Source organism: Mytilus edulis, chromosome 11, assembly GCF_963676685.1.
Source record: "Mytilus edulis chromosome 11, xbMytEdul2.2, whole genome shotgun sequence".
Classification (NCBI taxonomy): domain Eukaryota; kingdom Metazoa; phylum Mollusca; class Bivalvia; order Mytilida; family Mytilidae; genus Mytilus; species Mytilus edulis.
In genome coordinates this window covers 57,818,553-57,943,022 of record NC_092354.1, presented here as the reverse complement: position 1 = coordinate 57,943,022, position 124,470 = coordinate 57,818,553, and the positions used below count along the sequence as shown (strand labels likewise).

General features: G+C 33.0%; 2 protein-coding genes and 1 pseudogene across 4 annotated transcripts; 2 read left to right on the top strand and 1 right to left on the bottom strand.

Moving 5' to 3' along the window:
- The first annotated feature begins 5,822 nt into the window (after positions 1-5,822).
- LOC139495904 (S-adenosylmethionine-dependent methyltransferase Rv2258c-like) lies at positions 5,823-122,309 on the top strand. Of its 3 annotated transcripts, none has more exons than XM_071284312.1 (6): positions 5,823-5,937; positions 15,075-15,251; positions 99,816-99,992; positions 117,201-117,388; positions 119,595-119,708; positions 121,448-122,309. In XM_071284312.1, exons 2-6 carry the CDS (start codon positions 15,085-15,087, stop codon positions 121,993-121,995), a joined length of 1,194 nt encoding a protein of 397 aa, XP_071140413.1. In that variant the 5' UTR covers positions 5,823-5,937; positions 15,075-15,084; the 3' UTR covers positions 121,996-122,309. The 3 variants fall into 3 exon arrangements, with proteins under 3 accessions (XP_071140413.1, XP_071140414.1, XP_071140412.1); XM_071284313.1 differs by having other exon boundaries at positions 5,861-5,937; positions 15,078-15,251; XM_071284311.1 differs by lacking the exon at positions 5,823-5,937 and adding an exon at positions 11,632-11,737.
- Positions 31,017-58,265, bottom strand: LOC139495893 (uncharacterized). The gene is made up of 8 exons (XM_071284297.1): positions 58,181-58,265; positions 51,713-52,370; positions 50,411-50,527; positions 49,181-49,354; positions 45,822-46,130; positions 43,930-44,103; positions 32,865-32,948; positions 31,017-32,212 (listed from the first exon to the last, which is right to left on the bottom strand). The coding sequence occupies exons 2-8, from the start codon at positions 52,284-52,286 to the stop codon at positions 31,017-31,019; spliced, it is 2,628 nt and encodes an 875-aa protein (XP_071140398.1). The 5' UTR covers positions 52,287-52,370; positions 58,181-58,265.
- On the top strand, positions 101,535-102,427 carry LOC139495332 (uncharacterized protein KIAA1958-like; annotated as a pseudogene).
- Positions 122,310-124,470: the final 2,161 nt, after the last annotated feature.

The following is a 124,470-nucleotide window of genomic DNA, read 5'->3' as shown; positions in this document are numbered from 1 at the left end:
GATTATGTTTTCTTCCTTTTCGTAAGACATCGTACATTGCGTTAGTACATGTAGCCTTTTCTGCCAAATGAAGTTTGCCCGTTTTAAAACTCCCAGTTCTTGAAAAATATACCCCTAAATAATTAAAGTCTTTAACAATATCGATATTTGAGTTGTTGTATTTAAACATTAAATTCTTTTGTAATCTTCCCTTGGTAAAAACTACTATCTACGTTCACCTTGAGTCCCCATATGTTACAATACGTATTAAATTTATCTAAGGAGGCCTGGAGATCAGTCGCCGTTTCGGCAAGTATGATCGTGTCATCAGCATAAAGTATAGCAAATAAATTTAAATAAATATCTAACTTTGATTCAATGTCTTTGCTTACTGTTTGTAGACCAATTACATTTTCTTGGCATAGAAAATCTTCTAAGTCATTTAAAAAAAAGTGAAAATAAAAAGGGTGATTATAATTTCACCCTGTCGAACACCATTTTCGCATGGGAAAAAAATCAGATTTTTTACCATTATATATTAAACATGATTTGATATTACGACTGTATTATTGAGTGCTGCAAAAGACACTTTTGGGATATTTATTAAAACTTCAAAAAACATTGGTCGGGAAGGGAATTTTTCAAACAAAGATTGGTTTAATAAAGACTGTAAAAAAGTTAGACAAGAATTTCGAAAAAGCAGAAGACTTTATAAACACTATGGCTCTAATTTATTTAAAGAAAGACTTCGACAGTCAGAAAAACATTACAAAAAAGTCATGGACGAGAATATTAAACTATATAACGAAAACTTGCGCACTAAGATAAGAAATATGCGATTCAAAAACCCCAGGGAATTTTGGAAAATTTGGAATAAAGTTAAACATAAAAACAATTGTAATATCACCACTGAGTCATTGTTTAATTTTTTTAAAGATATAAACAAAAATAAGTATGAAGGAAATACTTATGATATTGACAATGATGTTAGCCAAGAATCTTCAAATTCTATGTTAAATGAAAGTATTACAGCTGAAGAAATATTAAAAGCTATAAAACATATAAAAAATAACAAATCGTCGAACCACAGAATTACCGTCCTATCACTCTTTTGTCATGTCTAGGTAAGATTTTTACTTCTATTTTAAACACTAGATTTTGTGATTATCTTGATGAGTACTAGAAAATCAAGCCGGTTTCAGAAATGGATATTCAACTACTGATCATTTATTTTCAGTATATGCACTATTCGAGTTGCTAAGATTAAAGGAAAAGAAACTTTACTGTGCCTTTGTCGACTTTGAAAAGTCCTTTGATTTTATACAAAGACATTTTTTATTATTTAAACTTTTAGAGAATAATACAAATGGCAATTTTTTTCGTATTATACAAAATATGTACGAAAATGTAAAATCACGCATTATATTTAATGGTGAGAAATCAGAGTTATTTACTTGTGAAATGGGTGTAAGACACGGAGAAAATCTTTCCCCTGCTCTGTTTGCAATATTTTTAAATAATTTACAGCATTTTTTTGAAGGCAAAGATGTACTTGGTGTAAATTCTATTAGTGATGACCTCGAACACGAGTTTACAGTATTTTTAAAAATATTTATGTTACTACATGTATATGCGGATAACACTGTGATGTTTTCCGAGAGTAGTGAAGATTTACAAAATATGTTAAATGAATTTGATGATTATTGTGAAAAATGGCAACTTAAAATAAATGTTAACAAGACAAAAGTTCTTATATTCTCCAAAGGGAGACAACCCAACAATATTAGATTTGTATACAGAATAGAGAATTAGAAACTGTAACTGAGTATAAATACCTCGGTATATTTTTTGCTAGAAGTGGTTCTTTTTTTTTTGTGAACAAGCTACAAAAGCAATGTATGGTATTTAAAAAAAAGTGTAGACAAAACAGTTTGAGTATAGAATGTCAGGTAGACATGTTTGATAAAATAGTTTTACCTATTCTTCTTAATTTATGGTTCGGAAATTTGGGGATTTGAAAATTTTGATTTGATAGAACGTGTATATTTAAAATTTTGTAAGCTTGTTCTACATTTTAAACAGAGTACACCTAGCTGTATTGTTTATGCGGAATTAGGTAGATATCCTGTCGTGTAATTGTTAATGCCAAAGTTCGTATGGTTAGTTTCTTGTGTAGATTACTATGTGTTAAAGAAAGTAAAATGTCATGTCTTTTATATAAACTATTGTATATTAATTTTCATAACTATGGTCTTAACTGTAAAAGGATATCATTTGTAAAAAATGTTTTTGGTACCTGTGGAATGTCAAATATCTGGTTGAACCAAATGTTAGACAAATGGGTAATTAAAAGTATTGAGTTGAAACTTAAAGACCAGTTTTTGCAGAACTGCCTAAGCGAAATTAACACTACTCCTAAATGCTTATGTTATAGAATTTTTAAAACTGATATTAAATTAGAATGCTATTTTTCCAAATTGTCAATATATAATCAATTTATATTGTGTAAGTTTAGATGTGGAAGTCACAGATTACCTATTGAGACGGGAAGATGGAATAACATATCAAGAAATGATAGGTTGTGCCATCTTTGCGAATCAAGAGAAGTATGTGATGAATATCATTATGTTATGTCATGTAATGCTCTAAATCAAGAAAGAAAGATGTTGTTACCATACTATTGTACTCTTCGTCCAAATATTTATAAATATCAACAATTGATGAGCTCTAATAATAATATTGTTCTTGAAAATCTTTGTAGATTTATAACAGTTATAAATGTGAGGGTCACTCCTCCTGGTTAGTTTGTAATTTAATGTTTATGTTTGTATTGTTCACATGTGCTTCAATATTTAATGTAATTGTTTATATCTTCTCTGTAACTATGTAATTTGTAGTTTATGAGAAATAAAATTCATTCATTCATGATATTTTGATACATATTAAAGATAATGTTGTACATTTTGCCACTTATATTACTTAAAAGCATCTTATACCACAGAGCATCCTGTCGAACAGTGTCAAATGCCTTCTCAAAATCAACAAATGCACAAAAGGGCTTCTTTTTCTTATTTCTTAGAATTTCAAAAAATGAATGCAAAACGAACATGCAATCAGTTGTCGAATAACCTTCACGAAAACCAAATTGATTTTCCTTAATCAACAATGTTTCTTCCGAAAATTTTTATTAGTCTTGCATTTAAGATTGAAGTAAATAGTTTTCCAAAACAGCTAACAATTGTAATCGGGCGATAATTTTTAGGGTTGTATTTATCACCTTTATTTTTGTAAAATGGTTTAATGGTCCCAATTAACCATGATTCAGGAATTGTCCCCGATTCAAAGATAAGATTGAACAATTTGACATAAAGTTCCATATACTGACCAAGCGAAGATTTAATGTATTCGTTGATAATTTTATCATCTGAACAGGCTTTGTTGTTTTTTCAGCTTTTTTACGCACTTTAAAATTTCATCTTCAGTTATCGGCACATTAAGGCTTTCATTGATGTTATTATCGAAATCGCAATGAGCTTGAGAAGTGTCTTTTGTATCGTTTATATTTTTTAAGGCTGTATTTAGTTCTTTAAAAAATGTAAGCAAATTTTCAAAATCTACATTTGGTTGTACTGTGCCATCACGGTTATTCAAAATTTTCCAGTATTCTTTCGTATCTTTATTTTTCAGTATTCTTTCGTATCTTTATTTTTCAGTAAATTCATTTTATTTCTGATTTCTTTCCTGTATTTTTTTTGCGCCTTATTCATTACTTTTTTATAATGCTTTTCACTTGCTCTTGTGAGGCTGTAGTAATGTGTAGACAGATTTTTTTTCTGCGTTTTAATTTCCGAAATTGTTGTCTTGCCTTTGACATGTTTGAGCAATCTAAATCAAACCAAGGTTTTTTTTTTGCGTGCCTCGTTGGGATTTTGTTATAATAGTAGCTTTAGAAACGTTTTTTTTTAGTGCCAAAAGTCTTTTTAGCCGAATCTAATAGACTTTTTCCTATTTTATGTACTATTGAGTTTATACTTAATTGGGGCGAGTTCTTAGTGTCTTCAATTTCTTTCATTAAGATGGCTATCATTTCAGTATCAATATTTTCTTGGAAAAGTAATGATTTTGAAGGGTCCCATTTCTTTATTTTCTCATATTTGCCATTATCAATGCCATCATTTGTTTCCTTATCTAAAATTAAGCACTTGATTGAAAGAAGTAAAGGGGAATGAACGTCGGAATATAAACTGGAAAAAATCTAAAATTTCAAAGTTTAAAAATTTTTGTAAAAAAGATACATTACTGATGCAATAATCGACTACGCTAGCATTTCGACATGTTAATTTCTTTACCTTCCCTATCTTTTGTTGTTCTGCCATTCATGATCAAAAGATTATTACCTTTACAGAAATCTAATAACTGATTCCCAAAACGGTTTTTGCATTTGTCTTTATTATTCCTTTTCCGGGTCAAGTTTTTTTTGTCTAATTCACACACCATGTTTACAGTCACACCCTCATTATAAGTACATATATCATTTTCATTAAATATAATAAAATCTCTGTCTTCTGCTGTTCGCGCGTTAAAGTCGCCGATAAAAAATACTTTTTCAAATTTCAAATTTCCTTGAGAGATCTAAATATTCGTTTTCAATTTCATCGTGAGCACTTGACGAAGAGTATGATGTGTATTCCGGTGGTATAACGATAATACCTAGTATAACATCTTGGTTAGAACATATAATTTTTGATATTTTACACCACAAAACAAATTTGCAATCAGTTTTTATAATCTCAATATTTTCATGAAGGTGTTCTTTAAAACACAGAGCTATACCCCCGGACTTTATTCTACTTTCTTTTTTCCTATTTTTCAAAAAAAAATTATACCCTTTAAGCCGAATGTCATCCAAATCATCAGTTTTAGTTTCTACAAAGCAAGCAATGTCATTTTTGTAAATTAGTTCACTAAATTCGGGATAATTGATTCTTGATTTTAGACCACAACAGTTAATACACAGTATATTTAAAATGTTCTGCTCATTTTCTATATGGACTTCTTCATTCAAGCTACAATTAAAAATTGTTTGCTAGTCCCTCTCTGTGATTACCATTAGATAACTCTGGTTCATTTCCCAATCAATCTATCATCAAGGGAAGATAAATAATTCGATTTTCATTCATAGTCTCTTTCAAAAATGATGAACGGTTCTTTATGTTGGTATGTAATCATTTTAAACGTTTCAAATTTATGAAATTATATTCGTACATCAATGTTTTGATACACCAATAACAAAAACTGAAATATATTGAATTGATACATTTTGTAATTATTCAAAATTATATCAGAAACCTAAATTTAATTATAAAAAAATTAACCTGTTAAGGGGATACAGTACTCGCATATTATTTTTCGAATTGGCAAAGAATACAACGAAATGGCACTCTTGCATACAAATGACACATCAATATAATTAATTGTGCAATCGTGCTCCACCTTCAATACTGATTCTAAATTATAAATATACTTAGTAACCAAAAGTTGTTAATTTATAGATAGTGAAGACTAATAAAAGCTAACCCACTGTAAAAATATTTCTTTGCAATTTTTTAAAACTTCCTCAGAAAAATGCCACTTGACTTTCATAGTTCAAAATTAACGTTTTTACACAATATTTGAATAAAGTAGTTAAAGATTATTCGCTTCTCAAAGTGTAAGACGCAATAAAAATCGTATGCTTGCACCATCTTACCGAAATACGGATTTAATTAAGTCCTAAACATTTCGACATTTCTTCGTATATTTTTTTATCGAAACCGGTTTTTAACAAAAATTAATCACAAATACGTGTTAAGATCAGACTAAATATCTATTTCCCGATATGGTCAGGTAAATTTGCTACATTTGCCACTGGACTTTACTCAAACACCGATTCACTCGTCAATGCATTACTGAAAAAGGGTGAGGTTTATTGTTTTTTGTGTAGTATCACAGACCCGTTAAAAATAAAATTACAGAGGTTGAACCCTGAACAGGTAGGGCAAGTATGGACACAACATTCAAGCTGGATTCAGCTCTAAATTTGAATTGTGATTAAATAGTTGACACAGCATAGGTTTCTGACACAGAATGAATGTGGTCTAATGAACTTATTTTTTTTTGCCTTTGAGCAATTCACTATGCTGTTGAATATTAATCCTCTAAAAAATGTTTGAAGACATTTTCTTTTTATTAATGATATCTGAAATGAGAAAAATTGAACCCCCACCCCCATTTTTTTTCTCACATCCCCCTTTCTCTTATTCAAAAACTGATCTCAATTCAAATTTCTAATGGAGTTTGCAACAATAACTACTCATTTAAATACATAATAAAATTTTAAAATGTTAAAAAAGTGCTTGTAATCACTGAATGGTAAAGATTTTTTTAATTTATTAGTTGGTAGTAAAAGTGAATATACACTGTATATTGTATAAAACAATGATTTAAGTTGATTTAATTACTATTCTGGACAAAGAAAGATAACTACAATTTTCAAAGAATATTTCATAAAATCTGTGCAATTGAAAATTTTTTGCTATTGCGCAATATTGTGCAATTAGATATTTCTTGCTATTGCGCAATATTGTGCAATTGAAGATTCCTTGTTATTGCACAATACTGTGCAATTGAAAATTTCTTGCTATTGCACCATACTGTGCAATTGAAGATTTCTTGCTGTTGCGCAATACTGTGCAATTGAAAATTTATTGCTATTGCACAATACTTAATATAATAATGTTGGACCCCGATTTGAACCAACTTGAAAACTGGGCCCATAATAAAAAAATCTAAGTACATGTTTAGATTCAGCATATCAAAGAACCCCAATAATTCAATTTTAGTTAAAATCAAGCTAAGTTTAATTTTGGACCCTTTGGACCTTAATTTAGACCAATTTGAAAACAGGACCAAAAATTAAGAATCTGAATACACGGATAGATTTGGCTTATCAAAGAACCCAAATAATTCATTTTTTTATGAAATCAAACAAAGTTTAATTTTGGACCCTATTGACCCCTTATTCGTTGGGACCAAAATCAATCAAAACCTTCCTTTTGTGGTCATAAACCTTGTGTTAAAATTTCATAGGTTTCGTTAAACTAATAGTAAAGTTATTGTGCAAAAACCAAGATAAATGCTTATTTAGGACCTGTTTTTGCCCCTAATTCCTAAACTGTTAGGTCTGAAACTCCCAAAATCAATCCCAACCTTCCTTTTGTGGTCATAGACCTTATGTTAAAATTTCATAGATTTCTATTTATTTATACTAAAATAATTGTGCGAAAACCAAGAAAAATGCTTATTTGGGCCCTGTGTGGCCCTAATTCCTAAACTGTTGGGACCAAAACATTCAAAATCAATCCCAACCTTTCTTTTATGGTCATAAACCTTGTGTTTAAATTTCATAGATTTCTATTTACTTTTACTAAAGTAATAGTGCGAAAACCAAATGTCTTCAGACAATCGACGACGACGACGGACGACGACGACGCCAAGACCAACAAATTTTCAATTTTTGCGGTCGTAAAAAACACATTTCCCCCTCCCTTTTCCAAATACTCTTTGGGGGAAAATCCCATTTGAAACAAACAGAACAGGTAGAAATGTAGTGATCCTTAACATTGCAATTCTTTTTATTCGTCTGCAAGCACGCTGATGCAGCCTACGTTTTTAATACGTTATCGAGACATCTTTACTCTACTGCAAATCATCCAAAATGACTTTCTTCAAAAAGACAACTTAACTACAAAAAAAAAGGGGGGGGGGGGGGGGTTCTGAGTCAGAATTTGTTCTCGCGCGAAAGTTTATATTTAGTTTTTTTTTTTTTTTTTTTTCGATGGTACCAATTCAATATTTAACACTATAATGTATAAGGGAAACTTTGGATTCAGAATATTTGTTCATTCTAACCGTCTTTTTTTATCAATCCATCCTCCTTAACAAGTTTTCTTAAGTCAAGTGGTCGTTCCCTAACTGCTAGAAAAGTTGTTTGAAATTCGTTGAACATTTAAATGATATATACTATATAGTTTATGGAAATTATTGACAATAACGGGAACTCTGTACGAAAAGAAGCTGATATTCTAGAAAAGTGGCGAACTGATTTTTTCAACTTATATCATGGTGGAAGTAGTGAACAGTTTGACAGCGATCATTATAATCGAACAAAAGTGCATAAAATCTTATTAGAGCAAAATATGAATGACCCTTTATATGAACCAAATGCATTCATTAACGGTAACATTACACGTGAAGAAACCAGTGACATAGTGATGCACGCTAAGAACAAATCTGCCTGTGGTCATGATCAAATACCATATATTGTTTTGAAGAATCCCGTAATAATAGATGCCTTGCATAATCTTTTTCAGTGGATTTTCGATACTAGTACTATTCCATCGATCTGGCGAAAGTCGATTATTTGTCCTATTTTGAAAGACTATAATACGGACGCTAGAGATCCTATGAATTATCGAGGTGTTAGTTTGTTATCATGTACCAGTAAATTATACAGCGCTTTAGTTAATAAGAGAATTACGAACTATTTAGAGAACAACGACAAATTAGTTGACGAGCAAAACGGATTTAGGAGAAACCGCTCTTGTGAGGACCATATTTTTACATTGAATAGTGCAATTCGAAACAACGATAAACTTTATGTGGCATTCATTGACATAAAAAAATGCTTCGATTTTGTTGACAGAGAAATGATGCTTTATAAACTGTTAGTTAATAAATTAATAAATATAGATGGTAAAATTTACAACTCTATAAAGAGCATTTACAACAGTTCCGAATCTTGTGTTAAACTGAATGGAAAGTTAACTGACTGGTTTCCCTGTACAACTGGTGTAAAACAAGGAGACAATTTATCGCCTACATTATTCTCAATTTTCATAAATGACCTAATAGCTGAACTGAATGAATTGAATATTGGCATTGACATCTCAGACAGGAAATTATCGGCGTTACTTTATGCAGACGATATAGCTTTATTGGCTAAAAGCGAAGACGATCTACAACTATTGTTAAATAAGCTTGGGGACTGGTGTAAACGCTGGAGAGTCTTAATCAACACCAATAAATCTAAATGTGTTCACTTCAGAAAATCAAAATGTAAGCAGACTGATTACAATTTCATGATCGGAAGAAATAAACTTGAAGTTGTTGACCAATACAAATACTTGGGTGTTATATTTACATTTAACGGAAATTTTACCACAACCGCCGAAGCACTGTCAAAAGGGGCTGGTAGAGCACTTGGAAAAATAATTTCTAACATTCATTCATTTAAAGAGATTGGAATAAAGTCATTAGAATAGCTATTTTACTCGTGTGTTGTGCCTATACTAGACTATGCATCCGGAGTTTGGGGGAACCGAAAGTTTCAAGCCATAGAGAACATCCAGAACCGATCTATACGTTACTTTTTAGGAGTTCATCGTTTTGCCCCACTTCTTGGTATTTATGGGGATATTGGATGGATCCCGTGCCACTACAGACATTGGACTAATATTGTGCGTCTCTGGAATAGACTTGTTCAATTTGATGACAATCGCATGACAAAACAAGCCTTCAATCACGACTATGAAAAATGTAGAAATAATTGGTGTTCTGACTTCAAAGACATACTCATGAAACTTGGTATTGTGGACTACTTTGAGCGCAAGGACGTTATAAGTATGACTTTGTTCGAATCCATCTTGAAGGAACACTATAACTGTTTATGGAAAAATGACATTGTGAAAACTCCAAAGTTGAGAACTTATGTGAAACTAAAGACTAATTTTGGAATAGAAACTTATGTTAAATTAAATTTGAACAAAACTGAACGATCTTTCCTAACACAGCTGAGATGTGGAATTCTTCCTTTGAGACTAGAGACGGGTAGATATAGCGGCGAGCAACCAAATGAACGCTTATGTAAGTTTTGTAACAGCAATTCCATGGAGGACGAGTGTCACTTTATTCTCCACTGCTCCTTATATAATGACTTGAGAGAATCTACTTTTAATGATATATTTTCTGGCAATGAACTAATAGATATGACAAACGATGAAAAAATTATCTTTTTGATGACAAACTATCCTAGAAAGCTGGCTAAGTATACAGTGAAAGCGTTCCGGCATAGACGTGAAGTGTTATATAATACATGAACAGTTTGATAAACAGTATATTGCAATTCCAGTTGACAGTATTGATTGTATTTGACTGTAATATGAAAATGTAAAAAGGTTACTTCATGGTCAATCTAAAGATTTCCAGTTTCTTTAAATTTATTATAAATATTAATTTATTATGCATTCAACTTGACATTTACTAAATCGATTTTCTAATAACTTCCTTTTTTATATAAGTTTGAATTTGTCATTATTAATTATTATGCATTCAACTTGACATTTATTAAAACTGATCTTCTAATAACTTCATTTTTAATTAATTTTTTTATATAAGTTTGAATTTTTCATTATTAATTAATTATTTTGAAATTAAGCTTAATCTTACTTTTCATTAATTTGTTTGAAATCCGTGATAAAAGAATTATGTTTTATTATTTGAAAGTGACTTATAGACCCAATGGGTCGGGTGTATTTTATTGTGTATGTAATATTTTTGTACTTTATTGAAATGTGATTACACATGTCACTATAAAAAACATTTACTTTACTTACTTAGTTTACAAGTGTAAACAAATCTTATGTACAGGTAGCTAAACAAGGTGTATAGATCATTAGATATGAACAAATTTAATGTGAAACTAGTGTACATTACATTAAACCAAATGTAAACCTGTTAACTGTACACGGCGTTTGGTGTGAACACGGCCTAACACAATTAATGTATTAAAAGTTAGCAAGTATAGATTAAAATACATTCAGTAATATAACTTAGCAATGGATGTTATTTAATACTTTAATCATACCAAAAAATGTCCTGTGAAACAAATTCCAGGTGGACATCTTATCACAGAAGTATAATATTTAATTATGTCCACGTTGGTAGACACTTTTTCATACCTGAGGACATTTTGTCATAGAAAAATGTGTCCAGGACATATTTAAATAAGTAAATATTGTCCACGGTCGTATTTACTAGGAAATAATGTCCGGTGGACACTGTTTTATTGGGAACATTATTAAATCCTACATCTGGATAAGTAATCCCGGGGGCCGGAGGGGTTTCTTATCCGACACACCGTATTCCGAGGTGTATATAGCTAACTTACACCTCATTCTAAACCCTATATTTGTTAATACACGAAACAGTGAACCTTGACCTGCTTATCTATATTAGCGCATGGATTTAACGGGAATATCTAAAACATTTTGACATTTGTAAAATATACTCACTTGTCAAAGTTTGAACGCGGATAACCAAAGAAAGGTTACTAGTTTGGTTTCGTGTAATAAAAAAAAAATCTTATAGATCATGGTTTGATATTATCAAAAAATATGCTATCGTTTTTTTTTGTTTTTTTTACTTTTTGTAATAAATGTTAACAAATATAGGGTTGACGGGATTTTATTTCCAGACACACCTATCCCTAACCTTAGTAATTTCCTACTTACTTGTACATATATATACTTTTACTGGTTTTGTTTCCTGTATGACAAGAAATCCAACTTTTTTCTCCCTTGAGGCGCCCCATTAAAATATAGCGACAATTTAACCGAAGAGGTTATAAACTAGAACATATATAGTAATACTCCTAGTAAAGGTAATTATAGTACTAAGTTTTAGATAGTTTTGTTTGTTTATTTGATTTTTAAAGTTCTTTACAATAGTATACAGAAATGATTTTCATTTTTTACATACACTACCGATTTAAATGTTTAACTTTAATTGAATATATCATCAGATAAATCAATTTTTGATGTAAATTTTTAACACAACCTCAACGTCACGATTGTACATTTGTATATTGTTTAACAAGTCTGAATATATTATTATTTTGATTAACGAGTTAAAGGTGTAAGTGTTTAGGTTAATCAGTTTTCAAAATATAAAAAAATAAATTAAAAAAAAGTTTATTTATCAACCAATTATCAAGCCAATTAGGATGAATTGTCGAATACGATTGGATTTTGCCTATTCTGTTTTACAGTTAATATAAACAGGTCGTACAGTGACTTAGTCTCGATGACCCAGACGCATATATAAATATAGTGTCTGGGGTGATAAACCGGACTGGTAAGATATTTATAGGGGGCGTAACAAATAATTATATCTATAAATAGCACTACCGTTATCTTAAAATGATTTTAAAATATACTTAACTTATGTCTACTATTTTTATAAAAGATTATTGAAAACCTATCATGTTGTCCAACTTGTTGATGGGCAATTTTAATAAAGACGTGATGTAAAAAAAATAAAACGGTTTAAAATACCACTTCACACGTATTCTTGTTCCCAGAGTTCTCAGCGATTTATAAACATGTTATAAAGATCTTATTAAATCTTTAGTCAAAATAAAGCTGTTTGGTCATGCTTATTCAGATTTCGGTAATTTTTTGGTTTATTAAAGGTACGTGCAAACGTTTTAATCTTTTCGTGATTTTTTATCATACTATGACTTTATCATTAACTTCTTTTTTTAGCTTAAATTACTAAAAAAAACGATTAAAAAGTAAACTGTAATTAACGGTGATTTTTTTTACCTGAGTTTGTACATTAAAAGAAAAAAAAATGAATTTGTAAAGGAAGGTCGAACAAACATTTACAAACAATGACTAATTTCAACTCTTTGAGTTTTTTTATAAAGTGTTATTAAAAAGGAATAGGTTCAGTAAGACCCCTTTTTGGCCCCAAAATATAGCAGTTTTACAAAAGTTTAAAAATGTAACCTTTTAGCTATTTACTGCAAAGTAGAATGCTTCTGCTACATAAATATGGACGGTATATGACAACACAATGCACATATATCGGGTACTAGCATCATTAAGTCATGCTAAATTACTGAAATCTTCACAATTGTAGCATTTTAGTTAAATTTTAGACGGTTTCCGTCTGAAATGAAAGTGGCCGCAATCGTGTTCATTCATAATATTGAAATGCAAGTTGTATTTGATGATAATACATTATATATATAAAGGTTGAGGATGAACACGGATGCGGCCACTTTCATTTTTGACAAAAACCATCTGAAAAGTGACGATTTTTGGCATATTTGATAGATTTTTCATATTTAAGCTTGAATCGGGGCGTTTAATATGACTTATTAAGTTAAAATCTTCCACATTAACTAATTGAATCAATTGAAATAGACACTTAAGTGTTTAGAAAGTGTATAAAATCTTTCGTTAGTTGAACTTGAAAATTGAGGCCGAAATCGGCCCTTACCGGACCTACTCCTTTGTGTTGTTTTAAATAAAGCGTTGACCACACACACTTGTATTTGATAGCCAAATGCAGTTCTTCGTTACGGTGAATATGATACAAAAACTAATGGAACAAAGATTTTTTTCAGGGGTTTGGGAGGGTTTCCCCCTGGTTCCGTCATTACTTGGGTGCCTCAGTCGGTGGGACTCAAGCACCTGCCTCGTCTGATGTTGAGGCCTATTTACGGCTCTTTTCTATATGTTAGTGCACTCTAAAAGACTTCATAGGTGGAGCCATGCCACCCACATTATTCGTGGAGGAATTCCGTACCCTTCCTTTGATTGATTGTATAGGGAATCACTGGAGCATGACTGTTACAGTAGCTCTCCGCTTTTATTGGATGTCATATATATCGTGCATGAAGATTCTGGGTGGCGGTCCGGTCTTTATTCCTTATTTCCTGTGTTTTCAATTAAATTTTAATATTATTCTCTTTTTTATATTATATATTACAGCCGATTGCATTGAGGTAACAGGATGACCTTTAGTTAGTTTCATTATTAACTGAACCGTGGAGTCATTATGATATTAGGCAAACTACCCTCCTTTAATAGTAGACTAGTCCGACAGATAACCAATATATATGTCTGAAGGACAAGTCTACTTGAAAGGAGGGTAGAAACATTATACAATATAAGCCTTTGTATGAGGTCGATACAAGGTAAAAAAAATATATATATTGACCTGAAAGAAGTACATTGACTGAGGACGATATACTTCTTTCGGTCGATATTTACTGTATTGACCTCATACAAAGGCTGTATTTGTTATATTATTAATTTTCCGACCATATTTGTATCAAAATAGTCATTTGATTTTGTTGGAATTCTATAAATATCATATTGTCTCCCAGACATATTAATTGTTATTTCATTTACTTTTTGTTTCCCTACACGATTCAAATTAGTTGAAATATACGAATTAATAATATAACCTAATAATGACTTCACTGTTCAGCTAAGTAAGCTAACCAAATATATTACCTTTACCTGCACACTCAATGCAATCGGCTGTAAAGCATCCGTTAATTCTCTTTTCTGTGATTTATTGCGCACTGTTAGCCTACTAGTACTTATTCTGTAAACCCTATCCGGTTTTTTTATTACATATATTTGCCTATACCTTATACATGTATTGCCAAATTTAATACTACATGTATGTCAGCTATATTTGTGATAATACGATCTACTAAAGTCAACACACTTATTACATTAAATGAAATAAATACAATAAAATGCAGTAATAAAACATATATAGCAAAAAAATAATGGTTTTCATTGTGTTCTAGGTTGTGTTGCTATTTCCCAATAAATAAAATCGAGAGGGGTTATTATTTGTTAAATTAATAAGGTTTAGTTTGCTACTTTAAAAATGTTACCGGAATGGTCAGATGCCACGGATGAAAAAGCATAATTATCCCACTCCATATGCCGTGCTCGTCATGTTGCTCTTGCAAGTACAAATTCGTAAAAAGAAGCACTAGTCTCGTTCGGTAATGTCAGATCGTGAAAAAAGTTGACGGCTAGTGATAATAACTATAGTGGAACATATCCTTGGTAATTTGTAACCAACTTGCATCTTTTAAATCACTTTTAAGAAGTTCTTATCTTACTTGTATGCGAACTGATTCATCTTCGGTATTACTTAATAAAATATCTTTGTCTATTACTAAGAAGTCTCGTAATGGAACCTGAGAAATATGCAGAAAATTTTTCCTCAACTGTGACGAATGGTTTTATTGCTTTAGAAATAGCAATAGGTCATAAATTAGGACTATTTGATTCACTGAAGAAATTCACTTCACCAGTAACATCATCAGAGCTCGCTGTATCGTGCAAATTGAAAGAAAGGTATGGATATAACTTGGATTTTATTCAGCTCATAACCTTTTCAAACTTATCAGAGGGGTTAGGTAAGATATTAATGTCGGCTCTCATATCTTACAAGCATATCACATCCCGTGTAAATATAAAAAAAGAAGATGAAGTATGACTACCAATGAGATTACTCTCCACAAGAGTCCAAATAAACGCAGAAATTACAAACTATAGGTCACCTTATAGACTTCAACAATGAGCAAAGCTCATATCACATGAAGTGAATTATATGAATACGGCTATAATTTTTTTTATTTTTCCTTTGTGGTCATACAGCTGCAAACGTTTCTACGTATATATTCATACTTGGCTTTGATAATTTCGGGGTTTGGTCGTTCCTGACGAAGTTAACTATAGAATTGAACTTACACGTAGGTCGACGTACATCATGTATGAAGTGTTATTTTATTCATATAAATGCAAAAGTATGGCAGGATCATTATTATTACTCATAACTCACATCAGTAATTTCTTAAGATTTAGAGAGATGTTTTTTTCCCATTGATTTGTATAATACACAGTCACGTTAACTTATGGATTAAATTATATCTTGGGTTAACGTGAATGAGACAGCTACCCAACTACAAATCTAGAAGTCAGTCATACAAGAAATATATTTAAAGGTTTAATTTAACAAGTAGCATTATCTAATCGAAGATAACGTTCTAACAATTAGAGTTTTTTTAAATCGTGTTTTATTAATTCTCAGTGGCAAATATTTCATGGATGTAAAGGACTATCATCACTGTCTTTACACGTTATGAATCTACACTTTTTAATTTGAAATCTCGATTGATTGATTTATTTGAAACTTAAAGTCAATTTTTTTGTGGGGGTCAGATTGAATCCGAAGTGAGTGGGGAGATTCTCAGAATCCGAAGTGAGCGGGAGAGATTCTCAGAATCCGAAGTGAGCGGGGAGATTCTCAGAACTGCGGTTAGTAATAGGCAATTTTCCTTAATTAATATTGGAGTCGCGCGCACTAGTCGCATTTGTAGTTCGAACGCGAAACATCAGTGCTAACAGAATATTTATAGCTTGTTGGGGCCCTTTATAGCTTGTTGTTGTTGAGGCCCTTTATAGCTTGTTGTTCGGTGTGAGCCAAGGCTCCGTGTTGAAGGCCGTACATTGACCTATAATGGTTTACTTTTTTTAAATTGTTATTTGGATGGAGAGTTGTCTCATTGGCACTCACACCACATCTTCCTATATCTATATACAGGAATATTGAGATAAAACAGTCAGACAACCCCTGTAATACGACAAAAACGTTTTAGTTTAAATAAATGTGTTATGAATAATATTTTTACACACTTAGCACTTGAAGAATAGAAGCCCAAGAAGAGACCAGAAGTTTAAACCGATTTTTTTATCTCTTTCCCCTTAGATATGTCAGAGAATGGCTAGGATGTATGTCCGCTGCTGGGTTTGTTAGTATTACAACCGATGATAAATACTTTATACCAGAAGCATGCAAACCTCATACCCAATCAAGTGGTCTCGCCAGTGTGTTACCTCTTGTAGCTGCGAATACCTCCTCATTATTGGAATGTTTTAAAGAGGACGGACCGAAAGGTAAATTATATCTCCCACTTTTAATTAAAATGTTGGATACTATCTCACTGAGGTATACCAATAAGCTTTTTTCTCTCTGAACTTTATACTGTAAATATTACACTACAAATGGTACATTAACCATTTTGTGAAGTTTTAATCGTATCCCTTCTTGAAATACTACTCATGGTACCAATGTCATTTCACCAGATGCACATTGCGACACTTAAGGTCTCTTCAGTCATGCTCGAGACCAAACTAATTGTTCTTAAACCTAACACAAACGTTGAAAACCTTATCAAACTATAAAATAACTTACAGTGTAGCCAAATCTGGAAAAGGAATCAGAGCTTTGAATGAGTAAGAATGAAATTTTACACGGCTTACGCCAGACGCGCGTTTCGTCTACAAAAGACTCATCAGTGACGCTAAAATTTAAAAAAATGCACAATATCGCGTATATCTTTACTGAAATATAGACAAGGAAAGATGATAGATTTTTTTATAGATAATGTTTCAAACCGTTTGTTATTTGCTGCTAACGTAACTATCGTACGCCCATTAAATCCAAAACAGTCGATGGGTTACTGATCCTTACTCGTCGCTAACTTCAAGATCGTTAGCTGACTGGTCCTTATTGGTCCATTACTTAATGATCGTTGGCTTAGTGGTTCTTAATGGTCGCTAACTACTTGATCATAAACTAACTGAATAAACTGATCCTTATTAATTGCTAACTTCCTGATCGTTAGCTTACTGGTCCTTAATTGATTTCGACTTACTGATATAATATTATTTTGGGTCGCTAGCTAACGGATCTTCGATCAATGGTTGCTGTCTTCTTGATTGTTAGCTTACTGACTACTTTTTTTTGCTAACTTTCCGATTGTAAGAATTATACTAAGCAGCACATAATGTACAAAATGTATATACATAAGAAGATGTTGTATGAGTGTCAATGATACAACTCTCCATACCCATTACAATGTATAAAAAGTTAATAATGTGGCTTTTTTTGTAATACGCTATCACACAATTTAAAAAATATGATTTCAGGATATGATTACAGTAACCAGTTTGATACTTTGATGTGGTTGGACCATGACAAGAAGTCATTCGATAGTAAATGGATTAATGAAAACTTATATCCGGTTGGATACAAGGACACAGGTACATGTGTATATTGATAATTTCAAAGTCATATTTTTTTTCATTCTTTCAACACAACATATGTCACTGATAAGCTTTTAAAAACAAAGGAAATCAGAAATTAAGAGGGTATTTATTTTGATATCATCACACGCATGTCCAAAAAATATTTTCATGTTTCAAATCAGAACATAAAATACTTACAATGTGCATGACCACCTCGTCCACCTGTGAGCCTGAATCGGACCGTTGTTTCATTGCAAATTTTATGATGTTGGGATTATGTTTGAGTTTACTATACTGTATGAGTTTTGGCCCTTGATAAAACCCGTTCTTAAACAGTCTTTACATTCTTGTCCTTTTGACTCTGGTTGGTGGTTGTCTCAGACAATGAAACCACATCTCATTATTGTTTAAATCTGTGTAGTTCTTCCACAATAGTATATCAAATAAAGATGAATTTGAATTTAAGAAAAGGTTTAAAACTATTTACCTTGTTAGGGTTAAAGGTGTCTGTTTTTAATAACTTAGCATTTTTTTATCTCCGTGGTTAGTTGATTTACATATTGCAAACAAATAATTCCTGTCTACTTTCCAACTAAAACATAGTTTTTACTGAATAAACCGTTACATTTTTTTCCGTTTAATTTTACACTTAAACAGTAGACACATGATAAATGTCAAAAATAAGGTTCACAATCAAATGCAGTATATGTGTGTATAGTAAATTAAATATTCACAAATGTATTTTCTAAGATATATGTCAATACTTTATGATCATTACGGCTTGCATATTTTAGTTAACATATTGATGCACACGTAGGGTCTTTGCATCAGAACTAAATACATTTATTCCAAAACCAGTTGTTGGCACAATACAGGTTATGTTCTTTTCATCTTTTATATGATGGTATGATACTCAACTATAATCCTGGTACCTTTGATAACTCCTAACGGAGGGATTGTACTTAATTTTCATATGATGAAGACATTATCTTTCAATCAATTTAACTGAGGTCTTGAGCTGGTATGTCAGTAACTGCTAGTAGTCCTTTGTTAATGAATGTTTCATTGTCATTTTGCTTAGTTTCTTTTGTTACCTAGTTTGACATCAGACTTCTTTACAACTAAATTTGACTGTGCATATTGCTATGTGTTTCTTTATCCCACATTAGCTAGAGGTATAAGGGCAGGGTTGAGATTTTACAAAACATGTTTAATCCCGCCTCTTTTTTTAGCCTGTCCCAAGTCAGGAGCCTCTGGCATCTGTTGATGTGTTGTATGTTTTTTTTTTATTTTAGTTTGTTTATATGATTTTTAGTCCATTTTCACTGAAATAGTACAGACTTTTATTTCGGGGCCAGCTGCGGATCACGTCCGGGTGCGGGATTTTGAAGACCCATTGTATGTTTTGGCTGTTATCTGCTTATTTGTCGGATTGTTGTTTCTTTGACATTTCCCCCATTTCCATTTCCATTATCAATTTTAATTGTTTGAAAACATAAAATTTAAAGTGCATTAAAACATAGCGAAAATAACGTTTAACAGATATACGTTCAAAACAAAATCGTTTGAAGGATGAATATACTTCACACAAAAGTACTGGGAAACACAGCACACAACCAACCGCTAGAACTTAAAAACTTTACGGAGTTGCAACCGTAGTTATAATAGTACAATTTTCAAATTATAAGCTAAAAAGAACTTATTTAGTTTCAAGGTATACTTATTAATAACTTAATGTTCTTTTTTTTCCACAAAGATACAATAACCAATGTTTTGGATTTTGGATGTGGTCCCGGGAGTTTAACCATAAAATTAGCTCAACATTTACCCAATGCCAAAGTATACGGTGTGGATATTGATCGAAATTCAATTGAAAAAGCCAAGGAGAATAAAGCGAAGGAAAATGTACCCAATGTCGAATTTATTTTACTTGAACATGACCACTTGGAAGAGTCATGGACAACAAAACTATCGATTGGATAAGTATGGTGGATGTATTTCATGACCTTCCAAATCCAAATTTAAGTATTACTTACATCAAACGGGTTCTGAAGGATGACGGTATTGTATCTGCGGTAGATCCATGCGTACATTCGGACCATAAAAAGAATCAAGGCAACCAAAGTGCTGCAATGCTGTATGTGTTTAGTACATTTATTTGTCTCCCTTGTACCATGTCACGTGAACCTGCTGCTGCAAACGGACTGATATTTTCATTCTCAGAAAGAAGATATAATTATGCCGCTTGCCAAATTTTAACTCAATTAATCGCTTTTAAAAAGTTATAAAAGATAGATTTGTTTATTCCAAAGAAAGTAACGAGTTTCCCTTTGTGTTCAGTATATGCATTTGCCTAATTGTTGTTATGGACTTCGCTAGATTAAAGCTTAACATTAACATTTATTTTCTTTTTTTCTTCTGAAAGTTTATAATATTGAAAAAGATTTTTTTTTAAATTAAAAAGAAAATGTTTTAATATTATGAAAGATTTTGAATGTTGAAGGTTTAATATCATGAATATTGAATATTGAACCAACTTGACATCTGCAAGTTTATTCCGAAAACTCCAAACCATTTTATGTTATCTTCTGGGTGACCAGCAATATCCAAGAGACAAACAAGTTACTCTACAATGTGTGTTGACCTCCATTAGACCCAAGGTATGCCAATCATTGAAGTTTGAACTGTTTTTGTCCAAAAACATCTTATTAATTGTCGACGAATCCTGTATGGTCAATCAATTGAGTGGATAATCAAATATAAGTGGAATGTTAGGTCAAAGGATTGTTGTTATATGTTATTAAGTGATATGATTGCCAATCAGCTAACTCTCAACCAGACATAAAAAGCACGTAGAAGTTGAAAACTATAGGCCTCTTGCAATGAACAAAACCCATACCGCATAATAAATAATGAACTGGCCCGGATGACAAATGGGAAGCAAGTAAACTAATTTTGATAGTTCGTTCTTATGTTGTATTGTTATACTACTGTCCCAGGTTAGGGGGAGAGTTAGGATCCCGCTTATATGTTTAACCCCGCAACATTATGTATGTATGTGTCTGTCCCAAGTCAGGAGCCTGTAATTCAGTGGTTGTCGTTTGTTTATGTGTGACATATTTGTTTTTCGTTAAGTTTTTTTTAAATAAATAAGACCGTTAGTTTTATCGTTTGAATTGTTTTACATTGTCAAATCGAGGCTTTTTAGCTGACTATGCGGTATGGGCTCTGCTGTTGTTGAAGGGTGTACGGCGACCTATAGTTGTTAATTTCTGTGTCATTGTTGGTCTCTTGTGGAGAGTTATATCATTGGCAATCATACCACATCGTCTTTTTTTATATATACAAACAGGAGTGATTGCTTCCCAATTATTGTACGCATTTCATAGGCCTATAGTCCTTGAACTCCTATGATTGTTCATCGATTTTTTTCTCATGTGATTGTCCCACTTTCTATGAGTGATAAAATGATTATATTTCGTTGTGATCATTTCAATATGTGCATATCTATCAGACATGGTTGACCTGACATCTACACATTTTATAGATCAATCATCAAGGTTAAAGATGCATGATAATGTCCGTTTCATAGATACTAAGAACATGATATTAACAGTAAGTTAGTAAATTGAACCAATTTGGTGTTTCGTTGATGTCATCGCGTTAAACAAACTCTACTGCATTCTCATTTATTAAAATCATTGTCAACATACTGTTTGAATCAAGTTTGGATTACATGCCATCGATAGTCAATGCATGCCTTTTATGAGTTAACTGTACATATAACTGGTTTAAAAAAAAATGAATTGTCCTATGAATATTCGAGGAAGAAACATCGGCGAAAGAAACATGATTATATACTAAAGTTTTTGTCCAAACCAAACAAAAATAAAGCTGAGTACCTTAAACAATTGTTTTAAAAATATTACTAAACAGAACTTGTTTTTTTTTTTGCGTTTTGATTGGACTCACCAAGAAACTGGAGCATTACGAAATAAATAGAAGCATTACCCTCTGCAAATGTTGATATTAACAAATCAACTATAACGGGAATAAAAGGAAAACAACGTAACAACAGAAACATTGAAGTACAGCACAAACAAACGCCAAAATCATAGAAACGACCGGTGTCCTATAGCCAATCTTCCCCCATGCCAATTTTTCCGAGGAGAAAAACTGGATCGGTCCAATTTCCCCCCCGGAAAACATTGGCATTATCCAGATCCCCCCCCTCTCAGCGTAATGGGGTGAAAATATGGATGTTACACAATCGTGTTTATATTTTATATAGCCGCGGATGTAGTCAAGTGCTCTATAGCGCTGGGCAGTTCAAATCCCGTTGAGGGATACAACTTTGTCAGCATAAAAAATCAAATTCTAATACTGTATGCCCAGGGTTTAATTTTCAAACTTATATATATAGTGAAAGGTATACTGGGGGGACTGGCATGGGGGAAAAGTGGCTATATGTATACGTATTGCCAAATTTCCGCGGGGGAATAATAGCAATGATCCAAGTTTTCCCCCAGGGAAAATTTGCCATATACCAGTTTTTCCCCCGGGGGAAATATGGCATGGGGGAAGAATAACTATATAACACCGGACTACTTGATAACAACTGCGATATTCCTAACTAGGTACCGATTAGCATAAATTAATAATTTGGTAAGATTTCGATTAGGAGTGGCATTTGAAGGGCATGCTAATTTCCTTTGGACATATACTTTAATTAGACCGTTATTAAAAACACCTCATTTTTATTTATCCAAAGATTTATTTTCCCCTTTGATTCAATGCAGATTTGTTCGTTCGACATTATATATATATATTGAACAGAATATTCAAATGTAATAGAAGTGGTTACCTTTTATTTAAAACTATTGATAAAATTAGAAGAAGAAGAAAAATCCTGGCCCATTTAGTGTAAACTTAATCATATAGAGAAAAGATAGACTCCTGAGATGTAGTCTCCTGTTGTGAGGCTATATCTATGATGTAGTTTTTATTGTTCTAAAACGTTTGTTCTAGATGATAACATGTTCAAAAGAATTGTCACAAAACAACTTTGTGCTTTTTTCAAAACCTTCACTGACTGGTGTACATAGCAATGGGGCGCTTTGAGGGGATGAAACATTGGATAAACAAATGTTTTCTTCTCCTACCATACAAAACAAAACGTGAAAGTGGAAATCATGACAGTTAAAGTTTTAACCATTAGGGGGGAGGGGTTAGAAAAAACATATATAAAACATGAACTATTTCAATTCAGTTTGTTTTCAGGACTAACCAATGATAATTGGGACCATCCGGCTTTGGTCGAATACCTCATGATCCTACACTTCGTACTTGCTTTTGGTCTTTTTTTAAATCATGCGCCATCAATAGGTCTTCTGTAGACAAAACGGGTGTCTAGTTTAGAAAATTATCAGCATGATATCTTTGATATTTTTTCGGTTGAAAAGAGGATTATTGGCGAATAATGCAGAATAAATACCGAAAAAGAAGAATATAGAATAAGATGGAAATAGTGATTGGCGTTTTCAGTTTATTTTCGATTTATGAGTTTGACTGTCCTTCTGGTATCTTTTGCCCCACTTTTTTAAATACTAAAAAGAATTGAAAAAAAACAGGTGATCTGAAATATAAAAGAAAAGGGGGAAAATGTTCAAATTAAAAAACGAACAGGGAAAAACGTAAACTATTGATAAAAAAAAAAATCCTGACTTGGAACTGGCATAGTATTTTTGAGGATTTTCGTAAACTCTATTTTAAGTCATTTATTGCCTCTTAAACATGTATTTTGCTGGACTGCCTAAAAACGACATTTCGAGTAATAGGAATTGCTACCTGTTAGTTCTTGCTAATTTGAAAAGCCATTAAAGCCATTGAAGAAAGCTAATAAAAGAATTCAGTCACGGCAATGGATTGAATGCTGTCGCTCAGTACACAAAAACAACTCAGAATCATACCGCATAACAGGTTTTAGGTAGTCTCGCATTTGATTATAAATAAACTATTCAAAAACTTCGATTTTATTCCCGAAAAGAATAACAATTTTTTCCCAAGGAATAGATAACCTTTTAGTCACATTTATTTTGGAAAGCTGTGGAAATTAAGGTCCTTAATTTTCTTTAACTTTGCACCATATTTTGTAGTGACACCCTGAAGAATAACCACAAGATTTATCACCAAAGATCTGTGGGTTCATAGGAAATTTAGACATACCAAGGACAAATAACAAAACAATTAAGGGTTGTCAGACCAACATTTTGCTCTAGTTCAATTACTCTATTTTGTTTTGTAAATCGGAAAAAGGTATGCATGGTAATATTAACAGCCTGGATATGAATTGAAGGTTTTAGATTAAACACATGTAAATATTATATAGATATTGAATAGAATATTCAAGTGTAATAGAAGTGATTACCTTTTATTTAGAATTATTTATAAAATTAGAAGAAGAAGAAAAATCCTGGCCCATTTAGTGTAATAATAATCATATAGAGAAAAAGATAGACTCCTGAGATGTAGCCTCCTGTTGTGAGGCTATATCTATGATGTAATATTTATTGTCTGCGTTAACTCACTTGGATTTGTTATAATATTGGATTTTATGTGTTTATCTTATAATTGGAAATATCAAATCTTTTCATTCACCTGTGTGTTATCGTTTGTTAAGCGTCTATTGGTTAATAGTTTGTTGTGCATTGTGCATGCTTGCCATATGCTGCTCTTCCTTCTGCAAACAGTCTTTCCAATTTAATCTTACTGTTAGAATTGTTTGCAGAATATTTAAGAGTTCCTGTAGATATAGGAACAAAAGAAAACGGGAAATACTTAAAACCCGTAAACTAAATAACAAGTACAAATCAAGAAAGATTCGAGAAGAATCTTGCAAAAAGTTTGTGTAGACTACTGACAAATGAGGAATACCTCCTCATGGGAAAAGGGATGAAGTTTATTCCTACTCCTTAAGTTTCAGGTACTTACATACGTAAACAAATCATGAAGGATTTTCTTGAATTAGCTAGAAAATTGAGATGTAGATTTCACTACTCTACGAACACAATTAAAGAAATCCATCCTTTATACTTACAAACATGGCATATTCCTCCTAACTGAAACAATGCCCTTAAATGTTACATTACTGATACAAAACTTGAAATTTCTAGATTAAAGGTTAAACAGTTCAAACACAACCTAACAATAGCAGAGCGTACAGCTTTCAATTATCTATAATACTAAAATAACGAGGTCCAATTTGTCAGCCGTTATCGGGTAAAAACTACAAATCAAAGAATTCAACTCTACATATAGCTAATATAGGACAATGGTGTAGATTAAAAATAACACCACTCCAGACCCTTTTGTTTTCCACATAATTAATATTGCCAGTAATTAACAAGTTCCGGGTCGAATCCGATACCGATACCAACAGTATATTCACCTGTTACCTATTACCTTATCTGTACGTTCCGCATTTGACAGGCGCACCACCAAACGGTGTATTTAGGATTTTGCTATATACACGGGTCATAATCAAAGGGCTGACACTACTAAATTCAATCATTGTCAAATTGTTCCCTATTGTAGTTTTATTCAGCAATCAGCAAGACTTTATAAGATAACTAATATAGGACAATGGCTTAGGCATAGTTATATTCTTTAATTCAGTCACGGACCCGCGATATCACGGTTGTGTACTTGTCTTATAAAATACGACAGCATCTATATATCTAAGGCAGATAAAAACAACACAACTATGGTAGTAAACACACTAGATTATATTAATGCAGGATCTAATCACTTAAACAGTGATCATTACAAGAAAATAAATCATACAAACACAGAGGTTATCACTAGATCTATTTCAAAGATTGCAAATAAACTATTTACAAACAAAGAAATTGATTAGCACACAAGATAACTTCTTAAATGACTGCAAAAATCCTAAACATGGATACATGTACCTTCTTTCTAAGATACATAAAATTCGGCAAGACTCATTAGAAGCTATCAAAATAGATGGGTATAAAATAGGAGAATTAGCTGTGCCTTTCAGGGTTATAATCAATAAATGCAATTCTCCAGCCAGAAGAATTGAAAAGTTTTTAGATTTAATATTAAAACCTTTATTGAGGAACCTAGAGTTTTACATTCAAGACACAAAAGATTATATCAATAGGATAGAGTCAAAGACCTGTGTACGTAGCTGTACACTAATTGCCTATGATGTAACTTCAATGTATACAAACATGAACATTGACAATTTACTAGATACAACCAAGAATTTCTAATATCTTTTGCAACAATTATATTGGAAAACAATGAGTTCCAATTTAATGGGACTTTATGTAAACAAGTTATAGGGCGACACAAGGTTTGAATATTATAACCACCTCCACCGATCTTCATCTGTCAACAATACATACAAAAATCTTAGACAGATTTCAATTTAAAAATAGCATTAGTATGATTTGTCAAGACAAAAATTCAAACGAGAAAACTAACGGCCTAATTTATGTACAACAAATAAACGAAAAACAAATTTGTAACACATAAACAAACGACAACCACTGAATTACAGGCTCCTGGCTTAGGATAGGCACATACATACAGAATGCTTGTCTTTTTTCTTTTTTTGGCCATGGCGTTAACGTTGTCAGTATGTTTTCTATCTATGAGTTTGAATGTCCCTCTGGTATCTTTCACCCCTCTTTTGTAAACTAATTTAACATACACAATCCGATTCAAAGTTATATCATATTGAAAAATAATAAATGCACATTGTTTAATTTAATTGTTTTGTATTTCTTTCTTATTTTGTATTCAATTATAGGGTTTTGACGTTACCTTGTAATGAATTATTCATATAAAAAACAATTGTTACCCAACATGGGCTTGGACAAAATGTATACGCGGGACACCAATAGACAGCACCAGTTTCAATAATTACACACCAGTTCATGCATTCTTAATTGTTATTCAACGAGAAATAATGACGTAAGATACTTGGGTGAAATTAATTCATTAAAAAATCTGCTTAACTTTCTAGTACAGCTTACGTTTAACTCTATCTTATTTCAGGCCAATCCACTTTGCATCTCGTCGGGAATATGCATGACATATTTGCCACTGGACAATGCGGGAGCAATTAATTTAATCAACTCCATTTAGTGATGTATGGCTATTGTCTGAAACAGTTTTATATATACTGACGGACTTTCGAAACGCAACAGTCGATAAGTGTTTATGTTTTTAATTTTAAAATACACAAAACGCATAAAATGATAAATTAAATATACAGTTGATTCATTTCTTCATCGTCTAAGATGGGATTGAAATTCAAAAGTAGAATTGATTACGTCGCGCTTAACGTTTAAATCATAAGGTATGCACTAAAATCGTGGTTTTCTCTTCATTTTTGGTTTTGTCAATCGTCAAAGGCAAAGGCAGCTGTTATAAAATCCCTAAATGATTGACAGAAAGGTTAACCAATACTGTCTGGAATGTTTTTAATCAAGTTTTCTCCCTTCTGATTTTACCATTTTCATCCGTTTCAGTCTGTTATCGCAGTTATGTGATGTACACTGTAACCTTGATAAACAATACTAAAGTGGAGTATGTGGCATTTCAGCTTACGAGTAACATTGCTGATGTAAATTTGCCTGTCATGACATCCAACGACTTTGTAGCCTTTATACTGTGTTGCAAATGAAGTTGCCTAATTTGATTGAAACGACGTAATTGTCTGTAAATTTCTAATTACTTAATTTCAATGTTCATTTCTCAGTCGTGACAAAAAGGAAAACCAACATCTTTTTATCGATTAAAACTTGGCAATGGATTTAAGGAAATGTTTAGCGAAGAATAAATTCTCCAAAAAATCACGTATGCGCTTCTAATTTCACTTTAAGAATTTCGTGCGACGTGAACATTCCACGATGTTTGATTGTCTTTTGAAATTCAGGTATTAATATACAAAAAATAGAACGAGAAGCAAGATGATAAGCAATGTAATGATTACAGGTCATGATTTGATGAAACAAGTATACAAAATATGTGTTGCGTTTTTAAGGTCCGTCAGTATATATATATTGGTTTTTAAGTGTAAGTTTTAGCATTTCTTTCCTCATTTTTCATTTTCTTGTTTTCGACATTGAATAACGTAGTCACCACCAAGGGTTACATTATATCCTATTCCCTTACAAAAGAGGGTACTAGAATAATTAACAATCTCTATTGAGTTGCAATAGCTCATATATTTAGGCCTTAAACGACGACAGTCTTGTCTAGCTGACAGCATTTGCTGTTTCTCAAGTTTCAATTTATATCTGATATAGTTGCAATAGAAGCAACAGGCACATTTGATTCAATATTATTTACCGTCAAAAACATTAAAAAAAACCGGCAAACTGCAAATTGATTGCATATTTCAGGACGATAACATACAAATATCATATGAGTATTAACCCTGCTTTGTGGCCGTGTTATTAACGTGTAAGTTCAAAAGCTAACAGTTCGTAGGAAGTAAAGTCATCATACCCAGACACATTTTTGACTCCAAGCTAAACAGTCTGTGCTCTTACTCTAAAATGCCAAAAGATAAGCTTTGAAACAGCTTATACCAATTTCAACGTCTTTGTTTGAACCGGACGGGATTCGAACCGACGACCTCCCACTCTCAAGGCGAACACATTTACACGAGACCAATCAGGGGTGCAATAGTATAGAATAACATACCAAAATTTCCGGAAAATATATAATACAGTTTCACAAAATTTTTAAAGTTACATAAACAAACTTAAAATATCTGTCCCAAATAAAAGAGGGTCGATGATACCAGAGGGACAATCAAGCACATAGATCGAAAATGAAATGACCACGCCATGGCTAAAAAATAAAAAGACAAACATACAAATAAAAGAACACAAGAAACAACATGGAAAACTCAAGACTAAGCAACACGAACCCCATCAAAAACTCGGGGTGATCTCAGGTGCTGCGAAAGGGTAAGCAGATCCTGCTCATCGTGTGGCACCCGTCGTGTTGCTCATGTTATTACAAACCCTGTTAATAGTCTTATTCGGTAGGTCACATTTGTGGTGAAAAGAGAAGTGGATTGTAGTTACGATGCGTTTGGTGATATTGGAAACTACGCGTAATTATCATTGGCCGACTTCAGAGTTTACATCCCAGCTTCTTTCCATATCATCCTATCCAGATCACTTCAGCTTGAGTTTCTTTGCTGTGCATGCTTTCCTTTGTTTTGAAATATTTTGGCAGGAATGCCTAATCCCCAATAAAACTTAGATTTATTTCTTTAAAAAAGATTCACTTTGAGGAAAGACAAGCTTTCAAAATATATGAAGAAAAAATCCATTGTCTATGATGGGATTCGAACTAAGACCTTTAGCATATCAAGCCACGACACATGCCCCTACACCAGGACGACAGAATACCAACTCTCAGTAATTTAACATATTTAAAGGAAGCAAGATATTTTCATTATTGGGGCGAGTTGGCAGACCTTTATTCAGTGGGATTTTAACCCTTTTCATAAATAAGGCGTTATCATAATTGTTCAATGGGAGTTTACCCTTTTTGTGGGCGAGTTGTTTAACTAGAGTGCGGTAATTTTTCAGAAAGTGTCGATTTAGTGTGGGACGATTGACCAGTGGGGGCGAGTTGCCATGGTTTCATATTTAAACATCGTGTTCGGGGGTCATAAAGTGTATATATTATATAGTAATATATAAAGTATATTATAATGGTTGTGTGGCGTTCTAAACTAGATTTTATGAATTTTAAATTGTTTTTCGTCTAATCTTAAATAGCTAGGATGTGAAATAATTATCCAATTCGGACTTGTGTCAGTGTTAGATAACACTCTGGCCTCCGGCCATCGGGGTGATCTTACACTAACACACCGCGTCCTCATGGGATACCTATTACAGATTTCATGAATCTGCAAATTAAAAAAAAATGCACTTACTATGTGAAGGGTCCAAATGTGGCCGACTGTTGCAAGACATTATGTCTCAGACAGTCCTAATATAATTATGGATTAACATGATTTCTCTAATTCTATGCAAATACATCCCTTTCCGAACCAATTGTATAAAACAAATTAATCAAACTTGAGGTTACCGATGATCTCAGAAGATGATTGGCTGAGTTTAAGGGTCTTAACCTTTCTCAGCTCACTGAATGAATCAAAATGTTCTAACAGGTGTTAATGAAATTGATAACTTTGTGGAAAGTGGAAGGCACTCGAAGTTACTCGTGGATTATCGGATTTATTCAATCTCGATAGTTAAATTATAAATGTTGAAGTCCTCGCCGAGGCTCGGACTTTAAAATCAATCTTAACTATTTCGATTGGATAAATTCGATAATCCACTGGTTATCGATGTATAAATCTATATATAACTACCAGGGTTAAAGCAATTGCGAATACAAGTTGGGTAAATAAGATCTGTCAATAAACGATTTCGATATATTAGATATGATTGCCGACTGTTTAACATTAAAAAAACGCCAAACTGCAAATTGATTGCATATTTCAGGACGATAACATGCAAATATCATATGAGTATTAACCCTGCTTTGTGGCCGTGTTATTAACGTGTAAGTTCAAAAGCTAACAGTTCGTAGGAAGTAAAGTCATCATACCCAGACACATTTTTGACTCCAAGCTAAACAGTCTGTGCTCTTACTCTAAAATTCCAAAAGATAAGCTTTGAAACAGCTTATACCAATTTCAACGTCTTTGTTTGAACCGGACGGGATTCGAACCGACGACCTCCCACTCTCAAGGCGAACACATTTACACGAGACCAATCAGGGGTGCAATAGTATAGAATAACATACCAAAATTTCAAGGAAAATATATAATACAGTTTCACAAAATGATGATCGTTTTAGTAATTTTTTATGACACGTTGTAAAGTATAGAAATTTTTTGGATAAAGCAAATATTCAAACAAATATTAAACTGTTTACTTTTTTTTATTACTACAGTCGTTTTCAACATTCTTCTTTTTGAAACTCCTCAAAAATTAGGAAGGCATCTTCTTGTAAGCCGTCAAGAACTCTTCTTAGAAGTTTCCGAGAAGAGAATAAGAACGTATTCTCCAGGTACTGTTCCTTGTCATATTCAGCAACTACTTGTTGATAACTTCTAGACTCTTCCAGTAAGATTTCTAATTGTGTCGTGATGAAGCCAGCAATGCAGTTTTCAATACCAGATGTAAGTAAACTTGCAAACTTTAGTTTTTTCCTCACATGTTCCTGACCTATTAATGCGATTGATGTTTTCTTTTTCAGTTCAAAGGTTTCAATATAAAATAGAAGTTCACGTTCCAGCCGTTGCACTGTTTTTTGTAATTTGGTTCTTTTTTCCTCGTCTTCCACATTTACAGAATCAAAATCTGTGGCATCTTCGCCTTCTTCAACTACTGCTTGCATAGTAACGCTATTGATTCTATCACATAATAATTTATGTTTTCTCTTAATAGCGTCTCTGGTATATGTCGATATTTCATAAATAAGTGCATGGTACTTTTCCTTCTGCAGTACCTGTTCAATATGCGAAAGAAGATTTGGAAAATGGCCTAAGTCCTTTCTTCGGTTTGAAATAACGAAAACGATAGGATTTAACAATCCTTGTTTCTCAAAGGCGTCCACCGCTGTCTGCCGAAGTGTTTCTGCGATGAAATTAGGATCTGTGTCTTGTGGGTTATCATATCTTGCGGAAGCTATATCAATGTCTAATCTTGTGCGAACAAAACAAAACTTCATTTTTCTTTCAGCAAGTGATTTTGCAAACCGTATGACATCCGTAGTTACTTCCCAGAAAAATATTAAAACATAGTCAAACCAGTCGATGAAAGTGTGTCTAAAATATAAAGTTCGATCATCATACATGTCATATCCAGTACAATCTGTAAACGAAATAATCTTTTGACTTGCATCAAAATATTCGGTCGTAGACAAAGTTGTATTACCATACGCTGACGTTTTTGTACGATTTTCTTCTGTATGACCCATTAGAGCATTTACAAACGACGATTTACCCATTGCTGAACCACCCACTAGTCCAAATTTTACCTTTTCCTTCTTCCATTTGTCTAGTGTTTTGTTGATATGTTCCACCAATTTTTCTGATCCTTCTTCATTTATTTTTTTCGTCAACTGTTTAACCTCTTTAAAACTTTGCGATCCTGTATTAAAACATGTTTATTGAAAACTTAACAATAGATAAAAAAAATCAACATTTACAATTAAATTTCTACATATGTGTCAGTCGCAAACAACATTTTGTCATATTGTGTTCAAGCTTTTTTCAAACGATCAACTAAAAGATCGTTTCAACCACCTTTAAGATACAGTTGAACAATAAGTTAGATAACCAACCTGCAATGTAGTCAAATGTTCACTATTTCATTTTGACACTAAATTTTATATAATTCGTATCGAAAACGTGAAGAGAGATCAAATTACGTTACAGAATCCGTATGTTGGTATTTAACCTTTTTTAAAAGAATGCAATCACAAATTTATTTTTGTTTGAATAAAGTAGGATTTCAAGTGTCAAAACTAAATTAGATGAGTTGTATCATTTTAAATCATGACATTAGCAAATCTTAATTAATAAAAGCGATTTGTAAAGAATGTGTTGTCAATTAAAAAATTCTTATTTCAGTGTTTCGTTCAACATGTTCAAATAAAACGTGATACAAATAAAATGCACCCTTTCATTAAGATGTGGTAATGTTATTAAAAAGGTATTATTAATTATTTCCTATTATTTGCAATCGGACATGCCAAATATATTCATACAGCATGCAGTTGTTTTGTTAGCTAACACCTTACCTTTCATCGCACTTTGAGCTTGTAAGAAATGGCTGTCTGGATTCTGTTCTGGTATATTTACTGTAGTTTTCAATGTATCTGAATCTAATTAAAAATGAAAAAAAATCACCCTTAAATCACCTAGAAAGAAACAAAATTGCAAATGCAAGTAATTATGAGATAAGTACATATTTATAGATTATCATTGATCATCTCAACGGGAGTGATTTTCTCGATCGAGCCGGTACGGCGAAAGTGAGAAAAACAATCAAGTTGAGATGACCAATGATAATCTGTTTATTGCTATTTTGCCTATGACGACGAAGTCAATTTCATGTCAAATTCATTGACAACGCCACGCGCCCCCTAAATTTATAGTGTAGCTTTTTATGGCATTCGACTCCGCTGAGAAAGTAAATTATCAGTCAGCAAGATCAAAGGAAAATTTCGTAAAATAGCGATAAAATCATTTACTCTGATTTTTTTTTTATTTAAATCAAGGTCGAAGCACATTATCTGCTAATGCTGCCACCAAAGATTATAACCGGACAAACTTCGTTGTAGATTTCATAAAGCAACCACAAACATGAGCTCTATCATTTCCCAGAGCAGTTAATGTAGCTGACATGTATCGTTTTGATTAAAAATGCAAAATAGGACATATATACAGGATATATATCATTTGCATCTGTATTAGAAAAAAAGTAGTTAAGATACTGACACGATACATGTAGGCCTATGACAAAAAACCACTAAATGGGTTCTCGTTAAAAAAAATGTTCATGTGCTGCTATCATTCTTTCCTATCAGAGTCAACGATACCTTTTCAATGGCAGATACAACTGTCATATTCTTGATTTGGTTCATGCATTTCCCCAGGTCAAAAAGGAAGTTTAACTCTGATTTTTCAGGTAGTTAAACCTCTAATTTGTAAGAAGTCGCCTTTAATTTAATTAAGTCTATTTTAGTTGATGAATAACCCGTATCTGTGGATACATCTTTCCTCACTCTAGATAAAAACGCAGATTTATCAGGTCTTAATATAAAGTTAGACAAGACCAAGGTTGTTTTGGATTGGGAAGGAAAAGGTTCGCCTAGAAATTGCGTGTGTTAGGTAGGAATTGAAGTGAGTATCCAGCAGATTTACACTTCTTGGGTTAAATTTCTCAGCGGATGTGAATGAAACTACAGCCATATTTAAGGTAGAGTTGAATAATAAGTTAGATAACCACCTTGTAGTCGAATATAATAAAATATCAGATAAATACACTATTTCAGTTTAACACTAAATTTTACATAATTCGTATCGAAAACGTGTAGAGAGTATCAAATTACATTACAGAGTCCATATAATGGTAGTTCGCCTTTTTTTAAAGAAAGCAAAAAGAAAATTATTTTTGTTTCTATAAAGTAGAATTACAAGTGTCAAGACTAAATTAGATGAGTTGTATCATTTTAAATTAAGAGATAATCAATGTTATATCAATAAAATCGGTATTTGTGAAGTATGTGTTATCATTTAAAATACATCTTATTTCAATGTTTTATTTAAACGAAACGTTTTCAAATGAATTGCATCCTTTCATAAACATGTGTTTATGTTTTTGAAAAAAGTATGATTAACCATGTTCTATTATTTGCAATAGGACCATGCCAAATTTTTTCATACTGCAATCGGCTGTTTTTAAGCCAGCATATAACCTTTTATCGCACTTTGACCTTTCAACACACGTTTGTCCTGTTTCTGTTCTGGTTTATTTACTCATGTTACTGTAGATTTCAATGTATCTGCATCATCAGCTACTCTGAATTTTGATTTAAAATCAAGCTGCAAGCACATTATCTGTTAATTGATCATACCGTAGTTACGATTAACACCGGAAATACTTCGGGGTATTTTTTTCCTAAAGCAACCACATACATGTACCTTGGCAATTCAAAGAGTTAAAGCTGATATGTATTTCTTTTTATAAAATCTTCAAAATAGAACAAAGATACAGGATATATATCATTTGCATCCTCGTTGGCATAAAAGTATGTTAGATATAGACACGATATGCCCATTACAATAACTCAATGAATGGGTTCTTATTAATATTCTTTCATGTGCTGACAACGTTCGTCCTAAACAAATTCAACGACGCTTTTCCGACCAGACGTAGATTTATACTTCTTGTTATGGACAGATGCAAAGGTCACATTTCTGATTTTGTACAGGCATTTCCCCAGGCCAAAATGGAAGATTAACCCTGATGTTATAGGTAGCTTAACCTTTAACATTTATAACAGTAGCGAATAATTCAATTATAGACAGAAAGGTGTGAGCAAAACAACAGGGATAAACCGAACAGCATGGAATTGCCTACTGGTATAATGTCTGAATAGTACTGAATTAACTGCAGTAATATTAATCTTTAAATTATCGGAAAGACTAAACATTGTCTACCTTTTTTTAGTTTATAGAATACTTTTTTATTGATTAAACATAGTGTGATACTGGTCATTGCAAATATGACTGTCAAGTGTTGTCATATTCTGTTCAATAGTTTGTAAAAATATAGTATAATGTATATAAATCCAAATTAAGCCGCATCATTATAGAATGTAGTGTGGACTAACAATTGATCAAATAGTAATATCATATGCTTACAATTAGCTGAATTTTATACAAAAGATGACTGTATGATGATAAAAACCACCAATTGACCTCTTTTTCCTAGATTATAAGGTCTCTATAGTCCATTAATACCATTTATTTCCTCAAAATTTCAACTTTTTTTTTAATTTTTTACCATAAATGAAATAATTGGATAACGTTCGCCCATTTATGATAAAAACGTGATTATACGTGAATAATTGAAGTATTCAAGCTAAACGAACTATTCATATCAATGGTAACTGTCTCAAATAAGGTTCAAGAAGTCCTTATAGAGAAAAAAATTACGCCGCGTTTCAGAAAAGGATATCAGCTGCTTTCAATTTAATTTATCTACAACTTTATTTTCTATTAAAGTATTTCTTAGTAATTTCTTTTTATCATAGCAGACTCTCGCAAACAAGGAGAAATGCTTCCCGAAACACTGCGTATGGCTTGCTCTGTCTACTTATATTCATGGTAGAGTCCCTTTTCAAGAACATTTTCTCATAAATATGTTTTCGATACTCAATGCACTAAGAATATTTCAATTGTTATAATACTTCACTTAATTAGCAAGAACTTTTAACAAATAAGAGTACCAAGAAAATCAAAGGTACATGTGCATGTAAAGATCAGCATAGATTCGCTAACTAATGTGTGATACCAAAGAATTAAGAATTATTATGATACAGAACAAGTCAAAGAATACAGTGTATTTGGTTTTCAAATAGAGGTACAAACGACATTGTAAACAAATATTCGGGCAAATAAGTTCAAAGGTGCGTAACTCCTCGAAAAAAAATGAATCATAATTTCCTGTCGTTTTGCATTGTATGTCCTTATTATCTAAATAGGTTTCATAAAATTCTTTTGTGTGATGTTAAAGGAGTTGCGATGACGAGAATAGGACTGGCGGACTGACAGGTGTTATACCATTCATGATTTTCCCCCTATTATCCGTTGTTAAATTTGCACTTTTCAAAACAATTGCGCACAATTCTCTTTGATTCAAATAAATAAAATACTTCGCATGAGTAAAGCGTTGTCCTGTCCAAGTCTAAAGACAAAATTTCACAAAACATGTCATTGCAAATAAGTAACTGGAAGTTAAACAATCAAATGGTACATTTGTTCTACATGTGTGCAAGCTTTAGTAAACTTGTAACCTGAAGTTTCAGAAATATTCTATAGGAACCCTAAAGAAAACATATATTAGTAATTTGAAGTACCCAAGTGATATGTTTATGACCTAGATTTTGTTTAATGAAATAATGTGTAGGATAACTGTCAAAATCAAGGGAATTTTACGTACTATGTGATTATATACCATTAAGCTTTTTAGATGATGTAAAGATCAGCATACATTCGTTTACTATAGAATGTTCCTTCATCCAAGCATATCTTGGATGTGCAGGATGAAGGTCATTCTTAGAATATGAGCCTGAGGCTCGAAAGTAATAAATTAGCTTAACTTCTCTATGAGGGGTGAAGCTTACATGTAATATCTCTGTTTAAAGAAACAAACTATACCCATAGCTGGCCAGTGACCTTGACCCTAGTATATAAGCACCTGTTCCATAATAACTTGTCATAATTTAAAGCAAGTTTGTGTCGACCAAATATAAAACCCATTGGAAAAGGGTGGGTCTGACTCAGATAATCCCTAGGGTGGGAATTAATTACTTTCGAGCCTCAGGCTCATATTCTAAGAATGACCTTCATCCTGCACATCCAAGATATGCTTGGATGAAGGAACATTCTTATTCATATTTCGCCTTCGGTCTCAAGTAATAAATTAGCTTGTTTAAAGTGTAGACACAAACTAAAAACAATTTTTATATAAATGCCAACATTTAATAAAGCATAAAAATCACAAGATCATTCAGTAACTACAACTGAAGACAAGTGTTTTAGTACTGATATTATTCACTTTCCTGTTATAGAACTTATACAAAGTTTTACCATATGTCCAGACTAAGCTGTTGCCATAATGTCTTTAAAAGAACATCCTGAAGCTAAATTCACGTATGAAGAGGTTCCTCTAAATGAGTAAACCTTAAAAAACCTCGGCTAAAATTAGAACTCTCTCTAACTATCTAAACTTTACGAAAAGACTTAGATGAATTCTCTCACATATTTTGTACACAAACCATGATAAATCATTGTCTTAACAACACAAAGTTTTGCTTTATCAAAACCCTTGATCACCTCATTAGGTAGACTTAAACTAACAGATCTAGTATTTTTCAAAAACTCATGTATATGAAAAAATAAAGTGCCATGTCTCTGAATGAAAGACATAGAATGTAAATCTACAGCTGATAAAGATTGTACTTTGGCAGCTGTAGTCAAGGCAAATAAAGACACAAGTATACAACACAGTCTTCAATGTTAAATCCTCTAATGAATATAAAGAACTTAAAAAAGATAGCACTAAATTTATCTCCACAGTGAAAGAGTATCTAACTCTTCAATTGCAGATTCAGGTTTAAGCAACCATTCACATATACATGTAGTAAACAAACAAATTTAGTAACATCTACTTCTTAAAGGATCAAGTCTGTTTCAACATAGACCAAGTAAAATTCACATTAAACATGCTGAATATGAAAAGCTGGTGTTTTACAAAAAATTTCAATAATCAATCACATCCCTTTTAGATGGTGATAAGGAATTGGTTCTCTTTGAACACACCAAATAATGAAATTTCTCAAAAAGTATTGTTAATGCTTGATCATAGATGCATGGTCTCCAAGATGAAGTGTAAATATATTTTACAAATGATTCTGAAATCTCCTGTTTATATAAAAGTAATTTCTGAATATAATACACACGTTTTTACCCTACCGCACAATCAACCCTTCAGGTGTTGGTTCACTTATATTTTTTAGAATATACAGTTAAATTAAGTCTCTTCCTGACGGAAAGGCATTCTTCAGTATGCAACATTGTTACTAATTTTCATGCTTAGCAGTTTAACTGGCAAATAAATTAAAATTGGTCTTAGCAAAGAAAACCAACTCTGAGCCGGCCAACAAGGAATAATCAAAAGAGCCTTCTGAACTTTATCACTAATAATTTTCTTTATAATTATCCCCAACAATGAAAAAGATGGGAAAATATAAGGTCTTAATTCTAATCATGAAAAGTACAAACATCTCTGAAAGGAGCTTGTTGGTCAAAAGACAACGAAACAATCATCTACAGATTTGAAAATGAAAACGTGATAACAACAAAACAAATATATCTTCTTTCAATTGCCATCCTGTTGAATCTGTAAATTTTTTAGACATATGATAAGCATCAAAATTTTCTTACCAGGAATATAAAGAGCTGTGATAAAAATGTTCTTTCTTGAACACCAAGCCCAATTAATGAAATATTTGTAGTAAGCATGTTAAGTGACAAAGAGGTTATACCTCCTATTGCATAATAAAAGCTACTGAAAATGTATTTTCTGATTGTATAACTCTCTGTGACTAAAAATTTCTCTCCAAAAGAAAAATTTAGCCAACAATTCTATGAAATCTATATGAAATGAGCGCATGTTCTTAAAGAAGCTCCATCTACCAACAGAAAAATTTTCTTCAAATTTGGATCCCAAATCCTTCTAATCAGGCATCTGGTCCAATCCAAAAACTTATTTGGATGGGTCTATAAATCAATTTTTAATTTCTGATTTTAAATTGTTAAAAATTTCACCTATTGATTGATGATAATAAACACTGTAACAACTATACAGTGTTTCAACATTATTTCTCGCCATGTTTCTGCAATGTAACATTCCCACAAATACTGCATTAAAAGTATGTGCCACAAGACCAATATATGATGCAAATCATCTATAATACAGTTACACAATTCTATTTAAGAAGAATTTCCCAAGGGAGATAATTTTACCATTTCTCATCTGTCAGAAAAAAACTTAAATAGCTCAGTATCAAAAATGAGACAAAGGAAAACAATGTGCTTCCAAGGAATGAGTACCAACTTCTCAAAATTTATTCTGAAGCACAGCTTATCAAGCATTTGCACCACTTCTTCTGTATTCACAATACAACCATCTAAATTCTGATCCATAATAAAAAAAATTATCAATATATAAACTATAGCATGTATATACTTCAAGTGACATTATTTCATAAAAATACATAGACAGGTTTTAAAACCTTAGTAAAAACTCTTGATGCAGAAGCCAATCCAAAACAAAGAACATAAATATCATATCAATGTCCTTTCCACATGAATCAGGAAATTGTGATATAATCATAAATGATACTTAAATATGCATCTGTGAGATCTATAGATGTTAGCTCTCTATATATATAGAGATAATTATCCCTAAGAATTACATCTAAACAAAAGATAAATGGTCCTGCTAGCCACAAGCTAAGTTTGTTTGAATTTTTCAAATAGATAACAGGCCTTGAAGACCCATCTTTCTTAGGAACTAAGAAAATATAGGAAATAAACTGATTTTCCAATGATCGATCAACCTCTTAAATAGCTCTCTTAAAGCTATCAATTTTTGGACTTCTGAAATTATTTCATCCTTATGAAAGGTGAAATGTATTTATTTAAAAATGATGAACCTTGTGGTACATCATTAAAAATAATTTTATAACCATTTCTTATTAAATCTAATATCAATAGATCATTAGTAACATTTTCCAAATCATAATATTTAAGTTATCTACTGTATATAGCAACTGGTTGAGAAATGTGACCTCTTTGAGATTCTCTGCTCCCTTTCGGGAAACCTCTCCCTCTCAATGAAGGGAATTGCCTACTAGTATACACCCTGTTGACCAACAGAGTCTCCGCAGTTAAAAGACTGATATTGCCTTTCCCATAACAGCTGGGAGTAAATTAATTGCTAGACCTGGAACCACTTCCAAGGAATCTAGAATTTGCTTTAGAATCTTCGTATAATCACCAAGTTTGCTTCATGCAATCATAACTAAAAACGTGATAAATCAACTATTACATCAGAATAACAAATAAGTTTTATCATCTAGATATTTCTGAGCATCTCTTATGCGTTTAACCAGAAACCCATGGTCAAACAAACAAATAGAATTTTACAATAAAATCCTTGTATTATCAAGATCAAATGGCTCATTCTTACAACAAAAAATAGCCAACTCAACAATAGGGATGATGATCAACCCCTTAATAAAGTATCTCTGGGTTTCCTGCATCTTTGAAACCACAGAGTGGGCCTGTCTAGGCAGTGCAATTTCGATTTTTTATTTATCCTAGACACACTAGGATTCTCACAGTTCTCAGGGTGATAGTATTACTTACTCCTCTATGAACTTGATATTTTCCTGATTTGATATTTACTGACATGGTAGTATTATTAACAGTCACAAAAAGTCCAGAAGAAAACTTAGACACAGTTTTCCGCCTTTTTAAACAATTTTGGGATTTTCCAAGCAAAATCATGATTAAACTGTTCAACAAACAGGATGAGATAATGGACCATTAATCTCACTAAGAGAAGCCTTAAAGACTTCTGAAAACCTTAATGCAGGAATCAAAAGACGTATCAAATTCAGCTCCGGCTGGACTATCATCAGCCATGGCACAAACTCCAAAAGGAGGTACATGCACGGTATCATTACAGTAGTTCAGATCAAAATTTAGAACTAAATCTACATTAAAGTAAGCCTCTAATGGCAAAATTCGAATAAAGCAGCAGGTTTCTCTACAAACTCTGCTTGAGTTGAAGGCAGAGAAACTGTCTCAAACCTCATGATTCATACAGGTTCTTTACTACATTAATAATAATGAGTCAATGCATCAATATACATGCCTATCTTAAATCTCAACAGCACTATCTTGAGAAATATTCACAAATCAAGTAGATTTTGAAGCTATACAAGTAGCACTAGATTTTAAAACTTACTTTTGACAGGTTCTGTTGCTTTGTCAATTATTTCCAATTGCAATGCCATTATGATCTTTTATAAAACTACTAGGTTTTATAACTGTTTAAGAAGAGGATTTATTCAAAATACCTCTTGTTTTCCTATTACATTTATCATCTTTAATTTCTAAAACAACCCAGAGGTGATGAAAATCATAGCCATCACCCTTGTAAGTGTAAACATCATTCTAAACATCTTGCAAAAGCAATACGTTTGCATAATCAAATTCAACCATTGTAATAAAATAATGTGTACCTGTGCAGGTAAAACACGTGTAAATTCTGAAGAGTACTCACGACCTTCAGGTGAATAGAAATACTTTTAAAAATCTACCTGTTTAACAAACAGAGTATGAATTAAGTAACAAATGTGCCGTACATCGTACTAAGGCAAAAACTTAATGAATATATAAAATTGTGATACATCGTAGACAATAACATTTTTAATTAATTTCCATCGACACTTGTCATACATCGTAGACAAGAAATTTTTAAAATCATTTCCATCAACACTTGTCATACATCGTAGACAATTGAGGAATTATTATTTCTAATTAACAAAATAACATTAGAACTTGTCGTACATCGTAGACAAGTTAAATGTAACTTTAGTAACTTTCCCCTAAATCTTAGATAAAAATAACTAAAAAGAATTCAAGTGAAGTGTTCACTTCACACCCTCTAGAAAAATAATGACAAGTTATTATGGAACAGGTGCTTATATACTAGGGTCAAGGTCACTGGCCAGCTATGGGTATAGTTTGTTTCTTTAAACAGAGATATTACATGTAAGCTTCACCCCTCATAGAGAAGTTAAGCTAATTTATTACTTGAGACCGAAGGCGAAATATGAATAAGAATGAAGAATTATCAAAATACAGAACAAGTGAAAAAATAAAGTCTATTTTGTTTTGAAATAGAGTTAAAATGTAATTGTAAACAAATATTCTTGCAAACATGCATTTGTTTACCAACCGCATTATAATATATATATATATATATCTAATTTGCGTTTGAGAAAAACAGTGTGTGTGTGTTACAGTAAAAAAAAAAACTGTTTTAGATTTAATAACGTCTTATCAAATGAATATACAAATTATTTTAAAATTCTTGACATATTGATTTGCTCTTAATGTGGAATATCCTAAGAAGGATGTTTGTCATGTTGGTCCTAATTATAAGTTAACTGTTTACAAAACTGTTTTGAAATACTAAGGCATGTCTACCTCAGGAAAGGTTAACCATAGCTGTTTTAGTAAACATTTTATGAATTTTCTCTCCTGATTGCTCTTAAACTACGATGATCTTTATTTGGCCTTTTTTACTTCTTTTTATTCGAGCGTTTCTGATGAGTATTTTGTAGACAAAACGCGTTTAGCGTTTAGCGCAAATACAAAATGTAAATCCTAGTATCTATGATGAGGTTTTTTTCTACAATTTGATTCAGATATGCAATAACACAATCACTGATTGTAGGCATTTATCTCTAGTGGGGTTAGACTAATCTTTTAAAAAGTCAACCTGTCCTCCTTTGCAATCTGTCTTAGTGAACTTACAACAGGTGTATATTAAAATTCAATACAAAGTACAGAACAAGATCTGACCTGTTTAAATAACAGCTAAAATGAAGAAAATAAGCACAAACACTTGACACACTGCATCTTACAATATTTGAAATATGATCAAACTGATAAGCGTTCTAATATGAAATAATTTACAACTACACCTTTATACATAAAGAATGTTAGTTGTGCAGCGTTGTATTTAAAATAAAGGAAACACGATTGAGCGAAATGCCATTTCTTTACAATCTGAAAGTGATTTTAATTCCTAAAGAAAAAATACCAAAAAAAAGTGCCTACTTTTGTAGGGATCTGCATAACAAAGTTTTTAAACTGCAAAAATTAACAAAACAACCTAAATATTGAAATATTTTCAAATAGTTCGAACTCCCCTTTGCAATCCAAGCTTGGGTCTATAAAGAAAATAATTGTTGAAATTAAAAATAGAAGAGAAAAGGCTGTCTGGCTGTGTATTGTCTATAAACGTTCCTTTATAATGTTTAGCAGTTAAAGAACATCAATGTACAAAATTCTTACCACTTAAAACTATGTTATTACATATAGCCACAAACAAAAGCGTCTATACCTCGTCACGGTAACAATTCAAATGAATATCAATACATCTGTTAATCTTTTCTCCTAAATTCGGGCTGCTAAAATATATATGCAAAGTCTGTAACTGTTGGATAATTGTGATGATGTATCAACCCTATAAAACTGACAGACATTGATATTTGATTTCGTATTTGAATGTTCCAAAGGCAAATCAGAGTCTTATGCATGTACATGTTGACATATACTTCGCAAGGTCGATTTATATCCGACGCAGCTCATATCATAAAAGTGAATGCATCAATAATAAAAATATTCAACAATGCATGAACCAATATAAGATATAAAGGTTTCAAACAATATAAAAATATTATTAGAAAAAAATCGATAAATCATAAATACCTCGTCTAAGGTGTTCTCCACATTTAGGACAATCATTTTTTTCTTTTGAAACAGCATTGTTGCAATTGGAACAGATATACTTTTTGTCGATGTGTTCTCCACATTTTTTGCAGAATTTAGAATCAGGAAGTAATAATGTGTCACAATTATCACACTGTATAGTATACTTTTCTTCTAAAATTAAATAGTTTAAAAAAAAGGAAACTAATATATTTTGTTTTGTATATATGTTCCAGACCGTATGAGTATTAGGACCGTACGCGTACGGTCTGGACCGTATGCGTACTTTTTGAAAATACTCATACGGTCGGACCGTACGTGTACGGTCTGACTTATAATATGAGGAAGGCATTACCTGTGAATGGGGACGGAGTCTATGATTTTTTTTTAAACAAAAATGTTAAAAAAAGAAACGGAAATACCATAACGTTTCCGATGTTGGTTCTGTTGTTAGGGATTTTAGTTGTGACGTTATTTAAGTTATGACGTCATATTCAATGTAAACAAAGAAACGCTGTCATCAGGTAACGTTTTTTTAATAACAAACATTTTTTTTTAAATGAATTAGTATTAAGTTCCTTTCTTAGACTGATAAATATACATTTTATTCAAAATATCGTGTAAACAAGAACGGAAACGGAAGTAGATTTCTGTGCAGATTCGGAAATTCAAAAACGCGACAAAAAAAAAAATTGAACGATTTTGAGTTCATTAGTACAATGAAAAATTCGGGAATTTTTTTTTAATGAATTTTCTACTGTAATAAGGGACTTCGTCCCCATATTAATATGTTGGTTAAGTTTATTAGATACAAATGCATATTACAGATCAACATAACTTAACTCTCAAATTAATATAAAAAAGTTCAATTGAAATTGAAATACAACTTTATATTGTAACTATTTATACAAATCACGCTTATCAACTCTAATAACCCCTTGTATTTAGCATGTCGATCAGTTATACATTAATTGAATTATGATCGCTGAAATTGAAGATATCTGAAGTAAATATAATATGGGAGTACAGTTGTTTTAGAATGTTTAGCAACTTTACAAAAACATGCAAATGCAAAGGAACATGCATGAACTGCAAACATGTACATTGTTAAATGTAAAAAATATTATGTTACTTGTTGTAGCAAGTGTCACCTTGGGCGAGTGTACCAAAATAGGATTCAGATATACAATTAAACAAATGTTTAATTTCAATTGTTCTTTTGTTCAGTTTATCCATATAATTGTAATAATAACAATTTGTAAAACTAAAAGTAAAGATTCTGATAAATTGTTTAAATATAATCCATATGACCCAATCACATGTATGATCAGCTCATACTGGACCATACGCATATACTCATACGGTCCGGACCGTATGTGTACGGTCCAAATACTCATATGGTCTGGAACATATATAACAGGAGACAACACAAAAATAAATAAATACAAATCCATGAAAATAAAACTGCAAGACATAAGTCTAAGTGGAGTCGCATTCAGATGTTTTAATGTGAAAAATAGATAAAAAAAACTATTAATTGATGGATTAGTTTTTTGTGTTTTACGCCAATTTTAAACGGCCAGTGTTTGTTGGTGGAGGAATCCGGAGATAACCACCGACTCTTCATAGGAACACTGACAATCCTGGATAATAAAGATTCAATTCGAGTACACTTGCACAAGCGGTATTCGAACTAACAACGTATAAATGTAATTAGACATTATTAATTTTTTTGATAGAGAGCGTCAAGTTATCTGCAATGAACATGTGCATGTCGTAAAGGCGTAAACATATCAATTAAGACATAACTAGATAACATTCTTAACATTCATCAACAAATATTCTTCAAATTAATTAGATAAAAATATGTGAAATTGATTAGTTTAAAGTACCTGTGGTGATAATGAAGTCAACTGGTAACAACAGAATATCCAAGTCATTCTTCATCCTTTCATTGATATCAGGTATTTCTAATATCATGTAAACAAACAATTGCACTTGTTTGCTAAGCTTTTGTAGTGATACGGAAGCCATATTGGCTAAAGAAACAAGAAGCACTACACTTCCTTTTTCGATATAGTTGACTTTTATAAAAGATAATAGTTCATTTATGCAAATTGTTTCCCTTTGTATTGCTTCCAAAATTGCAGGATTATCGGGTAGGCCTGTAATTACTATTTTTACGTCCTTTGATCCGTCTTCTGTAATAACAATGATAATAGCATGATACTCACATAACATTTTTTCAACGTTTGCATTGGTATTTCGTGTATTTAGAATAGTATAAGTCTTTATGATTGACTTGATAGTGCATTGCCATAGGTGTCACATGACCTTTTCATTATAATAATCTGTAATACATTTGTATAAATAGAAACTGTTATGTTCATTGGAAACTAGCGTTGCATAGTTATTGGGTCCATTACGTCATATTCTTTTTATCAATTGTTTTGATTGTGTGTTGTGTGTGTGGTTTTGATCATCTGTATTCAACGTCTTTTTTTGTAAATGACACATATAATTAGTGTCTGATCTGTACCATTACAGATTTTGTCCTGGTCCTGTTTGTGACTTTTGTCTTCTAAAGCTACGAGTAAAGGATGGTGATGTCATCTCACCCACTGTTTCCCATTCGGAGTTTAAAAGATGACATGGTTTCTTAAATTCGTTTTCATTTAAGATTAATTGACAAGTTGGTATTTTCTTTATTCTAGTGCTATGACGATAAAGCAATATAATAAAACAGAGTGCATTTTCAAAAGAAAATCTTACAAGAATACACACATTTTTGGGGGGTTTTGGGCATAAAATATGTTGTTAACACATAATATTAAAAATTGAAAAAAAGGTAAGAAGCATTTGACTTATAGTAAGACGAATTCATTAAACAATCAAACTAAGGAATTATCACATTAACAAGAGTGCACACGCTGCAATTTCTCGCCTTCCTAGCTAATCAATGATATTATGTTGGTGGTCCTTAATATCAAGCTTTACTAGGACTATCACATAAACTTAACATGATCCAATAAAATAAGGTCATGGTCATATAAATCGAGCAAGAAATACATGTATACCTTTAAATCATTCAATACACTGCATATAGTTGACATGTTGTTTATAGTTTCTCAGAAACAGACTTAACCATGAAAACTAAACATTGACCAATGAATCATGAAAATTATGTCAAGGCAGGGGTTAATAAATCCACTAGCCCGACGCCCGGGACTAGATCAGTTACGCCTCTGGCAATTAAAATATGTAATCCGATATGCCCGACGGACTAGTTACAAAAAATTCTTGACGTTTCCAAAATACAAAGTGAAAAATTCGTTCATCACTATTCTATGTTAGCCATTTCGATTCAATTAAGTCATCCGGGATTCCAAGAATTTGAACTGGTTTGTACAGGTCCTGTTGTACATATTTTAAACATAGAACAAATAACTCTGGCAAATCTGGGTGGCCTGGTATCATGTGTTGATTCTCGTACTTTAAATATCGATTTCTCATACCATGGATTGAGGTATTGTACATTGCTTATCGTGCCGAGATTTTCAATTAACGTTATTTGGGGATATGATGTATTGATTGGTATTGACATGTCTTGTTGCAAAGCTCTTGTGCACGAAACTATGCAACAAAATATTTCTTAATATTTTAGTACGGGAACCCCAGGAACTTTGTCAGTTTCAAAACGAAAAATGGTAGATGAATGTACTACCGAGGCTGAAAATTCATCCCCCCAAAATGCTAAATACGACAGGGAAAAACCGCGGAAAAAAATAATAGTGTCCAGGACAGCAGGGCTGTCAAGTATTTAGCGCGAGACTCACACATGTTCATACTTATTTGGCGGCATTTTCCTTTGATCTATTTTTTTTCCTCTTTGATCTTAACAATTTGGCCAACAAATCACGCATTCACTTCTTGAAAAGTTGGCAGAACTTGGACACAATGATTACCCTGGTAAGGTTGGCTGTTGCTGATGAAAATAAACCAGACAATGATCTGTTAATATTGCCGTTAGTTGCCCCAAGCACGCCAATAAAAAGTCTGCTTTGAATGTGGGAACAACTAAGTTAGGTTAAGCACCAAAAGAATAAATAACAGATCAACAAATAATATTTAATACAGTGTATAATGTCTCCTTCAAAACAAAGGGTACCTACTTTGTATTATGCAGCAAACTCTTAATTTTTAAGGCATACTAGGGCTAGCAGGTCAGTTTTGATGGACTAGCAGTTCTTCCAACAGGGCTAGTAAAATCATGCTGCCAATAAGTCCTGGGCTAGCTAGTTGTAACAAAAATGTTTAACCCCTGCAAGGTTAGATGAACCATGCCAAGTAGACATGTACAGCTTACAAATCTTACATACAACACATATATTTGACCTTTTGCTTACAGTGAAGGAAAAAGAGACCAAAATACAGAACTTCACACTCAGCAATGCAATGAACCGTGAACATAAGGTCAAGGTCAAATAAAACCTGCGAGACTGACATGTACATCATAAAATATTTCTTTGCACCAAATATAGTAGACCTATTGCATATATTATTAGAAAAAAGGCCACAACTCAAAATTAAACTTTGACCAATGAACCATTAACATGAGGACAAGGTCAGATGACACCAGCCAGCTAAACATGTACACCTAACAATCATTCCTTACACCAAATATAGTAGACCTTTTAAATACAGTATAAGAAAAACAGACTAAAACGCAAAACCTTAACTATAACTACTGAACCATGTTAATGAGGTCAAGTTCAGATGACACCTTCCAGTTGGACATGTTCACCTTACAGTCACTCCATACACTAAATATACTAGATATATTGCTTTTATTATCTAAGATAAAGACTTTACCACCAAAACTTTACCTTTTTCTTTGATCCATGAAATGAGATCGACGTCAAATGAAAACTGTCTGACAGCCATGATGACCATGCAAGTTACGCACACACCAAATATAGATATCCTTTTACTCATAATAAAAATCTTAACTTCTTATTAAAGTTGCCACTGAACCATGAAAATGAGGTCAAGGACCATGGACATGTGACTTTTTGAAATAAGTCACTCAACTATTACATAAGGTCGATTGATATCCAGCGCAGCTCATATTATAAAAGTAACTTTATCAATAATAGAAATATCCAACAACACATGAACCAATATAAGGATATGAAGGTTTAAAACAATATAACAATATTATTAAAAAAAAGATAGAAACTAAAATACATACCTCGTCTAAGATGTTCTCCACATTTAGAACAATAATTGTTTTCTTTTGAAACAGCATTGTTGCATTTGGAGCAAATAGACGTTTTGTCGATAATTTCTCCACATTTATTGCAGAACTTAGATTCATGAACTAAAAATGTGTCATAATTATCACACTGCATAGTATGCTCCTTTTCTAAAATTGAAGAGTTAAGATAAGAAAGAAAACAAATATATTTTGTATTGGATAACAGGAGACAACAACAAAAAATAAGTAAATGCAAAACATGAGAATAAAACAACAAGACACTAGTCTAAGTGGAGTTGCATTTAGATTTTTTAATGGGAAAAATTGATAGAAATGTTATTGATTGATTGATAAGATTTTTGTGTTTTTACGTCACTTTTGAGCACAACTTTTGGGTCATTTCGCAGCGGTCAGTTTTTGTTGGTGGAAGAAGTCGGAGAAAACCACCGACTATTCGTAGAAACACTGACAATCCTGATTAATTAAGAAAAAAGGCTACAACTCAAAATTTAACTTTGACCAATGAACCATAAATATGAGGTCAAGGTCAGATGACACCAGCCAGCTAGACATGTACACCTAACAATCATTCCTTATACCAAATATAGTAGACCTTTTACATACAGTATAAGAAAAAAAGACTAAAACACAAAACCTTAACTATAACCACTGAACCATGCATAAAAATGAGGTCAAGGTCTGATGACACCTGTCAGTTGGACATGTACACCGTACAGTTCTCCATACACCAAAAATATTTGATATATTGCTTTTAGTATCAAAGATATAGAATTTACCACATTAACTTAACCTTGTTTTTTGATCCATGAAATTAGATCGACGTCTAATGAAACCTGTCCGACAGCCATGATGACCTCACAAGGTACGCACACACCAAATATAGTTATCCCATTACTCATAATAAGAGAGAAATTAATATTACAAAAAATCTTAAATTCTTATTAAAGTTGTCACTGAACCATGAGATTTAGGTCAAGGACCATTTACATGTGACAGATGAGAACTTCGTTACATGAGGCGTATTTATACAAAGTACGAAGCATCCAGCTCTTCCACCTTCTATAATATTAAGTTTTTCAGAAGTGAGCTAAAACAGCCGCCGCCGCCGGATGACTATCCATATGTCGAGCCTTCAGTGACAAAAGTCGCAGGTGCGACAAAAAAATTACTAAAATCAAAATAGCTTTTCAATGAAAATTTCACCTTTGTTCGCGTCATTTCCAATTTCTTCTCGTAAAGCGCTAGAGCAATACAAAGTAATTTTATAAAAACCACTACTGTCCACCTCCACCTTGTGACATTTGTTCCATGATAATGTTTCTGTAAAGACAAATCTGTTATTAATTATATAACATGTTTACATTTTTTTAATCAAGTATCTTTTTTTAATTGGAGCGCCTTGAAGAAAATCTGCCGTCTTCGTGCTAAAATACAATGCATATGCTACATTTATAACTGCAATGGTGATGATTGTACCTTTATATCTGCGTCACATAAAACTACATTTACAGATAATATAATCTAGAACATAAATGAGTAACTTTAAAGTCATATGAAACGAGTAGCTGCTGAACTAAAATGTTAAACCTATTTTCTTGAATCAAAGCATGTATATATCATAAACTTAGTCCTCTGTGCACGATTTTATCTTTTTATGCAAATATATCGTACAATCTTAATTTTTTTCTATCTGTCTGTTATGATGTGAAAATATGGCGGCTCATTAAGTATCGTGTTTTGAAGCCATAGTTTACCGATTGTCAACTTATTGTAAACCAGCAACAAAGAAGCATGGGTAGTAAGCACCTGTATAACATGTACAATCATATAATAATTTATTTCAGTGACAGATCCATGCGTATTGGGATCACCGATATTTACGTAAAGGGTCACGCTAATGTCACTTGCTTGTGGAAACTATGTGTGCGAATTGCTACCTGGAAGCAAGCAATTAAAAAATATACACTTCTACTAAATGTGGACAAATATATATGTTTATTGACTGCATATGTTTGAATTGTAATATTTTGTTTTTCATGTATATGTACCAAGTTGTACTTTACAATATTATACAAATATCTAACTATCTATAGACTGTCTGTGTGTTCTAACTCACCATTGAACTAAACTAATAAATATTCAGTGTATTCCTTCAGCATTTAACAAATGTTGAAAAAAATCCTTGAAATTCAAAGATCTTTCCCGAGCATCTATAAATCGATTATATCAATCTCGGTTAATCAAGAATACTTTTATATTCACTCTGCTAAATTTTGCAATATACATGTTATAAAAAATGTGAATAACTGGTTTTTAATCTTGTCTCGCAGAAAGAAAATGAATACTGTCTCTTCTATACCCTTTTAAACTTATATTGCAAGTCCTCTTATTTCTGATGCAAATAAAGATATCAGTAAAAGTACAATGTAGTTAGCCTTTTATGTCCTTTTAACAACACATTTACCTATTTGTACGCTTCTAAACAGAAACATTTGTTTAAAATACCTGTCAGTTGTAGAGTATTATCGAACTTCTCATGGTATGTCAATGATGATGCATCGTCCACTGTTTTCGATTGGACTTCCATGATTCTATCTGTGTAAACTTTGGTCGGTCTTTGTAGAAATTGATCAAGGCGTTCAGCACATTGACGAAACCCTTCAAAGAAACTTTTGCTTTCGGTAGGTTTCATGGCGGATTCTGTTCTGTGGAATACTGAATTCCGGAGATATCTGAGTCGTTCAACATCGTCTCCTTGATTCAAAGCATGTGGTTTCGGTTCTTTTCCCCATCCTTCTGATGGCATATCAACCAGTTCAAAGTACCTTATCAGTTTATACAACAATGAACCGTCCATTTCCCGATAACCTTTAGTTTTCATATTTCTGACGACAGTTTTTTCAGTCTTATGTAAACTGTTCATGAAGTTCTTCCCAGCATTTTGAATCTTTTTGTCCAAAGTTATTGGAGGACATGAATTAAGGAACATATCACGAAGCATGGTTGGGTGAATATCAAACAAGACAATGCAAGATTGCATTAATCTGTTGAAGCCTTCTAAGTCATTTATAGTTGCCATTTTACATGTTTTATACCATGAAAGGCCAACTCACTGGAATATCATTTATTAGATTACATTGCATTGGTAACAAACGGAAGTCTTCTGCAAATGATAAATTATGAAATAAGAAAAACATACAGTGGAGATTACTTCTAACTTCTCACCAAATCTGTGATTATCTGTCAGAGAACTGTTCTAGGTTAGTATGTAGAACTGTTATCCTGACACCTTTTAGACAGTTCAAGCTTGAAAAGTTCTAACCTAGTAATGATTTGTTCAGTTCGAATTAGAACTGATTTGACAGTTCTACGACTAGAACAGTTTAACGGCTATAACAGTTCTACATGTACGACTAGAACAGTTCTACGATTATAACTGATTAAGTCAGTTTTATCCATAGAAATTTTTTTAGAACTCTTTGTCTTTACAGTCTACAATCCTGACAGGTGTGGTCAGTTCTAGGGCTAAATAGTTTTAGACTGTTTTGCTGACAGTTCTACGATTATAACTGATTTATTCACTTTGATTAACAGTTCTACGACTAGATGTGATTTAGAAATTTCTCGTGTAAAGAGAGTGCCACGCTCTTTGCACGTTAAGAACCCCTTGCAACAACTATTTGACGGGTCCGTAGGTGGCCTGTTGCAAGGCAAAATTTCTGGCTCTATCCAATATACCCTCATTTTCCAGTGGCAGTCCAAATTTTCCCGACCATCATCCCAGATGGCCTCTATTGTATCAACCTACCTATTGTATTTATTGTGAACTTGTTCTCGTCCTGAATATGCATGAAATATTTGCCACTGGACGTTAAGCAACCAACAATCAATCAATCAATCTTCCTAGAACAGTTTTTGACAGTTCTACCCTAGAACTGATCCTGAATGTTCCTAGAACTGTTCTAGAACAGTTAAGTACAGTTCTATGACAGATTATTGTGGCAGTTCAAATGAGAGGTTAGAAGTGAACTTAACTGTACCCCAATAAATAAATGAAACAATAAATCAATAACTAAACCCTATGTCACAAATGGATATAACGGAAAATTAAAGTGGTAAATTTTCCAAACATGTGTTTTTTTTTCTAAATGTATTAAACTAGTCAATCCAGTCACAATCCTTACTGAGCTATCTTATACGTTAGAACTATTCAAGAAAAGTGTATGGCACATTCAAAACAGCTTCAATATAAGTTTTACACTGTAGCTGGAACATTTGTTTTTATTAAAGTTTTAACAGATTCTGATCTATGTACATAAGAAATGTTTTTGACTGTTATACCCTTAAACATAACCTGACAGTAGTTTCCCGAACTGTAGTTTTAATTATTTCATATCGTTTGGGAATAAGCTTCTCTTATTGGATGAAAAGGAACCACATGACATTCATTATTCTTCAGTAATAAATTCCATCGGTCATCAACAGAACAAAACGGACCAGAAAACCGTTCGTTAACGGTTTTTTTCATGATAATGACCGATGGGGCGTGGTTTCCGTCTGCTAATGACCGTTGGGGCGTGATTACCATCTGTTAATGACCGTTGGGGCGTGGTTTCTATGTTTAGAGAGATGTCCCTTTAATAACACACTTTCCTGTTTTCAATAACATATTTAAAGTGTTGAATTGTTTATCATATGTTTTGGTTATTATAAAATTATAGAGAACTTAAATTCACTATTCATTTATGGAAAATTTGCATTAAAATGAATGGCAGTATTACTACGACTGGTCTTCACTCTTTGCCATAGAAATTGTACAACTACTCGAGTTTACTTTGGACATTTTGAATTTATGAGAATTTTCAAAAACAAGGTCCCTCAATGAAATAAACATTATAGATAATGAATAACTGGTCAATATCGTGATATATGGACTGCCCGTACGACAGTGGTATCAGCTCAGTCATTATCACTATCTTAGTCAATACCACTGTCCTGTGGGCAGTCCATATATCACGATATTGACCAGTTTTTCAAGAACTATTATTTAAGTAGTATCTTAGCGGCGTCTGTCAGCCTTTTTCTCCAAAACAGTTTCCGATGGCTCTTTTATTTATTTCCCTATTTTAGGATGTAATTGAATGAACTGTTACTATTAGCGAAAATCAAAATCTTAACAATATCTAATCACAAATATATCATTTCATGATGTCATAATATTCTTCTGATATCGGATTGAATAAATAAATGATAATGACGTATATAAACTTTGTTATCTAAATAATTTATGTATTTATCTGTCAAATGTATTTGCTTTTACAACTTATTTACGTATTATTTGAAACTTAAAAACGATAATTACTTAAAAGAGAAACAGCTACTGTGAATTGAAAAGTGTTTCAATGCCAAGTATTTAAGCTCTTTTCGTCACCATCTGTAAGACCTGATTTATGAACTAAACCAAAACAACGAAAAACAAATATGATGAATTTTACATACAACAAGAACTGATTAACAAGATTCTGTATTTGACAGGTGCAGACCGTGGCGGAGTTGAATATTTATTTCAATTTTTATAGGGGTTTCTAGTAAAAATTGATAAATTGATAAAGATTTGGGAATATAATTTACAACATATTTATATATGATTAATACTAATATATTAAGTGATCGTTTTTCAAGACAACATTTAAGTTAAAAAAAGAAAGAAATAAAAGTAAACACGATGCTTGGTTCTTTGTCACTTTTTAATGATAATAATAATGGGAACCAATACATTTTTATAATGTTAACACCGTTGTATGGTCGTCTGATGTCGCTTATATCAACTAAGAGGAGTTGAACGACAGGAAAGCTCCTCCCATAAAACATATTTGAGATTTATAGAATAGATATGGGTATTTACAATCCAGTAAAACCATGAGGTAATTACAATATATAATAAGATATCAGACGTATTGAATACTATGCATATTGAAAAAATGCTTCGACATTGTACTTAATTATTTACTATAATATTCTCTGACAATAAAGCAACAGTAGTATACCGCTGTTCGAAAAAGTCACAAACCGATTGAAAGAAAACAAATCTGGGTTATAAACTAAAACCGAGGGAGCCACATCAACTATAAAAGGCAAACAATGAAACAACAGGAACATTCAAGTGCAACAAAAAACAGACGACAATGCAGCGCACACAGAAACGCACTTTAAGATAACAACTGCCATGTTTTTTATTTGGTACTTACATTGTAACTCTGTTTATCACATCGTTCCCGACGAAACTTCTTAATAAAATTGAGAATGGAAATGGGGAATGTGTCAAAGAGACAACAACCCGACAAAATAAAAAACAACAGCAGAGGGTCACCAACAGGTCTTCAATGTAGCGAGAAATTCCCGCACCCGGAGGCGTCCTTCAGCTGGCCCCTAAACAAATATATTCTAGTCCAGTGATAATGAACGCCATACTAATTTCCAAATTGTACACAAGAAACTAAAATTAAAATAATACAAGACTAACAAAGGCCAGAGGCTCCTGACTTGGGACAGGCGCAAAAATGCGGCGGGGTTAAACATGTTTGTGAGATCTCAACCCTCCCCCTATACCTCTAACCAATGTAGTAAAGTAAACGTAAAGTAAATAACAATACGCACATTAAAATTCAGTTCAAGAGAAATCCGAGTCTGATGTCAGAAGATGTAACCAAAGAAAATAAACAAAATGACAATAATACATAAATAACAACAGACTACTAGCAGTTAACTGACATACCAGCTCCAGACTTCAATTAAACTGACTGAAAGATTATGATTTCATCATATGAACATCAGGCACAATCCTTCCCGTTAGGGGTTTAGTATCATACCATCATAACATATATGAGAAGAACATAACCCGTGTCATGCCAACAACTGTTTTTAAAATAATGTGTTTAGTTCCGATGCAAAGACCTTATCAGTGAATCAATATTAACGCCAAAATATGCAATCTTTAATGACTTGACAACAGTATCGTAATTATATCCCTTCTTAATAAGTCTATTCAGAGGTTTTGTACGTTTCTGAGGTGAATACTGACACCTTAGTGCTTTATAAAGAATATTACCATAAAAAATTGGATGTGAAATACCTGAACGTATTAGAAGTCTGCATGTTGAGCTATATTTACGAATGATGTCTTTATACCGATGATAAAATTTAGTAAATGTTTTGACTAGTTTTTGATATCGAAAACCCTGGTGTAATAATTTTTCAGTAATACATAAATTTCTCTCGTTAAAATCTAAAACATTGTTACATACACGAGCGAATCGTACAAGTTGAGATATATAAACACCGTAAGATGGTGACAAGGGAACGTCACCATCTAAAAACGGATAATTAACGATACGAAATGAAAAATCATCCCTTTTATCATAAATTTTAGTATTCAGCTTTCCATTAGTGATATAGATATCAAGATCGAGAAAAGGGCAGTGGTCATTGTTAGTATTAGCTTTATTTAAAGTAAGTTCAACAGGATAAATTTCATTAATATACATACTGAAGTCGTCATTATTGAGAGCCAAAATATCATCCAAATATCTAAAAGTATTATTAAATTTGTTCATCAGATGTTGTTTCGATGGGTCTTTGCTTATTTTTGTCATAAATTGTAACTCATAACAATACAAAAACAGGTCCGCAATAAGTGGTGCACAGTTAGTCCCCATTGGAATTCCGATAATCTGAAGATATACGGAATCCCCAAAGCGAGCAAAAATGTTATCTAGTAAACATTCAAGGGCATATATAGTATCAAAGCATGTCCAATTAACATAGTTTTTTTGTTTATTGCTACTAAAAAATGACCTAAAAGAGTTTGAACATATATATTCACATTCTGATTTTTTGAATGCCCATTTAATTAGGTGTGTGAATTTTTTCTTAATGAGAATGTGAGGCAATGTGGTATACAGGGTAGAAAAATCAAAACTTTGAACAGATTCAAAATCACCAATATAAGCATGCAATTTATCAAGTACTTCCAACGAGTTCTTGACACTCCAAAAGTAATTTATTCCACTATTTTCGAAGGCCTTATTTGAACAATTTATTATCAGGTTTTTAATTGTACCAAGTGTGCTGGTAAGAAGAATAGACAATTTAGTAGTTGAACAATGGCTTGAAGACGAAATAAATCTATATTTGTAAGGGGTTTTGTGTAGCTTCGGAAGCCAATACATAGTTGGGACTTTCATTGTATTTGATTCTGCTTGTAAAGCGGTGGCTAAAAGTTTATGTTTGTTACAGATTTCGTTTTCTGAAAATGGAGTCAGTTGGAATGTTGATGAATTGGTGATTTCCTTTTTCAGAACCTCAATGTAAAATTTACGTCAGACAATAATAATATTATTAGCAGCTTTATCTGCCGGGACAAAAACAAATTCCTTGGCTCGTTCTTTTAGTTTATGTTTGATACGAGAAATAGGTTTATTATGGTTATTGTTTATAGTAAAATGTTCTTTAAAATGTTGAATACGTATATCAACTATCTTCATTACTGAATTAAAAAAAGAGTCCAAAGATTTTTTGTCAGCTTTTTCCCGTTTTACCCATTTATTATATATCTTTCTAAATACATTGATGAGCTTTAAGTTTATAAGTGACTTCTATTAAAATTTTGCTACAACGATGTGTTTTCATTTGAAATGTCGGAAACCTCTTTAATCACTACAACCCAATGATACTTGTTTCATAATTCAGATATGTTTAATTTGATCCCCTTACTTCAAGTTGTACAATATATAGCATTTGTACTGTCCGACTTTTGGCCTATAGTTGTTAATTTCTGTGTTATGCTGGTCTGTTGTGGAGAGTTGTCTTATTGGCAATCACATCGTCTTTTTTTTATTAACAGTATAAAACCATACACCCGCTTTTAAAAAAAGAAGATTATAAGTAGATTTAATAAACAAAATGCATACTTACCAGGAATGATTTCCTACAATTTGCCTTCATAGCATCCTATAGCTGACTACAACTAAGACGATGCATCATGTTACATAAGAACAACTACGATAACACACAAACAGATAGTGATAGTTCAAAATATATGACTTATTATCTTATTATGGACCCTGACACACTACAAGAAACTTATTTATATCTTTGTTCAATCAAATCACTCCAAATATTTAAGTATATTGTGCTTCTATATATTTCCAAATTTCCTGTCCCCTTTTTTTCTTTTTTAATGGAGATAGGAGGTCTTATTACAATGCCTGTTCAGGGAAAACTTACAGTATTTTAATTATTTAAACATAAAATACTGCATACAGGTTATAGGGGACTCCAGTTGTCTTAAGGCGACAGTAACAAATAACATTAAACTAAAGGTATGTTATTTGATATTTAAGAATGATTGATGTTTAAGAAATAATTCGTAAAGGGGGGGGGGGGGGAGGGGGGGGTCTTGAATAAATCGGGATTTTACCACAGGTTGGCCCTAATGCAAAATGTCCTACAGTTAACTCAATATTACTGATTACATATTTTTGGCACATACAACTAAATTTCATCATAATCTGAAAAGGGTCACTAGCTGTCACATTTTGTTTACCGCTTTGACCAAAATTCTCATATTTGATTGATAACTTATTAAAACATTTTCAAATTGTCATATCACGGAAACAATACATTGACTGTGAACTATGAAAGAGGGACGAAAGATACCAGAGAGACAGTCAAACTCATGGATTGAAAAAAAAAAAAACTGACAACACCATGGCTAAAAATAAAAAACAAACCGCCAAATAATAGTACAGAAGACACAACATAGAAAACTAAAGACTAAGGAGCACGAACCCCACCAAAAACTTAGGTTGAGCTCAGGTGCTAAGCAGATCCTGCTTCACATGTGACACTCATCGTGTTTTATGTTATTACAAATCCAATAAATAGTCTAACTCGGTAGGTAACATTCAGGACAAGGGAAAGGTATTGGAATTACGACATAAGGAACATATCCGATATTGTCTGTGAAACTGTCAACAACTCGTGATGGCGTCTGTAAACTTTACGAAAGGATGATATAACTTCACCATTTGGAAAATGATGACATTTACCACACATGCATGCAAATATTGTTATCGTTTTAAACACAAAATAAAGTTGCCCTTTTACTTATAGTATATCATAGTATCTAAGATACAGATTGATCAATGACCCATGAAAATGAGACCTAGGTCAGATGATTTAACCAAAACATTTTTTACAACATGCAGTCTGTTCATGCAACAAATGAAAGTTAACCTACTGTAAACATTATCTAAAAAATGGACATAGTTATGCACCATTTACTATAATCACTGATCCATAAAATGATGTTTTGTGAAACCTATTTGATTCATACTTAAATCTTAAAAAGATACGCATATATATGTCTTCCATTCGGTGATTTGCACAGCAGGCGAGACAGAATGCGTAGTGGTTTCATATATCGATCAAATAATTAAATTTGCTATATGAAAACGACAGTTTCAGTCTATTTAAAAATAAATATTGTACATCAAGCCATTCTTGATTAGTGAACGACGTTTAAAACAGTATATAACCGATCACAATCTAAAATATAGATGCTAGACAGGTTAACAACGTCTAGTGTACTCAATAATCGAAGAATCGTGTATGAAAAGTCTGTTTTCATTTATTGAATAACAATAACCCTATAAATTTAAAATTGAATGTAGGTTTACACTGCCAAACGTACATGTATGAACGATATGACTTCTTATCACTAAATTGACCACCTTTAATATCCACGCAGAATGTAATTAGATAATTATTGTGTTTTTTAAAGACAACAGCACACAGATTGTAATGTTTCCGGAACAATCTTCATCATACATATGTAGTACCGAATATTTTGGAAGCTTATATTTTTCGGTTTAATTGTTTTAAATTTGCCATTTCAGTGCATTTTATAGTTACCTATGCTATATCGGGTTAGCTTATTGTCGAAGGCCGCACAATGAGCAATATTTGATAACTTCTACGGCGTTTAATCTCTGGTTGAGAATTGTCTCATTGGCAATCATACCACAACGTCTTATTTTTATATTTTACTACAATTCCGTGACTTAAATATTCCACTCTACATTCAACTGAATGTCAACAATTAACATCAACAGCAGTTCCGATTTCTATTATCAACATACAAATCGAGTTGAATCTTAGGAAAGTCAAAACTGTTTGTAGGGTCACATGTTTTTCTCACACATATTTCTTGATTCATCAATAGACAACAGACAATGTTTGTGCATGTTGGGGTTTTACAATAAACTCTTAAAAAAAACAAGATAATGTAAAGATTATTAAGGGTATACAAGAATATGGCAAACATATACTCAACAACAAGAACAATAGATTTCTTTCTTTGGATTAAGCAAATCAATATTGTATTCATTTTTTTAAAAAGAGACTGAAAAGAGCAAAATATTGTAAGCTGCTTAGACACTTTTCTACTTGCGGATTATAAAATGTAAATCTGTTGTTTTTATGTTTTACGTGGTATCTAGGCCTTTAAATTTGTGCGATTCTATAAATTCTGCTCTGTTCTGCATTCCACATCCGATGGCGTTGGCATGAATGTCCAACGTAGATACAAGTATCTTGTCTTAGGGAGGGATAAATCCTACTTTGTAAAGGATCACTCTGATTCAAACAAAAAAATCTCTGAAACTGACATTATAAAGTTGATTGACAACATATTTGTCTAGTCTAGTGTACTCAATAATCGAAGAATCGTGTATGAAAAGTCTGTTTTCATTTATTGAATAACAATAACCCTATAAATTTAAAATTGAATGTAGGTTTACACTGCCAAACGTACATGTATGATCGATATGACTTCTTATCACTAAATTGACCACCTTTAATATCCACGCAGAATGTAATTAGATAATTATTGTGTTTTTTAAAGACAACAGCACACAGATTGTAATGTTTCCGGAACAATCTTCATCATACATATGTAGTACCGAATATTTTGGAAGCTTATATTTTTCGGTTTAATTGTTTTAAATTTGCCATTTCAGTGCATTTTATAGTTACCTATGCTATATCGGGTTAGCTTATTGTCGAAGGCCGCACAATGAGCAATATTTGATAACTTCTACGGCGTTTAATCTCTGGTTGAGAATTGTCTCATTGGCAATCATACCACAACGTCTTATTTTTATATTTTACTACAATTCCGTGACTTAAATATTCCACTCTACATTCAACTGAATGTCAACAATTAACATCAACAGCAGTTCCGATTTCTATTATCAACATACAAATCGAGTTGAATCTTAGGAAAGTCAAAACTGTTTGTAGGGTCACATGTTTTTCTCACACATATTTCTTGATTCATCAATAGACAACAGACAATGTTTGTGCATGTTGGGGTTTTACAATAAACTCTTAAAAAAAACAAGATAATGTAAAGATTATTAAGGGTATACAAGAATATGGCAAACATATACTCAACAACAAGAACAATAGATTTCTTTCTTTGGATTAAGCAAATCAATATTGTATTCATTTTTTTAAAAAGAGACTGAAAAGAGCAAAATATTGTAAGCTGCTTAGACACTTTTCTACTTGCGGATTATAAAATGTAAATCTGTTGTTTTTATGTTTTACGTGGTATCTAGGCCTTTACATTTGTGCGATTCTATAAATTCTGCTCTGTTCTGCATTCCACATCCGATGGCGTTGGCATGAATGTCCAACGTAGATACAAGTATCTTGTCTTAGGGAGGGATAAATCCTACTTTGTAAAGGATCACTCTGATTCAAACAAAAAAATCTCTGAAACTGACATTATAAAGTTGATTGACAACATATTTGTTACGTTCGGAGAACGTGTTTTTCAACAAACAGTCGGTATTCCATTTGGAACCAATTTTGCTCCTCTTCTTGCCGACTTAAATTGTATTATTATGAGACTGACTTCATACAGGAACTTCTTAGGAAAACGAATAAGAAGTTAACATTATCAATTAACTTTACTTTCCGCTTTATAGATGATGTTCTCTCACTAATTAAATCAAAATTTGGTGACTATGTTGAACGCATCTATCCCATCGAAATAGAGATAAAGGATACAACAGATACAGTCTGCTTCATATCTTTACTTACATGTAGAAATTGACAATGAGGGTCGGTTTAAACAAAACTTTACGACAAAAGAGATTATTTCAGCTTTCTTATTCTGAACTTTCCATTTCTAATTAGCAACATTCCAACAGCACCTGCATCCGGGGTATATATCTCCAAATAGATACGATATTATCTTGCTTGTATTTCCTATCATGGTTTTCTTGATAGAGTGTTGCTGCTCACAAGGAATCTATTAAACCAAGAGATCAAAATGGTAAAGTTAAAATCATCCCCTTGTAAATTTTACGGACGTCATCACGAGTTGGTTGACCGTTATGGAATAACCGTTTCAAAGATGTTATCGAATATGTTCCTTACGTCGTTCCTACAGTCCCATTCCCTTTCATGAACGTGACCTACCGAATTAGACTATTTATCGGATTTGTTATAACATGAGCAAAACGAAGGATGCCACATGTGGAGCAGGATCTGCCTACCCCTCCGGAGCACCTGAGATCACCCTTAGTTTTTGTTGGAGTTCGTGTGTCTTATTCTTTAGTTTTCTATCTTGTGTCATGTGTACTATCTATTTGTCTGTTTGTCTTTTTTTTAATTTTTAGCCATGGTAATGTCAGTTTATTTTCGATTTATGCGTTTGACTGTCCCTCTAGTATCTTTCGTCCCTCTTTTGCAGCAGCAGGTTCACGTGACGAGCTTCAAGGGAGACAAATAAATGTACTAAACACATATACATCTCACACAACAGCAAGCTACAATGGGTTTCCAAAAATACTAGTGTATAACTATTCAAACGAAAAAAACAATGGTCTTATCTATATAAAAAAAGAGAAACGAGAAACACTTTTGAACCATATCAACAAACGACAACTACTGAACATCAGATTCCTGACTAGGACATGTGGAATACAATAGCAGCGAGATTAAAAGTTTAAATGGTACCAAACATTATCCCTTATCTGAAATCTTAAACAATAATGTAACATCACAACATAGAAAGACACACTTTCAAGTAAAGTATCGATTGGAATGGCTAACCCCACCACATTCTGTATGTATGTGCCTGTCTCGAACAAGGAGTCTGTGATTTAGTGATTGTCGTTTGTTTATGTGTTTAATATTTGTTTTTCATTTATTTTTTATACATAAATAAGGCCGTTAGTTTTTTTCGTTTGAATTGCTTTACATTGTCATTATGGGGTCTTTTAAAGGTAACTATGCTGGATGTCATACGGTGATCTATAATTGTTAATGTCTGTGTCATTTTGGTGTCTTGTGGAGAGTTGTCTCTTTGCAATTATATCACATCTTCTTCTTTTATATTAACTGAATCAAAAAACATATTCACAAATGAACATACACTCAACGAATAAATTTGATCTATCATACAATGGTAGTATAAAGTTAATAAAAATAAGGGATGCATAATTTAATTAGCAGTATTAAACCGCTTTGAAATGTTCAACAATTTCAGAAAACCACAACTTTGAAAACATTTAGGTCTTAGTATACACAGGTAAATGAAAAAAATGTGTTGTCGAGTTAACTGTAAATAATGTACATAATAAACACTAACCTAAATAAATTTGGGGTGACCCTTAGAAAGAATGAACCTACCAGACAGGTAACAGGTAACATGTATACTTCTTCTAATTAGGAATACCGAGAAATGTCTTGGTCATTATTCAGCCTTGTACTATTATATAGACTAGTGCCGTATTCCTTGCATATAACAAGCTCTATATAAAACTCAAACTTAGAATAACGTTCATACAAAACTGGTTCTGCTGAGAATAGCAATTTCTGTAGTTTTTTTCTCTCTCGGATGATTCGCAAATATAGAATTTTCATTTTTTTTAAAGGTATCAAGGACATGTCTATGTTGTTAGAAATGCATATCTAGGCCCATTGTTCCTACGTATGTATTCTCATGTAAAATATGTCATTTAGTGTGTTTCTTGTTATAAGCATATAATCGAAACATGAAATGTTTGTTTCTTTAAAATGAGAATTAATCGATTATACTGCATCAACCAGGGGCCGGTAATAAGGAATTGTATTTAGATTGGTCGTAAGTATTGAATTAAGGGGTAGATAAGATAATAATAAGATCACTCAAAGAGTGTATATCAAAGCTCCCTCAGGTTGTTCGTAGATCGGTCTTATTTCCCCCTTAAGTTGCATCGTTATAGTTTTCAAGTTACGAGTTCTTAATAATTTTCTGGCGTCTCCGTTTTTGGTGCCTCAAAAATAAATTAGAATCACCTTAAATAAATCATAGAAACGTTTTAATGAACGATAAAATGCGCATAACAATCAACTACCCATTTAACCTGAGGAAAACAATTCTTGCCTCAGACCACCGTTATTCTTCCGAACCTTTTTGATAAAAGTCAAATTGAATTAAAAAATGTGCACCGCTTCAAACATGAAATTATTTTAATTGCTTATAGAACATTATTATTTTAATAAAAGTATGCTTGTCTCAGGACAATCCATCAGTGCTTTTTCTTGTGAGGGCCCTATTATTCACCAGGCCAATGGTAGGATTTGAATCGTGTATAAATGACGTAGGCTTATTTTTCTATCCTACTTTCATTTCGGTCAAATCACTTCTAGAATAGACTTTTATAAATTGTAATTTGGATGGAGAGTTGTCTCATTGGAACGCAAATCACATCTTCCTATATTCAACCAACTGATGGCTTCCGTAAAATTTAAGAAGTGATGATTCAAACTTCACCATTTGGAACTCTTGGTTTAAAATTGAAAAAGGTCACAAATTTCTCCTTGCTTTATATTTAACACTTCTCTCAACAAGCCAAAATTGTAATGATTTACAATTAAAAGAAACTACCATCCTCCACATACATGGCCAAGAAAGCATTGATATATAATTTCCTATTCAGATGAAATAATTATTAGAATAAAAAAGTTCTAAGGTTCATGTATTAACTTTTTTAAGCAACTTGTTCTATTATTAACAATTGAATGTACAGCTAAGAGTACCGCTTGGGACCACTCTTACAAACAATATCAAGTGAAGCTATTGCGAATTGTTCTTGATACACCCATAAGTTGCTAAGTTTGTTTTAAGAACACTTAATAACTGACCAAAATGATTTTGTGTTACCGGAATTAGTAAGCATGCTTTAAGGTAGACATAAGAATCGTTCTTAAATCATGCACTTTTTCAAAACATTAAGGGCTGTCAATCATTCTAAGATAGGTCTGAGGTTGGGTCTTGTTACATTCTTAAATCTTAAGATGCCCTTTAGACGTTCGTAAGACATAAGAATGCTTCTTGTTACCGGCCCCTGAATGGTATCGTAATAGACAGCATTGTATTTGTATTATGTCAACCAATCCATGAGTAATAAAGTTATTTTGAGATGTACAATTTTCCTATATAACTTTAAATTTTAAATTGTAATTCAGACCTGCATTCATATAAACCAAGTTGGGTGTGCAAAGGGGGATGTGCGACCAACAACCCGAAAAAAGAGCAGACATCATTCAACGGCCATTAATAAGTCTTCCACTCCGGAACAAAATCCCGTAAGAGGAGGCAGGTTTCAAACCGGCCAATAAACAATATTGAAATGCTAATTCAGCGAAAATGGACGTCGCACCACATAAAATGAACCGTAAATATAAAGAAATATACATGACAAATAAAAGTCAGAGGTTCCTAACTTACGATAGGCGCTAAATTCGACAAAATAAAGCTATTTTTAAACAGCTATGACTGCCTATAAAAAAATAAAAACAGAATATGAGAAAAAAAGAAATTATAGTACTGTTATCTCAATGACAATACCATATGCATAAAATAGGGTAACTTTATAAGGGAATGTATCCAACAATCTTACTAACAACAGTTACTTTAAAACACCAAAATTCTGAAATAACGGCCACAAACATGAAAATATGACATAAAGTAATCACTGATGAGTTACCTGACTTGATCAATGCACAACACCTTTAAAAGGGGGTATGGCACTTTACCATGTTCATCCTGTACATTCCATAGTACATGACAGTACTAACACCTCCTACTAAACAATGACTTTATAATTCCATCTATGACAAGACCTTTCTTTGATTGCCTTATAGGAGATAAAACAGTCAATGCGCTGTATATTTTGTCCGCGCAATTAGGATGAAATTACATTTTAACGGTTTTCTTAGATCTTGTCGTGTATAGAAATAAATTAGATTATGTTTTCCGCCAAATTGCATCAACAGTAAGCTTGAATTTACCTCTATTAGCAGCCATTACTGGACCGAGTACTAGAGTTTCCAACGCAAGTCAATAGTAGGTAATCTGTCGAAAACTAATATTCTCCTGAATCAAAAGTCGGTAATACGCAGAACTCTTATTTTATTTGTAAGTACTAACATATGGCAACCATACATACAATCTATTCAATTACGGATTGTGTAAATGTTTGTTTTAATTTTTGTTCATGCCTTTCGAAATTGAATCAGCCCGTTATGTTCGTCACCTAAAATTTTTAAACCGTGCGATTTGATAAATTCCGCTCTATTCTGCATTCCCCATCCGATGCCATTTGCAGCAGCAGGTTCACGTGACATGCTACTAGGGAGACACATAAATGTACTTAAAACATACAGCGTTGCAGCGCTTTGGTTGCCTTGTTTCTTTTTATGGTCCGAATGTACGCATGGATCTACCGCAGATACAATACCGTCATCCTTCAGAACCCTTTTGGTGTCTGAAATACTGAAATTCGGATTTGGAAGGTCATGCAGTGTATCAACCAAAATTATCCAATCGAATTTCTTCGTCCACGTTTCGTCTAAATGGTCGTTTTCAACTAAAACGAATTCGACATTTTGTACATTTTCCTTCGCTTTTTTCTCCCTAGCCTTTTCAATTGAATTTCGATCAATATCTACGCCGTAGATTTTGGCATTTGGTAAATGTTCAGCTAATTTAATGGTTAAACTGCCAGGTCCACATCCGAAATCCAAAACATTGGTTATTGTATCTTTGTGGAAAAAATAAATAAAACAACATTAATTTTATAATTATTATACATCGGAACTAAATTCAGTACTTTTCAGCTTATAACTTTGAAAATTGTACTATTATACATGTAACTACGTTTGCAAAACCGAAAAGATTTTAAAATCTAGCGGTTGGTTGTGTGATGTGTTTCCGGGTACTTTTTGTGTGTTACAGTAGTATATTCATCCTTCAAACGATTTTTTTAACGTATATCTGTTGAACGTTTTGAATTAAAAACTAAGTTTTATAAATTTCGTAATTAAAATTGAGAACGGGTATGAATGTGTCAAAGAGACAACAACCCAACCAAAGAGCAAAAAACAGCCGAAGCAAGCAACGGGTTTTCAACGCAGCGAGAAAATTGGTCCTCAGCTGGCCGGGCCCTAAATAAAAGTGTGTACTAGTTCAGTGGAAATGGACTCTAAAACATATAAACGAACAAAATTTGTACATGCACACAATTCAATTTAATTTCACTGTTTACATTGCAATTAAATATGACATGTTATAGTCACTTTAATGATAGCCAAGGGCATAGCTTATTTAAGGAGATACTAATTAAGTCATAACATCCACCTGATCAAAGATAGAAAACAAACATGGCACCTAATCACGATGTAAGTTTTGACAATACCCATATATCATAAATAATATTAATACCAATGTAGATTAGTGTTCTCGATGAAATTCATTACAATATTATTTTATATTTATAATAGAAGACCTCGAATGATTACTAAATAACCGAGGTGAAATAAATATATTGTTTAGTTTTCTTTAAATCATTTATCGGGTAACCAGTAAATTTTACATAATCCTAATTAAACCAGTAACATGCAGAGTTATCGAACGTAATTATGACTGGAATAGTTGCATATGGTGAGATCCCCTTATACCTCTAGCCAATTTAGGATAAAGAAACGCATAGCAATATGTACAGTAAAATTCAGTTTGAAAGAATTTAAGAAATATATGTTGTGTAGTTGATTCAGCCTCATTCCATAAAAAGGAAGAAAAGCATGACTTTGGTGTTATCATTCCATACCTATTTCCTTGAATCCAACCGGAAATAAGTTTTCATTGATCCATTTACTGTCACATGACTTTTTGTTATGGTCCAACCAGAGCAACGTATCAAACTGGTTACTGTAATCGTATCCTGAAATCATATTTTATGAGTTATGTGTTATCGTATTACACAAGCTGGGACATTATCAATTTCTTATACAGTGTGACGTTTACGGAGAGTTGTCTCATTGGCACTCATACAACATCTTCTTATTTATATACATTTTGTACAATATATGCAGCTAAGTATACTACAATCAATTCGTTAAATTAAAGATTAGATAGATAGAGACTAATTACAAAATGTAGAATTAATGGTCTTACAATCAGAAGGTTGGCGACAAAACGTAGTCAGAAAGCTACCAATCAAGAAGATACCAACCATTGATTAAAGATCAGTTATTTTACAGCACTGAAAGCCTCGTGGTTTTCCAAATTAACAACAACCAATCTGCTGAATTGGAAGATTATTCCTACCAAATATTTTAACAATCTTGGTAAAAACTTTATTGTCTTTAACATGAATTTAGGTCATATTAAACTAATAAATGGACTTGGAAAAATACCCGATTTTTTATTTACAAGTAATTTCAAGTTGGGTTTAAACAGGAGGAGGTTTATCAACATTTTCTAATCACTTTTCTAATATTAGAAAACATATTATTTGGGGAAATAAATATATTAAATACCGCAACAAATTTTTGTTTTCCCGAATTTGGTTAAAAGTGGATTGGTGTATATTAACGACATATTGGATCGTGAAGGAAATTTATCCGAAAGTTTTATTTTAAAAAAGTTAATTAATAAAACAAACTGGATTGCAGAGTTTAAGATGTTAAAATCCTGCATCCCAAAAGAATGGATGCAAATTTTAAAAAAAGAAAACTCCGTTAAGAGTATAATCAATATATGTAGGGTTAAATCAAGATGGCAAAATAAACAAATTGAAACAAAAGATAGCAACAATAAAATACTCTAAAAAACTTTAGTAGATAAAAAATATGCAAAGCCAATCGGTATCAACATTTGGACAAGATGTTCAAAATTAAAATGCATACCACCTATGTCATTTGTATACGATTTTATATTTAAAATTTTAATGGAAAATATTTTTGTTTAGATGGAAACTGCTTCAGTGTATTATTCCTACAAAGCATCTACTATTAAAGTGGAAAATATCTGAGAACGATAAATGCAAATTGTAAAACAAAAGAAGATTATTTGCATTTCTTTATAACATGTTCACTTTTGAAAGATTTATGGGAGAAAGTAAATTATCTTATAGCAAAAATAAATTTTCAAAACAAGATATTAGCAAAACATATAGTAATTGGATACAAAATATCAGATCAAGGGTTTTAATTATTTCTTGACAATTATAGGTTTTTTGTATTTACAAGTCGTACTATGTATCCGAGCAAAAACTGAAATATTTAAATGTGTATGCTATGTTTATAAAGGAGCTACAAAGGTTTATGAATGAGAACGAAACAGTATCTCAAAATGTATTTTTCATAAAGTTAAAAAGATTGATATAATTGATGGGAAAAAAATCTGTTTATATTTCATATTTCATTATTTTTTGTGTATTTTCCTGGATACTCAGAAATATTTCACAGGGATACTTTATTGAAACTTGGACAATGAAGTAAAGTTGTAACAAGCAATTTGAAAAATAAAGAATATGTATTTGTTGTAAATTTTTTTTTAAAAATCCGTTAGCTAGCGAGCAAAAAGGATCAATAAACTATCTATAAGAGAATCAGTTAGTTAACTATCAAGAAGTTAGCAACCAATTAGGATCAGTTAGCTTATTATCATCATCAGGTAGTTAGCGATCATAAGGGACCAATAAGCTAACGACCATAAAGTAAGCGACCAATTAGAATCAGATAGCTTATGATCATCATCAGGTATTTAGCGATCATAAGGGACCAATGAGCTAACGACCATAAAGTAAGCGACCAATTAGAACCAGTAAGCTAACGATCAAGAAGTAAGCAACCAATTACATTCAGATAGCTTATGATCAGCATCAGGTAGTTAGCGATCATAAGAGACCAATGAGCTAACGACCATAAAGTAAGCGACCAATTAGAACCAGTAAGCTAACGATCAAGAAGTAAGCAACCAATTAGAATCAGATAGCTTCTGATCAGCATCAGGTAGTTAGCGATCATAAGAGACCAATGAGCTAACGACCATAAAGTAAGCGACCAATTAGAACCAGTAAGCTAACGATCAAGAAGTAAGCAACCAATAAGAATCAGATAGCTTATGATCAGCATCAGGTAGTTAGCGATCATAAGGGACCAATGAGCTAACGACCATAAAGTAAGCGACCAATTAGAACCAGTAAGCTAACGATCAAGAAGTAAGCAACCAATAAGAATCAGATAGCTTATGATCAGCATCAGGTAGTTAGCGATCATAAGGGACCAATGAGCTAACGACCATAAAGTAAGCGACCAATTAGAACCAGTAAGCTAACGATCAAGAAGTAAGCAACCGATTAGAATCAGATATCTTATGATCAGCATCACGTAGTTAGCGATCATAAGGGACCAATGAGCTAACGACCATAAAGTAAGCGACCAATGAGAACCAGTAAGCTAACGTTCAAGAAGTTAGCAACCAATTAGAATCAGTTGTTAGCTTATGATCAGGTAGTTAGCTATCAATTAGAAACAGTTAGCTTATGATCAGGTAGTTATCGATCATAAGGGACCAGTAAGGTAACGATCATAAGCTATCATTAGGGACAAGTAAACCAACGATCATTAAGTAAGTGACCAATGAGAATCAGCTAGCTAACGATTTGGAAGTAAGTAACCAATTAGGATCAGTTAGCTTATGATCAGGTAGTTAGCGATCATAAAGGACCAGTAAGCAAACGAGCATTATATAAGGGCAAATAAGGACCAGTTAGCTAACGATCTGGAAGTTAGCAACGAGTAAGGATCAGTAACCCATCGACTGTTTTTGGATTTAATGGGCGTACGATTGTTACATTAGCAGTAAATGAAACTTGCTAATGTAAGCATCTGTAAACGCTATCTGTTAAAGAAAATCCATTATTTTTCCTTGTCTATATTTCATTAAAGATATTGTTCATTAGAATTTTAGATTGAGAGATATACGTGAAGATTAGGAACATTTACAAGTATAAAGTTCAAAGAGAGAGAGAAAAAAAAGCATATTAGCATACCTTAGTGAGATAGTATCGAATATTTTAATTAAAAATGGGAGATATAATTTAGCTTTTGGTCCGTCCTCTTTAAAACATTCCAATAATGAGGCGGTATTCGCAGCTATAAGAGGTAACACACTGGCGAGACCACTTGATTGGGTATGAGGTTTGCATGCTTCTGGTATAAAGTATTTATCATCGGGTGTGATACTAACAAACCCAGCAGCTGACATACATCCTAACCATTCTCTGACATATCTAAGGGAAAAAGAGAAAGAACAAATCGGTTTATACTTTTAACCTTTTCCGAAGCCTTTATTCTACAAGTGCAATTAACTGTGTAATTATATCATTAAAATATTTATGTAAAGTATAACATACTTGTATTACGTGGTTGTCTAAGTGATTTATCTACTGTATTCATGTATACTATTAGTTTGTTCACAATAATGTTTCGAGTTCAAACTACACATGTTACTGGGACGTTTGACTCCAATATCAATATATAAGATTGTCAGTTTCCCTACCGAAGGTAGGAGTATCTCCCCACCCACTTCAAATAAATTCACCAATATAACTTACATCCACAAAAAAACCCACAACAGTTCTAATAAAGGCTTAATAAAAATATAAAATATCTGATAATCAACCAATCGTGATGTCATATTAGGAAGTGTAGATGCATAACGTATAAAGCTAGTGTTTATATTGTCCTTTATATACATCCATGAAATATTTGCCACTGAGAATTAAGAAAACACGAATTTATGAAACACTATAAATCGGTAGAACGATATGGTCTGAAACGGATGTGGCCGCATTTGTGCTCATTCTTAATATTTAAATGCAAGCTGTATTTGATGATAATACATAACATATATAAAGGTTGAGAATGAACACGGATGCGGCCACTTTCATTTTTGACAAAAACCATCTGAATAAAGGCAACAGTAGTATACCGCTGTTCAAAACTCATAAATCCATGGACAAAAAACAAAATCGGGATAACAAACTAAAACCGAGGGAAACGCATTAAATATAAGAGGAGAACAACGACATAACACTAAAATGTAACACACATAGACAAAATCCCACGAGAATAACAAATATAACATATATATATAACATCAAAACCAAATACATGAATTTGGGATAGACAAGTACCGTGACACGTCTTATCGCAATGTGAATTTACACTCAAAAATAAGAGAAAACAAACGACACAACGTTATAATGTAATACACACAGAAACGAACTATAATATAACAATGACCATATTCCTGACTTGGTACAGGGCATTTTTAAAGGAAAAAATGGTGGGTTGAACCTGGTTTTGTGGCATGCCAAACCTCGCACTTTTATGGCCATATGAAATATAACATCAAAATGACAACACAGGACTACCATATAAATAAATTGGAGAACACAATTGACAAAGAATCACACGAACAACAGCCAACAAAAGGCAACAAGTTCAAAATTTTAATACGCCAGAAGTGTATTTTGTCCACACAAGACCTATGTGTGACGCACAGATACAAAAGTTTGAAAGCCGAAACGAGTACAAAGTTGAACAGTATCGAGGACCAAAAGATCAAAAAGGTTGTGCCAAAAACGGCAAGGGTTTTCTGTTAAGTTACCAGAAAATCCCTATAATTTAGAGTAATTTATACTTTTGCAAACAGTAAATTTAATATATTTAAAAGTGACATCTTATGGCATAGTTGATAGAATTTTCATATTTAAGCTTGAATTTGAACGTCTTTAATGACTAAATCAGTTCCAATCTTTCTCATACAGTAATTGAAGTAAACACTTTTAAAGTGTTTAAAAAGTGTCCAAAATCTTTCAACAGATGAACCTGAATTTTGAGGCCAAAAACGGCCCTTACTGAACCTACTCCTTTTGAAAGGGATGTACATGGGTTTGGGCCTGTTTAAATGTTCATTTATTTGTACCTGTCTTAAGTCAGAAACCTGTTGTTCAGTGGTTGTAATTTGTTGTATGCGATCATAAGTGTTTCTCATTTTTTTTATATAGATTCGACCATCGGTTTTCCTGTTGAACTTGTTTCCACTTGTTATTTTGGGTCTCTTTATAGCTTGCTGTTCGGTGTGACCAAAGCCTCTGTTTTGAAGGCCGTACCGTTTTATTGATTAAGTTTTTACATATTGTGACTTGGATGGAGAGTTGTCTCATTGACACTCATACCACATCTTCTTATTTTTATGATTTAGGTATAAGAGCAGATATCGCTATCTTACTTAACCCCCCTATGATAAATTTGAGAGTGTTATCAGCACAATATATCTAAGTTATAGTCATACCTTTCTTTCAGTTTGCATGACACAGCGAGCTCTGTTGATGTAACCGGGGAAGTGAATTTCTTCAGAGAATCAAATAGTCCAAGTTTATGACCTATGGCTATTTCTAAAGCAATAAAACCATTCGTCACCGTTGAAGAAAATTTTTCAGCATATTCATCAAGTTCCATTATGACACTTCTACTTAATAGACAAAGATATTTAATTTAAAAAAATATTCAAGATGAACTCATACTGGTAGTATAACGACTTCTGAACATTGATATTTATGGACGCCATCAAGAGTTGGTTACCCGTTACGATATAACTTTCCGACAGATGACCACGGAAATGATCTACTATAGTAAATACAATACAACGAACCATTCAACTTTTATTCGATCCGACATCACCAAATTTGTACTTACACGAAAAACACGACGAGCTCGGCATATGATGTGGGATATGCTTTCTCAACCGTAGTTCCTGACTATTATTGATTGTGTCCGTGTTGCTCAGACTTATTTTCTAGGTATATGATGTTTTGTATACGGGTGTTTTTGCTTTTGTCTAGTGCAAGTGTTGTCTCTGTCTGGTTTAACTATATATGTGGGTTTTTTTTATTATTCCTCCTGCTGTTCCTTTTTTCATTATTCTTACGGAAAATATTCATGCATCTTTTAAGTTTGATGTTCGTGTCGAAATTAAGACAAACATATGTGATCAGTTCATTTCCAATAGAGTTCACTTGGATTTGAACCGAACAGTTACTTTAACATGTTAAAGAGCGAACTAATCTGTGTTTATTTCGCAAATAATAACCTTTTTATATTTCATTTATTGGCGACTGTTTTCTTTTTCGCTACATATATAAATATTCAGAATAATGCAGTTACATTGTATATGTCGTGTATATTTTATTATTTAGTACAGGTTATTACATGTACCAATTCAATACAAAATGTAAAACAATTTAAACGAAAAAACAAACTTACTGATTTATGACTTAGCCAACCAAGAAAACAAAATATGACATACAGCAGCCAACTACAACCACAGTCTCCTAGACATAAAAAAAATATGGTGGGATTAAACATATTTTCCATAAGACATCATTACATATAATGCAAAAATATGCCAATAAACCGTCTTTTATTCGGTGTGCAATCAATTGTTTAAAATTGCGTACTTATTTCAATTTGAAAACTCCAAATTTAATGTGACACTTTAGAAAGGATTCAACGCTCATACCTTCATTCCCCATCCTAGATTTCATAAATATTCAATAATTGATACATTCTCTTTTTAACCCCACAGTCCGGTGGGTGCAGTTTTTCATCTTGAATAACAAACCCACTCGAGGTTCAGGGGATTTACAAAATAAGCTGATAACTATTGTAATGTTTTAATGAAATGAAAGTATGTTTCAAAATTATGAAGTTCATATGATGGAAGGGAAATTAAATTGGAATAATATCTAATGGTTATTGGAAACGCCATGGCTAAAAAAGAAAAAAGACAAACAAACAATACTAGGGAAGCGTATTAGCGCCATGACCGTTTTTTTTTATATATATATTTCTGTATTAATACACAAGACACAACATAGGAAACTAAAGACTGAGCAACACGAACCCCACCAAAAACATCACAAAATATCAATGAGACAGCAATCCTGCATTAAAAACAAACCATTATACATATTATCTTTAATAGTAGGTATGTGTCAAGCTCTAAACTACTTAAAGTCTATAATAGTTTTTTAATAAATCGAACAGAAAATTCTGCGAATAAAAAAAACAAGATATGACGTTCTCTTAGAAAAAACACTGACGAGAGTTCTGGGCTTTGGACCGTCGAATGCTTATGTAACAGTTCAATGCTAGGTTTGAGATCACCCCCTTTTTAATATCGGCTAATAGACGAAAGAAAAAACACATATAGCACATCTATCCTACCAAAAAAAGAAATAAGTTACAAAGAGTGTTAAATAATAAAAGATATAATGGAAACTATAATTTAGTACATAGGGAAGCATTATATTCTAAATATCGTTTAAATGTTGTTGTCCCAAAAAGTCTACCAATATTTGTATAAATGATCATGAAAAAATGCCAATTTACCTTATGTTGAAAAATATTTTGATCACGACTGTTATTTACGCGTTTGCTGTTATCTTTACACAACTTTTTTTTATGAAATATTCCGTTAGCAGAGGATTTTGACAAAATTAAAAACTATGATTATACACACATTTTATACAGTTGCGACTATCTATCTTCTTTTGGAGTTTTGGTGATCTGTTAATATTCAATGGCTATTAATTCGGTAAAAGGATCACATATGATATCAAGAATACATACATAGAACAATACCGCACATACCAACCTAGCGGTTGAGTATTTTTAAAACAACGCGTGTGCTTGGAGAAATAACAAAAAGACGATTTTCCCTGTTAAGCTACGCCATATTGGGATCACCGTAACTGCAATAACGATGATCAGTTAAACACCAGTGTACAGGTCGCTGTCCGACCTATTTATAATTTTATAACACAATAAACAAATTTCAACCGTATTTGACGATACATCTTTGGTTGATCATTTTTTTGTAAATAAACATTATTTTTTTATTAATATTTTGAAAACGGATACGCCTTAACAATAACACCTTAATCACAATAGGATTGATTATGTTTAGAATCGCTATAAAATATAATATTGTAAGTCGGTGATTTCAGTTGACTTACACTGTTACACATGTAGGCCTACATCGAACACTGATTTATCAGATAGTATATTCAATGTAAATTATACATTTTCATCGGTAGTGTATGTAAAAAATAAAAACAAACATTTCTGTATAATGTTATCACCAAATAAGTAAGCAAAATTATCTTAAATTTAGGACTATATGATTACCTTAACAAGAAGCGTTACTCTATGTTCTAGTTTATAACCTCTTCAGTTAACAAATAGTACGTCCACGACTGGCACGTTAAAAACAAACCTATTTGATTGTTCCGTGACTTAAGGAAATACAAGATTTGCCACTATAAATACTATATTCATCGTGTTTATAGGTCGAGTTATCTCGCCTGCCACAATCTTAATAGTTCTGACAAAATCAAAAACTATGATAATACACACATTTTATACAGTTGCGATTATCTTTCAAGTTATTTGTCAACAAGTTACGACTATCTTCTTTCTATTATTTCGGTTACAAGGTCACATATGATATCAAGAACACATACATAGAACAATACCGCATATACCAACCTAGAGGCTGTGTATTTTTTAAAACAACGCGTGTACTTGGAGAAATAACAAAAATACGATTTTACCTGTTAGGCTCCGCCATGTTGAGATCACCGTAATTACGATGATCAGTTTAGCACCAGTGTTCAGGTCACTGCCCGACCTATTTATAACTTTCTAACACAATGAGCATATTCAAATCGTATTTGACTTGTAATACATCTTAATTTGCTTGGTCAATTGTTGGGAAATGAACATTTTCTTATTTTGAATTTATTGATTAATACTTTGAAAACGGATGGACCTAAACACTATAAACACCTTAATCACAATAAGAATATATTCGTTATATAAAATAATACTGTAACGGTGATTTCAGTTGAGGTTGACTTACACATGCATGTACATCGAACACTGCTTTATCTGATAGTACTATATTCAATGTAAATTATACATTTTCATTGGTAGTGTATGTAAAAACTAATAAAAATATTTCTGTATAATAATGTTAAGTACGTTAAACATCAAATAAGCAAACAAGGTTATCTTAAAATTTTGGACTTTAATTACCTTAGCTTTAGCGTTCAAGTTTATAACTTCTTTAGTTAGAAAATTGGAACAGTGACCAACACTCTGATATCAGGACAGTCAATGAATAGTGCGTCCACGACTGGCACGTTCAACAAAACATTATTTGATTGGTCCGTGACTAACTCTTTTCGATAAAGAAATTAGCGATAATTTGCTACTATAAATAATCTTTATAGGTCGAGTTATCTCGCCTACCACAATCTTAATAGTTCTCAGGTGGCAGAAACCAGTTATTTTACAATAAATCTTTACAATTTCATGAATTTGTGATTTTATTTTCTTGAAAATTCATTCAAGCTTATATACAAATAAAATGTATGGTTTCAAGGAACTAAGATGTGTGAGTGCTTATGTAAATATATAGAAAACCTTTAAATTTGGGTGTCTGTCCAGCATGGAGATTTTAAAATTATAAATGCATGGAAAATAAGGCAAAAAATGTGATACTCTGATACCAATCTAATCATCACCTGCAGAATCCTGCTAAAAGCCGACAAAAATTTTAGCCAAAATGCAAGACAGAAAGGATATTCGGTGAATTAGAGCCTTGTCCGAACCTATCCTTACCATCAAAATCTCAAGATATTTGTGTTTACATAAAACTGAATTTTCCCACACTTTGATTGGATGCCGTCAAGTGAGGAGACCACAATTTTGACATCTGATTGGACCTATATGTGAAGGAAATCCCCAACCTGTGTATGCAACTACTTACTTGTTTAGTACAATAGCCTAGAATTTACATTCATTTATTTTTTCAGTCCACATGATGCAATTATATACCTCAATACTTAACTATAACAAAATTTCTGCGTGGGACACATGTTCTGGTACACCAAAACTAGTACCTGCCACATCAATTGTAATACTTCTGTCACTATATTTCAATGAGAGAAAAAGTTGAGATCAGTTAGGATTTCTTTCATACAGGAAACAAACCCAGTAAAAGTATGCATAAAAAAAAGTGAACTCAGTAGGGGTTTGTAAGTATATGTGTATATGTAATTAGGAAAATTATCAAATTATAAAGGTTTCCAATTTTCCAAAATGCATCCTTTCCATGAAGTAATAATTAAACATCGAGGGATAGGTGTGTTTGTGTAAGACATAATGTTGTCCTGGAAAACAGTGTCCACTTTTCATAGAATTCAAGTATTGAATAATGTCCATTGCCATGGAATGTTGTCCCCTAAATAGACAGATTGTTACAGCAATAACTATGAAATAGTGTCCACTTGACTACAAAATGTTATGAAATATTGGGACATTTTTACATGGGGAACATTATTCAATCCTACTATTATTAATAAAATGTGTCCTCCAAGGGAAGTAATACAAAGGTCATTATAATGTTTTATTATGTTTGAATTTTAATAAAATGAGACAGCTTAATTTGAAATTGATTAATATAAATAAACACAAAATGGATGGAAAGAAATACAGAGACATTGATAACTATCTAAGTTATAAGCAATATCCAGATAGTGCAAATGGAAATGAAAGAAGGACTTTTAGAAGGAAATGTGAAAAGTTTAAAATAAAATACTACATATTCTATGACAAAAGGGCAAACGAAAATGTGGAAAAACTAGTGGTCCACTGCGACAAGCTAGATCTTATCGGGGCCTATTATAGCTGACTATGCGGTATGGGCTTTGCTCATTGTTGAAGGCCGTACGGTTACCTATAGTTGTTAATGTCTGTGTCATTTTGGTCTTTTGTGGATAGTTGTCTCATTGGCAATCATACCACATCTTCTTTTTTTTTTATAGATATCGTATTATTAATATTTCATGATGAAAGTGGATGCTATCTTGGTATTAACAAGACAGTTACAAAAATTACTTCTAAATATTACTTTCCAAACATTATTGAACATGAAAGGAAATATATTAAGACATGTGAAGAATGTCAAAAACCGAATAAAAAAGCTAAGACAGTACTTCCAGTTCTATGTCCAGTGCCTTGCGGAAGGAGAATATGGGGGAAAATAGGGATTGATTTAAATGGGCCGTTCATAACAAGGAAAGACTGCCAATACAACAAATGGCTATAGGTTAAATTATTTATTGTTAAAAGCAATTTAAGAAAAATTAAAAACCAATTGTTCAGAGAACAATTGTAGGTCTTTCCACTAGTAAAGATCTATTTTGATATTGAAATATGAAAAATCAGTTTAAAATGTTATTTCCTATGGCTTTATGATGTATTTATATGAATTTAAAGCAAAGGTCAAAATCTAGAACGTCATATCAACCTATGACCTTGACCTCAATTTCAAGTTCACAAACCAAGGACCTTAAATCAAAAGACCCTAGGTCTTTAATATGTTTGGTTTATTAGTAATATCACTTTACGCGTAATTCTAAATGTAAGATGGGCAAAAACTCCCATTTATTGTCTGCGCATCCTTTCAACCAAAATATACAAGTAAGGACATGTCGCAACTAACAATTTATGAAAAATTATTTGTCGATATGTCATAAGGTATTTGAAAATAAATGAAAATAAGCCAAAATCAAAATTTAGAATATGACCTTGACCTTTGACCTTGACCTCATTTTTATCATTTTGGACCAAGGACCTCAAATCTAAAGACCCTATGTCTTTATCACTTATGGTTTACCATTTAGAAATGCATATCACTTAATTAAATGGAAAAGGGGGAATAACTCTCATATGGAGTCTCCGTAAAGCTTCGGTCCAAATGAATATCCTAATCCTGAAGATGTAACGAGCAATTTGGTAAAATAAATTTGTCTTAATCTTTAACGGTTGCGAAGGAGTAGTGGCCACAAGAAAAACAGTGTTTGGGGAGATAACTCTTACAACGTAAAGTATTTTGTAACGCAGTTGTAAATTTTTAAAGCGTATAAACTATACGATACCATATTCCAAATATCTAAGGGACATCTTTTGAAACATCAATAATACGCAAGAAAAAAAAGTTAGGCGGAAGAAAAAAAAAAAAAAATAATAATAATAATTAAAAACCAATTGTTCAGAGAACAATTGTAGGTCTTTCCACTAGTAAAGATCTATTTTGATATTGAAATATTAAAAATCAGTTTAAAATGTTAGTTCCTATGGCTTTATGATGTATTTATATGAATTTAAAGCAAAGGTCAAAATCTAGAACGTCATATCAACCTATGACCTTGACCTCAATTTCAAGTTCACAAACCAAGGACCTTAAATCAAAAGACCCAAGGTCTTTAATTTGTTTGGTTTATTAGTAATATCACTTTACGCGTAATTCTAAATGTAAGATGGGCAAAAACTCCCATTTATTGTCTGCGCACCCTTTCAATCAAAATATACAAGTAAGGACATGTAGCAACTAACAATTTATGAAAAATTATTTGTCGATATGTCATAAGGTATTTGAAAATAAATGAAAATAAGCCAAAATCAAAATTTAGAATATGACCTTGACCTTTGACCTTGACCTCATTTTTATTATTTTCGACCAAGGACCCCAAATCTAAAGACCCTATGTCTTTATCACTTATGGTTTACCATTTAGAAATGCATATCACTTAATTAAATGGAAAAGGGGGAATAACTCTCATATGGAGTCTCCGTAAAGCTTCGGTCCAAATGAATATCCTAATCCTGAAGATGTAACGAGCAATTTGGTAAAATAAATTTGTCGTAATCTTTAACGGTTGCGAAGGAGTAGTGGCCACAAGAAAAACAGTGTTTGGGGAGATAACTCTTACAACGTAAAGTATTTTGTTACACAGTTGTAAAGTTTTAAAGCGTATAAACTATAGGATACCATATTCCAAATATCTAAGCGACATCTTTTGAAACATCAATAATACGCAAGAAAAAAAAGTTAGGCGGAAGAAAAAAAAAAAAAAAATAATAATTAAAAACCAATTGTTCAGAGAACAATTGAAGGTCTTTCCACTAGTAAAGATCTATTTTGATATTGAAATATGAAAAAATCAGTTTAAAATGTTAATTCCTATGGCTTTATGATGTATTTATATGAATTTAAAGCAAAGGTCAAAATCTAGAACGTCCTTTTAACCTATGACCTTGACCTCAATTTCAAGGTCACAAACCAAGGACCTTAAATCATAAGACCCTAGGTCTTTAATATGTTTGGTTAATGAGTAATACCACTTTAAGCGTAATTCTAAATGTAAGATGGACAAAAACTCCCATTTATTGTATGCGCACCCTTTCAATCAAAATAACCAAGTAAGGACATGTCGCAACTAACAATTTAGGAAAAAATATTTGTCGATATGTCATACGGTATTTGAAAATAAGTGAAAATAAGCCAAAATCAAATTTTAGAATATGACCTTGACCTTTGACCTTGACCTTATTTTCATATTTTTGGACCAAGGAACTTAAATCCAAAGACCCTAGGCCTATATCACTGATGGTTTACCAGTTAGAAACGCATATCACTTATATCAAATGCATAAGGGGAAATAACTCTCATATGGAGTCTCTGGATAACTTCAGTCCAAATGTATATCCTAATCCTGAAGAAGTAACGAGCAATTTGGTAAAATAAATTTGTCGTAATCTTTTACGGTTGCGAAGGAGTAGTGGCCACAAGAAAAACAGTGTTTGGGGAGATAACTCTTACAACGTAAAGTATTTTGTTACGCAGTTGTAAATTTTTAAAGCGTATAAACTATACGACATCATATTCCAAATATCTAAGCGACATCTTTTGAAACATCAATACTACGCAAGAAAAAAAATTAGGCGGAAGAAAAAAAAAAAAAATAATAATTAAAAACCAATTGTTCAAAGAACAATTGAAGGTCTTTCCACAAGTAAAGATCTATTTTATTATCAAAATATTAAAAATCAATCTAAAATGTCAGTTCCTATGACTCTATAATGTATAAATATGAATTTAAAGCAAAGGTCAAAATCTAGAACGTCCTATTAACCTTTGACCTTGACCTCAATTTCAAGGTCACCAACCATGAACCTCAAATAAAAAGACCCTAGGTCTGTAATATGTATGGTAAATGAGTTATATCACTTTAGGCATGATTTTAAATATAAGATGGGCGAAAACTCTCATTTATTGTTTACGCACCCTTCCAACCAAAATTTATAAGTTACAACATGTCGCAACTATCAATTTAGTAAAAATATTTTGTCGATATCTTATAAGGTTTTGAAAATTAGTAAAAATAAGCCAAAATAAAAATTTTAAATATGACCTTGACCTTTGACCTTGACCTAATTTTATTTTTTTTGGACCAAGGATCTCAAATCAAAAGACCCTAGGTCTCTATAACTTATGGTTTACCCGTTAGAAATGGAAATCACTTATATCAAATACATAAGGGGAAATAACTCTCATATGGAGTCCCTGGAAAGCTTCGGTCCAAATGAATTGCCTAATCCTGAAGATGTAACGAGCAATTTGGTAAAATAAATTTGTCGTAATCTTTTACGGTTGCGAAGGAGTAGTGGCCACAAGAAAAACAGTGTTTGGGGAGATAACTCTTACTACGTAAAGTATTTTGTTACGCAGTTGTAAATTTTCAAAGCGTATAAACTATACGACATCATATTCCAAATATCTAAACGACATCTTTTGAAACATCAATACTACGCAAGAAAAAAATTTAGGCGGAAGAAAAAAAAAAAAAATAATAATCAGAACAAATTCAATAGGTCTTTCCACGGAAAGGTGGAAAGACCTAATAATCAGAACAAATTCAATAGGTCTTTCCACGGAAAGGTGGAAAGACCTAATAATAATTAAAAACCAATTGTTCAGAGAACAATTGAAGGTCTTTCCATCAAAACAATGTATTTTGATATGAAAAGTTGTGAAACTAAGTTTAAAATGTCATTTCAATCGTCAAATGATAGCTCCTAGTAAGCTGATTCCAAAAATATATTGTTTCCATACATTTTTTTTAAATAAGGGAGATAATTTGTTACTTCCGGTTTGAAAAATGTTACTTCTGATTATATTTGAATATTTACTTGACACTGATTCCAAAAATATCTGGTTCTATATACTTTTATCTTAAAAAGTACAAAAAAATAGCTATTTCCGGTTTACAAAAGGTCACTTCCGGTTGTTTTTTACAAGGTTAAATGGTTTGATATCTTTTTCTAAAAGTTGTATATCTTTATCATGTATACATATAGAATAAAAGCAAAGGTCAAAATCTAGAACGTCAAATTAAGCTATGACCTTGAGATCAGTTTCAAGGTCATAAACCAAGGACCTCAAATCAAAAGACCATAGGTCTTTATTATATTGAGTTATATCACCAAACGCGTATTTTTAAATACAAGAGGGGAGAAAACTCCCTTTTACATTCAACGTACGCTTGCAATCAAAATTTACATCTTACGACATGTCGCAACTAACATCTTAGTAAAAATAATTTGTTGATATCTTATACAGTCTTTGGATATAAGTGAAAATAAGCTAAATTCAAATATTAGAATATGACCTTGACCTTTGACCTTGACCTAATTTTCATTTTTTGGGACCAAGGACCTCAAATCAAAAGATCCTAGGTCTCTATCACTTATGATTTATAAGATAGAAATTCATATCACTTATATCAGATGCATAAGGGGAAATAACTCTCATATGGAGCGGTCATATCGCTTCGGTCAAAATAGGACAAATCATGCGAAGGATATAACGAGCAATTTTGTAAAATAAATTTGTCATAATCTTTTACGGTTGCGAAGGAGATGCGCTAACAAGGAAAACAGTGTTTGGGGAGATAACTCCTACAAAGAAAAGTATTCGTTTACGCAGGGTAAATTTCAAAAGTGCATAAACTGTTCGATATCATATACCAAATATCTAAGCGACATATTGCGAAACAAATGTTTATCGCAAGAACAAAATTAGGCGGAAGAAAAAAAAAAATAATCAGAAGAAAAACAATAGGTCTTTCCACAGAAAAGTGGAAAGACCTAATAATCAGAACAAATTCAATAGGTCTTTCCACGGAAAGGTGGAAAGACCTAATAAAGTACAATGTGTTAAATGTCCTGGTATAATGCAATTTTTAACATCATAAAACAATGCAGGTTTATAGTAATGCAATAATGTTTTTAACTGATAGGCAAGTACACTATAACAATTATTATTCTATCTGTAAAGTATAAATATTGTTATTTTTTTATTTTAAAAAATGAAACATAAAGAAACCATAGATAATTTTTTTTAAACAAATTTGTTAAATGACTGGCTAAAATGTAATTCATATGTGCCATTTCATAATCATGACCTTGTACATTATTGTCTGTCCGTAAACTTGTTTAAAAACTGTGAAAAGATGTACATTTATTATTTACCAGCTTACGTAATTGTAGATATTTTGTAGTAAAACATACATGTCTTTTTTGCAGATATGTTATATTATCTATCTAAATGGCCAGAAGCATTTCCCCTGGTACAGACTTTTCCAACACATTGTCGGCATTCCTATGTGAACCAACTGTGCGCCTGTACAGAAAAGAGGTAAAGGAAGTTGCTGAGAAATTGTCCGAGACAATAAATTGTTTCTTATCGACAGCATATTTGTTGAGTTTGGGGTAGACTTTTCCAACAAATTGTCGGCATTCCTATGGGAACAAACTGTGCGCCTCTTCTTGCCGACCTCTTCTTATTTTCATATGAATCGGAGTTCCTTCAGACACTCGTCAAAAACAAGAGGATCAAAGAAGCTAGATTATTTAATTTCACTTTCAGATATATTGATGATGTTCTTTCCAAAAACAATCCGAACTTTTCTGATTGGGTTCCATCAATATATCCCCCTGAACTAAAAATTAAAGAAACAACAGACACGGCTTCCTCTACCTCATTTTAAGACTTATATCTCGAATTTAGACTTACACAGTCATCTCAGTACCAGAATCTATGACAAACGAGACGATTTTAATTTTGAAATTATAAATTTCCCCCACCTTATTTAGTAGCAATATACCAACTTCACCTGAATATGGGATATATATTTTCAAACTTATTCGATATTCAAGAGCTTGCAGCTCCTACTCAGACTTTGTAAAACGTCATCAGTGTCGGAGTAGAAAGTTGATGAACCAGGGGTATGTCAAAGAACGTCTCGTCCTTTTTCTAAAAAAGTTTATCGGAAGGTACCAAGACCTTGTTGATAAATATTCCGTATCAACTTCACAAATAATACATGATGGCTTTGATGTATATATTCTGCGTACTGATGTTGTTTATCATCTTAACAACGTGTTATGTTGTTCTTTCATTTGTTTTTAATCTATTATTTATATTACTTTTACTGTTGAATTGTTTTATGTGATATCCCTTTAACATGGTAGGAATTTATAAATTAAGTCTGGTAGGAATCTTAAACATGTAGTAGGAAAATAAATAATCAGATTTTCAAAACAGAAAAAAATCCATACAGACTTTTAAAATTCCACCTAGGTTGTAGGATTTTTTAAGTAGGGATATTAAAAAATCCAGTCAGAATGTTGTTCATTTTCCATGTCCGCCTACTTTCTATGTAGAATTTTTGAATCTAGATGGATTCCTACTTCATTCCTTCTAGTGTCTAGGATTCCTAGATGGAATTTCCGATAAGATTTACCTCTAAGTTCAGTATTTTTGTTATTTTACCATTTTCGTTACGGAGCACCAGATGGAATAATTGCTGATTGCGGAGGAGAATTCAAATCGAAAATTACTGCAGAATTGACGAAGAATTATGGGATAAGGCATATAACTACATCTTCCTACCACCCACAAGCCAACGGGTTATTTGAAAATTTCAACCAGACTATAAAATCAATGATTAATAAAGTTGTGGTAGATAATGGATCAGATTGGAATATGAAATTAGAAAAAAGTGTTGTTCGCATATTGGACATTTATGCACAAAAGTTCTAAATATACTCCTTTTGAAGCCATGTTTATACGCAAGCCAATATTTCCAAATGAAGCTGATATAGGTCCTGGTTCAGAAGCACCAGCAGAGGATATGTCAGTAGAAATTGCAGAGATCTTTCTAGAAGAAGAAACGAGATAGAAGATGACATGACCACAAACATAGATAATGCTCAACAACAACAAAAGGAGTATTATGATAAACGACATAACGTAGATAACAATTCATATGAGGTCAATGACAAGATACTTTTGAAGAACTTTCGTCGTGAACATGGTAATGGAACAGTAAAACAACTGAGATACAAAGAGCCATATATAATAAAGAAATGTTGTGGAAAAGGAAACTATTTACTCACGACTTTGATACCAGAAAGGAATTGGGTCCATACAATCAGAAATCGTTAAAAGTTTGGAATGAACCACATTGTAACAATGCTAATACATGTAATACACTTGGTGGCAATGCTGAAGTAGATGAAAATAATAATAATGAAAGCTTGCCATAAGATAAAGAGGACTCTTATAGTAGCATTGTAAATGAAGGCAATGGAAGTGGCACACAAAGAATATCTTTTGATGCCTTCATTCTTATTGAAAATATTCAAATTCTGATGATGAATATCCACCATCAGCCCACTAATTCTTTTCCAATCCCACTAATCCTGCATCGTATGACTTGTTTGATGTATCACTACGTGAAATGTTTCTTCCCAATGTTAATCATGCCCCAGATGATGAAATTGAGGTGTTAGACCAATCCTACATCTGGATAAGTAATCCCGTTGGCTGTTTTTCCAGACACGCCGTATTCCGAGGTGTATAGCTAACTTATGTAAAGCAAAATTATATCCGGGTGAAATTTGATACGGAGTAAAAAATGTCACAGTAGTTGTTGTTATTTTTTTATCCTGAGGAAAATATTTCCCTGGAATATTTTTTTCCTTTGCCGTGAAATTATATACGGGTAGTTAACTTATTGAATAGTAATTAGAAAAAAACTTATCCTTTACAAATACTATGAAATAATAAAAGTGCATTTGAATTAAAGCTAAATTGTTAAAAAAATGTATTATAATGGGAAATAATTTCACAAATTATCATTGAAAAAATTTCAGGAAAAATTCAAGTACATATCATTCGTGTAAAGGGGTACTCACTAGCTGTAAAATTCATGGTCACCGATTTGACTCAATTCTTATATTTGATTTATAACAATGTTAAACATTTATCCAAACTATCAAAAGTCTAAAATAAACAGTTTACAGAGCATGGGGGTAGATAATATATAGGTTCGTTTCGTGTGTATTTTAGTCCAGGCGCCATCTAATTAACTATCGATTTGACCTCAGATGACCATTATAAGCGATGTAAACATAAATACAGATATGAATAGATTAAACCAACACGTGCAATTGGATTTTTTATAGGTCTGTTTGATTTTATTTTATAGATTAAAAATAGATGTTTCACTTTCATTGTTGACATCTTTTTCTTTAAATAACCAGTACACGTACAATGCATGCGTTGTCAATCTCTAGCTAGGGGTTAAATTGAAGTTAACATGGATACGGATTTAAAGAGGTCGACTCATTCACTTGCAAGTGAATAACTAATTATCAATGTTTCTTAGCGTAATTTGACAAAATTTAACCTTTTTGGCTGCAAAAATCGAATTGTTATTTCACTATTTCACTTTCATTATTGATTGAACAGAAAAAAATCAAACTTTAGATTTTTTATATATCTCGTAGCTAGTGCCCCTTTAAAAATAAAATTATCATGAAACATAAGAAAGAAAACCAGAAGTAATTTCAAAGATCGTAATTGTGAAATAATACCATGATTCATGTGATTAAATAAGGTATGTGAAATACATGTAAAAGTGAGTTGTTTTCAGATCTCAGTACAAATATAAATTAAAAAGGTTAAAGTAGACATATAGTTACATTACTACTGTTATTAGTAATGGAATAATTTGATGCTATTGTTAAGTCTATAAATAATTGTGTCTGGGGACAAAGATATGGTTTTTGATTATATGGAAATCGGATAAATCATAGCAAAACAATATGTTGGAAAATAAGCAATGTTCACAGCCTGATAGTATTTATCTGTGAAATGTTATCTGTCTTATTAAATCATGTTGTAAGTCATAATTTTATATAAATGAATATATAAAAAATAAGATTCAAGGAAAAATTTCACTATGAAATAGATTCGGGAATACATTATATTAATATCTTTTAAAATATAAATTGCTCATTTTTACCTCCCTTTGATAAATTTTGCAAATTTGTTCTTCCTTTGTGAAACATCTTATAATTATAGTCAGGTATATATTGATTGCAAGTAACTTACAGAGTAGTTTATAATCAGACTCTATTTCACAAGGTTCTGTGAAAAAAAATTACTGCGGCAAATATATACGGGTACATACTACCCGCATGACACAGATAGATTTTCACACCTCTGGAAAACATCTACCTGTGAAATACCATGTCTGGAAATAAATTACTGTGACAAATTATACCCAGGATGAAATATCACAGAGGAAGAAATAAACCGTTACACTTACAGAGTGTATGTAAAGTGCGGATCCTAAAATATCATTTTCACTGTATATGCCAGAAATTTTTGATGTAGAATGATAAATAAACAGACGACTTTTTTTTTATTTTTGAAGAAAATGAAGAAAAATAGTTAAAAAGTATATGTTAAGAAACACATAATACTAATAAAACAAAGTAAGAGATGCGAACGGGTTTTTTTTCGCGCCTAAATCCAAATAGCTGTGAAATATATACCAAAATAGGTGAATATTTAGGACATTTCACGAACAGATCGTGCAGGTGTTTTATGACTAACTGGTAAGATAATGTTGCAGAAAATTTTTTCATTTCAACACAATTATTATATATATTAAGTTGTATAACGTAGAATAGGTTTTGTCATTCAGTTTCTTCATATTGAACTGAATTCCAGTATGATGCTTTCTTTATGCGAGTCATGTTTACTGTGATACTATTCTTTCATTTTCACTGTAGAGCGATTCATTTGTATTGTATATGCGGCGCATTTTCACTGTATGATATATTTATTTTTTTATCTATTACAGCGTATTTTTTTAAGCATGTAAATCAAGACTTTAGTTAGCGTGCTTGCTTTGTTTTTTTTTGTACAATCATTATGATAACACCCAATTTAATTCAAATATAATAATTATATAAATACAAGTTAAACTATGCCGATACATATTGTTTAAAGATGTCAATCTTATTTACAAAGTTTGTATAAACAATTATACAAACTAAGCAATCAAGTCAACCAAAGTTTTGCTTTACATGCATTAGGAAATTAGCCGTAAAGCCTTAATTTAGCCGACTTGCTCAAACAATAGATAAAGTAAGAGACGGATTTGATAAAATTTAACTTACGGAGGAAAGTTTGGTTTTAAAACACTCTAAATAAATTCAATAGAAATAACATTTATTCCAAATGTATTCCATTTTTAAAATTTCTTATGAATCGTATAGGGATCTTTATCCTTGTTTTTTTTTTTTATCTATTTCCATATCCTTGTTTTTTTTTTATCCATTTCCATGACACTTCATCACTAATTACGTACATCTTGATAAAGATTGAATCGTTGGTTTTCCCGTTTAAAAGGTTTTACACTGGGGCCCTTTATAACTTGCTGTTCGGTGTGAGCCAAGACTCCGTGTTGAAGACCGTATTTTGACGTATAAAGGTATACTTTTATAAATTGTGACTCGTTCTGAGAGTTGTCTCATTGTCACATATGACATCTTATCTATCTGTGGCTCAACCCGAAACGAAACGGGATAAAAAGGGATAAAAAACACACTTTTTTAATATATTTATAATGGGTGAAATCATAATCTTTCAGTCAGTTTAATTGAAGTCTGCATGGAGCTGGTATGTCAGTTAACTGCTATATATATATATATAGTAGTCTGTTGTTACTTATGTATTGTTGTCATTTTGTTTATTTTCTTTGGTTACATCTTCTGACATCAGACTCGGACTTCTCTTGAACTGAATTTTAATGTGCGTATTGTTATGCGTTTACTTTTCTACATTGGCTAGAGGTATAGAGGGAGGGTTGAGATCTCACAAACATGTTTAACCTCGCCGCATTTTTGCGCCTGTCCCAAGTCAGGAGCCTCTGGCCTTTGTTAGTCTTGTATTATTTTAATTTTAGTTTCTTGTGTACAATTTGGAAATTAGTATGGCGTTCATTATCACTGAACTAGTATATATTTGTTTAGGGGCCAGTTGAAGGACGCCTCCGGGTGCGGGAATTTCTCGCTACATTGAGACCTGTTGGTGACCTTCTGCTGTTGTTTTTTTCTATGGTCGGGTTGTTGTCTCTTTGGCACATTCCCCATTTCCATTCTCAATTTTATTAATATGAGTCAGAAAAGAGTAGAATAATGGGTCGCGTTGAGGTATAAGCGTGACGCGGAATTGCCGATTTTTTTGTTAGCGTGACACGTGATAGTCAAATGATTGTATCGTGAAAACGAGAAATAAAGTATAGCGGGACACGGAAAAAAAAATGAGAACTGCATAGTATAAGCGGGATACGGGAATCTGATAAAGCAGTAAGCGGGATCAGGGATCAGAACCCCCCCCCCCCCAATGAGACCCCAGAATAAGATTATTTTTTTTTTTATCTTTATCCTATTGTTACGGTCATGCCTTCAATAACAAATGTATCCCATGCATGCATTTTTATAGACAAAAGACCTTATGAATATTATGGGTTCTTTGACATGCTGAATCTAACCTTGTATCCAGTTTGGGGATTTTTACCAAGTTACCGAAATAGCCCACATAGAGGTCCAAAGGGTCTAAGATCATCAAACATGAATTGTAGCATGCATGTTGTGTACAATTACCCAAATGTGCATTGTTTGACCTCTGTGGTAGTGTCCACTCGCGGATCTAGAAATTTTTATAAGTAGGGGTCCAATGACTACCTAAGAGGGGGCCCGCTCCAGTGATCCCATATAAAAGTAACCGAATGTTTTCCCAAAAAGGGGGCAACCCCCTGTCCCCCTAAATCCTCCTCTGGTATCGAGCTGTTCATTACGGATATTTTTTTTTGTATCAAGGGTGCTCTACTTCACGTACCAATGCAAACAAAAAAGTTCGCCCACACCTTACATTTCATGTTTTAATGACTGTGGATAATTTATGTCACATACCGTTTCATCTTATACAGTTAAAATCATGCAAGCAATAATCGAGTCAAGAACATTTGTTCTACCAAAACTGTCTTTTTCAGAATATGGAAATTGAAGCAGTTGAGGGTACAACTGGGGAAAGTTAATCTTTTATAAGCTTTTCTGTCACCATTGCGTTTCAAGATGCATATTTCTCTGTTCGCAAGTGTATTTATTGCGTGGAAGATATCGTCCTCAATTGTACTCGTCTCTATTTTACACAGACTGCACTTAAACTCCGCAATATCAATCTTTGACTTCAAAAAAATACAGAAATATCTTTTAATTTTTTTTTAAATCAAGGAAAAACGTAATTTGAAGAATACAATATGACATTTTGAGAAGCGTTTTTGTTACAAATTTGAAAAGCTATATATTTGATAAAGAATGAATGAGGAGTTTGTATTTCAATTTGAAAATACATTTATCATAAATTCTAAAGTCATCAACTAAGTTTTTTCATTTGTTTCAAGTGCATTTATCACATAATTCTACAATAAAAATTCCTCGCATCTTCAAAAATTCCACATCAGAAATGACTGCACTAACAGTGATAATTCATCGCATCTATAGTTAAAATGGATCGCTTTCAAAAATCGATATGCTATATTATGTTGCTTTCATAACTATTATTTGAACTTTAATGCTATGTTTGTACATAATAAAGACATATCACAATGAAAATATGTAAAAACTTTCCTTCAAATCAATTAATTTGGTATTTTCAAAACGTAAACAAATACAGTTTTCCCATGATCCTTTATTCTACAATAGACATACCCGCATATGACAGTGAAAATGAACTAGCTGGATTCGCACTTTATATACACTGCTTACACCCCATTCTAAACCCTATATTTGTTAACACACGAAACAGTCAACCTTGACCTGCTTATCTATAGATATAAGCGCATGGATTTAACGGGTATATCTAAAACACCTTTGACATTTGTAAAATATACTCACTTCAAAGTTTGAACGCAGATAACCAAAGAAAGGTTATCAGTTCGGTTTCATGTAATAAAAACAATATCTTATTATATAGATCATGGTTTGATATTCTCAAAAAAATATGCTATCGTTTTTTTTTTGTTTTTTTTCATTTAATAATGAATCATTAAAATGTTAAGAAATCTAATAGGGTTGACGTGATTTCATTTCCAGATACACCTATCCCGAACCTTAATAATTTCCTACTTACATATACACATATACTTTTCTACAAACCCCTACTGAGTTTAACTTTTTTTATTACGTACTTTTACTGGTTTTGTTTCCTGTATGAAAAGAAATCCAACTTTTTTCTCCCCTGAGGCGCCCCATTGAAATATAGCGACAATATTTAACTGAAGAGGTTATAAACTAGAACATTTAGTAGTACTCCGAGTTAAGGTAATTATAGTACTAAATTTAAGATAGTTTTGTTTGTTTATTTGATTTTTAAAGTTCTTTACTATATTATACAGAAATGATTTTCATTTTTTACATACATGTACACTACCGATTTAAATGTTTAATTTTAATTGAATATACCATCATTTTAAATCAATTTTCGATGTAAAATTTTAACACAACCTCGAACAATCAACGTCACGATATTATATTTTATAACAAGTCTGAATATATTCTTATTTTGATTAACGAGTTAAAGGTGTAAGTGTTTAGGTAAATCAGTTTTCAAAATATAAATCAATAAATATAAAACAAAGTTCATTTTATCAACAAATTATTAAGCCAATTAGAATGAATTGTCGAATACGATTGGGTTTTGCTTATTCTGTTTTACAAGTTTAATCAGGTCGTACAGTGACTTAGTCTCTTTGACCCAGACGCATATATAAATATAGTGTCTGGTAAGATATGTATAGGGGGCGTAACAAATAATTACATCTATAAATAGCACTACCGTTATCTTAAAATACTTATGTCTAGTATATTTATAAGTGATATTGAAAACTGACATTTTTGTAGCTCAACCTATCATGCTGTCCAACTTGATGATGGGCAATTATAATAAAGGTGTGATGTTAGATAGAGAAAAAAGGCTTCAAATACGTACTTCGCACATATTCTTGTTCCCAGAGTTCTCAGCGATTTGTAAACATGTAATAAACATCTTTAATATTAAATTCTATAGTCAAAATAAATCTGTTTGGTCATACTTATTCAGATTTCGATAATTTTTTGGTTGATTAAAAGTACGTGCATACGTTTTAATCTTTTTCGTGATTTTTAGGCAGTTAAGCTGCCTTATGCGAGCACTCCGGATTTGTGTGCTACCCAATAAATGCTGAAATACGTGCCATTGTTATAATCTAGCTGGCTACTATATTATTTGTAACTTATTGGACAGTTTTTTTATACTTTTCATTCTGAATTACAAAAAATATGACCAGAAAAACCTTAAATGATCGTCGATTTTCCCAAAAGTTTTGAAGTTGCACATAGTCTGAAGTAGAGCACATTAGGAATCCTTATGTAGTTTATTATCCTCTGAGCTTTTGGCTAAGATGTCAAAGAACAAGTGTATGAAATATCTAATCGCCGAAAATCTCTAAAGACAAGTAGTTAAGATTTCCCAAATTGCAAAAGTCGTAGGAATATTGTTTGTCGACAATACGTAGTCAACTACGTATATAAGTTCAACTGTTGGCGGCAATTTTGAATTTAAAAGAAGACGAAATTTTCGTATCTTTTCAATTTGGACGCAGGGGTTTAAATTAGCGGTGGTCCAAGGTCTGTGACCTTCCACTTTTGCAGTCGGACTTTCTACTTTGTTACTAGCTACGCACGACATGCCCGACGGACCTTGAAATAATATGAAAAAATAACTTTGCAAACATTTTTACCAAAGTTTCCTAATAAACGATCTCAAACTTATATTCATCATTACTATTCATGACAGCCATGTTCAATTTGTTCTACCGCTAGCTTTATACATAAAATCGCCGATAAATAATGTGTAAATTCGAGTAAAATCGTATCTCACTATCTGTCAAAAACAACATTGAAACCAAAATGGCTGCCACGATATTACAATATCGGATCCGATTCCGGAAGCGGATGAGGGTAATCCCGGATTTGGCTACTAAAAAAATCCAGACAGGTTACAAAATACATCTATGCATCTATGCATGTTAATAAATATAAACACTAGAATTAAAAACCAAAAGACTTATATGAAAAAGAAAGAAAAAGCAGAAAATATTTTGTACACCAATTTTAATGTGAAAATCCAATACATTGTGACAGCTGGGAACAGTTTATCTAACAATATATATGTTCCTGGTAACAGTATAATTTTTTTTCATCAGTGATAAATGTTGGTAATGCATGTTAAATGCTTTTCAAGTTGAACATATTACTGCAATTTCAAGGGGTATTTTTTCCTTCTCAATTTTGATAGGTCAGTTAAAATAGCTGGAAGTTTCTTATATAAAAAAAGGATGTGGTATGATTGCCAATGAGACAACTATCCACAAGAGACAAAAATGACCAAAACTTGGTAAAGGACAAGATCCCCACCCCTAAACCATATATATATATATTCATGTATGGGACAATATAACAAATCATATGAAATATAGGTGGAGTTCGTGGGGCCACTCTGTTTGAGAATATATAATGGTCGAGATCCACAATCTTAAACAATATATATATTTATGTATGGGACAATATTACAAATCAAATGAATTATAAGGGGGTCCCTATGGTCACTGTACCCCCTCCTGTTTGAGAACTTGGAAACATTCGAGATCATCACCCCTTTACCATATATACTCATGTATAAGACTATATAACAAATCAAATGAAATATAGGGGAAGTCCCTGTTGTCACCCTACCCCTCATGTTGAAGAACAGTTGGGATCCCCAACTCTAAATTAAATGAAATATAGGGGGAGTCCCTGCAGTCACCTGATTGAGAAATTGGAAAGAGTCGAGATCCCAACCTTTAAATTAAACCATATATATTCATGTATGAGCACTAATCAAATGAAATATAGGGAGGGTCCTTAAGGTCACCCTACCCACTCCTGTTTGATAACTTAGAAACATTCATGCATTCATATCTTTATTTCCTTTATCCCCACCCCTCAACCATATATATTCATGTATTGGACAATTTAACAAATCGAATAAAATATAGGGGAAGTCACTGGGGTCCCCCACCCCTCCTGTTGGAAAACTTGATAACGGCCGAGATCCCCACCCATAAACCATATAATTATATTCATATATGGGACAATAAAAAAAATCAAATGAAACATAGGGGTAGTCCCTAGGGTCACCCCACACCCTCTTGTGTGTGTTTTTAAAACTTGCAAAAGATTGAGATACTAACGCCTAAACCATATTCATTCCTGTTTGTCATTTCAGAAAAGATTGAATGACATACAAGGTCAATCTCATATGTGACACATATGCATGTCACTTTGCTAGACCCTAAAACTTGTCATTTTATTCCAAACTTAGACATCGTTGATTTGGGGTGAAGGTGGGAGTCGTTTACATTTACTATGGACAGGTCAGTCAGACCTCACCATTGATCCCTGTAGTAGTAAACATTTGCCTACCCACTCCTGTTTGATAACTTAGAAACATTCATGCATTCATATCTTTATTTCCTTTATCCCCACCCCTCAACCATATATATTCATGTATTGGACAATTTAACAAATCGAATAAAATATAGGGGAAGTCACTGGGGTCCCCCACCCCTCCTGTTGGAAAACTTGATAACGGCCGAGATCCCCACCCATAAACCATATAATTATATTCATATATGGGACAATAAAAAAAATCAAATGAAACATAGGGGTAGTCCCTAGGGTCACCCCACACCCTCTTGTGTGTGTTTTTAAAACTTGCAAAAGATTGAGATACCAACGCCTAAACCATATTCATTCCTGTTTGTCATTTCAGAAAAGATTGAATGACATACAAGGTCAATCTCATATGTGACACATATGCATGTCACTTTGCTAGACCCTAAAACTTGTCATTTTATTCCAAACTTAGACATCGTTGATTTGGGGTGAAGGTGGGAGTCGTTTACATTTACTATGGACAGGTCAGTCAGACCTCACCATTGATCCCTGTAGTAGTAAACATTTGTCTGATTTGTGTCTCATAACTTTTGTACTGTACAACGCAAACTCAGTTTGCTTTCCAGGGAAGCAAGTCCATTCATACTTTTACAAGCTCGTACTGCTGACTCATGAAAGACTCATGACCACGAATGGTCATGTACGTTGCTATTGAAACCCTTAATAAAATATGAATGATTTGCCTTAATAATTAATTCATTAAATGAACATAAATGTACAATTATATATGAATGTTTAATGTTTGTTGTTTTAAATCTTTAAAAAATGTTGAAGCAACATTGCCACAGTTTTCGTAATTATGTTTGCCTTGGTTTTTGGTTAACTGCCTACAGTGCTTACAGCGCTTTGATTTATCATACTATGACTTTATCATTAACTTCTTTTTTTAGCTTAAATTACTAAAAAAAACGATTACAAAGTAAACTGTAATTAACGGTGATTTTTTTTTTACCTGAGTTTGTACATTAAAAGAAAAAAAAATGAATTTGTAAAGGAAGGTCGAACAAGCATTTACAAACAATGACTAATTTCAACTCTTTGAGTTTTTTTATAAAGTGTTATTTAAAATTTGTGTTGTTTTAAATAAAGCGTTGACCACACACACTTGTATAGATCTATAATTATAATTCTGTCAGCATGTTCTGATAGCCAAATGCAGTTCTTCGTTACGGTGAATATGATACAAAAACTAATGGAACAAAGATTTTTTCCAGGGGTTGGAGAGGATTTCCCCCTGGTTCCGTCATTACTTTGGTGCCTCAGTCGTCGGTACTCAAGCACCTGCCTCGTCTGATGTTGAGACCTATTTACGGCTCTTTTCTATATGTTAGTGCACTCTAAAAGACTTCATAGGCGGATCCATGCCCCCCACATTTTTCGTGGAGGAATTCCGTACCCTTCCTTTGATTGATTGTATAGGGAATCACTGGAGCATGACTGTTACAGTAGCTCTCCGCTTTTATTGGATGTCATATATATCGTGCATGACGTTTCTGGGTGGCGGTCCGGTCTTTATTCCTTATTTCCTGTGTTTTCAATTAAATTTTAATATTATTCTCTTTTTTATATTATATATTACAGCCGATTGCATTGAGGTAACAGGATGACCTTTAGTTAGTTTCATTATTAACTGAACCGTGGAGTCATTATGATATAAGGCAAACTACCCTCCTTTAATAGTAGACTAGTCCGACAGATAACAAATATATATGTCTGAAGGACAAGACTACTTGAAAGGAGGGTAGAAACATTATACAATATTAGACTTTGTATGAAGATGATACAAGGTAAAAAAAAATATATATTGACCTCAAAGAAGTATATTGACTGAGGACGATATACTTCTTTCGGTCGATATTTACTGTATTGACCTCATACAAAGGCTGTATTTGTTATATTATTAATTTTCCGACCATATTTGTATAAAAATAGTCATTGGATTTTGTTGGAATTCTATAAGTATCATATTGTCTCCCAGACATATTAGTTGTTATTTTATTTACTTTTTGTTTCCCTAAACGATTCAAATTAGTTGAAATATACGAATTAATAATATAACCTAATAATGACTTCACTATTCAGCTAACAAGTAAGCTAACCAAATATATTACCTTTACCTGCACACTCAACGCAATCGGCTGTAAAACATCCGTTAATTCTCTTTTCTTTCATTTATTGTGCACTGTTTGCCTACTAGTACTTGGTCCGAGTACACAGTTATTTCGTAGTGCATTTCTTTTAGACAATAAATGAAAATTAAAAAAATCCCACCTGCGCTTTCTCAATAATATTTTTACAGTGTGTTGTACTACTTTTGGGACAAATTATATCAAAATTATAGAAAACTTCATCAGCTCTAACTCAAAATATGGACAATCTTATGTTAAGGGGGTCTTGAAATCTTTTGACAGCTTCCGAAGTGCTAATTTTTTACCTTTTTCAGCTGGACCTAATCACTACTTTACATTAATATTTATGATCCAACTTTTTTTTTTACAGTGTCATTTCACCCCCCAAATTGCTATATGAGGCATAACACATGGAGAAATAAATTTGGAAGGGGCATAACAAAAATTGGCAAGTAACACACTGTCCACACTTAGGACTATATTCGTGGACAACGAAAATCAAAGGACGATAAATGTGTACTCGGACCACTTATTCTGTAAACCCTATCCGGTTTTTTTATTACATATATTTGCCTATACCTTATGCATGTATTGCCAAATTTAATACTACATGTATGTCAGCTATATTTGTGATAATACGATCTACTAAAGTCAACACACTTATTACATTAAATGAAATCAATACAATAAAATGCAGTAATAAAACATATATAGCCAAAAAATAATGGTTTTAATTGTGTTCTAGGTTGTGTTGCTATTTGCCAATAAATAAAATCGAGAGGGGTTATTATTTGTGAAATTAATAAGGTTTAGTTTGCTACTTTAAAAATGTTACCGGAATGGTCAGATGCCACGGATGAAAAAGCATAATTATCCCACTCCATATACCGTGCTCGTCATGTTGCTCTTGCAAGTACAAATTCGTAAATAGAAGCACTAGTCTCGTTCGGTAATGTCAGATCGTGAAAAAAGTTGACGGCTAGTGATAATAACTATAGTGGAACATATCCTTGGTAATTTGTAACCAACTTGCATCCTTTAAATCACTTTTAAGAAGTTCTTATCTTACTTGTATGCGAACTGATTCATCTTCGGTATCATTTAATAAAATATCTTTGTCTATTACTAAGAAGTCTCGTAATGGAACCTGAGAAATATGCAGAAAAATTTTCCTCAACTGTGACGAATGGTTTTATTGCTTTAGAAATAGCAATAGGTCATACATTAGGACTATTTGATTCACTGAAGAAATTCACTTCACCAGTAACATCATCAGAGCTCGCTGTATCGTGCAAATTGAAAGAAAGGTATGGATATAACTTGGATTCTATTCAGCTCATAACCTTTTCAAATTAATCAGAGGGGTTAGGTAAGATATTAATGTCGGCTCTCATATCTTACAAGCATATCACATCCCGTGTAAATATAAAAAAGAAGATGAAGTATGACTACCAATGAGATTACTCTCCACAAGAGTCCAAATAAACGCAGAAATTACAAACTATAGGTCACCTTATAGACTTCAACAATGAGCAAAGCTCATATCACAGGAAGTGAATTATATGAATACGGCTATTATTTTTTTATTTTTCCTTTGTGGTCATACAGCTGCAAACGTTTCTACGTATATATTCATACTTGGCTTTGATAATTTTGGGGTTTGGTCGTTCCTGACGAAGTTAACTATAGAATTGAACTTACACGTAGGTCGACGTACATCATGTATGAAGTGTTATTTAATTCATATAAATGCAAAAGTATGGCAGGATCATTATTATTACTCATAACTCACATCAGTAATTTCTTAAGATTTAGAGAGATGTTTTTTCCCATTGATTTGTATAATACACAGTCACGTTAACTTATGGATTAAATTATATCTTGGGTTAACGTGAATGAGACAGCTACCCAACTACAAATCTAGAAGTCAGTCATACAAGAAATATATTTAAAGGTTTAATTTAACAAGTAGCATTATCTAAACGAAGATAACGTTCTAACCATTAGAGTTTTTTAAATCGTGTTTTCTTAATTCTCAGTGGCAAATATTTCATGGATGTAAAGGACTATCATCACTGTCTTTACACGTTATGCATCTACACTTTTTAATTGGAAATCTCGATTGATTGATTTTTCTAAATGTTTTTGTGGGGGTCAGATTGAATCCGAAGTGAGTGGGGAGATTCTCAAACTGATTCCAAAGTGAGCGGGGGAGAAATGTGGTTAGTAACAGGCAATTTTCTGTAATCAATAGTGGAGTCGATCGCACAAGTCGCATTTGTAGTTCGAACGCGAAACATCAGTGCTAACAGACTATACAGGAATATTGAGATAAAACAGTTAGACAACACCTGTAACACGACAAGTAATATTTAGAGTATATTTAATTGTGTGTATCTTGATTTAAACTGTCGAGGGGGCGTGCCCCCGAGACTGTTTAAATGAAGATACACGCAATTAAATATACTCTTAATGTTTTGTATCACAACCAATCAAAATTCAGACCTTTTGTTTTAGAGACACAAGTCTTATGTAAACAATTCCTGTTTGAAAAATTGCACGAGTTTCTTGACCCACGTGTTTTTACGCCGGCACAAATGATTTAGTATATTAAAAACCATGGAGCCGAATACAAGTTATGAAGACCCGTTTAATGATGGCTTAAACATAGTTATGTCTCAAATTCCCGAACCCAAACCACTCATAATGGGGACTCAAAACGTTTTTGGGGCCAGTTCAAGCACATCCCTGACAAATGCATTTGATGACGACCTGGACATAATTCTGTCTCAAGTAGCCGACCACATGGAACAAGAGTATGCTTGTACAGAATCCCTATCACATGTCATATGACCATTTCTCAATGTGTATCGGAATATTTGGAACCTGACGATGATTTACCAAACTTTTTCCTGGGTTTTGGCGAGGAAACCAAAATGGTAGAGTCCTGTGAAAAGAGATTTGGGAATCCGGCAAGCAAAGAGGACTTGGACAAATTAATAAACTCCCAGAAAAACCCAAATACAGAAAAAAATACCAAATGGGCTGTGGAAGCATTCATGAAATGGAGGGAACAAAAACAAAGAAAATGAGAATATCCCCCTTTTAAAGCATATGGATGCCGAAACCATGGACAGATGTCTACAGCGGGTCAAAGTTGTTGTTGAAGTACGGAAACAAGATGGACTTGAATACCCCCCAAAATCACTGTATTATATAATTTGTGGACTTTTGAGACATTTGAGAGACGAGGAAATCCATGACAAGAATTTTCTAAATGAAAATGACATTAGGTTTGCCGTTTTCCGTAAGGTACTAAACGCTAAAATGAAGGAATTAGCCTCCCGGGGACTCGGAAGTACTACGAAACAGGCCGACCCCATCACCAAAGAGGACGAAGAAAAAATTTGGAATTCTGGAGTGTTCGGCTGTGACAATTCCGTGGCGTTACAAAATACAGTTTTCTTTTACAACCGTAAACTGTTTGGAATGCGGGGTTATGATGAGCACAGAAATTTGGAGTGTGAACAGTTTTCTATCGGATGTGACGGTTCCGAAAGTAGATTCATCCATTTCACTGGTAGGACTAGTAAAACTTTCAGCGGAGGATTAAACCAGCTTCATGTGAAAAGTAAAGATATTAAACACTTCTGTCCAAAAACTAAAGGTGAGTTTTTGTTTTGTTTGTTCAGTAACGTTTAGAAGCGGTGAACACCATTTAATACTAAAAGGTCTGATTGGATAAGGCTATGTTTAAACTAATAATCTATTTCTTTACTTGAAAAAAACAAAATGTATAATATTTGTATAATACGCATAAGCACATGTATGTGAAGTTAGCAGCCGGTTCGTTATTCGATATTCAATATCCAACCAGCTGCTAGCAGCCGGTTGGATATTCAAAATCTGGTGAAAAATAATACGAAAATTAAATACTTGATAACATAAAAAGCATGATTTTCATAGTTAAAAGGACTGATAAGATATGTAGAAAAATCGTTAAATGACCTTTTTAAGCTGTCGTAATTTCTCGTTGTCCTCGCATATATGTAAACCCTTTTCCATGTTATATATTTTGTCTTTATGTTATATAGAGTTTTGTCAATAAAACGACTTCAAAGATGTACTTCTGTGTATAATGTTTCTAAAGACAAAAAGAAAAACCCATAACTCAAGAAATATTGATAACTATAAATAGAAATATATATGGAGAGCCAAAAAAATAATTTTTCAGTCACAAGCTGTCAAAATTTTAGGACAAAGGGCACAGGATAATGGTGAGAGCCCCCTGAACTCTCAATCTTTCAAATATTTTACAGACATGTAGTCAATAGGTACATTTAGATACAAACGTGACTAAAAGGAATTTGGGTACACTTCCTGTCTTCTATGTTTACGGTACGCCCAAAGTGCCAGTTGGATATTCAAATTTTATATCAAAAATCGACCCGAGACCGCTTAAATGAGGTTGAGACCCCCCTGGTCTTTCAATGTCCATAAAATTCAATCAAATCATTGACTCTGTATATAGGTTGTATAAGATAGATTTTTGAGAATAACATCATCTTCAATATCAACGGAGTGCTTAGATTGTCTCTTTTCAGTCAAAAAATGTCAAAATCTTAGGACAAAGGGCACAGGGTAATTGTGAGAGCCCCTGATCTCTCAATCTTTCTAATATTTTACAGACATTTAGTCAATAGGTAGATACAAACGTGACTAAAAGGAATTTGGGTACACTTCATGTCTTCTATGTTTACGGTACGCCCAAAGTGCCAGTTGAATATTCAAATTTTATATCAAAAATCGACCCGAGACCGCTTAAATGAGGATGAGACCCCCCTGGTCTTTCAATGTCCATAAAATTCAATCAAATCATTGACTCTGTATATAGGTTGTATAAGATGGATTTTTGAGAATAACATCATCTTCTATATCAACGGAGTGCTTAGATTGTCTCTTTTCAGTCAAAAAATGTCAAAATCTTAGGACAAAGGGCACAGGGTAATTGTGAGAGCCCCCTGATCTCTCAATCTTTCTAATATTTTACAGACATTTAGTCAATAGGTAGATACAAACGTGACTAAAAGGAATTTGGGTACACTTCATGTCTTCTATGTTTACGGTACGCCCAAAGTGCCAGTTGGATATTCAAATTTTATATAAAAAATCGACCCGAGACCGCTTAAATGAGGATGAGACCCCCCCCCCCCCCCCCCCCTGGTCTTTCAATGTCCATAAAATTCAACCAAATCATTGACTCTGTATATATAAAGGTTGTCTTAGATAGATTTCAGAGAATAACGTCATCTTCAATATCAACGGAGTGCTTAGATTGTCACTTTTCAGTCAAAAAATGTCAAAATTTTAGGACAAAGGGCACAAGGTAATGGTTAGAACCCCCTGATCTCTCAATATTTCTAATATTTTACAGACATTTAGTCAATAGGTAGATACAAACGTGACTAAAAGGAATTTGGGTACACTTCATGTCTTCTATGTTTACGGTACGCCCAAAGTGCTAGTTGGATATTCAAATTTTATATCAAAAATCGACCCAGACTGCTTAAATGAGGTTGAGACCCGCTGGTTTTTCAATGTCCATAAAATTCAACCAAATCATTGACTCTGTATATATAAAGGTTGTATTAGATAGATTTTTGAGAATAACGTCATCTTCAATATCTACGGAAGGCTAAGATTGTCACTTTTCAGTAAAAAAAAATGTCAAAATTTTAGGACAAAGGGCACAGGGTAAATGTGAGAGCCCCCTGATCTCTCAATCTTTCTTATATTTTACAGACATTTAGTCAATAGGTAGATACAAACGTGACTAAAAGGAATTTGGGTACACTTCCTGTCTTCTATTTTTACGGTACGCCCAAAGTGCCAGTTGGATATTCAAATTTTATATCAAAAATCGACCCGAGACCGCTTAAATGAGGTTGAGACCCCCCTGGTCTTTCAATGTCCATCAAATTCAATCAAATCATTGACTCTGTATATATAAAGGTTGTGTTAGATAGATTTTTGAGAATAACGTCATCTTCAATATCTATTGAGGGCTTAGATTGTCACTTTTCAGTCAAAAAATGTCAAAATGTTACGACAAAGAGCACAGGGTAATGGTGAGAGCCCCCTGATCTCTCAATCTTTCTTATATTTTACAGACATTTAGTCAATAGGTAGATACAAACGTGACTTTAAGGAATTTGGGTACACTTTCTTTCTTTTATGTTTACGGTGCGCCCAAAGTGCCTGTTGGAAATTCAAATTATATAGCGAAAACCTACCCGAAACCGCTTAAATGAGGTTGAGACCCACCTGGTTTTTCAATGTCCATTAAATTCAACCAAATCATAGATTCTATATATATAAATATTGTATCAAAAGGGGAATGCTGTTGAATGGACTGTTAGCTTCTAGGACCAAAGCAGAACCCTAGTAGAATCGAGGACCTTGTTTCAAGTACAAACAGGCACCATAGGTGTCGGGGAAGATTTACAGACCTTTACAACGCACCTTCACACAGCTCACTCAAGCACCCTTTTTGATGTAAGTTCCAGGTCCAAATGCATGATTGCTGACGGCTATTTCAACCAGGCAACTTTGGGCTCCAACACCTCATGCTGGCAGAATTGTGCTCGCCAACATAGGAATGACTTGCATTGTCCTTCCCGCTTACATGGGTAGGAATCCACTTTCTTTTTGAATGTTTTTCTTCAATTGGGTAGTGCTTATTTCCATAGTTGTACCACTAGAAACGTTTCGAAGGAGCTTGGTGATCTTTTCAATCTGTTGCGGGGTAATCACATCTTGTGTTTACCTTGCAGGTTTGTGTGGGATAAACGAATGGTGACCGGGCAACCTTTTTTTAGCTGCTCCGTGTAATTTATTAGCTTGACCTTTTATCAAATTTAACCCATATTTTGATAGACTGTTTTCTAATATCTCTCGAAGATGAAAGCGGATGGTGATATGTTTACTGCGGAGATTGATAGGATCACCGTCTTGGTCGGTTAGGTATGTCTGCATGCGATTGAAGAGCTGTAGATATTGGACTGTTGGGTGGAGTTTACGTAGCTTACATTGATGATGCCACTGTTCACCAAGATGCTGTTGATACTGCTGATGCTAACAATGTATTCAATCTCTTCGTAACCGTTTGTTGCCTGATCAAATGTGTAGAGCTGTCGCTGAAATCCCAATACGGTGTTCGATTCCTTAAATTATAGGGGGTGAACCGGGTAAAATGCGGCTATTGTTTCCAGGGACAAGGATGGAAACCCCTTGCTTTTAGTCTGTGTGGTCGAAGATTTACTGTAACAGTGTGGTGTCCATTTACTAGTATTCATTAAATACCGACGTTCATCTTCTGACCGTCCAATTCGAACTGGAGGACTCCTTCGGAGATTGGAAGTAAAAATGCTTCGGTGTTGTCGGGAACATTACGCTATAATTCCGCTCGAATCTGGAAGTCCACTCGGGCGAATGACTTACCTCGATTACAAACAGCGGCTATAGGTAAATAAAATCAAAGGGGTTGACACCACCGTTACTGAGAAGGTTTTCAATGTCGTAGAATTTCTTTCTGAAGTCTACAGCCTCCTTGAACACTCTGGCAACCTTGTTTTGTAAAAATCACGCATTAAAGTCGACGGCTGAGTCGCGTTCAGCTTTGAGGGTGACATGGACACTTTGTGATAGAGGACCCAAGAGATCGTATACAGGATTATTTTTGCCACGTTATTGACGGCGGCAGCCCTCGTAATGGCATTGGCATCTGAATAGCGAATGAGTGGAAGTTCTTGCCTGAACCCGTACACTATTTTATAGTAATAATCCCATAATATGTTTCAGGGGAATGGCAAACGAGTACGATCCTTTGTTGGTGCGCTTGGTGATAATGTATTCACGCCAGGCTGTAAATCCAGTGTTCTCAGTCTCGGCATCGGTAGAAGAATCCTTATACCACAGTCGGTTGAGACCCTGCGTTTTGAAGAAGTCGTTGAGGAAGGTTTACATTCCCAGCATAGCGGTGGCGATGCCGGGTCGTTAATGTGTTCAATCTGCTGACCGGAGAGTCGATATCATATAGTTTAAGAGATACATGATACCATTGTGAATGAGATCAACGTCTGCATATGCAGTGCTGTCGTGATTTTGAAGTCTTCCTTCTACTAAGAAATAACGCTCGATTGGGTGAAGGAACAGGTCTTGCGTTTCGATGTTGATTCGGATCTCCGCTTCAGAGTTGGTAAGTAGGGCTCCGGCTTAAGGTACGAATTCGTGAACCTGGTATTAATATTTTTTAAGAATTCCATCGTAGGTTAACCCTACTGTGATTGTAAGGATGTCAGACATTATGGATTTAGTGATAGCTTTGGACAAAATCATGGACGGTAGCGATGCCACGGGAGATGAGATTGTTTAACTGTGTTTGGTTGTGGGGCTTACTGCGTTTAATACTGAGCTGTTTATTGGGCTTGCTGCGCTAGACACTGGGTTTTCGAAGGCAGTTCACTTTTTCAACGACATGGTCGACGACTTTTGCCACCCCCTTTCAACTCCTATCATGGCTGCATTGGTGTAAGCGCTCATAGTCTTACTTTCCAAGGCCTTGGCAGCAGAGGAGGTGAACATGCGACCAGCGATACCGGCGATAGTGTCAAACAAACTACCGCCGTATGCATACTTTCGAGCAAAACATTAAACATTTATTTACAGGATACTACGATGGAAATGCTTATATTCCTTGGTGCTGATGTGTTCTGCTTTCTTCATGGCATCGAGGATCGCCACAATCTCGTTGCACACGCCATTATTTCAAGCACGGTCGGCAGCGTTACACAGATCCAGGTGATATATGAAGGAGCTAGTTAAAGTCAGAGTGTAGAAAAACGGTTTGCAGTCCGCTACAATGCTTATCTTGCTTTAGATGTGCGACACAATATTCGTCCACTTGTAACTTTTTATCGCCTTCGGGTTCTAGAGAGGGTCAATTGCCTTGTCGATTTATGGCACCGAAACTGTTCAGAATCTCTGCATAGTCGACAAGGTTTTAAAAGCTTCGGGCTCAAACGATTCTTGTTTCTTTTTCACCATGAGTTCCAAGAGGTCAAGGGTTCCTTTGTACCCCAGAGCATTCCCGAAATATCATCACCGTCAGACGTAACTGGTTAGCTTCCGATGAAGATACCATCGTTTTCAGATCGCGATCTAAAGGTGTGGCCGGCGGAAGGATTGTTACTGAGCTGCAAATACTGCTGTGCTCGAGGTCCGAGGATGTTGTCTGAAGCTGGTGCAATGGGTAGTGGGTAGGCAAACTTTGGTGGTGGAGGAGGAGGGAGGACTGTCACTGCTGCAGGAAGGTATACAATTGTTTTGGTATTGTTGAATCTGCCTCTCGCTGAGCCTTAACCACAGGCTTAACACCTTTGAAAGGTCCCGGTTGAGTACAATCTTCTCGAGGCGATGCTGCATGTTACTGGCTTGAATCTTCCGCTTGATCTCTTGCAACTCCCTGGCGAGCGCCTCACACTGTTTAGTGTCTGTAATTTTTAAAACGTCATTTATTTATAGCGTTGTCATGACCCCCCTAAGCGATGGTTCGAACACATCTAAGAGTTTGTTTGAACACCCCTAAGCGTTGGTTTTCTGAAACCAAAGACATACATCTATCAAAAGGTAAAAAAAAAATCACATGCATTTCTGCTTGTTTTTTTAATAAAATTGAATTGAAAAGATCGATCTTCTTTAGCTATTGGATCAATGTCTTTATCCTAACAATCCAAGATAAAATCAATTTAGGTCACACCACAAACCACTATTCCCAATTCAATTTTTTAGACCCTGTTTTTGATCTTTCGGTCCTATCGTCAACAAATTTAAAATTCATGGTAATCATACCCGGTACGCCTGTTTTTTTTCATCCAATAGCTCACAATTTGAAGAGCTCATTCGGTCCCTCTCTTTGCCAAATTGTTTGTCAGCGGCTTGTTTAATCTCTCAAAACCCCAAGTGGGAATAGTTGCCCCCTTCAGAATAAGGTTTTAATTTTTGTCTACCTATTAACTAAATTTCTGCATAATATAAGAAAGATTGAGAGATTGGGGGATTCTTACCATTGCCAAGTGTCCTTTGTCCTACATGTAAAAGTTTGACAATATGTAGCTGAAAATTGACAATAAAAGGCCTCCATAAATATCGAATATCACAATATTCTGGGAATTCTTTCTAGTACAACCTTTATATACACAGCGTCTATGATTTAATTAAATTTAATAGACATTGAACAACCAGTGGGTCTCACGCTCATTTAAGCGGTCTCGGGTCGATTTTTGATATAAAATTTGAATATCCAACTGGCACTTTGGGCGTACCGTAAACATAGAAGACAGGAAGTGTACCCAAATTCCTTTTAGTCACGTTTGTATCTACCTATTGACTAAATGTCCGTAAAATATTAGAAAGATTGAGAGATCAGGGGGCTCTCACCATAACCCTGTGCCCTTTGTCCTAAAAATTTGACATTTTTTGACTGAAAAGTGACAATCTTAGCCCTCCGTAGATATTAAAGATGACGTTATTCTTAAAAATCCATCTAATACAACCTTCATATATACAGAGTCAATGATTTGGTTGACTTTTATAGTCATTGAAAGACCAGGGGGGTCTCAACCTCATTTAAGCGGTCTCGGGTCGATTTTTGATATAAAATTTGAATATCCAACTGGCACTTTGGGCGTACCGTAAACATAGAAGACATGAAGTGTACCCAAATTCCTTTTAGTCACGTTTGTATCTACCTATTGACTAAATGTCCGTAAAATATTAAAAAGATTGAGAGATCAGGGGGCTCTCACCATAACCCTGTGCCCTTTGTCCTAAAAATTTGACATTTTTTGACTGAAAAGTGACAATCTTAGCCCTCCGTAGATATTGAAGATGACGTTATTCTCAAAAATCCATCTAATACAACCTTCATATATACAGAGTCAATGATTTGGTTGACTTTTATAGTCATTGAAAGACCAGGGGGGTCTCAACCTCATTTAAGCGGTCTCGGGTCGATTTTTGATATAAAATTTGAATATCCAACTGGCACTTTGGGCGTACCGTAAACATAGAAGACATGAAGTGTACCCAAATTCCTTTTAGTCACGTTTGTATCTACCTATTGACTAAATGTCCGTAAAATATTAAAAAGATTGAGAGATCAGGGGGCTCTCACCATAACCCTGTGCCCTTTGTCCTAAAAATTTGACATTTTTTGACTGAAAAGTGACAATCTTAGCCCTCCGTAGATATTGAAGATGACGTTATTCTCAAAAATCCATCTAATACAACCTTCATATATACAGAGTCAATGATTTGGTTGACTTTTATAGTCATTGAAAGACCAGGGGGGTCTCAACCTCATTTAAGCGGTCTCGGGTCGATTTTTGATATAAAATTTGAATATCCAACTGGCACTTTGGGCGTACCGTAAACATAGAAGACATGAAGTGTACCCAAATTCCTTTTAGTCACGTTTGTATCTACCTATTGACTAAATGTCCGTAAAATATTAGACAGATTGAGAGATCAGGGGGCTCTCACCATAACCCTGTGCCCTTTGTCCTAAAAATTTGACATTTTTTGACTGAAAAGTGACAATCTTAGCACTCCGTAGATATTGAAGATGACGTTATTCTCAAAAATCCATCTAATACAACCTTCATATATACAGAGTCAATGATTTGGTTGACTTTTATAGTCATTGAAAGACCAGGGGGGTCTCAACCTCATTTAAGCGGTCTCGGGTCGATTTTTGATATAAAATTTGAATATCCAACTGGCACTTTGGGCGTACCGTAAACATAGAAGACATGAAGTGTACCCAAATTCCTTTTAGTCACGTTTGTATCTACCTATTGACTAAATGTCCGTAAAATATTAAAAAGATTGAGAGATCAGGGGGCTCTCACCATAACCCTGTGCCCTTTGTCCTAAAAATTTGACATTTTTTGACTGAAAAGTGACAATCTTAGCCCTCCGTAGATATTGAAGATGACGTTATTCTCAAAAATCCATCTAATACAACCTTCATATATACAGAGTCAATGATTTGGTTGACTTTTATAGTCATTGAAAGACCAGGGGGGTCTCAACCTCATTTAAGCGGTCTCGGGTCGATTTTTGATATAAAATTTGAATATCCAACTGGCACTTTGGGCGTACCGTAAACATAGAAGACATGAAGTGTACCCAAATTCCTTTTAGTCACGTTTGTATCTACCTATTGACTAAATGTCCGTAAAATATTAAAAAGATTGAGAGATCAGGGGGCTCTCACCATAACCCTGTGCCCTTTGTCCTAAAAATTTGACATTTTTTGACTGAAAAGTGACAATCTTAGCCCTCCGTAGATATTGAAGATGACGTTATTCTCAAAAATCCATCTAATACAACCTTCATATATACAGAGTCAATGATTTGGTTGACTTTTATAGTCATTGAAAGACCAGGGGGGTCTCAACCTCATTTAAGCGGTCTCGGGTCGATTTTTGATATAAAATTTGAATATCCAACTGGCACTTTGGGCGTACCGTAAACATAGAAGACATGAAGTGTACCCAAATTCCTTTTAGTCACGTTTGTATCTACCTATTGACTAAATGTCCGTAAAATATTAGACAGATTGAGAGATCAGGGGGCTCTCACCATAACCCTGTGCCCTTTGTCCTAAAAATTTGACATTTTTTGACTGAAAAGTGACAATCTTAGCACTCCGTAGATATTGAAGATGACGTTATTCTCAAAAATCCATCTAATACAACCTTCATATATACAGAGTCAATGATTTGGTTGACTTTTATAGTCATTGAAAGACCAGGGGGGTCTCAACCTCATTTAAGCGGTCTCGGGTCGATTTTTGATATAAAATTTGAATATCCAACTGGCACTTTGGGCGTACCGTAAACATAGAAGACATGAAGTGTACCCAAATTCCTTTTAGTCACGTTTGTATCTACCTATTGACTAAATGTCCGTAAAATATTAAAAAGATTGAGAGATCAGGGGGCTCTCACCATAACCCTGTGCCCTTTGTCCTAAAAATTTGACATTTTTTGACTGAAAAGTGACAATCTTAGCCCTCCGTAGATATTGAAGATGACGTTATTCTCAAAAATCCATCTAATACAACCTTCATATATACAGAGTCAATGATTTGGTTGACTTTTATAGTCATTGAAAGACCAGGGGGGTCTCAACCTCATTTAAGCGGTCTCGGGTCGATTTTTGATATAAAATTTGAATATCCAACTGGCACTTTGGGCGTACCGTAAACATAGAAGACATGAAGTGTACCCAAATTCCTTTTAGTCACGTTTGTATCTACCTATTGACTAAATGTCCGTAAAATATTAAAAAGATTGAGAGATCAGGGGGCTCTCACCATAACCCTGTGCCCTTTGTCCTAAAAATTTGACATTTTTTGACTGAAAAGTGACAATCTTAGCCCTCCGTAGATATTGAAGATGACGTTATTCTCAAAAATCCATCTAATACAACCTTCATATATACAGAGTCAATGATTTGGTTGACTTTTATAGTCATTGAAAGACCAGGGGGGTCTCAACCTCATTTAAGCGGTCTCGGGTAGGTTTTCACTATATATTTCTTTTTTCGGCGTTCCATAAATATTTCTATTTATATTTCTTAATGTTTTCTAGAGTAAGCGGTTTTTCTTATTGTTTTAAGAATTATCATGTATAAAAGTAAATCTTTGCAGTTTTTTATTGACACCAACATGACCAATTTATATTATATAAAGACAAATTTGCAACTTAGAAAAGGGTTTATATTCGAGGACAACGAGAACTTACAACAGCTTGAAGAGGTCATTTTGATAAGTTCCTACGTATCTTATCAGTCATCTTAACCATGAAAATCATGCTTTTAATGTTATCAAGTATTTCTTTTTTTTTTAATGATTTTCATCAAAATTTTGAATATCCAACCGACGTCTAGCAGCAGGTTGGATATTGAATATCGAATATCGAATAACGAACCGGCTGCTAACTTCACATCCATCATAAGCACTGTATGCGTCTTAGGTGTTTTGGTTCATGTGGACCCTTTGTCTAAAATGACTGATTTTTCACCTCAAAATTTACTGAGTACATACAAATCTATGCATTTGGAAAATATTTTAAGCATAACATGCCCTAGATAAATAAATTTTAAATATTATATTTTTGTTTTGTTTACAGAACTTCTATAACAGAATGGAAAACAAGTCATTGATTAACTTGTTGTTTGCTATATTTGTTTGGATGTTTGTTTACTATTTACTGGAACTTGATTGGACAATAAACATTAAATTCATTTCATGTCAATTCTTATTGTCCAATCAAATCCCAGTATATGTAAAAACTGACTGAAACTCCGCCTACCTATTGTTTGCAAACAACCAAGCAAACACAGGAAGAAAGTTGATCAATGTTTTGTTTTGCAATTTATAATTACATTAGATGTATGATTCATTATAATACGTTATTCTTTTTGGCAATCTCGCGTTATTCCTTAATCAATTCATTACACAATATGATTTACCATCCATGATGACACGAGGTCCCACAATTAACAGATAAATTAAATAAAAGCATGATAAAAATCGTGTTTTCATGATTCTAGCTAAAAATGTAATTATATAAAGTATTGAATGCTTCTTTTTTTTTTTTAACTTCATAGAGTTGTAAAAGCGTTGATCGTGCGCACATTTTTTTTAGAATGAAGCGTTTCCGCGCTTCATACAAAATGTACCTCGGTCAACGCTTTTACACCCCAATGAAGTTGCAAAAAGAAGCATTCAATTCTTAATTAGTAACGTAAAACTTAACAGGATTTTGCCGTGCACTTTTTTCATTCCGCCAGAAGGTGCCAAAATAAACCGTGTTGGGAAAGAGGTTTGAGATGCACATGTGGATGTTTGTCTGTACTCAGAGTGAAAATTGAGGTGAAAACACAGTAATTTTAGCCAACGGGTCCACATGAACATTAAGGAACACCATTTGTATGTGGCTTTAGTATATCAGCGACTCGATTTAGCATGTAATATTTGCCGCTGAACAAAAAGCAGATATATGTCAATGTATCTAAAAATTCTTAAACTTAATATTAATTATAATGACATTTTCTGAAAAAAATTATCGCACTATATTTTTCCCTGTTTGCAGTTGGATCCCTTTATCTTAAAACTCGGGAAAAAAACTTTTATTATGGTAACAGCATGTCTCATTTATTATTACATCAACCTACTTCTGTCAGATTTCTGAAGATATGGTATGATTGCCAATGAGACAACTCTCCACAATTTACCAAATGACACAGAAGTAAACAACTATATGTCATCGTACCGCCTTCAACTATGAACAAAGCCCATACCGAATAGTCAGCTATAAAAGGCCCCTTGATGACAAATGTCAAACAATTCAAGCGAGAAAACTGACGGTCTAATTTATATACAAAAAATGAACGAAAACAAACCACTGAATAAATTGCGAGTATAAGTTCATTTTAAAAATGGTTTATTGTAAAAAATTCAAAAACAATTCAAAATTCAAAAACTTCTATACTAATCTTTTTGGATATTTGATGAGGATTTTAATTTTCGTTTTCGCTGTTGGTGTTAAAATAAATAAACACCAGAGTTAAATTTGATACTGTCCACTCAGTTACACCTTTAAACTCATCTTGTTGTGTAAATATCTATTGTCCTGTATTAGCAATGTCTATCAAAAAATCAAAACAATACACTAAGGTTGTTACCTGAGAGGACCATCTCAAAGATGTAACCCAGCCAACTGTGAAATGTTTACATGTAATCTGAGAGGAACTATATCAAAGATTTAACCCGTCCAACTTTGTGAAATGTTTACACATTCTACAGGATCAGAAAAAAATGCCAATCAAAATTCAAAAAAATAAATTATCTTTCTGAAACACAAAATGCATTTAACTTTTAACTTGTCTAGTGGATGCCAGGCATTACAACTTTTTTTCAACTAGACAGGCAAGTCTGTACTCTTGCTTTTTTTTTTTTTGAAAGTTCAATGCATTAAAAATAATCTAATTAACAATCTTATGGAAAGGCTAACTGCAAATGTTCGAATTCAAGAGTTTGTAAAATAAAACACCACAAAGATATGAATTTCCAAAAACCGGTTATTCAAACACACGTATCTACTCAATTGTTATGACTCGAAAGAAAGATATACAATGTATTGACCCATATATGTGTTTTAGTATTGTGAGTTTAAAATGTTGTGTATCATCCTGTAGCCTATAAAGCTGTATCAAATATTTGTGCTAGTGCTTTTCTATACGTTGTTTTCCTTTTCAAAGCAATTTAGAATGAAATTCAAAACAGTGTGGCTGTGGCCATTGATTGACACATTAAATTCACCCATTGACTGGGACAATTTAGGTGAACGTTTGTATGTAACGACCATTGCTCACTATGTACTTTTTAAAGACACTTAAACTATGGGGTCACCAAAGGTTCTCAACACCTTAATAAAGTAATTCGAAAAATTAATCAGAAATAACACGATGTTTTGATTTATATCAATTATATAAATCAAAACATAAAGGTTATTCCTGATTAATTTTTCGAATTATTTTATAATTAAAGTCGTTAAGAAACTTTTGGTGACCCCACAGTTTAAATGCCTATCGTATGTACGTCGTGAACAGTGGTCGTTACAGACAAACGTTCACGTAAATTATCCCAGTCAATGGATGAATTTAATGTGTCAATCAATGGCCATAGCCACACTGTTTTGAATTTCATTCTATGTGTTCTTTTCCCCCATTACAGTTTTGTTCTTCAAGTTATTCAGCACACAATTTCACAGCCTGGTTAAAAGTGATATTGGCCCGGTTATACTAATATTGGACTGGTAAATTGCATAGCCTATAGGTTACTGGTATCATTATACGTGATGCTTTTCATATCGGCAAGATATGCGTGTTGGGCATATGACTAGGGCAATATGAAAAACACCACGTAATAGGCGGATTGATAATTTCAGATAAGGGAGTTCAGTTACCGCTCCCCCTTTTGGGCCCCTCTAAATCCACTTTTGATTCCTGGACGACTATAGCAAATACTTTTTTTTTTAAATGCATATTTAATGTGCAAGAAGGTTTTATTAACCCATTTGATTGTGCATGTTATACTTTATTAACTTTAATTTCTTGCTTTGCAGATAGCTGTTGCATCGCTGAGTATTATGAAAAATATTTAGCTGCTCTTGGCAACCGTGGCCCGTTTTATCGAAGGCCCCTAGCCGGATCTTCAATTCGTTATGGGGAACAAGCTGTCGGCATTAATAAGCTGAAAGGATTCATGAGAGAAATAACTTCAAAAGCTGGCCTACAGGGGAATTTCACAAACCACTCGGGCAAAAGAAGTTGCGCAACTCAGTTATACACCGCTGGTATCCCGGAACAGGAGATTATGTCCCGAACGGGACATAGGACCGAGACGGCTGTTCGAAAATACAAAAGGTCTTCTAATGAAATTCTCCATGAAGTTTCAGATGTGTTGAATCCGCCTATGAAAAAGGAAAAACCGGGAAATGCTCTACTGGAAAATGACATGGAAGTTGATTCCCCAAATAAATCAACAGAACTACTCACCAGGAGTCCTTTTCCAAAGCCAATGCAAGATATATCTAACTTGCCCGACCAGAAACCGTCAGTGTTCAACAATTGCACTTTTAATTTTTGAATCTTTTCATCAGACTGAGTCTTTACCGATTTGCAATTCTGACTTGATTGATACTATTCGTTTGAACATGTACGTGGAAAGAAATTCCTATTGTAAAAAGACAATTTTTGCACTTGTTTGTTTGGGGGACTTCTATTTGTAGTATATATGTAATAAAATTGTAGTTTGAAATAATCAACCTTTTTTGTTACAACTTAAGGAAAAGGGGGAGGTTATATCAAATTTCCCAACGAATTATAATTTAGAAGATTTCTTAGATTCTTGGTAATAATTCATCACTAATATTTTTTTACTATAAATATTGGAAGATGTGGTATGAGTGCCAATGAGACAACTCTCCACCCAAGTCACAATTTATAAATATATAGGTCAATGTGTGGTCATTAATATATAATAGACAAAAGGAAAAGCAAGCATCAGTGAATTTGTGTGCTCGGGTGCATAGATTTACCATCAATTATCCAACTGAAAGGTAGATGTGCTAAAAGATTGACACATTTTCATTCATGTGACCTTAATACTGCTAAAAATAAACCGTGCATTAACAGTACTCCAGTTAGAGCACGTATAGATAGATCACAGTTGCACTATAATAGCATCATATAAGCTCCGCCCCACCGACGTTTATCCTGAAATAATGAACACCTATCATCAAAAGAAAATACACCTTGTTGTGATACAAGGACGTTATAGTTTACATAAATGTGTTATTTTTCTCTCTTTTTCCCCTTAGATATGTCAGAGAATGGTTAGGATGCATGTCAGCTGCTGGGTTTGTTAGTATCACACCCGATGATAAATACTTTATACCGGAAGCATGCAAACCTCATACAGGATCGAGTGGTCTCGCCAGTGTGTTACCTCTTATAGCTGCGAATACCTCCTCATTATTGGAATGTTTTAAAGAGGACGGACCGAAAGGTAAATTATATCTCCCACATTTTAATTAAAATGTTCGATACTGTCTCACTGAGGTATACCAACATCCTTTTTTTTCTCTCTGAACTTTATACTTGTAAATGTTCCTAATCCTTATATAGCTGTTAATCTTATATTAAAAAAAAACTCATCAAAGATACCAGTACATTTGTTTTACACGGCTTACGCCAGACGCGCGTTTCGTCTACAAAAGACTCATCAGTGACGCTACAATAAAAAAAATGCACAATATTTTTACTAAAATATATACACATGGAAAAAAGTATTGCAACATTAAAATTCAAATTCAAATTTAAAAAACACTCTTTATTTTTTTGTGATATAATTTGTTGAAATAGAACTAGTTGAACATTAATCAAATATCACCTGAGTTTGATTAATAAATATCGACTCGATAAGTTCTTATCTGCACATGCAGCTACTGAACTTGTAAACAATAAAACAGATGTTATTATCCTCATTGTTTTCAACACTTTAAATAACCAAGTTTATAAAATTATGTGATAGACACCTTGTAATTGGTCATCCACAACTCATAACTGCAGCAAGATGGCAGATAATCAGCATGAGAGAATCAGGTATGTCGCTGTGACAATTGCACGTATTGTTGGTCTTCACCAGTCCACTATAAGTCGTTTTGAGAATAAAAATCAGGAAACAAACGATGTTAAAGACCTTCCGAAATCAAGATGACCGCCTATAACATCTGCTAGGAAAAATCAAGCATAATGCAGGTTGGTCAGAAGGAAACCCATTGCAATCAAAACAATCCTAAAATGAGAGTGATGACCATACCGGGGCCTTTAAACAAGAACTGTTCGATATCGGCTCTTCGCTACTGGTTATCGTGCGATGATACCATTTCGGGGATCTTTGCCTACGAACAGACACACAGTTGCCCGTATCCAATATAGTGCAGAGCTCGCCAGAGTTGAAAATTAGCATCGTGGAGGAAGATCCATTGTTCCAATGGAATTCGGTTTATCTTCAGTGGCTCGATCGTAGCCGGAATTTGAACCATATCGAGCATATATGGGACACTATTGGGCGTAAGTGCACGAAAGGACACCTCAGTTCAAACATGTCATGAAATAAACAATACCCTTCGTCAGGAATGGTTGCTGCTATCTAAGCAACAAATTAGTCGACTTATGACAGGAATCAGACGACGTTAAGATGCGGTTATCCGCTTGAATGGAGGCTGCGCACAAAGTACTAATTATTTGGCGTATAACGATCAACCATGATGTGAACAATCATCTAAAGATAAATTTTGAAATGTCTGACATTGTAAAGTTCAACTACAGTAAAATTTGTAAAATGCACTTTTTTGTACAAAAAACACTTCATTTTGTTATAAAATTTTGGTTAGATAAAACATTTTTTTTTACTCATACATTTTTGTTCGTTTATGCCAATGTTATCATTAACTATGTTTCAATATTATTTTACAAATATTTTATCATATTCCCTCCAAAATAAGAGGCTGACTTTTCTAGTTTAAAAAAATCAAGGTGTTGCAATACTTTTTTCCATGTGTATAGACAAGGAACGATAATGGATTTTTATATAGATAGTGTTTCAAACTATTTATTATTTGCTGCTAACGTAACAATCGTACGCTCATTAAATCCAAAACAGTCGATGAGTTACTGATCCTTACTCGTCGCTAATTTCAAGATCGTTAGCTAACTGGTCCTTATTGGTCCATCACTTAATGGTCGTTGGCTTACTGGTTCTTAATAGTCGCTAACTACCTGATCATAAACTAACTGAATAAACTGATTCTTATTAATCGTTAACTTCCTGATCGTTAGATTACTGGTCCTTAATTGATTTCGACTTACTGATATAATATTGATTCTTTTTGGTCGTTAGCGAACCGACCTTCAATTAATGGTTGCTATCTTAAGCTTCTTGATTGTTTGCTTACTGACTACTTTTTATTGCTAACTTTCCGATTGTAAGTCCAATGATTCTACATTTTGTAATAAGTCTCTTTCTAACTATTCTATAAATGACCAATAGCATTAAACTAAGCAGCACATAATGTACAAAATGTATATAAATAAGAAGATGTTGTATGAGTGCCAATGATACAACTCTCCATACCCATCACAATGTATAAAAAGTTAATAATGTGGCTTTTTTTATACGCTTTCACACAATTTATAAAATATGATTTCAGGATATGATTACAGTAACCAGTTTGATACTTTGATGTGGTTGGACCATGACAAGAAGTCATGTGATAGTAAATGGATTAATGAAAACTTATATCCGGTTGGATACAAGGACACAGGTACATGTATATATTGATAAATCCAAAGTCATGTTCTTTTCATTCTTTGGAATGAGACTAAAGCAAACACAACATATGTTACTGATAAGCTTTTAAAAACAAAGGGATAAAAAATTAAGAGGGTATTTATTTTGATATCGTCACACGCATGTCCAAAAAATATTTCCATTTTTCAAATCAAAATATAAAATACTAACAGTGTGCATGACCACCTGTTAGCCTGAATCGGACCGTTGTTTCATTGCAAATTTTATGATGTTGGGATTATGTTTGAGTTTACTATACTGTATGAGTTTTGGCCCTTGATGAAACCCGTTCTTAAACCAGTCTTTACATTCTTGTCTTTTTGACTCTGGTTGGTGGTTGTCTCAGACAATGAAACCACATCTCATTATTGTTTAAATCTGTGTAGTTCTTCCAGATTAGAATATCAAATAAAGATGAATTTGAATTTAAGAAAAGGTTTAAAACTATTTACCTTGATAGGGTTAAAGGTGTCTGTTTTTAATAACTTAGCATTTTTTTTTATCTCCGTGGTTAGTTGATTTACATATTGCAAACAAATAATTCCTGTCTACTTTCCAAATAAAACATAGTTTTTACTGAATAAACATTTTCCCCGCTTAATTTTACACTTAAACAGTAGACACATGAAAAATGTCAAAAATAAGGTTCACAATCAAATGCAGTATATCTGTGCATAGTAAATTAAATATTCACAAATGTATTTTCTAAGATATATGTCAATACTCTATGATCATTACGGCTTGCATATTTTAGTTAACATATTGATTCACACGTAGGGTCTTTGCATCAGAACTAAATACATTTCTTCCAAAATCAGTTGTTGGCACAATACAGGTTATGTTCTTTTCATCTTTTATATGATGGTATGATACTCAACTATTATCCTGGTACCTTTGATATCTCCTAACGGAGGGATTGTACTTAATTTTCATATGATGAAGACATTATCTTTCAATCAATTTAACTGAGGTCTTGCGCTGGTATGTCAGTAACTGCTAGTAGTCCTTTGTTAATTAATGTTTCATTGTCATTTTGCTTAGTTTCTTTTGTTACCTATTTTGACATGAGACTTCTTTACAACTAAATTTTACTGTGCATATTGCTATGTGTTTTTTTATCCCACATTAACTAGAGGTATAAGGGGAGGGTTGAGATTTCACAAAACGTGTTTAACCCCGTCTCTCTTTTTAGCCTGTCCCAAGTCTGGAGCCTTTGGCATCTGTTAGTGTTGTATGTTTTTTTAATTTTAGTTTGTTTATATGATTTATAGTTCATATTTATTGAAATAGTACAGACTTTTATTTAGGGGCCAGCTGCGGATCACCTTCAGGTGCGGGATTTTGAAGACCCATAGTATGTTTCGGCTGTTGTCTGCTTATTTGTCGGTTTGTTTTCTTTTTGACATTTTCCCCATTTCCATTTCCATTATCAATTTAAATTGTTTGAAAACATAGAATTTAAAGTGCATTAAAACATAGCGAAAATAACGTTTAACAGATATACGTTAAAAACAAAATTGTTTGAAGGATGAATATACTTCACAAAAAAAGTACACGGAAACGCAACACACAACCAACCGCTAGATTTAAAATCTTTTCAGAGTTGCAACTGTAGTTATAAAAGTACAATTTTCAAAGTTGTAAGCTAAAAAGTACTTATTTTAGTTTCAAGGTTTACTTATTATTAACTTAATGTTCTTTTTTTCCACAAAGATACAATAACCAATGTTTTGGATTTCGGATGTGGACCCGGGAGTTTAACTATAAAATTAGCTGAACATTTACCCAATGCCAAAGTATACGGTGTAGATATTGATCGAAAATCAATTGAAAAAGCCAAGGAGAATAAAGCGAAGGAAAATATACCCAATGTCGAATTTATTTTACTTGCACATGGCCACTTGGAAGAGTCATGGACAAAGAAATTCGATTGGATAACTATGGTGGATGTATTTCATGACCTTCCAAATCCAAATTTAAGTATTACTGACATCAAGCGGGTTCTGAAGGATGACGGTATTGTATCTGCGGTAGATCCATGCGTACATTCGGACCATAAAAAGAATCAAGGCAACCAAAGTGCTGCAATGCTGTATGTTTTTAGTACATTTATTTGTCTCCCTTGTAGCATGTCAAGTGAACCTGCTGCTGCAAACGGCATCGGATGGGGAGTTCAGAATAGAGCGGAATTTATTAAATCGAAAGGTTTAAAGATTTTAGGGGACGAACATAATGGATTGGTACAATTTCAAAAAGCATAGATATTCCATGAAAAAAACAGACTGATATTTTCATTATCCGGAAGAAGATATATGTATTTGACGCTTGCCAAATTTTCACTCAATTAATCGCTTTTGAAAAAGTAATTAAAGATAGATTTTTTTATATCAAAGAAAGTAACGAGTTTCCCTTTGTGTTCAGTATATGCATTTGCCTAATTGTTGTTATGGACTTCGCTAGATTAAAGCTTAACATTAACATTTTTTTAAATTAAAGAGAAAATGTTTTATTATTAACAAAGATTTTGAATGTTGTATCTTGAATATCATGAATATTGAATAATGAACCAACTTGACATCTGCAAGTTTATTCCAAAAAATCCCAACCATTTTTATGTTATCTTTTGGGGTGACCAGCAATATCCAAGAGACAAACATGTTACTAGACAATGTGTGTTGACCTCCATAAGATCCAAGGTATGTCAATCATTGAAGTCTGAACTGTTGTTGTCCAAAAATCTTATTAATTGTTGACAAATCTTGTGTGGTCAATCAATTGAGTGGATAATCAGATATAAGTGGAATGTTAAGTCATAGGATTGTTGTATATATGAAATTTAGTGATATCATTGCCAATCAGACAACTTCCAACCAGACATTAAAAGCACGTAGAAATTTACAATTATAATGATCAAAACCCATACCGCATAATAAATAACTGGCCCGGATGAAAGATGGGAAGTAATTCAAGTAATTTTGATTGTTCGTTCTTATATTGTACTGTTATACCATTGTCCCAGGTTAGAGGGAGGGATGGGATCCAACAGTAAGTTAGTAAATTGAACTAATTAGGTGTTTCGTTGATATCATCGCGTTAAAAAAAATCTACTGCATTCCCATTTATTACAATCATTGTCCACATATTGTTTGAATTAGGTTTTGATTACATGCCATCGATAGTCAATGTATGCCTTTTATGAGTTAACTGTACATATAACTGGTTTAAAAAAAATGAATTGTCCTATGAATATTCGAGGAAGAAACATTTGCAAATGAAACATGATTATATACTAAAGTGTTTGTCCAAACCTAAACAAAAAAAGGCTGAGTACCAAACACAATTGTTTTAAAAATATTACTAAACAGAACATGTTTTTTTTTTACATTTTGGTTGGACTCACAAAGAAACTGGAGCATTACGAAATAAATAGAAGCAGGACCCTCTGTAAACAATTAATATAATGTACAGGTGATGTTAATATTAACAAATAAACTAAAACATTAATAAAAGGAAAACAACGGAACAACAGAAACATTGAGGTGCAGCAACAACAAACGCCAAAATCATAGAAACGATCGGACTACTTGATAACAACTACGATATTCCTCACTAAGTAACGATTAGCATAAATTAATAATTTGGTAAGATTTCGATTAGGAGTGGCATTTGAAGGACATGATATGTTCCTTTGGACAGACACTTTAATTAGACCTTTATTAAAAACACCTCATTTTTATTTATCCAAAGATTTATTTTCCCCGAAGATTCAATGCAGATTTGTTTGTTCGACATTATATAGATAATGAATAGAAAATTCAAGAGTGGGTACCTTTTATTTAAAATTATTGATAAAATTAGAAGAAGAAAAAGAAAAATCCTGGCCCATTTAGTGTAATATTAATAATTAAAAAAAAAGATAGACTCCTGAGATGTAGCCTCCTGTTGTGAGGCTATATCTATGATGTAATTGTTATTGTCTTAAAACGCTTGTTCTAGATGATAACATGTTCAAAAGATTTGTCACAAAACAGCTTTGTGCTTTAAAAAAGCCTTTTTCAAAACCTTTACTGGCTGTTGTACACAAATGTTTTCTTCTCATACCATACAAAACAAAACTTGAAAGTGAAAATTATGACAGTAAAAGTTTTAATCATTAGGGGGTGGGGGAAGGGGGTAGAAAAGCATATATAAAACAGGAACTATTTCAATTCAGTTTGTTTTCAGGACTAACCAATGATTATTGGGACCATCCGGCTTTGGTCGAACACCTCGTGCTCCTACACTTCGTATTTGCTTTTGGTTTTTTTTTTAAATCATGCACCATCAATTGGTCTTATGTAGACAAAACGGGTGTCTAGTTTAGAAAATTAATGATATCTTTGATATTTTTTTGGTCGAAAAGAGGATTATTGGCGAATGATGCAGAATAAATACCGAAAAAGAAGAATATAGAATAAGAGGGAAATAGTGCATGGCGTTTTCAGTTTATTTTCGATTTATGAGTTTGACTGTCCTTCTAGTATATTTTGCCCCACCTTTTTTAAATACTAAAAAGAATTCAAAAAAACGGGTGATCTAAAATATAAAAGAATAGGGGAAAATGTTCAAATTAAAAAACGAACAGACAAAAATGTAAACTATTGATAAAAGAAAGAAATAAAAACCTTTATCCAGAAACTTCATGTTAGTTTATTAACTCTAAATGTCGTTTTTATTCTTTATCTCTGAACAAAAAA

Excerpts from the sequence above, each read along its gene's own strand:
- LOC139495904 (XM_071284312.1), top strand. The coding sequence starts at position 15,085 with ATGGAACCTGAGAAATATGCAGAAAATTTTTCCTCAACTGTGACGAAT. Across the intron at positions 99,993-117,200 it reads TCGTGCAAATTGAAAGAAAG|ATATGTCAGAGAATGGTTAG; the intron begins GTATGGATATAA and ends TTTTCCCCTTAG. Across the intron at positions 119,709-121,447 it reads GGTTGGATACAAGGACACAG|ATACAATAACCAATGTTTTG; the intron begins GTACATGTATAT and ends TTTTCCACAAAG.
- LOC139495893 (XM_071284297.1), bottom strand. The coding sequence starts at position 52,286 with ATGGCAACTATAAATGACTTAGAAGGCTTCAACAGATTAATGCAATCT. Across the intron at positions 50,528-51,712 it reads TAATACTCTACAACTGACAG|AAACATTATCATGGAACAAA; the intron begins GTATTTTAAACA and ends TTGTCTTTACAG. Across the intron at positions 44,104-45,821 it reads TGACTTCATTATCACCACAG|AAGAAAAGTATACTATACAG; the intron begins GTACTTTAAACT and ends ATTTAATTTTAG.